Genomic DNA, 130,730 nt, shown 5'->3' with positions numbered 1-130,730 from the left:
ACTGTATGATTCCAACCAAATGACTTTCAGGAAAAGGCACAGCTACAGAAATAATTAAAAGATCGTGGTTTCCAGGGGTTTGGGAAGAGGGAGGGAGGGAGGGAGGAATGAATAAAGGGAACACAAGCGATTTTTAGGGCAATGATATTATTCTGTATGATACTATAGTGGTGGCTACATGTCATTATGCATTTTTCAAAATCCATAGAAAGCACAACATCAAGAGTGACCCCTAATGTAAACTATGGACTTTGGTTGATAATAATGTGTCCACGTTGGTTCATCGATTGTACCAAATATGCCACACTGATGAGGGATGCTGAGGGTAGGGGAGTATATATGTGTGGATGGGGAAGGCTACATGCAAACTCTCTGTATTTTCTGCTCAATTCTTCTGTGAACCTGAAACTCTCTAAAAATATAAAATCTGTAAAAAAAAGAAAATTATACAAAATAACCATTTAAATTATCTAAACATTGGTCTAAGCAGCACACAAGAAATGATGAAATATTTATCCAGGAAAAGCTACTAAATCTAGTAAATCAGAGTCAGATTCTGTGACCTTTGAGCTATGAACTCCCATTCTCTGCCCTCCCCAGCTCTCTGTTAAGGAATCTTTACTCTAGGCACTGTACAGTTTCATCTGACAGGGACAAGATATATATTTATCTCATGTGATCTCCCTAGATATATGTTGCTCAAGCACTATTCTCATCAGACATGGCTGAGACAACTGGAGGCTTTTCTGACCACTCAACTTCTACTCATAGTATTAGAACTTTGCCCCAGCAGTGACAGAGAATACTAGAGCCTAATTGACCAAACTCTAGTTTGCTCATAGGGAAGAGGTTCCACTATGGGAGAGACAAGCTGAGGAAAATCAAGGGCTACCATACTTCTCTCTCCGAACCCACTGGTAGAGCAGAGATGTCCTCCAAGAGAAACAATATGTTGTCTCTACTCTCAGCTCCTGTGCAATGGCATAGAAGATCTGGACAAGAAGCAAGCCACAAAGATAGCCCTACCTGAGGGGACTGACTTTTGGGAAAAGATAGTGGGAAATTCCATTACTAAGGGCCTTTTCAAAACAATGGAGATTTTGGTGGAGAGCAGTAAGAGACAGCCAGTAGCTCTGATATAAACAAAATAGCAGAGAAGCCAGAAGTGTAGAAGAGATACCTAGAGAAAGAGAAAGCCAAGAAGAACTCTCTTGGGATCACAGTCAACTCTGAGGGTGGGTAAAGCTGTGTGCATATACTACTCATGACCAGTTATAGCAGGGCATGATTCAAATTTGAAAGCATTCGCCACACCACATACAGATCAATCAGCAAAAGGTGGAAGCCTTCTTGGCTCATGGGGCTTAAGCACAACCTCTAACCAAACACTGGTGAAATAATAATCTGTTCTGACCAAATAACTCCTAAGAATCTAGGCAAAAATAATAAGATCATATTCAACTGTGCTAGTCTGGAAGACTGTACATGTCCAAGGCTGTGTTACCAAAGAGGGGATTTCTCTCAGGGGTAGCTATAGAGGGAACTTCTGAGCCATTCTGCTTCTAAAATGAAGCAAAATCCAAGTTCCCTGAACTACAGAAATAGTCTCCAAGTAACCCACACATCCAGTGAGAAAGGGGGAAAATCTTACTAGCTAGTGAAATTTAGCACAGTCTTTGACCAGTAAGTGACTTATGATGAACTAGGGGTGTAACAGAGAAGACAGATTTGAAGATTAAAAAAAATGTAACCAAAGGAAAAGAATCTGAAAAGAGACATCAGAGACTGAATTATGCAAGAGGAAGACTTCACAGAAGTAGCCTAGCCAAGTAACTAAACAAACAAATGACCAAATAAACAACAAAAGAACAAGCCCCAGCAAGGGAAGGGGCTCAGCATCCATAGTTGCTACAATCATGCTATGTAGAGAAACAGGAAAATGTGAGATAGACACAGGAAAAAAGCAATAGAAAGGACCTTTGAGAGAGCCCAGAAGTTGGAATTAGCAGACCAAGATATGAAAGCAGCTATTATAAATATATACAAAATTAAAGGAAACCATATTTAATGAATTAAAAGAAGGAATGAAAATGATATATCACCAAATAAATAATAACAAAAAGAAATAGAGATGATAAAAATGGAAATTCTAGAGATGAAAAATATATTAAAGTGAAAAATTCAGTGAATGAGCATAAGAGTATATTTAGTTTTCAGATTAAAGAAGCAGCAATCTTTGTGATAACCTATAATGGAAAATAATTTGAAAATATATATACATATATATATAACTGAATCATTTTTCTATACACCTGAAACTAACACAATATTGTAAATAAACTATACTTCACTAAAAAAGAGTCAGAAAACTTGAAAATAGATTAAAGAGAGATTATGCAGTCTGAAGAACAGAAAGAAAAAGGAGTAAAGAAAAATGAACAGTCTCAGAGAAAAGTGGGGCACGATGAAACAGACTAACATATGCATAATGGAAATAGCAGCAGAAGAAGAAAGGAATAAACAGACAGAAAAAATATTCTAAAAAGAGATGGTTGTGAATTTCACCAATTTGATGAAAAACATTAACCTTCACATTCAAGAAATTTAAAAAAAACCTTAAAATCAGATTAACACAAAGTCCATAACCAGACACACAGTCAAAACGTTGAAAGCCAAAGATAAAGAGAAAATCATGAAAGCAGCAAGGGAAAACAATAATGTACAAGGAGCCATAATAAAACTGACAACTGCCTTTATATCAGGAACAATGGAAGCCACAAAGCAGTGAGATGGTATATGCTAAGTGTTGAAAGAGGGAAAAAATCTCTATCAACCAATAATTCTTTTTTTTAGCATTTTTTATTGGTTTTTAATCATTTTACAATGTTGTGTCAAATTCCAGTGTAGAGCACAATTTTTCAGATATACATGAACATATATATATTCATTGTCACATTCCTTTCTCTGTGAGCTACCATAAGATCTTGTATATATTTCCCTGTGCTATACAGTATAATCTTGTTTATCTATTCTACAATTTTGAAATCTCAGTCTATCTCTTCCCACCCCCCACCCCCTTGGCAACCACAAGTTTGTATTCTATGTCTGTGAGTCTATTTCTGTTTTGTATTTATGCTTTGTTTGTTTGTTTGTTTAGATTCCACATATGAGCAATCTCATATGGTATTTTTCTTTCTCTTTCTGGCTTACTTTATTTAGAATAACATTCTCCAGGAGCATCCATGTTACCGCAAATGGCGTTATGTTGTCGGTTTTTATGGCTAAGTAGTATTCCATTGTATAAATAATTCTATATGCAGAAGCAATATCCTTAAAAAATGAGCAATAAATTAAGACATTCTCAGATAAACTAAAACAGAAATTTTCTTGCTGGCAGATATGCATTGCAAGAAACACTAAATGAAGTTGCTTCAGGCTGAAGGGAAGTGATGCTACAGTATAATGCAAATTCGCATGAAAAACCAAAGAACTAAAGATAATTATTTAAGTAACAATAAAAGACAGCATAATTACATATGTCTTTCCCTTTCTTTTCTGAAATAATATAAAAAGCAAGTGCATAAAACAATGTGCATAATTGCATTATAGGAATCATGATATTCATTAATTTAACACATTTGATAATAATAGTGGTAGAGTAAAATAATTATACTAGATGGTAATTTGAATCCACAGGAAGAAATGAAGAGAATTAGAGATGATTAAAAAAAAAGTAAATACATATTTTAAAAAATCCTATAAATACACTGTGCTTTCCTTTCTTCTCCTAGACATAAGATTATATGAAGTAATAATTTTAACAAGGTATCGTTGATTTGTTCATATGTTTGTGTGTATATATGTATGTATATAATCTTATTTCTTCCAAAGATGCTAGAAGATAAATATCTCCTATGTATTGTGTGCTTATACATATTAGCATAAAAATGGGAGCATAAATGGAGCTATATAGGAAAAAAATTTTCTTTATCTTACTATAATTAGAGTGGTATAAATCTGAAGGAGATTCTGATAAGTTAAAAAATATATATTAACCCTAAGAACTACCACTAAGAAAACAACTAAAGATACAGTTAAAAACCCTTGAAGGAATAAAAATGGTACATGGGAAAATATCCACTTGGAGAAAAATAAAGGAGGGAGAAAGCATTGCAAAGTATCAAAGACATATAGAAAACAAAAGATAATGAAGACAAATGTCAAATATGTCAATAATAACGTTAAATTTAAATAGAGTAAATGATCTAATCAAAAGGAAAGAATTGGCTGGTTGAATTAAATTGAAGAAAATCCAACTCTATGCTGTCTATAGGAGACATACTTTGGATTCAAAGCTACGAATAAGTTATAAGTAAAATGGTAGGAAAAAGTATACCATACAAATAGTAAACAAAAGAGAGCTAGGGTGGCTATTCTAAGATCAAACAATATTATTTAATTCTTAAAACATTATTTAAAACATTATTAAAATATTATTAAACATTATTTAAAACACTGTTACTAGAGATAGAGAGGGACATTTATAGTGGAAAAGTGCCATCTCATTAGTAAAATGGAACAATTATAAACATGTTTGTACCTAACAATAGAGCTCCAAAATACATGTAGCACAAACTGATAGAATTGAAGAGTGAATTCAACCATTCAATAATAATGGTTAAAGACTTCAATACCTCACTTTTAAGAATGGATAGAAAGATGAGGAAGAAGATCAACCAGGAAATAGATGTTAATACTATAACAGATTTATAGAAAACTCCAACAACAACAGCAGGACACATATTGTTTTCAGGTAGACATGGGATATTTTCCAGGATAAACTTATGCTTGGCCATGAAAAAAGTATTAACAAATTTGAAAGGATTGAAACTATACAAAATATGTACTTTGACTACAAAGAAATTAAATTAGGAATGAACAATACAGAAAATTTTGTAAATAACAAATATATAAATTAAATATCAGACCCATTTATAATTACTGGGTCAAAGATACAGTGTGAAAGAAACTAGAAAATACCTTGAGTTGAATTAATAAAAAACAAAACAAATATAAAATATCAATACTTTAAAGTTTATGGGATGGAGCTAAAGCAGTGCTTAGAGGGAAATTTTTATCCATAAGCAACTATATTAAAAAAGAACACTTCACAAATCAATAACCTAACCTTTCACCTTAAGACACTAGGAAATAAGAGAAAATTAAACCCCAAAGGAAATATAAGGAGGAAAATAATAAGAAATGAAATGGAAATTAATGAAAGAGAAAACAGAAAAATGACAGAGAAAATTTACTCAAAAGAAGTTGCTTCTTTGAAAAAAATCTTTAAAAAGTTGACAAACATTTAGCTAGACTAATCAAGAAAAAACATTACTAATATTAGGAATAAAATAGGTGTAATTTTACACAAATAAAAATATTATAATGGGATATTATGTTATTCATGTATGAAAACAAATTATAGGATGCCAAAATTATAATAACTTAGATGAAATGTACAAATTCTTAGAAAGACACATACTACTGTGATGACTTTTGAAGAAGTAGAAAATCTGAACAGACCTATATAACAAGCTTATAAATTGAACTACTACTACTACTAATATTAATAATAATAACTTCCTCAAAAGAAAGTTCAGGACTAAATGGGTTCCCTGGTGAATTTTACAAAACATTTAAAGAATAATTAATACTAATCCTGCTCAAAGTCTTCCAAAAAACAGAGACGAACATTTCTTACTCAACTCATTCTATGCAGTTAGTAGTACCTGACAAGCAGCCAGAAAAAGACATCACAAGAAATGAAAATAACTGTCTAATATCCCTTATGAATATAGATGTGAAATTCTTCAACAAAATACTAAATAAATCCAGTAAAATATAAAGTGTTTTATATACCATTAATAATTAGGACATATACCAGGGATGCAAAGTTTTGTTTGAGCATTCAAAAATCAATGTAATATATTCTAGTAATTAAAGAGGATAATATATGCTTATTTCAATAGACACAGAAGAATCATTTGTTGAGATCCAACACAGTAAAAATGCTCAATAAATTAAGAAGAGAAGGGAATTTCCCCAATCTGTTCAAGGGCATCTGTCAAAAACCGAAAACTAATATCATATTAATGGTGAAAGTGCGAAAATGTGTTTCCCACCTAATATTGGGAACAAGACACCAAGGTTCACTCTCACCACTTCTATTCAACATAGTACTAACTCAGGCAAATAGATAAGAAAAAATAAATACAACTATCTAAATTAGAAAGAAGGAAGTAAACTATCTAGATTCAGAAATGACAATCTTATGTGAGGAAAACCTTAAGAAATCTACTAAAAAGCTGTAAGAGCTAATATTAGAGCTAATTGTTCTAAAAGTTAGAACTAAGAACCAAGTTTATCAAGGTTACAGCATACAAGATCAAAATTCAAAAGTCAATTCTGTTTCTATGCCCTAAGAATGAACAACATGGAAGTGAAATTAAGAATATAATTTCATTTGTAGTAAGTTATAATAATATAAAAATGAATACGTTAGTGAAGAATTGAAAAACCTGTACATTAAAAATTATAAAATATCATTGAAAGAAATTAAATATTATCTAAATAATGGAAATATATCCATGATCTTGAAAACAAAAAACAAGCTTAGAGGAGTCACAATTTTCAATTTTGTGGGGGAGGGGCAATATAGGGATGGGGGAGTGGAAGGCACAAACTATTGGGTGTAAGATAGACGCAAGGATGTCTTGTACAACATGGGAAATATAACCAATATTCTGTAATAACTATAAATGGAAAGTAACTTTAAAAATATATAAAATTTTAATTGAAAAAATTTAATACAAGGAAACAGTAATTAAGATAGTGTGGTACTAGTATAAGGATAGACATATTGAGAAACAGAATAGATTTGAGAGTTCAAACATAAACTCTTATAATTATGGTCAAGAATTGGAAAAAAGATGGTCTTTTTTAACAAATATTTCTGGGAGAACTGATGTCCACATGCAAAAGAATGAAATTAGACTCCTACCTCACACCATACGTATAAATTAATTCAAACTAGATCATATATGTAAATGGAAGAGCTAACACTATAAAGTTTTAGCATAAAACATAGCAATAAATCTTCATGACTTTAGGCAATGTTTTCTTGATTACATCAAAATGTATAAGCAATAAAACAGAATATTGACAAGTTGTATTTTATCAAAATTAAGAATTTTTGTGTTTCAAGGGACAGAATCAGGAAAATGAAAAGACAAAGACTGAGGGGATACATTTGTAAATTATATATCTGCTAAACATCTTGTATTCAGAATATACAAAAAGCTCTTATAATTCAATAAAAAGACAGACTAAAATGGGCAAAAATCTTAACAGATATTTCTTAAAAGCAAAAAAACCAAAAAGGCAATAAGCACATGAAAAGACTTTCATCACTATGCACAAGGTAAATGCAACTCAAGACCACTTCATACTCATTAGAATGGCTATAATAGGAAAGACAGACAACAGTGTGTTGACAAGGATATGGAGTAATAATTGAAACCCTTATATATTGTTGGAGGGATTGTAAAATTGTGTAGCTAGATTGGAAAACAGTCTGTTGGTTATGCAAAAGGTTAAACATGGAGTTACCACAGGATCTAGCAACTGTACCCCTACATGTTTACTCAAGAGAAATGAAAATCTACACTGATATAAAAACTTGCACACAAATATTCATAGAAGCCTTACTCATGATAGTTCAAAATTCAAAACTGTCCAAATTTCCATCAAGCAATGATTGAATAAACAAAATGTGATATATCCACACAATGAAATGTTACTTGGCAATAAAAAAGATTGAAGTGCTGATGCATACTATAACATGGATGAATCTTGAAAACATTATGCAAACTGAAAGAATCTAGCCACAAAAGGCCACAAATTTTATGATTCAATTTATATAGAAGATTCAGGATAGACAATCTATACAGACAGAGAGTGTATTAGTGATGGCTTAGGGCTGGAGGGGTGAGAAGAATGGGGAGAGCTGCTAATGGTTTCTTTTGGGGGTTCTGGTGATGTTCTAAAGTGTTCCAAAATTTGTTTATAGATAGTGTAACGCTCTGGAAATACTCTAAACAGATGAAGTTAATGGTATATAAATGTTAGATTTGATCTGGATGTTATACTTTGCCAATTTCCAATTTAAGTGGTAGAATTCCAACTTGTGGGACAGGGGAGAATGACAGGTAGAGATGGGGAAGTGGTTTGGAAAAGCCATTTTTTTAGTCATTTTCTATATTTAGTATATACCTATATGTCACATAGGTAAATCCATAGAAATCTGGAAAGGGAGTGAAGTCAGGTAAATTTTCTTATTTTCCTCCAATAAATATACATCAAGCATTAAACTTACTAGCTATTTTTTACTTCCTTCACAGTCCTGAGCTACTGAAATACAAGCCCTGTTTTGTCAGAAGGAAGATGATGAGATCTCCATATATGGTAGCAAAATATTATGCTAGTGTCGGATACCTGAAGACTGAGAAATATTGTAGCCGTATTCTGAGAGTGGATTTGGAACTCATTACAAACACTAATGGTGGCCTTTTATATAATAATGTTAATAATAATAATAGCTAAGATAAATCAAATGCTTACTAAGTGCTTTGTTATATTAACTTATCTATACCTCACAACATCCCCGTATAATAGGTTCTATTATTATCCACATTTTACAAATGAGGACATTGAGGCACTGAAAAGTTAAATTGTGTGTGTCCAAGGTTAAGGAGCTAGTGAGCAACAGAACCAAGGTTGTTCTGTTTATAGGTGGAACTCTAGAAACTTTGCTTTATTTATTGTGCTACATGTGCTTTATTTATTGGTCATACAATCTCAAGTTTAGGAAGGATCAAAATAATTCATGGGCTCAACCATTTTTCCAAATTTTTAAAGCAATCAAATTATTTATCTAAATAATTTTTTACATAAGAATTCTCTATATAAAACATTTTAAGATGGAGCCCTTTGAGTTGTGTGCCTGGATTCTTTCCTTTGCAGATTCCTTAGAACTTTTCAAATAATTTTAGAATCTTTGGTGTAGCCTAAGTTTTTTTTTTTTTTTTTTTTTTTTTTTTGCTTAAATCTTCTGCAACACCTCTGTCTTAGTCTGCTCAAGCTGACATAACAGAATAGACTGGTCTCTTAAACAACAGATACTGATTTTCTCACAGTTCTGGAGGCTGGAAAGTCCCAGATCCATGTTCTGGCAAGTTTCAGGATTCAGTTATGGTGAGAGTTTCTTCCTGGCTTGCAGATATCTCTTATCACTGTTTCCTCACATCAGGGAGAGGGAGAGAGAGAGAGAGAGAGAGAGAGAGAGAGAGAGAGAGAGAGAGAGAGAGAGAGAGAGAGAGAGAGAGAGAGAGAGAAATCTGATATCTCATCCTCTTCTTATAAAAGCACCAGTTCCATCAAATTAAGGCTCCATCCTTATAACCTTATTCAACTTTAATCATCCCCTCCCAGGCTTCATCTCCAAACATGGTCACATTGGGGATTGGGGTTTCAACATATGAATTCTGTAGAGGCTACAATTCAGTGCATAGCAATTCCCATCATGAATAGACTATTTTCTGCTTTAATAACTTTATGAAGACACAGAACTCATTTGCTTGCCTAGGCTATCATTTTGGACATATATAATTTCTTGAATAGTTTGTTTTCCCTTACATTCAGGAAGCATATGTCTCTTGGGAGTTGGTATCTGCTGCTTCCAGTTCTTCCTTTGGGATTGCGTTGATCAATCTGCTCCGGTAAAGGGCTTGGCTCTGTAGCTGGTGAATAGTAGTTACTGAGTAAGATATTGTTATTCTTTTGTAAACAGCCACTGAGTTATTTAAAGGTAGAGGGCATGTGCTCCATTCTAAACTCCCAGATTCTTCACTCTAAACATCCTCATTTCTTTCAACTGTTTTATCCTGTAAATACCTTTTTACCATCTTAGATGTTCTCCTCTTGTATTCACCCCTCAAGTGTGACCAGCTAAACTTTATAAACTATCTTAGAAGCTGGGAATGACTAGTTCAGAGTAGAATATAAATATCACCTCCATCATCCCAGATAGTTTATTTCTATTAATTCAATCTAAGATAGCATTTATTTTTTGCTGTTGATAGATTATTAGTCACTGTTCACTGAGCCTGAGTTAAGTATCAGCTTAAATTCCTCAATCTTTTCTACATGTGATGCTGCTTAGTCACATCCTGTTCTCTAAGTGGCTGATTACATTTTTGGATATAGAGTAAGGCAAGGCATTTTTTTCTATTTAAAACCATCTTATTAGAGCCAGTCACGTTTAAGATCCTGTTGGATCTGCATTGACAAACATTTTCTAAAGCTCTGTCTCAGTTCCAAGTTTGCCAGTAGGCATCTCATATAGTACAGAGATATCATGAGCCAAAATGAGAGATGATACATGGTATGCTTGAGACATGATGCTGTCAGATTATGCCTGTCCCCAGCTAGTTGCTTCAGCAACCACTGGAGTAAAATGTAGGTCTGAAAGGATGTGAAGTTTCTGACACAGTCACCTACCTAATTAGCTATGTGATCTTGAACAGTTCTCTCAGGTCTTTAATCTGTGTTCCATTTTCCTCATGTATAAGATGAGTATAATACCTGGTCTACTTATCTTTCAGGACTATTGTGACTACAGCTTATCACTTGTGGAAAGCCTAACTAGAATGAACACAAGCCAGAAAAATGAGACAAGATATGACAAAAACATATTTCTTCTTTGATTGTCTGAGAACCTAGGTACAGCAACCCTTGAAGATCTGGAAATTTCAGGTACATGGGCTAACACATTTTTTAAAAAATCCAGTTTAAATTGGGTTTCAGTCACTTGCATATGAAAGTATCTTGACTAAAACATCTTGGGTAGGGCAGAGGATGATTTGGTTAATGTGACGATAATCCCTGAGAGTTGAAATGTCTATACTTTCCTTTAACCAAGGCATGTAGAGGACAGAGGAAAAGAGACAGTAATGAGACACAGGGGAGGCTCCAAATGGGGAAGGTGCCTTGGAACTTATATTATTGGGTATTTGATTAATTATTTGGGAGGGAGCATGGCCTTTTAGGATGGGGGACCAGGGTCTCAGGCACTGCCTACATAGTGGTGACTGGAGCAGTTTATCACTGCTATATCATTTGCATCTTGCTGAGCTAACAGAGAATGGAGTTGATGCTATTCTTGTTAACAGTTCAGTTGGTGCTTATGATGAGCTGGGGATGTGATCTTCATTTAATAAGTGATGACAAGCAAAATTTAAAAGGCAATTGCTGATAAATTCTTTCAAGTCCATTTGATCTAACACAAATTAGAAAGCAGGTCAACATTAAAGACTTTATTTGTTGCTGAGTATAATCTCTAAAGCAAAACAGCTGGGAAAATGGGCTCAAAACATGTAGGCACATTCTAGATTGGAGTTAGAAGTGTCACACATGAAATCTGCACAGCCTGATTAAGAAGAAATATGCATAGCCCATTTGGATATGGATATTCTGCTCTGATAGATTCCTTCAAATTAACTTTCTATTTCCCAGTCAAAAGGAGCATCAGAAAACCCTTGAGGTTAGAAAGGAGTAATGGTCCAGCTACCTAAGCCAAGGGAAAATTGCTCCCTGCTGATCATTCTTGATTTCCTACTATATACCAGTAATAGTATATGGAGCCCATGGAGAATACACCTATAAAAGACTTCTCCGTATATTCTAGAAAAGAAAAGCATATTCATAATCTAGCAGCCTCTGTTGCTGTAAGACAGACTGGGAATGAAAGTCAGCATACTGTGACCTCCAGCTGCCCTCTCCCAAGTAGATCCCCCAAGACTACTATCACCTTCCAGAGTTTAGCACAGACACAGAGAATGTTGCCTATGAACTTCTCATACTGAAACATGTCTCTTCACCACCACCACCTTCAATCTACTGTTCTTCCCTCAGCTATCAGCTTCTTTGTATTCTCTCTATACCTAGCATCCAATTATCAATCCCCTTCCATTTACTCTGTTGTTAATTTGCTTTTTCCTCACTGTGCTCTTGAACAAGAACCAGGCATTCCTGAGCTGGCAGGGTCCGCTCCTTAGTTCCTTCAATATCCTGATATTATCAATTCTCTGTGGAATATACAGAGACATGGACAACTCCTAAAACAGGCACTCCAATTTAAGGATTGAAGACATAGCTTTAGGATATTTTACCTTTTTGAATATTTTTCTTCTCAATCCTATTTGGCTTAAACTAAAATTCCCAAGAGTTTTGTATCACAGCAATTCACTATGAAGTTAGATGGTTTAGGAGTGTCCTAAGGGGTCACAACATATTAGTTTTGATTTTAAGTTACTTCTTCAGTGACCTTCTTATTTTACCACCAATCCTAGCCCCCTTTGCATACTGCAGTATAAAATAGTTGACCAGTCTTACCTCCCATGGAAGATGATAGTCTATGTTGGGTCACCCAATAGTCATTCCAACTCCTTCTAACTTGACTTCTTTTGCTGGCTATGTGGTATCTAAGCCTAATTCTTTGTCACTCCTGGAGATCTAATAATTTATCTAATAATCTTTCATAAATTCCTTTCTGTCTAAATTAAGTAGAGTCAATTTTAGAGTGTCTGTAACTAAAAATCTAACCTATGTAGCTTAAACTTACCCCAACCACAGTAGCTAGATCTACTTGAAAGTACATTAAGTGAGTGATTTAGGGCAGAGAAGGCTTCTTTGCACTCATTTAAAGGGCTCTTTCTGTATTGAGTCTACAGCAGGTCTTTCCCACAAGTATGAAATAGGAGAAAGACAAAAATGCATCTTATTTAGAAAAAGAAGGTGGTAGAAAAAGAGATTGCTTGGGATAGTGTTAAAAATATTGAACCAAAGTTGAGAGATTGGGTTTGAGTCTTGGCTTTTCTAGTTCTTAGCTATCAGAGCATGCATAAATCCCTTTCCCTTTCTGGGGCTTAGTTTCCTTCACTGAAAAAAGAGTGAGTTCAGTAATTTTTAGAATTTTGGGGGATCATGGATTCTTAAGAAGCTTATGAATGCTGTGGAACATTTTCCAAATAAAATATACACACAGAATCACACACACACATGCACACGCACACATACTCAGTCAAAAAGTTTTATACAATTTCAGAGATTCTCTGGGCTGAAGAACCTGTACTTTATTCAACATTTCCTTTCCCTTTTTGCACCACTCCATTACTCAGATATGAAAATACTATCATAAACCTGTATCTAACATACTGAGCACCCTCTTTTCCACCCATGGTGACCCTCACAAAACAAACATCAAGGAAAATAGAAAGTGGTTAAGGGAGATCATTTCTCATTAGACTCAAAATAATTTTCACTGAGCTCACTCTGATTATACTATATTGGACACAATCTGTAACTCTCTGGGCTTCAGTTTCTTCACCTGGAAAATGAGAAAGTTGGACAGATCAGTAGTTTGTAACCATTTGGGGAATTACTATCTGAAAACCTTCACTCACTACGCTCTTCTTGCCAGGCTGCACTTCCTCAGAGCAGATAGTCTGAAGTGGTCACAGTCACTTTTAAGAATCAGATTAAAATATGGACTTTCTCAAAAAAAAAGTGCACATATGATTGCACATAGAAGTTTTTATAAATGCTTTTAGAGATTCCAGTAATTTCTGAAGTCCATGCATGGTTCACCAGTAAAATCTCATGCACAGAAAGATGTCTAAGAATTATTTTATTTTCAGTACTTTGTGAGTCTTTTATGTGGTCAGCATGTTTGGCCCAAGGCAAAATTATATGGATACTTCCCCACACCCTTCTCATTCCTCTTCAGCATTCCTTTCCTGTTAATTGTCCCGAAACTGCCAGGGTCTCTACTGAGAGTAGATTTACCTGATAAAGTTACACTAAGTAAGGAATTTGAAGCTATACATGTTACCCTTCTCAACAGAGTTTGCTTTTGCAAAAAGGACACTGAAGGGGAAGAACAAAAAAAAAAGCCACTTCTGAAATACTGACTTTTCAGACTTGGTGGCAGGTATGTGAGTGGGCTTTTGGGGGTTATAACACTTGGACTGCATATTATATCGTGTGAGATAAGTGACCTTCTAGTCTGTATTTGAGTAAGGGTGTTTCTTTCTCTGTAGGGCATTGTCCACACATGTATATATGAATACAGGCTGAATAAGTGACCTTTATGGGCTCTGGTTGAATCCCCTATTACCAAAGTTCTAGTATAGTTAATACCCTCATTAACTACTTATTGCTAATTATAAGGACTTAAAATAAGTAAAAATAAAACCATTCCTGCCTTAGATTCTGGTCTGAGCATGCAGATCCTTTGCTCTATTCCCTTTTGAGTGCTATTTTTGATTGGGAAGACCAGTGTTCTTTTGCACTTACACTGTGACTTTTAGTATAATGTTCTTCGACACTTTCAAAATAATAAAATAGGCTCCCTTCAGGCCGTAAACATGTCCTAAAACACGATAACACTTCTATTCCTTATTTTTAACACTGTCTTCTGGACCATTTATCTTTTCCTTTACTTTCTAAAGAATGAAAATTGAATGAACAAATTAAACTTTGCTACATTGAGTTTGTAAATGAGTGTGACCTGGAATAAACTGTTTTTTGTGTTTGACCACTGGGAGATTTGTCTGGGATAGAAAAAAACTTTCCACCAATTCCCCTCCACTTTCTTGCTGGATTCAGTAAATTTCTACAAAATGAATTGTTTTCCCATCTGCTTCAATGATCAAGTCAGAGACTATCCTAAGGAAAAATAAAACATATAGGCATCAGATATAAATGAAAACTTTGGCAAAGAAAGAAAGAGTTGAGTAGATGATCTACCCTGGGACTGCTTGAAAGTTTGGGACTGAGAGATATATTGCAGTCCACTTAAGACTATGAAGGAGTTCCCTAAGTATGGAATCCCCCTTATGACATAACCCCATAATCCTAGGACTATGAGAACTTCTCTTTTGACCCTGAGCATCTCCTGAATCTATATTTATAATTTTTGTATGTATATTTATAATGATGAATAGAATTTGGTTAAAATATTATTCTTTACTAATAGGTACCACTATAGCCTGAGAATCAACAATGATTTGTGTTTTGTGAAATCTTAATTTCAAAACTCCAAATCAATCCTCAGCATTTCTTAACTATCAAAGCTGTGTAACTTGGGGAAAGTTACTTAACATCTCAGAGCCTGTTTTTTTCAATTATAAAATGGGAAAAAATAGTACCTAAAACATAGGGCTGTTTTGATTAGTAAATAATATAATGAATATAAAACAGGTAGCACAGTACCTGAAGCATTGTCAACTCTCAGACCATGAAATACTCTCCCCTTCCACATCAAAAAATGCTTTACTTAAAGTAGGAATAAGTATAATTAGAACTTCAACTGGTAACTCCTCAAAGAAAATAATTCCGGTAACCTATTTTTATTAATGTATTTTAATCTGTTAATTGTAGCACTCTGATGTTTTATGAATGATGATGTGTTAATTCTGTACAGTTACTTAAAAAGGCACAATGTACTTTGCAGATTATAGAATGCTAAAGAAATTCTAGCCATGATTAAATCACAGTCAATGAAAGTTTAAGCTATAGAAAATTCTTAAAAAGGGATAACCCCTTTTTAAGAATGTTTAAAAGTGTAGGTCAGATAGTATAAATATCTTTAGAAAATTATATTAATAATAACCTATATTAAACCATGTAATATTTTATGTACAACACAACAAAGAAGTTAAGTTGAAACATAGTAATTTTAGAATCGTGAGGTAAACAGATGATAATGAAACATTTATTAAAAAGAAAATTTTCCCCTTAAATTGATAAGAGCGCAAATATTTCCTTTCTTTCTACTTTAATACATTTTATATTTCAGAACTACACTTTGGAGAAAGCATAAAGAATTATCTTGATCTGTATCCTTAATTTGAGTGGGCTTGACATTTTTCTTTTTAAGCAGATCTAAATGAGTCAAAATGTCCACCCCTTTTATATATAAAGGCAGAGCCATAGAACTTAGTTTTCTTACTCTATTTGATATTTGATCTTTCTTCTGTAAGTAAATAAGACTAAGCCTTGCCACAGATGACTTAACTGCAAATAAATCAACCATTTCATAGATGCTATCAGACACTGGCCAGATAGAAATGACATTAGTGAGGACATTGTCTTAAAAGTCAAGAAACCCTGGTTTTGCTTCCACCTTTATTATTAATTCACTATGAGACATGAACTGTGTTCCTTCTCTCTTATCTTCTTCATCTTTAAAATGAGAGATTAAACTAAATCATCACTCATATCCCCTTCAGCTCTGATATACTATTATTATTTGACCAGTTTGAAGTGAAACTTAGCAATGTTCCTATAGGGGTATTCCTTTGATTCTAATCAGCCTAAAGTTCCTTGACCTAAATAGGAAAAAGTGTGGTCTAGCTCAGGAAATTTCACCACTGGATGTTTTATTTCAAAATACATGAAGCTCAAGGAGACTGATATACCTACACCCAAAGCTTCTTTGGTGGAAGCAGACAGGAGGGAAATGAGGATACTAAAAGCTCAGCTTTCACAAAGCAGCAAAATTTATAGGTTTTCAGAAATCCAAATATCTTTCTGTTTGTTACTTACTGAAATCCTGCCATTCTTAATAGGCCCAACCCAAATTCTCCTTCTGGAATACTTGCCTGACTTCCATCCTGAAATTCCATTCCTTACCCAGTCTTCCAGGATCCCTGACTTCTGCTATGAAGTCTTACAATACTAAATATGACATTCTTAGGCCCTTATCACACTTATATTGCCTCATATTTCAGGCAATTGCATAATGCCTTATCTGATTAACTAGATTCTATAAAGCTACTGGGAGGTGGCACCCTTCTCTTTACTATCAGTCCTTCTCCCACACTTTTCCCTCATTCTCCCCTCTTCAGCTGTACTTGATCCACTGGTCTTCATTTAGCAGTTAATTCATAAGTGTTTACTGAATGGAGTGTGAGGGCATAGAGCATCATGATAACTTCTAGACAAGCCAAAAGCAAGTAGGAAAATTTTCTTTAAATAAACAAAACATTACCCTCCTTATTATGCCAGACCTTGGATTACAGAATAAAAAGAGAAAGCAAAGGTAATATATTTTGGCATGACAATGCAAATTTAGATGAATTTACTCTTTTTCCCCTTATATTTTCCTCAGCTTGTTCTTATCATAGCCATCCTAGTACAAAATCATTAAAGATTGCTTTTGGCAGTTCAGTTGTCCCATCCTGGGATCTCATCAGTTTTCCTTTATGACCTGCTCCCACCATCTACTCCCATCTTTCCAGTTCTAATGAACTCATTCACCCCAAGATTTTCAAGCAAATATGTTTCTAGGAGAGCATTAGGATTTGAAAACTAAGACTTCAGAAAGAAAGGAATGCTTACCTCCAAAGAACTGGTGTTTCAGGCATTAGTGAAGGAAGCATTTTGAAGCAGAGAGCTCCCTATAATACAGGTGCTCCCTATAATATATCACACAGGTATGTCCTGGTGTGAAGCTGGACCTGTACTAATATACTTACTTGTCCCATGGCCTATGTGAAAATTTCCCTCACTCTGATCTAAATATACTACTCAAGTCTTGGGGATTGCCTTTAGTTTCCTCATATCTATCTTCCAGTGGTGCTGATGGTAGCAGTGGTGGTGGGCTCTTAGGTGCCTAATACAGTGTGTGTGCTGTGCTCTGGGACTCCAAGACTTCTTGGAACATCATTTTCAAGAGTTTGTGGCTATAAGTCTGGACTACAAGAAACCAGTCTCTTTTCACCCAGTCCTCCCTAAACACTGAAAGAAAATAGGTGCTTACCTGCACGTCCTAGTGACAAGGACTCTGAGAGGAATGGAGAATAGGTGGACAGGAAGTGGTGAGTTAAGTATCTCTAAATTCCTCTTAAGGAGTATGGTATTTATTTCAATGTCAGGAGTTTGGAGGTTTAAACATACACAAATATGCTGGACAAAGGTCATCACCACCTTGACCTCTCCTATTGAAATCTAACTAAGGGGCATCCTTAGATAGGGTGTGTCCACTTTGGTACTTGAACACAACAACTGAGGGTCTGTGAGAAAGAATAATAGTGAAGACTGCAATGGTCCACTATCTATGGATGGAGCCAGAGGGTACCTAGCTTCAGCAAAGGACTCCATGAAAAAATAGACTGTGTATTATCACAAACTTAAAGCTGAGTACAACCACAGGACTGGAAGGCAATGCACCGTGGTCCTATAAATAGAAACGAGAATTTCTTTAAGTGTGGAGCTTTGCAGGCTGTGTATACAGCCCATAGCGGTAGCCTTGCATCATTAATCAGAGGAAGAGAGACAGAGAGAGAGAGAGCGAGAGCGAGAGAGAGAGAGAGAGCGAGAGAGCGCTAGCTCAAGCTTCCCCTGGAAAACGGAAATGTTCAGTGTTCACAAAGTGGGTTACATATTTCACTCTGACATTTCACTACCATATTTTCCAACATGGTAGTGGTTATGTAATGCTGAGAATTTTATCTTTCTTTTTCCTTTTGTATTCTTCATTTTTCTTTTAACTTTCTTTAATTTTATTTTCTTTTTACTCTTTCCTCCCTCCTTCTTTCCCTCTGTTCTTTCTTTACTTTTTTTTTTTTTTTTGGAGGGGGAGATAGTGAAGGGAGATTCGATTGGTTGTTCTCAGAACAGGGAGCCAGAATTAATGCACAGATCAGTAGCGTCCTTGTTGGAGTGGCTGTCACATAAATTCTTGGAAGATCTCTGGAGAAAACAGAAAGAAATTGAAACGGTAAGGTCCAGTTTCTTTTTTTAATGCATATTGGCTATTATCTATGCCTTTCACCCTTGAAATCTTAAATTGACCTATTCATACCAGGTTCTGAGTAACCTGTCAGATCTAAGGATGGTATGGATATAATAAACCTGGACCATCCTTGTATGTCATTTCCTTGGTATTTGCACAAACATAATTATACGGTTGGCTGCCTAAAGTGGGTGGGGGGAGGCAACTTTGAACTTGGAGAAATGTAAGTTTGACACGGAGATGTTTTTCATAATGTGTTTCAACTTATATTGAATAAAATAGCCTTATAACCATTTGTAATTTAACCAACTCTGTATTAAATAGAGTTACTTAACATGAAAGTGCAGGATGGTTTTTATCTACCCTTTGCTACAACTCTTTGGAGATAATATTTTTAACTGCCAAAAGATTAAAATGATTACATTTGTGTTATTTTCAAAATGAGCTATGTTTTAAAAAGTAAGAGAGCTATAATGTCTCAGGACCCTTACCAACATGAATGTGTGTTCCTATTAGTATAAGTCACATATTTTCACTTTAAAAGGGTATTATAATTAATGTTAGCTGTGGAGAATCTGCTTTCAAAGAAAGCACTCCAGAAAGGAAAAAAAAAAAGCATGTTTTTAACATGAGAGAGGGGAAATAAGAAAGACAACAGGCACAGTTGATCATAGATAAGCTGCATCTATTACAATAATCAGTACATTTAAAAAATCAACAATGGATAAAATAATTTTAAATTAAATTTACATTTTTAGATACTCATAATTAACAACTTATTTTGATAAACTGTAAGTGAAATTGTTTTCTGACTTACATGTTGTTTTTCTTTTGTGCTCAAAGAGAAAATACTACGGAAATTACCTTCTAACATTAGAAGGCTAATGTTAGACGAGGCTATCAATAGCATGTAACTGTTAGAAACTCCACTCAGAGATTAAAAGAAAGGAAATGATGGATTTCCATGGTGCAACATGACCCAAGATTAAATCTCAAATGACTTTCCTGCTCCCTTGTCTGCTGTCAATATTGGTGTACATGGACTTCATATTCTGCTGCTGTAATCTTTCCAGGGAAGAAAAAAGTTATAATTTTATTCAACTAGAAGAGCTACATTTGTCAGAGAGATTTGGGTCATTTAGTAAAGAGTATATTTTTCTGAATGCTTTAGCTGCTGTAAATCTCATGTATGGTGGCAAAAGCACCAATCTTATAGATGGGATTCAAGTTTTTCAGCCGAGGCAAAGATTCCACCAGCCACACTAGCAAATGTTTGGAATACATAAGTGCTATCCTCCAAGAAGTTTGTGCTAGAGGGTGATTTTTTTAATTAAAAACATGTTCTTTGCACTTGTGAAAACATGTACTATTCTATTTCGGCATATGTTGCAGTAGTATTTCCGTGAAACAGGAACCATCCATTGTATCTATTATATGGGGGCTGGCATAATACTGTACAGAATATTGTAAGGGTGAATAAACACAAGTGGGACATTAACTCTTCCAAAAAGCTCATTGAATTTACACCTAGGGACCCTTAGGAATGAATGAAATCAATTACCCACTTTTGCACTAATTAACTGAAATGAAAAGAAGAAAGGAGCATGCTTTCTGTCTTCCTCTCATAGATACTTTTGGCATCAGTCAGATGCTCAGAACCAAAAGGGGAATTTAACTCCTTCTACTGACTCTTACTTAATCCTGAGAGGTGGGACCACAGATAGTACTGTTTTCCTTGTCCATTAAAGTTAACTCCTCAAAGCCTTCCTCTTGCGCCATAGGTCCCAAAAATCAGTCACCAGAACTCTAGTCAGAAAATAAGAAATTATCAGAAACAAATTCAAATCCTGTCATTCACAGGAGCAATGGCAAACGTCTGAGACTCTTTTATGCTTTGGGAAGTGATATAGATTGGCAGTTTGCATTTTACAATTGGAAAAACTGAGGCTCATAGAGTTGAAGTGAAAAGGTTAAATACCTCTGTGAGTTTGTGACAGAGAAAAGACTAGAATCCAGGCTTCTTGACACTTTGTCCAGTGCTTAACTTCACTTTTCTTCATTTCCTAAGAAGGCTTGAGGATTAAGAGGCACATGCATTATTCATTAAGAAATGTTAAAAGATGCCATTTTGAAATCACTTGAGAACCTCTCAGTACCGAGGGCACAATTCAGGCTTCTCCCAAGGGTCCTGATAATGTAGCAAACCTTGATTTGCTGTGCTTTACAATGGTTTCCTTTCAAGAATAGGAGAGAATTATTCCTACTGTGCCTACAGAAAAAAATCCCCAAATATAAATTGGTGTACGCTAAGTGCCATAATACAATACAATAACAGAGACCTGGCTGTGGACTGGATGCTTATTTGCTATATATCTAAAAGTGGCAAAAGTCTGGCCACACTATAAGATAAGAGAGAGTATTCAGAAAGTCCTGAGGTGTCGGGGATTCCAGATTTAAGAAGTGGGTCAAAATTACAGGGTATCTGCCTGACAAAAAACAGTATGTATATGGGGCTTAGGATAAAGCGTGAGGATGCTAAATACTATGATTATTGGCGGTGTATGAATCCTAAAGAGGTTACAGTAGTAAATGGCGTGACTATCACTAATGTTTATCATATAAGAGAGTGATATCTTAGATTTGAAAATTAAAGTGGGCTCTCTTGGTATAGTCATTGGAAGACAATTCAGAAAGGAGAGTGTACTTAACAGGCATCACTTTCATGTGCAGGAATGGCTGCATTAGCATCAACCAGGAATCAAGATGCAAATAGAGTTCTTGAGAAATAATCAGAAGTGCAGGATATTAACTAAATTCAAGTCTGTATAAACTCTGGAGATTTGGGTATGGGCCAAGAAGTTCACTAACACTGATTACCTAGTAAGGAAACCAAAGTTTAAACTGTTGGCCATGATCAGTATGTGGGTCACATAGAAACTTGACTTATATCCAGAGCATGAGCCAAGGCTACGCATTCAGTCTCAGTTGTATCTCAGACAGCATAATTACTAAAATTCTATCAGAGGTACTCAAAGATATGAAGTTATGTTTATACATGCCTCTCACATTGGAAAGTTAAAAGATTATTCAAATAATTCAGTTAATGTAGATAAAGAAAGAGTATAACCAAGATCTAATAAACAAACTTTTCTTTAGTACACACAATGTTGTTCTCTTACTGTTTGTCCAATTTAATCTGGTTAGTTTAAATTTGTAAGTGTAGAAATAATTTAGAAATTTACTTTTTTTTCTTGTTTTTTAATTTTGTGTGGATGGTTGGGACCTGCAGAGGGGATTTTTAAATCTATATTTTCCTGCCCCTCATTGATTTTTACAACAAAATATTTTACTAATTTAATATTCTAAAGATATATTTATTTGGTATTTTCTTCCCACACACTCTCATAATAATAATAGCATCCTGCTTATACATTCTGGAGCCCAGTTTTGTACAGGATCTGTTGTTGTTGTTGTTGTTGTTGTTGTTGTTGTTGTTGTTGTTGTTGTTATAGTTTAATCTTTTTTCTCCCTCATTCTATTATTTTTAACTCTGAAGGTACAAACAAATTTCTCTTTTTTCTAAGGATGCTAGACTTAAAACTAGGTGATACTGATTTTTAATATTTATTAAACTAAGACAGTGAAATAAAGGAAAATTCAGTCACTTGACTTAGCATTAATCTAAGAAAGAGCCATTGATGATAGAAATACTTGGTTTTGTTATCAAAAATCAGGCACAGTCCATAACAAGGTATCTGATACAATGATGCTTTTCCCGCTGAAAGTCTATGACCTCCAAAAGCTTATCAGGACTAAAAAAATGATTTGTGTTAATTTCACATCAGTGGATATAATAAATTCACCCCAGTGATGACCTTCCTAGCTGAAACACTGTAGAATATGACAGACTATGAAATGGCCAGGCTAGATAACCAATCCAAATTAATTAGAGAAAATAGGTTTAGGTCCTGAGTTATCCAGAATAGGTATCATCCATTGGATTTTGGGCTATCCAGCTTTGCTCAGCCACTATCTGAAAGGTCCTTTTGGTCACAGAAGATACAGTAAACTTTCCTCAATTTTGGACCACGAAATTTGATTAAGCAAAGCACTGTGAAGACATTTTGCAATCTGCACAGACAACAGTGCTGTTTCTCAAAATTCACACAGTATGACCTGTATCATATTTAACACAGAATTACTTGTTAATAACCATATTGATTCTAAGTTACAGTTGTAATAATTGAACATTGAGAAATGTCATCTGTGTGTCTGTTTGAGTCTTTCCTAGGGGAACAATCACTCAGGAAATTTAAAGCTGCCTGGCCTCTAGGAATCAGTAAATTTGAAAATCCCTGTGACATCATTCTATAGGGAAGAAATATTAAGGTTGATTACCCTGGGTTATAAGTTGCTCCCTCACTGGGACTTGGCCCAAACATATATAGCCAGAATAAAAACCTACGCTAAACCAGTATCTGGAGAATATGGGCATGATGGTTAATCATGTTGGCTCATACTCAAAAACCATGGGATCTCCAATATGCAGGATGCTTTAATACACTGGGTAGAGATACAGTCTTTTCTCCAGCCTTTTCATTTAGTGACACATTTGAGAACTTGTTGGAAACATTGTGGACACTATAAAATGAAAACTGATGGTGAACCACCCTAATAAATTCCCTTCTAAAGACTTGATGATGTTGCTTTGGAAATTTTAAGTCTAATCCAGTATGTGTTCATGCATTAGCTTCCTTGTCATATTGGGCCAAAGAATGGGAAATACTTCTAAGTAGTGATGATCAGTTCTTCTATTTTCCCATAAACATTTAGCACATTTATTAAAAAAGGATGGATTTGATTTTCATGTCTAAAAGTATGTTTTCAAAGTAAAGTTTTAATTTCACATAGCCCTTTGGTGGACATGAATTATTTGTAGGTTTGAAAAAATCATTTTGGCATGTAAATTAGCTTTTATTTTTTCACTCTCACTCTTAAGCATGTTGACTTCATTTTCTTTACAGAGAATTCTGAGCCGTTGGCCTTGCTGTATTCTCACAATTCTGAGAGAGCAGACTAGTTTTTAGAGGAAGGGGAAAATAATCAGAATTCTCCAATGTGATTTATGGGTGTAGGTGTATATTTAGTGATCCCAAATCCTCCTCAAAGGCCCTTCAAAGCAGGACTGAATTCCTCACCATGAACTAAGGGTAAACATCAGATTCAGGCCATTCTGGAGCTGTTTTCTCCCCAAAGAACTGATATCCTATTCAAAATCAAGTATCTTTCTAGTAATGACTTCTGAAAAAGCTATTAAATATGTAAGAAGCTACCTAGAGTCTAGGGTTTACCAGGTTTTTGAAGCCTATCTGCTATTAGCTCTAACTTTGGTTTTGGGTTCTCTACTATCAAAAATAATAATGATTAATTATTGTGCATTTATGATGTAGTCAGCATTTGGCAAAATCTCATATCTTGACATTAACTCTATTATTTCCCTCATTTTATAGATAAAAAAAACAATGTTAAAGAAATTAAATAAGTTACCCAAAGTTGTTCAACTGTCTTGGTTGAGTTTCAAACCCAATTCTGTTAGTTGCCAAGGCTATTTTCATTATGCTATGTTGTCTCTATAATAAAGTCACATTTCACTATTTTGTCTCTTTCTATTTGAGAATCAAGAGATTTTATAATAGGAGTCAAGATGTACCAATTTCAAAATAGATGGTTCCTTTATTAGATTTGGGTCGGTGAAATAGTAAATGAGGGGTAAAACACATAAAATAGTGAAGAGAAATGGATAAAAATGGGGATCATAGAAAGTATAGATGAATTACTTTAATTCTCTTTAACCAGTCTTTATGGTATAATTACTACTTCTCTTTAACCAATCTTTTTTTTTTTTTCTGGAAAAGTTGTACCATTTTATTTAGACATAAAATTATAATATGAAAATCCCCATTTCCCCACAACCTCACAATTTTTAACCTTTGATAATCTGATATGCAAATGTAATGATTTTTGTGTTTTTATAGTACATATATGTAATTGTATTTGAGCATCTTTTCATTAATTTTGAAGCAATTGTATAATTTTGTGAATTTGTATTTTCCAAAATTAGTGTGTGAACACTTTATAAATTCAGGAACATATAGCAAATATTTTCTAGTTTGGAGTTTATTTTTTTTTTAATTTGGACATAGTTTTAAGTTTTTATGTGCTCAATTCTGTCAGTCTTTCCCTCTGTGGCTGGTGGCCTTGATTTATTTGTTAAGAAGATATCTTCCCTACCCAAAAACTATAGAAATATATGCTTACATCTTTTCTAGTACTTCTACATTTTATTTCATCTTTAATCCATCTAAAATAAATTTTAATCTGGCATGAAACAGAAATCTATTTAACCAATCTTTATGGTATGATTACTACTTTTCCAATATAATATGGGTACTAATAGAAATCATATAAGATAAAGCCCCTTTCCTTATGGAGCTTATTTACTTGGGGAGGACAAAGTAGCACATATTAAATCTGTCTATACAAAAGAGATTTAGAAGAAGGTATGTGACTTCATGACATATTTTGCCTTAAATGGAAATTTACCATCCCTACTCATATTTAAACTGATATGATGCAAAAGGGAAATCATATTAGAGCTTTTACAATATTCACTTTTTAAAATCCCTAACCTAATCTATGCTAAGTTTAGAGCAAAAATTCTGAATTCCAGATATAAGACCATATCAGAGAATAGAACAGAATATATGGTTTTAAATGCAAGTTAAAATAAAAACAAAGAAAGGGCACAAACAAAATTGTATATAGATACTCTCCCAAACAGGCCTGGGGAAATAAACTTATTTTTATGTATACTTGTTTGCTGACCTAGTTCACTCTCTGTTGGCTATATGGCATCAGAATTGAAGGGGAAAACATGAGATCATTCATATATAAAATTGATGCTACACACCATCAGCAAAGAAAGTAGAGCTGTATTTATATTTGTGGGTCATATTTTTCCCTTACAACCAAGGCCTTGGTGCTACAGGATGCCTGTTCCAATCTATGGCTATATTACAGAAATAATTAACTGGAATCTAACTCACATGCTTAAATTTAGGACCTTAATGTCGTAGACATCTGACCCATCTAATTACAGAACTCTGGGTGAAAAACTAACCAAACAAACAAACCAAACAAAGAAACACAGGAACAAGATTTTAAGATAGTCTCTCTCCTGATATTGTTGGTTATTCCCCCGTGTCTTCCTGCTCTCTGCAACCCACATACCCCCTCGCCCATGTCTATGTTTCCTTATCCAAGAAGAAATAAAGGAAATGACTTGGGACATCTGTCTCTGATTTAGAACAGTTTCAGCAGGCACCAATTACAGCCTTGAGCTTCAAGTTGTGATCCTTTCAGATTGGCTTGGGGTATAAACCTGAACAAGGCAGTGAGCTTTCTCATTTTTCAGTTTCTCTACCTGTGAAAAAGGTTTGATTGAGGGCACCTCTTTCTTAGAGTTATGGATCATCATGCTAATGCCTAATAGGTACTTTGCATTCCTTTGGTCAGAGTTCTTCTGTACAATTTTCAAAGTGTCATGTGCAACTGGATTGAAACCACACTGGGAAAATTAAGTTGCACCTGTCTTTCGCCTGACAAAATTCCTTCAGCACATGAGAGTATTATGTTTGGTCAAGCTTGCAGCTTGAAATGCTTATGAGGAGAATAATAGTTAAAAGGCTTGACCCAGAGTAAATGAGAAAAAGTATGAGTTTTAAAAATTAGTGAAAACACTGCTTTTAGAAGTGTCTTATGGAATGGCCTACCCACATTAAAAACTGTTGTGGGTTTGTACCTAAATATATGGCAGCTTTCTACAGAGCTTAGCATTTGAATTGCTCGATATAGCAATTGGTTTTACTCATTTCTCTCTTGTTTTGTCTATTGTGTCACTGCTAGCAGTATACAAGGTTTCAATGAGATAGGCCATGTCTCTGACATCTAGCATGGTGACTTCATTTACAATATGGTATTTATTGCTCATCTCATCAAGTCACTCCTTTGTCCTAGATTGATGATTTAGCAAATTGTAGCAGCAGGAAAGGGCCAAAGAGGAAAAATATCATTTATCTCATTTTGGTCAATTTTTTCCAGTCTTGTATGCCAGCAGAAATCAATGCCTGAGTGTATGTGTTTTCTGTGTGTGTGTGCGTGTGTGTGTGTGTGTGTGTGTATGTGTTTGGGGTGTAGGTAGGGAGAGAGATGTGGAAGAGGCAGGAATAGACGTTGATTTTTTGGCACATAGTTAAGGACACTGGTTTCCAAGCTGTTACAGAAAGGAAAATGAGGGACAATTGTTTCTGGTGATTTTTACACTCATGTTGATTTAAAAAATTGACAGCCTCAATAACAAAACTTTCATGCAAATGGTCAGACTATATGAGGGGAAGAGAAATATTCACACAAGTATTAGAGAATGTGTAGTTGGGAGGAAATATGATGTGGATAAAGGAACACAAGTCTTTTGAATTAAAACTTACGTTCTAGTCTTGGCTCTGCTATTAACTTGCTGTGCAACTCAGGATGAATCTTTTATATTCTCTAGCCCTCAGTTACCTGTTTGTAAAGACTAAAGAATCAATAGAGATTAATGGATTATTAATAGAGATTTTTTTGAGTAACTGTTTCCCAAATTTATCTTTCTATTGAATGCCTTTTTCATGTAAGGGCTATTAATATCCCATAGATCTATACATTTTTAAAATTTTTAATACATTTTTATTGAACTACAGTCAGTTTACAATGTTGTGTCAATTTCTTATGTGCAGTACAATACTTCAGTCACATAGGAAAATACACACATTCATTCTCATATTCTTCTTCACCATAGGTTACAAGATATTGAATATAGTTCCCTGTGCTATATGGTATAAACTTGTTGTTTATCTATTTTATATATATTAGTATCTGCAAATCTCAAACTCCCAATTTATCCCTTCCTACCCACTTCCCCCCTGGTAACCATAAGTTTGTTTTCTATGTCTGTGAGTCTGTTTCTGTTTGGTAAATAAGTTTGTCTGTCTTTGAGATTTAATAAAGATTAATAGTCTAAATTTTATTTTAAATTCTTAATCAGTTCTGCCATCAATTGAAAAATTATAATAAGCCTCGTTGAATCATTATGATGTCATATGTGGGCTTATCAATGAAAAAAGCATGCTACCCCAAGTGCTTAATAAATATTGCTATCTGAACTTGTTGAGTTACTTCATGTGTAGGCTGCTGAGCATGCTTCATTGTATGATATGAGGGGTCAAACCTAATTAAAACCTCTCCCTTTTTCTTCTCCTATGGCACCATGATCTTTGTTGCTTGGATCTGCAATAGTTCCCATGAATTATTTAAAGGTAGTTCTGCTGGGAAAATGTCTGCATGCTTTCTGTGAAGTTCCTGGATAATATCTTCTTGTTCTCTGTCATTAATGCATTAACTTAAATCTACTTGTTTTTTTAAGCTTAAATGTTTTGATGAGGAGCAGTCCATGACAGGAACAAGTCTGTGCCAATCAGGAAAGGCTGCCTAAGACTATGGATCCTGTATTAGAAATGGAGTCCAAGCAGTTAGGGTTGTGCTGTGAGGACTCTCGGCTGGACCTGAGGTGATAAAGTACTGGAAAGGAAGAGTACAGAATTTCTTCATATTTTTTCCCAATTTTTATCTAGAATCAGGCTTATCTGCCAAATCAAAATTTCTACTAGACTTAGAGCATCAGAATCTTAAGGATAATTTAGTCTAACTCCTTCATTTTACAGATGAAAGACTGAGGACCAGAGATGGAAGGAACTTTCCTAAGGTTTTATCACTAACTAGTGATAAGGCCAAAACTAGAAGCCAGGTATCCTATATCTGACCACTGCTCTTTCCCCTACACTCTGCTTTCTCTCAGCTTAAGTGCTCTGTTTTGAGAAATCAAAAAGCCAGCAAGTGAAAAAACCAGCAAGTAAAACAGAATAGTTTTAGGATAGATGACTGTTTAAGAAGAAATTGAAGAAGAGACCCCCCCCAAACCAAAATCTACTTGTTGATATCTTGTCTGACTCCTGTCCATGAAAATAATAAATTAAATGACAAAATTAAAAAAAAGTTGCTGAAAATATTTACCATCTTGATGGAATCTGCTTCTAGCCAGCTAGATTTGTCTGGTGGAGTTTATGATTAATCTGTGACCATGCTCAGTCACCGAATTCTGTCCTTATGGATTATTGCTCTAATTTGTCTTCACATATCTGCCCCACTTAGGTAGTACTTGGATAGTTATAATTCTACCTTCACACATAACAAACTACCAGTAGAAATCATAACTTTGTAACTTCCTCTCTGTGTTTTCTTTCCTAGCCCCCATGACAGATTTCTATGGACTCTAGGACATCTGGGAATGACTTTGGGTTACTCATTCTTTTCTCAGGTCTATTTCTTCCACATTGTTACTCTCTTTTAAAGACAAAGTAATTTAGAAAGAACTTTAGTCTATTTTATCCTCACCACTGATTTTTCTTCATCATATCCTTTTAAAGCATATATTGAGAAGTTCCTGTGTGCCTAGCACCCTATTTACTATGAGTTAGAGGCAAGAAGAAAAGGACAAATAACATGAATTTACCATCTATTGTGTGTCAAGCACAATCTTACTGGCTTTTACTTAGAATACCTTATATAATCTTAACTATACACCCCAGGAGTATTCTCTGCCAACACTTATGATACAATCTGGCTTCTCAAGTAATCCTACTATATTATACCACCTAAGACTATCTGCCTCACTGTTTCTTTACCTCCCTTCTTCTATCAAGTAAAATGTCTCTCTGTATTTATTTCATCTTATTCACTTTTTAGGGTGAAAACTAGCTTATCCGAATGATTACAGTTAATGGGTTAATGTCAAAATCCTCCTTGTAGTATTTTCATTTTAGTAGGATATTCTTAGAGACAAAGTGCTTTAAAGGATTGAAGGTATAGTGGGATATTTCAACCAAAGTGGCAAGCTTGGGCAAGAGATCATTGGGTAAAGTGGAAGAGAAGAGCAAGTGTAGGGTGTGGGTTTTGATGACTCTAAATCACTCCACACAGAAAGCCATCTATAAGTATTGGAAGAGTACCTGTAAGGTAGTTTTGCATAAAGTTAATCTATCTTTTTAACACCAGCTAGGTCTCCCTCCGTGTGTATTCGCTGTGGTCATGAGAACTCAAAAAAATATCCCCAACTGAGAAAAGTCAGTTTCTACACTCCAACTGTGTTGTGAGTTTGACTAAAAACTGGGATTTTTATAGGCTAGCTCATCATAAGGAAGAGCTCCTTATGACAAAGGAGTGAATGGTGAACACTGCCACCAACATCCCTACCTTCTCTCACCCTTTACAAAAGCTGCTAAGTCAAAAAGAGATGTTGGATGGTAGTAAAGGGATTCCCACTCACTCTACAATGCTACCGCTAAGGGCTAAGTGTAACTCTTTCCATGCTCTCCTTTGTCCATGGTAATACATTTTTGGGGTCTCAGCATCCACTTGCTGAAATTTCGCAGCCCTCTGTGAGAATATTCATGCTGCACTTGATCACTGTTCTTTTATGTTCTTTCAGGCATGAATGAATTAAACCAGCCAGATTCCCCGTGGCTCCTTCAGGAGACCTTATCATTCTGATTAAAGAATTTCACCCACACTGGAGAAAACAGCAGGTAATCAAATATTATCTTGATTTCTCTTTTGGCATCATCTCTAAAAGAGTGCTCTTTCACTCTGTGGGCCCTAGACAGGTACTGAGAGCCCTCACTAGTCACCCATCCCACATTTTCTAGTCTATGTGATATATTACCAAGTAATGACCAAGTTCTCAGAGTCGATAAATGTAATCTTACATAATATGAAATGCTGTGGTTTATGGAGTAGTTGGTAGAATGTGATTTTATTAATAGTGCTCCATTGAGTCATATTGGACCCTGAGACAAAAGGAAGAATCACACACACACACACACACACACACACACACACACACACACACACACACACACATATACATACACACAAACACTCAGCACATATTGGCCACCCTAGTCATAAAATAGAGGGTAATATGTGTGTGTTGAGGAAAGAGATGCCATTTGCTAAGAAGAAAGATTAGAGTAGTTGTAGGTGACTCACATGAATATTAGGCAAGCATCTTTTCACTGATTGATAAGCTTAAAACTCAATGAGTCTTAGGTTAAGAACAGATTTGGAAGAGGTAGATTTTAGAGATGGGGGATGTATGCTTGCTTTTTAGCTCTTTTGTCTTGATGCCTATTCTTAGAAAAAATTATTACTGAAATGCTAGCCCAGATATCTAACAATCGGAAATGGACATGTCTAAAACTTAAGCACAATTTAAAAAATCGTGAGTAAAAGCCAAATTGACAAACCTTCAGATAGACTAATCAAGAAAAAAAGAGAGAGGACCCAAATAAAACATGAATGAAAGAGTTCAACTGATAGCACAGAAAAACAAAGTATGATAAGGGACTACTAAGAACAATTATATGCCAACAAATTGGACAAGTGAAAGGAAATAGTAAATTCCTAGAAATTTATAATTGCCCCAGACTGAATCGTGAAGAAATAGAAAGTCTGAGTACACTTATTACTAGTAAGGAGCTTGAAACAGTACTCAAAAATCTCCCAAAAACAAATTTGCCTTAACTAGCCTTCACTCACAAATTCTACAAAGCATGGAATTAATATTTAATATGTATCCTTAAGCTTTTCCAACAAATTAAAGAGGAGGAAATTCTTACAAACATGTTTTATGAAGCTAACATTACCCTAATACCAAAACCAGACAAGGATACTACAAAAAAAATTAAGTTACAGGACAATATCCTTGATAAACCTAGATGCCAAAAATCCTTGACAAAATATTAGCAAGCCAAATCCAACAATATACTAAGTAAGATTTATTCCAGAGATACCGGGATGGTACAACATATACACATCAATCAATGCAATATATTACATTAACAAAATGAAGGATAAAAATCATATGATCAGCTCAATAGATGTATGAAAATCATTTGACAAAATTTCACATCCATTTATGATAAACACTCCTGACAAAGTAGATATAGAAGGCAGATACCTCAACACAATAAAGGCCATATATGATAAACCTACAGGAAACATCATACTCAATCATGAAAGCTTTTCCTCTAAGATCAGGAATAAGATGAAGATTTCACTCTTGTCGCAGGACACAAAATCAATATACAGAAATCTGTGATGTTTCTATATACTATTAGCAAATTATCAGAAAGAGAAATTAAGAAAACAATCCCATTTACTATTGCATCAAAAATAATAAAATACCTAGGAATAAAATTAACGAAGGAGGTGAAAGACCTGTAGACTGAAAATCACAAGACACTGATTAAAAAATGGAAGAAGACACATATAAATGAAAATATATTCCATACTCATAGACTGGAAGAATTATGGATATGTGGAAGCTAAATTGAAGCCACTCCATCCTTTCTTTCTTGCACTTTCTCATAAAAGGGAAAAGAGCCTATTCTGAATACCATTTAAGAATTTTTTTCTAATATACTCAGTATGAGTATAGTTGGAGAGCTCAGTGAGATAAGGAGAAAAAATTAGGCATCTTCCAAAACATATTATGTTTGTAACACGTATAAATTAATGATTAGTGATAGGTGGGGTGGGCTAAATAACTAACTATATATTTCTGTTGTCTTCTGTAAAATAAATATCTGTTGGCTCAATTAAAGTACAATATTTCTGTTGGAAGTATTAATAAATGTTAAATGCTAGTTGAGCCTGAATCTCAGTTATGGTATGAAATTCAAATCAACTAAGGGAAACTTGAATGCATTTTCATTTATTAATAAACATGAAAGTCCATAGTCAAGATACAACCTCAGGCTTGAGAGAGAAAGAGAAATAGTCAAATTCTACTACTAGCAAACAAACAAAAAGCTAAACAACAGAAACAACAATAAAACCTTTATATTAACAGGTATGTGAAGACACCTATGTAATTTGTTTAAGGGATTTCATCCTGGAGACACTAGCCAGCATTCAGTCTTTGGCCACAGCATTAATGCATATATATAATTATTTTACATTGTTTAAAGTGCTGAGAATTTGTTCATTTTTTAATGTACTTGTGTAGCACTTGCTATAGAATCTTGGAAATATTAACTCATTAAATACTCATTGATGTAGGCACTATTATCATCTCATTTTACAGATGAGGCAATTAAGACATCAAAATGTTTATGTAACTTGACCAAAGTCACACAACTCCTCATTACTTATAAAATACTTGCATATTTTGCAATTATTATATATACATGCAATGAAAACATATATATGACATGGAATGCCAGTGCTAATTAAAACCCAGAAGTAAAATTAAAAAAATTAGAGCTAGAAGTGTTATTAAAAGTTATTTGGTTTAACCTGCACATTTCAAAGAAGAAATGGAGGCCCAGACAAATTGGCTTGCTCAAGGTCACACAAGATAGTCAATGACAGAGGTGGAACAAGAACTCAAGATTTCTCATTCTCAATCTGATATTATTTTTATTACACTAAGCTGCCTTTGCTATGATTAATTTTAATAAATACATCACTATATTTTTGAATAAATGTTACATCAAATGGTCACTTTGCAAATCTGTATGCTTACTCTAGTGATGTTGTGTTTTATTCTTATAACTTGTTCTTTGAAATTATCCTTCAGACTGGTTTGAGCTAATCAAGAAAAATGAGTCTTAACACACTATGCTCAAATCTTTTCATACCTTGCTTTTGGCCAAAAATGGCATTTTTAACTTGATCCTTAACTTCATTGCTCAGACTTCATTCTGAATGGCTTTTGACTATTTGCCAAAATTCAACTATCCTTAAAAGGCAAATATTTTTCATCACAGAGATTTATTCTAAAATATATGAGGCAGGCTCTAAGTACAATTCTAAAGCAAAGTTTCAAAAATTTCCTGAACAATAGAATATAGTTGGATCACAGAAAAGTGATAGAAGCATGATATCATTTGATGATCATCTTAAAAAAAAACATACTTCACATATTTGCAATTAGTCTGTCACTGATATCAATCTCTGAAACAACTGGACCTCCAAATTGTCAAAGACTTATTTCTCCAATCTCTTTGTACCTAACATATATTTAAGTTGGTGAGTACGGTGCAGAGGGCATCTGAATTCAAGTCTTCTGCCGTGTCTTAGAGTTAAATGTCATTGCTTTCCTACTTGTTAAAATGTTACAAAGAAAACAGAAAGAAAATACAATGCATTCAATCTAAATGAATCTCAAGAAGTGGCTAGTCATTTAGTTTTCAATCCAATGAAAAAAGAGTCATCAAAAACCAACCAAATATTGCAAAATAATGCCATTTGCTGAAAAAAAAATACTTTTATTTACTGTCACCAGTTTTGGTTTAGAAGTACCTTCTCTCTTTAGCCTTTCACAAAAATGCATTTAAGGGAAAGGGATTAGAAATAAATAAATAGTAACCATATGTCTAAATTACTTCTAAATTCACCCTGGGCCAATTAATTCCCTCGGCCTACAGGTATCCAGAAGTCCAGTATTGCTCTCTGAGTAGGTAGTGACATAAAAAGGTAAGCAATTGGCTTATGTCAGAAATAAAAGTGAGTGAGCCAGCAGGTAAATTTCATAAGAAAAAATATAATCTTTTTCTCAACTGCAGATTTTGGAAACCAGTGCCTGTTCAACACACTTTCAGTACTTGGTGGGTCTCATGACTATGATGGGGGAGGGACTTGTCATTTCCTGCCATGAGAAGGCAGCAGGTGGTGATAAAGGGAAAAAAAAAGTAAAAATAGCATCACATTACTGCAAAGAAGTGTGCTCTACTCCATTTTGATGTGTGTGTGTTTATGTGTATGTGTGGTGGGAAGGTAATACTTTTAAAACCTGACTTACTTTTAGTTGTACTTCCTTTGACTGTAATACAATATGGCTGTTTAAATGTATATTCTTAACAGTTAAGATATTTTTTGAAAAGGAAATGAGTGTATTTTGAGTCATGTACTCTGCCTTAGCTCAGAGGTTGCAGATAAAAACGATAAAATTGTAGCTGAATGATTTTTTAAATGTTTAAAGGGGCATGGAGCTTGGGTGCCACAGCTGCTGTGAAGGAGGTGTTTTCTTCTTGATTGTTTCTGAAATTTCTTCAATTTGATTCTCAAACACTTAAGTGAACACATTTTGATTGTTTTGGGGAAACCATGGAGCAAATTGTAATCAGTTCAATGTGATGGCATCCAGAGCACTTATTATATCCATTGGCAGATGACCAATGAGGAAGAGCAAACTTTTTCTATTGTAAATATAATTTTATAAAGAAAAAATTAAGATGCAACTTTCAGTAAATAAAAAGTAAATTCTTTTTAAAAAGTGGCTTGTATAACCTCCAAATGCTTTGCAGTGGCCAATATCAATGATTAAAACAACAACTAGAAATTACTAAATATATTTTTGGTTTTATAACATGAAGAGCCTTTAAAAGACATGCTTCAAAAATTGTACAGAACTGGATAATTGAAAAAAATTCTGCAAACATTCAGGGACATTTGTATTAAAATTTAACAGGCACTTACTAAAGGTCTGCCAAAGAACATTTAATACAGGTCTATTCTAAGTGTTGTGAGAGATACACAGATGATTAGGACAGAGTTCCTACTCTCAAAGAGGTTACAATCTAGAGGTTATATAGACAACAAACTATACTATTAGACAGTATGAAACACATTAGACTATAATAGAGGTACAAGCATTATGCTGTGAGAAGGCAAAGGAAGGGGAGCTAATTCCAATTTGAATGGCTCCAGAAAGTCTTAGAGGAAGAAATGATATTATCAAAATTCTCCTTTCTATGAAGAATTTTTCTATCAAAGGGGAAAAGTGGGGATGGGGGTATGGAACTTAAAGACATTAAGACTAAATTAAAAGAGAGACATCAAAAGGTACATTCAAGTTCATCCTGGCATGGTAGAAGTCTAGGGCATTTGGAAGAGTGTAATAAGAGATCAGGTTCAAGAGAGAAAATAGAGCTTTGAGTATCAGATGTTTAGGCCATCACAGTGTGAACACTTGTAGGATTTTGCACAAGTGCATTATATACTTCAACCTACACCTGATAAAGACATTTGTAGAAATATGTTAGTCTGAAATAAGAAGGTTATGCTATTTTACATAATAAAAAGGAAGTAGGGTTATTGCTCATGTCAAAATGTTGTAAACAGAGATAAAATATGAATACTTGTTCCTCCTTCTGAAACAGCGCTGAGTGTTACTGATACTGTGTTGTAAAGGTACAAAAAAAAATTGCAGTTGCTGGTGGATATTCATTATTTGCTTGCCTTTTCATCTTAGATAGATGATACCTCTCTAATCCTTTGAGTCAACATATAATAGAAACTCAGAGTCCTTCTGCAAGAACATCTGCAAAAGACTTTGGAAGAAGGGATTTTCTGGGTCTCTTAGATACTTTTCAACTCATACTACAGACTCCAAGAAAACAATGGATGATAAATATCTGCTCTTAAAGCCAAATGGCAAGATCACACAACATTAGTTTGTCTCATTAAATCCCAATCTTGAACTGTATTATTTTTCACTCCAGTGAAATAAGGTCATCAGACATGAACCAAATATTATAAATAATGCCACTCACTGAAAAATCACTTTATTTACAAACAGAGCATTATGCAGTGAACATAAATATGCAAAATTCCAGTCAAATATTGCCCATGCATCAAGCTTCTGGGGCTGATATAGCCCCAGGCTTGACTTCAGATGGGGTCTGTGATCCTTTAGGGCACTTCAACCCTGACCTAGAGAAGAGTAAAATTTCTGGGTCTTTGTGAATCTAGTCCCTAAAAGATTGTTGTGGGATGAAGAGAGTGTCATATGAAAGAGTTACATCTGACTCAGTTTTCACCACTTCCTTTCTATATATACATAGAGAGAGAGAGAAAGAGAGAGAGGGAGAGAGAGAGAGAGATACCATCTCAGACAAATGTGACAACAGTTTTGATGAGGACCTAAAATATAATTTGTTTGATGTTTCATACCTGGATCATCGTTATTCCAGACTTGGGCTAGAGTGACCTCCAAGTGAGAATGTCATTGCCTAGGTTCTTGGATTGTGGATACAGTATATTGGGCACATGTATCTTTGAGGCTAGTCTAGGACTCTCCCCACTTCACCCCTTTAACCCTCCTTTTCAAGACAGGTCCAGGAAAACAGACACCTATCCCTCTAATACTTTACAGTTATAATTCTTTTCTCAAATATGATGGCTTAAAAAAGAAGAAGAGTCTGGGAAGGAGGTGCATTAGCAGTGATGTGCCCCCTTCTCTGCTTCCACCTAAACCAGGAGGCATGTACCTGTCAAAGTGGTACCATAGCTGGTGGAAGATTAGTCAAGGAATCCAGTCATCTTCTTTTTCCATGACACTTCAGTGTCAGTAACCAGAAAGATGCCTTTAAGAGCCAAGAGTTTCCAGAAGACTGTTTGCATCTACTAATCAGGACGGTTGAGATGCTAGAAGGAGACATGTAGGACTACACTAATGGTTCCTGGCATGTGGTTACTCTTTCAGCAGTGACTCAAAGTACTTTTGAGACATTTTTTGAAGTGAGGGACAAAGTAAACTCCTTTAAATCTTGCTTAATGTATAGGATCCACTTTCTTAGCATAGAAAACATGGTAGAAGATTGAGAAGTAACCAACCAGAACCCTGTTCAGAAAAGACGTGTTATCAAGAGCCAGAAAATGACAGGCCTAGCAAAGACAAAGCTGCCACCAGAGGAAGCTTATATTTAATCATCTGGGATAGCAGTGTTCAGTGTCTTGTACTCCTTTCCCATGCCACCCTTAAAGCCTCATCTAAGGACAGGATCTATTACCTGCCATTTAAAATCCAAGAATGAGATCCTTTTTTAATTAGATTAATCACCTTGATCTTGGGTCATCAAATGTTTCCTGGGCATTTTTCAGAGTAATGACTGAAGGCTCTATGGGTACTTCTTAGGGTAATTACTGGGGGCTAAACAGTTCCTTTTTGCCACTTGCATTTTAGTATTTAGAATTAAATTTTAATTAATTTTCCATCAGGATTCTTTATGAGGTTTCTGCAGACCCCCATGTCTGCTGAGAGGCTTCCATGATACGTATTCCTTTTTAAAAACATAATGCTATACACTTTGGATTATATAGTGAGGAGAAAATGGCTCCAAATTATAAGTAAAACACAAGTAACTAGGGGGGGAAACCACTAAACACCAAGACCAGAAAGATCTGATACACTGAACTAAAAGGCAAATGATGGAAAAGCTCTGAGATCTATTACACATGACCTAAAAATTCTGAGTTTGTGTGAGGTACTGACATTCTCCAAGAAAAGTTACCAGGTTTAAATTACTGGGCTCCATTTTAAAGCTGGGAGTCTGCAATTCCAAGCTTAAACTCTCTCTGTAGAGCAAAGGGCTTATCCTTAAGAAAAAGGAGTTTGGGCCTCAGCCAACAAGTGGGAAAGGATTTTTTTTCTTTCCTTTTTCTTAAAGAAGGTCTTTTTGGTAATTTATGAAACTACAACACATTAGGTAGCCACCTACAGCCAAAATCAAGGCCAACCCTGGAGTGAGGCCCTGGAGACTGGTTTAACTTTCCATTTCACCCTTGCTTTTTTTTACCAGAACCCATAAGGTTGGTTTACTCCTCCACTTTCACAGACTATTAATCCTGTGAAGCTGTGGATAGGGCACACTCTCAAAGAGAAAATTGCAAGAAAAAGAACTGCAAAAAAGCGAAAGGGGCCAGAAGGACCTGATTATCTTGGACCTTAGTTTATTTTATGTAAGCTTGGAAGCTTATAACTTTCCTTAAAAAAATTTCCCTTCTTATCCAAATGCTCATGCCTGGTCTGAGACACAAGGTGAACATTCAGAAGAGCTGAGGAAAATCCCCACAGCCGTGTCGGCACTGAGAACAGGAAATACGTACAGTTTTCCCACTGTAACATAACTTGTGATCTTCTCCTCACTTCTACAAAGTGAAAATATTTTAAATGTAATGTATAAAAGGGGACTTTGTAAAATGGTAACTTATATTTTAAATAGAAAGTTAATATATATACCATGTTAGCTCTGAGACCACATTTTGAGAAACCTGCTTAAGAAAAACAGAAAGAATAAAAATAGACTCCTATAAATCATGTGGATAAGAGCAATACCCTGAGAGGTGGAAGCTGCATAAGAACAAACTGACTAACATTTATTTTTTGATGGATGGGAGGAGCGAGAAAGTGGATAGTGGCTAAAGTAATTGTTAATTATCAGTACAATTTCAGTAGCCTCTGCTGTCATCCATTCCCAATAACATTTGGCATTCCCTGGTCTCCAGGATATGAAATGATCACAATTAGGATATCTGAGGAAAGGTAACATGACTGGGCATTATTCACTGGTGATGTGAGCTTGAGTGATTACCTTCTTGCTTTTTTCAAGTAATTGTAAGTGTACTACTCAGAGCAGAGGAACAATATGCACTATCTGCTGAAGGGGAAATGGGCTTCAGATCTCAGCAGAGACATTTGGACTCAGCTAAGTGAAACTTCCTGGCAAAATAGTAACTCACAGTAACTGCTTTCTGTACACAGATTGTTATTTCCTCCCTTCAGGAAGCTTGCCTATCATACAATTACAGATATCAAAGATAAGAGAAGTTGGGAGCCTGACTGGATGTGGTATCTAGACAGAGCAACCTTCTTTAAAATAAAATTTCTGATGGAACATTCTCCCTAGGAGAATTAACCAGGCAGAGATTTTCTGAAGTATTTGTTTACTGTGCTATAGCCAGCACTTTATTTAGATACAGTGGCTGGACAGGTTTCCTGGAAAGACTGTAAGCTATTTGACTTAGAAAATTTTCGAAAGTAGAAAAAGAAGCCCTGAGATTTGCTGTGTGCTGATCAGAATTAGGAAAAATGTTGTCTCTTCTATACAATATTTGTTATTGCTCATGTATCAGAGGTACCATTGCCTCCACACTCCTTGTTCTGCCCCACATTATTTGCAGTCACTTGCATGACTAACTCTGCTTTTTCTTGGCTTACTAAAGTTTGTACCTAACCAGAATTCTAAAATAAAGTTGGTTTTTAAGCAAGTAATTGCCTATGACCTATAATTAGATTGTTGATGGGCAGAGCTCCACATCCCAAAATATAGTCTCTACATGCCACTAATATGTCTCAAAGACCATCATTATAAATTAGTTCATTTAATGATTTAGTATTTTTAATAATATACTTTCCTTTATTAATATACAGAAACACATTTTGATGGGGGAAAGTCTAACATATCCATAGATAATAACAATCTGTTCAAGAGAAGTCTCAGTAAAAAACAGAGAAAGCTATCCCAGATATTCATTTAAACCAGATTTCCCTGAAATAAGCAAACAAAGATATAATAACATAATATTGCTGGAAAACACTCTTGAACCATATAATGAGTAAAATTTAGTGAGTTTCAGGTTCAGATAAACAGATGAATATTCATAAATAAAATAATAACTTCCCACAGTAACACCATATGAAATAGTTTCTGATCTGTAGATTGCTGGAAATCAGGCTAAATTCAGGCCATCAACTTCATTTTTTCTCTTATTTTTTCCTCTTCCCAAGGAAGTGAGTAGAATTAAGAAAGAATAGGTTCCCCAAGTAAGAAAAAAAATTTGCTCAAGGAATCTGGCATGTTCTTTCAAATAAATATCTCATTTAAAATTGGAGTATGTTCCAGTGTCTGTTATAACATGAATTCTTTCCTGACAAAGGGAAATCTCAACAAAATAGTAGCAATGTCTGAAAAAAAAGTCCCCTTCCTGTTTTGTCTCCATTACTCTTAAATACAGGAGTATTTATATTCATTATAACACAGATAACTAGGGTTTTTTTCCATGTTTGAAAGCCTTTTCAAGCATCCCAAGCAACTTTTCCTACTGGAAAATAATGTAATCTAAACAAAAGGAAAGCATTATCAGCTTTTCCAGAAGGAAGCCAGAAGAATTTTAAGAGAGATGTTCTATTCAGGAGCACTTCAAGGCTACATTCTAGATTATACAGATAAAAATGCGTTAAAATGTGGCCAATGAGGAGTGACCAACAGGAAAAATACAGACTTCAGCGGGGTAGTCTTGGCTTTAAGTTCACTTCACATAATCAAATATGTTCTTAATATCTTAGTTAGTTCCCCTCTTTCGTGCTTACAGAGTACACTGTACATTGCCTATGATCACATTTTCATATTGTGCATCAATTATAATTCTCCCTCTCTAGACCATAAGGTCTAAGAAGAGAAAGATTATGTGTCTTTTTCCACTGTCTATACCTCCAGTATCAAGCATGGTGCCTGGCAAATGGTAAATGCTGAATAATTATTTGCTGAATAAATCTTGGATGAACTCAACAAATTCCAAACATAGTTCTAGGTGCTCCAGGGGGCAGACAGGTATATAAGACTCAGCCCTTGTCTTCAAGGAGTTTCTAGCCTAATTGTGGTGGAGTGGGGAGAAGAGGAAAACAGACGCATAAATAAGACACTGATACAAATTACTAGCCAAAAAGCAGAAGTAAGTGCTTTAAGAGAGGTATAAATGAGGATTTTAAAAAGGGATGAACATAACAGTGTTGAGTTAACCACAAAAGTTTTCATGAAGAACAGGAAATTTGAGAAATGTCTTTACAAATAGGTAAGACTGATAGGCAAAGAAGGTATTTCAGGCTGAGGTAGCAGAATGAGCAATTGCTGTTCATGGGGGTAGGGGGTTGGTTTGAATAGTATGGAGCTCAGTTTGGCTAGAATTCTGGGCATGTTAGGAGAGCAGTGGGATATAAAGCTCTAAAGGCATGGTATTTAAGGAAGCAATTGATTGCCAGACTATGTATTTTGTGATTTGTTGGGCAATAGGAATGCTTTTTAAAGAGCTCATTTTAGAAAAAAAAAAAATTCTGACAGCATTATATAGAATGGAGTAGGAAAAGATAAGGGATAGGGAGTTAAATTAATAAGGTCCTGATCTAGAGTAGAAACAATGCAAATTTCTTAAAAAATATGTTTCTGAGAAATAATGCAGTTGCAGAAAATACTAATAATAATGTGAGTTATACTAACTAGTGTTTATTGAGCACTTATTGTGTACCATACATTATGCTAAATGAATTACACACAGCAGCTCAACTAATTCTCATACTGACTCAATAAGTTAGGTGCTATGATTATTCTCATTTTATCAATGAGAAATTTAAGGATCAGAGAGATTTAGTGATATACATATAGGCACACAGCTATTAACTACAAGAGCAAGAATTTAAACCCAGGTAGTTCTAACTCCTAAACTTACATTATTTCCCCCATAGTATGCTATCTTCTCCTTAGGAACTTTTTTGGTAGTGGAAAATAAAGGACAAAGAGTCGATGTTTCCAAGACTTTGGGACAACCAGGGCAAACACTGGTGAATTTAATAGCAATGAAGAAGTCAGGAGCAGAATCTGGTTTTAAGTTTTGAGACGTGATGATTTTTATATGAGGTATGTTGATATTTATAGTCAAATGATTTTTAACTGAAATTCTTCCATTCAACAAATACTGAGTACTTACTTTGTGTCTTCCACAGTCCTTGGTTTTGTTATACAGCAAGTAAACAAAATACACAAGAATCCTTGTCCTCATGGACTTTACATTCTAGTAGGAAAAATATATTAAAATAAACTAAATAAGTGAAAATCAAAGAGTATGTTAGTTATGACTGACCATTGATAAAATAAATACTAAAGGGAGATGACATTGTTGGAGGACAGCTGCAGTTTTAAATAGGAAGATCAGGGAAAGCCTCATGAAAAGGTGACACTTGGGCAAAGATCTGAAAAATGTGAAATAGTAAAACAAATAAATAACAGGCTAAAGTATTTCAGGCACAGGGAACTGCCAATTCAAATGCTTTGAGGCAGGAATGTTCTTGATGTGTTCACCTAACAGCAAGAATGGCAAAGTTGCTGGAGCAGACTGCAAGGGGGAGAATATTAGGAGGTGAGTTCAGAAGAGAAACCAGGAGCTAAATCATATAGGATGCTATAGGTCATTGTAAGGACTTTGATTTTTCCCTCTCAGTAAGATGAAAAGACGTTAGGAGGTTTTTATCAAAGAGATGACATGATCTGACAAGGTATGACATATTTTAAATAAATAGAAGAGATGACTTCACTTTCATATGTTGAATGTTGAGGTGAGGATGAAACATCTAAGAGATTTTATACACAGTTGGAAAGAGAGCTATAGATCAGGATGACATAGATTTAAGAGTCATTGGCTATGATAGGACAGGTGAATGTTCAGTAGAAGTTAACTGGATGTATATTTGTAAACTTCTGATTTCTAATCAGTGATATTAGCATGTGATGACTTTATATAAATAGTTGAAAGGAGGTTGAAAATCCAGGGCTTTGACTTTATGGTTTGCCACCCAAATTTGCCTGTCACCTAATCAAAATAATCAAAAATCACTACGTGTGAAATATTTCAAAGATGTATTTCAGTTTGGGAGTTGAACAACCTCGAAGTTTAACCACTCTTTCAATATTAATGTTATTACAGTTGTGCTTCGCTGCATTTTATAATACCATCTCTACTTCCTTATCTGAGAAATCTCAAGTATTTAACCTCTTCAACCTGAATGCACAGTTCATATCATTCATCAGGATGTTTAAAGTGAACACCATATTTTTAAACAAAATGTGTTATTTTACTTACCAGACAATTGAGGCAACATAAAAATAATTCCTTCAGGGGCTGAATCAAGCACACTTTAAAACACATGGATTTGATAATCCAAAGCAGGATGTTTTACAATCCCTATTTCATTTTTGTTCTTCCCACATATCTTTAAAATCTGTTAAGTCCTCCTGGATTTTAGCAGCTTGAGGCAACTATTCAGGTCCCTAAGCTAAAATTTGTTTTAGAACAAAGGTCAGGGACCTCACTGAGTCAACTTTCTGGGGATTTTGATTCTCTGCACTGGTGCCATAGTCTGTTGTCTTAGAAAACTGAGAGGTGACTAAATGACCCACGTGAACGGAAGTATTTAAAGAGAGGCTGGTTGCCCACTTATTTTCAGACATCTGGGAAAGATTTGGACAAAATCAGTGGCCCCTAAATGATGGTTCAAGGACAAATGTTAGGTTGGCTATATCTTAATCATGTGGGGAGATTGTAAAAATACAAATTTCAGGCCCTAGATACTAAATCAGAATCTCTGGAGGAAACACCAGGAAATCAGAGGAAAGCTGTGTGTTGTAAACTTTCCCAGGTGAATCTGGCAATCAGTGATGTTTGGTCCATATCAGAGTCTCTCAAATATTAATATGCAAAAGAATCACCTGTGGTTCTTCAGCTTGTGGTACAGCAGGTCCCAGGTGGGACCTGAGATTCTTCTGCATTTCTAACAAGCTCTCAAATAACGCTGATTCATGGGTCACATTTTGAGTAGTAAGCGGCTAAATTACCTCTCAGTTTCTTTCTAGCTATACTTTCCTGTGATTCTAAAGTGCCTTGTGGAAATTGTGACTTATCACCCTCGCTCACATCAGAACTTTCCATTAAAGGTAATAGATTTTTTTACATATATGCCTTTTTTTTTTTTTTGCACAAAGTTCCAGATAATAATTGGCTTTTTTTTCACTTGCAGCTCTGCCTTTGTTTCCCACCCTTTGGTTTTCAACTCATAACTGAAAAAGGCCCAGAAAGCTGATCCATCCAAGTTAATCATCTCTGAAGAATTGTGGACCCACTGAGTACTAAAGCAAACCTTTCTCCTATGTGAGCCAGCAAAAGAAAAACAGCTTGTCAAACACCTATAAAGAGATGGCTATCACCATATGGGAATTTGAAGAGCTGCTATATGGCACATTCATGATCCAAATGGGAGAGGATCAACTGTCCCAGAAGGCCTTTTAACTGAGTAAACAAGAAGGGAAAATTATAACAGCTTGTCATTGTGCCTGCATACTAGACTTCCATGTAGTTACTATAGACAAATCCAAAGTAAGCATGCAGACTGTTCTTTGAAAAGCCCCCAGATCATGTATAGAGGCTGAGACCAATGCAGTAAAAAGAAAGTTATTCTATACTCAGTCTCTCCAACCCATCGATGATTACTCTTTTAGAAAGAGCAGCAGTTGACTGTAAATTTAGGTTTTGAACCGCCATTTAGCAAAGACAGTTTCTCTAGAAACATGCCTGTTAATGATACATGTGCTGGGTCAGTTGGAGAAAATAGGGACTTTCGATACTTCATCTATGCAGTGACATATACTGTCATTCTTGTGCCAGGTCTCATAGGGAACATTTTAGCCTTGTGGGTATTTTATGGCTATATGAAAGAAACAAAACGGGCTGTGATATTTATGATAAACCTAGCCATTGCTGACTTACTACAAGTTCTCTCCTTGCCACTGAGGATCTTTTACTACTTGAATCATGATTGGCCATTTGGACCTGGCCTCTGCATGTTTTGTTTCTACCTAAAGTATGTCAACATGTATGCAAGCATCTACTTCTTGGTCTGCATCAGTGTGCGACGATTTTGGTTTCTCATGTACCCCTTTCGCTTCCATGACTGTAAACAAAGATATGACCTATATATCAGCATTGCTGGCTGGCTGATCATTTGCCTTGCCTGTCTGCTATTTCCTCTCCTCAGAACCAGTGATGACACCCCTGGCAATAGAACCAAATGCTTTGTGGATCTTCCTACCAGGAATGTTAATCTGTCCCAGTCTGTTGTCATGATGACTGTTGGTGAGTTGATTGGGTTTGTCACACCTCTTCTAATTGTCCTGTATTGTACCTGGAAGACAGTTTTATCACTGCAAGATAAATATCCTGTGGCCCAAGACCTTGGAGAGAAAAAGAAAGCCTTGAAAATGATTCTAACCTGTGCGGGAGTTTTCTTAATTTGCTTTGCACCTTATCACTTCAGTTTTCCTTTAGATTTCTTAGTCAAGTCCAATGAAATTAAAAGTTGCCTAGCCAGAAGGGTGATTGTAATATTTCATTCTGTTGCCTTGTGTCTTGCTAGTCTGAATTCTTGCCTTGACCCAGTCATATACTACTTCACCACTAATGAATTCAGAAGACGGCTTTCAAGACAAGATTTGCATGATAGCATAAAACTCCATGCAAAATCATTTGTAAGCAACCATACAACTTCTGCCCTGAAAACTGAATTATGTTAAATTAAAAAAAAAAACTGGGTGTGGAAAGAAATGCAAGTATACCAGAACACATTTGCAATACCCCAAGTCACTGGGAAGTAATCATGGGAAGCACTCACAGCTTTTCAGTTATTCTCTATCTTACCTATATTAGGAATTCACATCTTCATAAAAGAACCTATTTAGAGAATTATACTACACCATTATAGATGTTGAATTGTCTGTGTAGTAATTTGTCACCAAGTCTTTAAGACTTAAACTATAAAATTTCAGTGACATCCTATACACATATGCTCTCAACTAGAGTCAGTAGTTTTTTCTGTCAACTTAAGACACTTAGTTTTGTTACAATGGACTCTGAGTTTCTTTGTATTTAGAGGCAATGTAGTTATCTATTTATACTAGTAATCACAATTGATATCCCAATATCATATTTTTAGTTGTCTTCAGGTAGGATGGACAATGTATTATTTTGTGAAAACAAAATGTTATAAACAAGGAACCATTTTTATCTCCTGAGTGTGATTACACTCTTGGGTTGAAATAGCTATTTCTTTAATTCAGTGTCAGTATGAAAAATCATCTGTCATATCTATCAATAGAATGAAAATCTGAACTCAAGCCTCTGGTATGTTTAAAGTAAGAAAAGAAACAAGTTCACATACTCTCTATGACTGTATAAAATGCCAAAATGAATCTACCCAGGACTTGTCAAAGTCCATACAATGTGACAAAAATTTTCTCTATAGGTTCAGGAGAAAGTAAATAGGTGATAATCATAGTTCTGGTTCTTTTAAAATATTTCCAAAGAACATCTCTGGAGATGTATGGATCTGCCTAGTAATGTGAATGTGTACCATGCTTCTAGAGTGATATTGAGGTACCTCTGACAGGTTACTGCACTTTCTGAGCCTATAAAAGAAGTAGGGCACTAAGCTTAGGCCAGAGCAAAAAGATGATGTTATTTCTTACTTTAAGTTAGGCGGCAACTGTCAAGCTACATTAACAAGCCAGAGTAGAGTTTGGAGGCAGCCAGGCATGTGGACCCGAGTCTTCGGTAATTTTTCTGGACCAGCTTTGCCCTAGTGATATCATTCTAAGGCCGGCACAGCCTCCCTCCCAGCAGCTAGGGAAATCAATTCTTTCCCCTTTTGAGAAAAGTACAGAAGGTTAATTTTGGCCACATTGGACACCCCTTACAATGGTTTGCCTACTACCTGTTTAGTAGTAGTATGCAAGAAACAGATCTAGGATATGAGTAGGAATTTAACCTGAGGTCTTAAATATTAGAATACTTTGAACTAGAGCAAAAAGCTTTAACTTTTTAAAATGCTCTAATTAAACTCTGTGTTCTATATAATGAAAACACATTTTACCTGGAAGGAATGTGAAAATAAACAAAGAGCTCTATCATATTTGCAAGAAGAGAGTTATTTTAGGCACACAGTTATGATACCAATATGTCTGGGGAAAAGAACTGGTGAAATCAAAATGAATTTTAATATCTAAGATGAACAGAACATTTTCTAATGTTTTCTCTAGACAAGTGTTGCTTTTGATTATACTGTTGTTAAAATGATTCTCTATTAGAAGACTGACTTGCTGCTAGCAATAGTGTGTGTATTTATCTCTTAATTATTCATTGTAAGGTACATATTTTGATGTTAAGTGAGTTCTAAATGACTTAAATTGTGTTTTAAAAAGGGTAGCTGTAACTGTGTCTGGTCTGTTTGCTCTAAAGTTATCTGTGTTCAAATATAATTTAGTGTTGTATTGCGATCAGAAGTAATACTTTTGAGGGTACTTGTAGTGAAAGAGACTTGTCTATCCTATTTATATTTACTGTTTTCTAGATTAGCATGAATTACACTTCTTAGGGTCATTTCGGCAGACCAGTGATTTAATTTCATTAACATACTAATTTTACTTTAAACATATCTATTTTTTTAAAGAGGAGGGGAAATACTTCCAGGAGATTACTGAACTTCTTAGAGGAACTGCTGAGATGAGAACCCATTTATTAGGTAGTCCAGAAGCCCTTGAAATTCATTTATATCATTTGAGGAAGAACAGAGGGAACAAGTATCCAATGTTCTTATGCTGCTTAGCTAGGACTACCCCCTCCTCTTCAGGCCTGCTCATCTAAATTTATATTCAGTGCTGTGATTTACTTTAACAACCCTTCCTCCCCATCAGCATGGTTTGTCTTCTGTCCTATTCCCTGGTTCTTGTAGTCAGTAATCTGATGAATTTATTCAAACTAAGGTACTAATGACTAACGTTAGTTTAAGATTAATTTGCCCAGGGATATCTGAATTCTAGGCCTTAGGAATAAACTTTAACTCAAACTGTTCTGATTGCAAAATATACACATAATTATTCCAACAAGAGATATTTTGAATATGGAGTGATTTCCACATGATTAATATTGTCATTATTGTTACTGTTATTGTTGCTGTATTCAAATGGTTTATAACTTTTCATTGTCACTTAGTTAAGCAGCTAATTCTATTAAACTGTAATTCCACAGAAAGGAGCCATCTGCCTTAGGAACAACAGATCAAATTAACTTGGTTTGAAAGCGTGTGTAAGTGCAACTGTTGTGCAACTTCATTTTTATGTCATCTTTTTTGCTTTTCCTCCCCAGACACTGTGAAAATGTTGCACTTGGAATGTATTTATGTCTGTAATTTATAATATGCATTTTAGTAATAAAGATAGTCTCTGTAATTGCATAGACAATTTCTGCCTCCAGAAGTCAATGTATACATGGTCATTTTTTTCAGAAAACTGATATAATTGAGGTGCTTTATCAGTGTCCTCACATACATGGGTAAAAGTCCCATGAGGCCCTACTCTCCCTTTCTCTCTGGTAAGGTGCATTCTATTCTTAAATGGAAAGGCAAACCGTTTCCCCATCCTACCCCACCTCCACCATCCACTCTTCCCAGAGACAAACTCATTACTATCCACAGCCTACTAAGATTATTCCACATCCTCACTTGTTAACCAAATTTATCTGAATGAATTAAAGCCCTGTACTTGCTATAGTCTGAGGGCAGAAAAGGAGATGAGGAGACAGAGGGAATGTTTTCTCTTTAGTCTGAAGGATTGTTAGGAACCAAAAGTCTGATTTTTCTTGTAGGTTGGCAGGGGGAAAAATCCTCCACTGTCCCCGCCTGCTCCTCCCAAGACAGATCTACAAAACCAAAAGTGAAGTCAGGACAATTGTCTCTGGCCCTCCTCTCATCCTGATTATCTTTCTTCCATTTTATCAACTCCCTCCTCATCTCATCTATATCCCTAGTGCTTTGTGGAGGTCCAGGTATCTTCTGCGATAATCAAGTTGTTATGAATTCCACATTTTGGCTGAAAAAGAATAATGTTCCTAGGAAGTGATAAATACTTACTAAGGAGAAATTTCTGATGTTTTGGTAGACCTGAAGAAAATAATGAGATATAAATATAGGATCTACTCCATATTTCAAATGTCCTCAAATAATGTGCATCCCTCCTCTGTGCCTTCCTAAAGCCACTTCAGAAGTAATTTCACTGCCTTTACTGTACCATATTTTGAGGGGAAAGGAGTGAGACATTAATTCTTAACTCTTTCAACTTATTTATTCCTCAGTAATTAAAGGATATAACATGTATTTGGGGGGCAGGCAGTGAGTTGTAACTTTTTTTTGAACTTCATAGACCATTTCTTCAGCAGAACTTCCTCAGCTTTAACCACTTATTTGATTTTTCCAAGACCATATTTCTTCTTTTATTGCTTGTTGACAGAATTCCCTTCATTTAACTCCTTACTGCACATCTGCTGATTCATCTGTAGGCATAGCCTTTATTTAAGGCTTTATATTTGTCTTCACAAATCTCTTCAAGGAATGATAGAGCTACTGCTCCTTGGCAGGTGGGTCAGGGGGTGGGCTGTCATTAGGCCTATTGCCTTAACCCCACTATCTTCTTTGCACAAGCTTCAGAAGCAGAGCTGAGAGGCCAACTTAGGATCTTTGTTCTTCAAGTTTGATTCTGGCCTGTAATGGAGAGATATTTTTCAGCCTTTTCTAAATAATGTTGAATATACACAGCTTATACAAAGACCAATATTATTTACACTTTTTAAAATGCCAATCTATGAAGAAGAAAAAATAAAATAAACAAAAACAGTTTGAAGCAATAATGATCCAAAGTTGGGGCTCAGGGAATGAAAGTATGAAGGAAGTGATCTTACTATAAACTCCCCACACCATGCCTGCATAAAGTAAAGCATTGTGATACTGGATTTAAAATGATGTGAAGTCACATTACTGCCCTATGTCACTAAGTATGTTTAACTTTTTCACTCAGATGTATATAAGGAGATATACACACACACATACACACACATATGTGTGTGTGTGTGTATGTTTTACTATGGAAAAATTCAAATATATTCAAAAGAAGACATGAAGAGCAATTAGTATAATAAACTCTCATGTACCCATTATTCAGCTTCAACAAGCATCAACACCTGGCCAGTCTTCTTTCCTGTATACCCACACCCACTCGCCTTACCCCAGATTATATAAAAGTACATTTCATACATTATGTAATTCTGTATTTAAATATTTTAATAAGTTATACTGTTAGTTAAATGAATTATTCAATATATGATCAAAAGGAGTAAGGAATAAAAACTGATTTTTTGATGTTTTTCAGTAATGATATCAAACACTAAATTCCAAGCATAAAATTTTCTTTTTGATCAATCTGAGGAAGTTCTAGCTCAGATAAAATCATCTATTAACCTGACCTTGTTTTCCTTAGCTGAGCTTTCCTTCCACTGCAGAAGTGTGATGAAGAATAATATTGAATTCAGTTCAGGGACACTTTGGTTCACATTTATTATGGTTCCCATGAGAAGGAGTCCAGCACATTTACGTATAAAAATATCACTGCTAAAAGCTTGAATTTCTACATTTTGTTTAAAATGGCCCACTAAAGAATACTTCTAGAGCAGTATTCAAATGCATCTATATAAATGTATACTCTGAAATTTTCTGAGACCTTATGTCATATTTAGGTAAAGTCTATGACTACTGCTCATAGTTAAGTAGTTAGATTTCTCTAAAATTTCCCTCAGACTTTTTACATTTTCATCCTTTGAATCTATTTTTACAAGCTGTACTGGTTAGGCTATGGTTTTAACTGTGACTAATACAACTGTGGCTAAAACTAGATAGAAAAGTATTTCTCTTTCATTTTAAAGTCATATCCAGTTGGTGCCTTTTTTAAAACAACATAACATTTTTTATTGATTTATAATCATTTTACAATGTTGTGTCAAATTCCAGTGTAGAGCACAATTTTTCAGTTATACATGAACATATATAATATTCATTGTCACTTTTTTTCTCTGTGCACTACCATAAGATCTTGTGTATATTTCCCTGTGCTATACAGTATAAACTTGTTTATCTATTCTACAATTTTGAAATCCTGCCTCTTTTGCAAGATATTGGATATACAGGCTCTTGTCTTATAACACCAACATTTTGGGGATGTTTTCTTACTTTGAATGGTGCAAGGTTTCCTATCACATTCACATGGCAGCTAGTAAGATTGGGGAAATTAAGAAAGGGAGACGTGCTTTTCCTTTTAAGGGGATGACCCGAAATTGTGAAGATCCTCTCTGCTTGCAACCCACTGGCTAGAAATCAGCTACATGGCCCTGACAGGGTGCATAAAAAACTAGACTATATAGTCATTATTCTAGGTTGCTGCACGTTAAGCTAAAAATTCTTTTATTATGAAAAAAGGAAAACAAATATAGTGTAACAACTTGTATTCATTACCATTCCACGGATAGCAGAAGTACTAGGGATGTCACTTTGCCCTAAGGATTCCATACAAATCAAAAACCCTAGCAGTCTCTTGTATACTCATTCCATTTTGTAAAACCATTTCCCTCTAATGGAGCAGCAAAATATCTTCCCTCGTGGGGTTACCTAATTAGTCAATGGCACCTATACTTACAGCAAAAGGAGTGGCAGCCTCTAGAAAAAGTTATGGTGGTGGTGCTCTGGGAGTGTATGAGCACCTAAAACCTGCAGCATTGGGGATCAAGCAGGAGGATAAGGGAAGTGATTGCATTTGTCAGTGTCTCACCTATACTTTCTTTACCTTGTTCTCAGAGAGGAAACAACAATTCCCTCTTCTGACCTCCCATCAGTGAGTCAACTCAGGTGCAGAGCATAAGCTTGCTCTCAAACTTGATTGGTCCAAGGAATTAAAATTGCTTCAAAAAGTGTCCTGCAGTACTTGTTTCCTTCTGCCTAGACTGTTCTTCCAACAATTATCTTGTTCTGTCAAAGTTCTTCAGTTCTCAAAGTTGACCACCCTAGCTGAAGAGTTCCTCATCCCTCTAGACAGTTATCTTGATTTTTCCCTCATGGCTTCTTATAGTTTGTAATTATTTTATTTATTTGTTTATTGTATGCTGCCCTACTTGATCATAAGATTTTTTTCACTTTTGTTTCTGTAATGACTACCTCACTATTTGCAACATAGTAGACACTGAAAAACATATATGTTGGGAGAATGACATCAGCAACATGACACCATAAGACATTCTTCCTTTGTATACCCTTTTAAAATTAACAAATTAGACATCCATACACCAATAAGAGCACCTCTGTGGGAGCTTCTGGATTTTGTACTTTTCTCTAAGTGATCCAAGAGGGATCTTTCCACCAGTGCAGACAGTAGGATACAGACAATTATATGGGCTGCAGAACTAGCAGAGCCAGTATGACTGTCTGGACTCTACTTGCTACTGTTAGGCAAGAATTGGGTGAGTGCTGAAGTTGGCATTCACCCAGAAGAAAGAACTTGCAGAACTACAGCCTTCTAGAGGGAGAATCCAAAACAACTTTTGATAACAAAAGGAAAACAAGAAAAAATATGAGTTTGGCCACAGTGGAGATGGCAAAGAAATTTCCCAGGGCTGCCCCATCTCCCAAAAGGCATTGATTTGGATTGATTTATCCAGTGGAGGTGATCACTCATGGGGGAAAAGAGAGAGTCCTCCTACCTCAGCTAAGTGTAATGCTGTTGGAGAAACCAATTTCTCTCCACTAGCACCAAGTACTAAGGTGGGAGCTCTGAAACTAGGCGAGGGGAGGCAGCATATTGAGAAAGAGCAGATTAGAATTTCAAATGGCTTTCAACAGATTGGATTCAGCAAAAAATCCATCCATGTGTTTCTGGGAGTGCCATCCTTGGAGGTTTGCCTACTGGGTCCTCAGGTATCAAAATTGGAAGGAAATAAGTAAAATAGTCTCTATTTGCAGATTATATCAATGTATAGAAAGTCCTGTACACTCCACCAAAGAAAAAAAATAAAGATTACATTCAATCAACTAATTCAGTAAAGTTGCAGGATGCAAAATTAATATACAAAAGTCAGTAGTATTTCTATATACTAAAAATGAATTTTCTGAAAAAAAAAAAGAAATAAAGAATCAATCCCATTTACAATAGCACCAAAAATATTTAGGAATAAATTTATCTAAGAAGGTAAAAAAATCTTTACTCTATAAACTACAAGACATTGAAGAAGACACAAATAAAGGGAAAGGTACCCATGTTCAGGTAATGGAGGAAGTACCAGAAGGCATCTATGATTCAATACAATCCCTATCAAGAATCCAACGGAATATTTACAAAAGTAGAAAAACCCTCCTAAAATTTATGTGGAACTACAAAAGACCCTGACCAACCAAAGAAATTCTGAGAAAAAACAACAAAGCAGGAGGCATCACACTCTCAGATTAGGAGCTGTACTATAAAGCTATAGTCATCAAAACAGTATGATACTGTCATAAAACAGACAAATAGACTGACCAATGAAACAGAATCAGGACCCAAGATATAAATCTAAGTATATACAATATACTTAGTCAACTAATATTTTACAAAGGAGCTGAGAATACTCAGTGGAGAAAAGACAGTCTTTTCAATAATTGGATATTCACATGTATAAGAATAAAAATGTTGGTGCAGCCACTATGGAGGACATTATGGAGGTTCCTTAAAAACTAAAAGTAGACTTACCATATGATTCAGAAATCCCACTCCTGGGCATATAGCTGAACAAAACTATAATTGGAAAGGACACATGCACCCCAATGTTCATATCAGCACTATTTACTATAGTCAAGACATGGAAACAACCTAAATGTCCATCAACAGATGAATGGATAAAGAAGATGTGATATAGATATAGATATATAAATATATAATGGAATATTACTCAGCCATAAAAAAGAATGAAATAATGCTATTTGCAGCAACATGGATGGACCTAGAGATTACCATATTAAGTGAAGTAAGTCTGACAGAGAAAGACAAATATCATATGATGTCACTTATATGTGGAATCTGAAAAAAGAGATAAAAATTTTATTTACAAACCAGAAATACACTAATGGACATAGAAAACAAACTATGGTTAACAAAGGGGAAAAGGGGAAAGGGATAAATTAGGAGTTTGGGATTTAAAGGTACATATTACTATATATAAAATAGATGAACAACAAGGACCTACTGCATAGCACAGGGAACTATATTCAATAAGCTATAATGGAAAAGAATCTGGAAAAAGTATATATGTATGTATATGTATAACTGAATTGCTTTGCTGCACACCTGAAACTATCATTGTAAATTAACTACACTTCAATAAAAAATAAAATTAAAAAAAGTGAAACTGAACCCATATCTTACACCACTCACAAAAAAATTAAATAAAAAAATATAAAAGAATTAAATGTAAGAATTGAAACTGTAAAACTGCTGGAAGAAAACATAAGAACAAAGCTTCTTAACATGGGTCTTGGTAATTTTTCTTATGATACCTAAAACAGAAGCAACAAAATAAAAAATGAAGTATACTACATAAAACTAAAAAGATTCTGCACAACAAAAGAAACCATCAACAAAGTGAAAAGGCAAACTACAGAATGGGAAAAATATTTGCAAACCATGTATCTGGTAAGGGTTTAATATTCAAAATATATAAAGAATATATACAACTCAAAAGCAAAAAAAAAAAAAAAAAGCAAACCAGTTAAAAACAGAGAGCAAAGAACCTGGATAAACATTCCAAAGAATACAAAAGGCTAACAGGTACATAAAAAGATGATCAAAATCACTAGTCATTAGAAAACTGCAAATTAAAACCATAATAAGATATTACTGCATGCCTGTTAGAATGGCCATCATTAAAAAGACAAGAGATAACAAATTCTGGCATAAATGTAAAGAAAAAGAACACTTTTGTACTGTTGGTGGAATTGTAGATTGATACATCTACTATAGAAAACAGTATGGAGGATTTCAAGAAAATGAAAATGAAACTATGATATGATCCAGCAACTTTACTTCCTGTAATATATACAAAGAAAATAATAAAAGTAACTCTAAAAGATGTCTGCATTCTCATGTTCTTAGCAGCATTATTTACAATAACCAAGACATAGAAATAACTTAAGCCCCCATTGATGGATGAATTGATAAATAAGTTGTTATATATACACACACATACACAATGGAATATTATTCAGACATTAAAAATTGAGGGAATTCTACCATTTATGACAACATGGATGGGCCTTGAAGTCATTATGCTATGTGAAATAAGTAAGAGAATGACAAATACAGTATTATCTCACTGATATGTGGGATCTTAAAAAAAAAAAAAACTGAGGAAAACGGATAAGATTTGTGATTACCAGAGGCAGCTGGTGGGGGGACAGGGAATTAGAGAAAGATGGTCAAAAGGTACAAGCTTCCAGTTATAAAATAAATAAATACTAGGGATATAATATGCAACATGATGACCAAAATACAGCTGTATAATATGTAGGAAATTTGTTGAGAGTAAAGCCAAAGAGTTCTCACCACAAGGAGAAAACATTTTCCCTTTTTTCTTTTTTTCTTTCTTTTTCATTGCATCTCTATGAAAATATGGATATTAGCTAAACTTATTGTGGTAATCATTTCACAATATATTTAAGCCAAATCATAATGCTGTATGGCTTAAACTTATATAGTGATGTATGTCAATTATTTCTTAATAAAACTGAAAAAAAACCCTACCACTATTAAACACACACACACAGTAATGCCCAGGATCAGATGGCTTCATGGGTAAATTCTACCAAACATGTAGGAAAAAAATAATGCCACTATATTCCAAACTCTTACAAAAACTTGAAGAGGAGGGACACTTTCAAAGTCATTTTATGAAACAAGCATTACCATGATTAAAAAAAAAAGCAGATAATGACACTACAAGAAACAAAAACTATATGCCAATATCAGTAATTAACATAGGTGAAAAATTCTCCATAAAATATCAGCAGACTGAATTCAAAAACTCATTAAAAGATTTATACACCATTACTAAGTGGGATTTATCCCAGGGATGCAAGGGTGGTTCAACATACTTAAATCAATAAATGTGACCCACTACATTAATAGAATGAAAGATAAAATTAATATGATAATCGCAATAGATGCAGGAAAAGAATTTGACAAGATACATCATTCTTTTATGATAAACACTCTCTACTGATTGGGTACAGAAAGAACATACCTCAACATAAAAAGACCATATACAACAAGTCCACAGTTGACATAATATTTTACGAAGAAAAACTGAAAACATTTTATGATCAGGAACAAGACATAAGTGCCCTCTCTCTCCATTCCTATTCAGTATAGTGCTGAAAATCTTAGCTATAGCAATCAGGTAAGATAAATAAATCAAAGGCATTTGAGTTGGAAAGGAAGAAGTAAAATCATCACTATTTGCTAATGACATGATCATGTATATTGAAAATCCCAAAATCTCAACTAAAAATGTTGGATCTAATGAATAGATTTTGTAAATTACCAGGATGTAAAATCAATACACAGAAATTAGGTGATTTTCTATACACTAACAATAAAACATCTAAATAATAAATTATTAAAAATATATCATTCACAATAAAATACTTTGGAATAAATATATCTAAGGAAGTGAAAGTTCTGTATAATAAAAAGTATGAGACTTTGCTGAAAGAAATTGAAGAAGACATAAACAAAGGAAGGAGATTCTGTTTTCATGGATTGGAAGAACTAACATCATTCAAAATGTTCATGCTACTGAAGCCATCTATATGCAATAGCTATCAAAATTCCAAAGAAATTTTTTACATAAGTAGAAAATATGTTTGTAACCACAAAAGGCACTGAATAGGCAAAGCAATCATAAGAAAGAATAAGAAAACCAGAGCCATAACACATCCTGATTTCAAATTATCAAAGTCATATGGTACTGGCAAAAAAAAAAAAAAAGACACATAGATCAGTGGAACAGAAGAGCCTAGAATTAGACCTCCACATACATGGTCAACTAATATTTTATAAAGAATCCAGGAACATCCAGTGGGGAAAGGACGGTATCTTCAAGAAATGAATGGTGTTGGGAAAATTGGAATACCACACAAAGAAAAGTGAAACTGGGTTCCTATATAACACCATTCATAAATATTAACTCAAAAGGGATCAAAGACTTAAACATAAGATCTGAAACTAAAAATCCTAGAAGAAAATATAGGGAAGAAGCTCTTTGAAAACTGTCTTGGCAATGTTTATTTGGATACACCAAAAAACAAAAACAAAGTCAACAAGTGGTTCTACATCAAACAAAAATTTCTGCAAAACAAAAAGTAAAACAAAACAAACCAAAACAAAAAATCCCCAATCAACAAAAGGAAAAGACAACCTACAGAAAGGGAGGAAATTTTTGCAACTATGTACTGAATCTGCAGTTAATATCCAAAATTTTTAAAGAACTGGTACAACTCAAAAGCAAATAACCAATCACCTCCCCCAGCAAAAAATAAATAAATAAGTAAGCAGATAACCAAACAACCTGATGAAAAAATGGGTGGAGGAATTAAATAGACTTTTTTTCAAAGAAGACATCCCAATGGCCAGCAAGTACAGGAAAAGCTGCTTAACATTGTTAATCTGGAAGGGAAATGCAAATCAAAATCAGGATGAGATATCACCTAAGACCTATAAGAACGGTGATCAAGAAGACAAGAGATAAGTTTTAAATGTGGAGAAAATGGAACCCCTGTGCACTGTTTGTGGGATTGTAAACTGATTCAACAACTGTGGAGAACAGTATTATGGTGTCTCAGAAATTAAAAACAGAACTACTCTACAATCCAGCAAGCCCACTTCTGGGTATATACCCAAATTAAATGAAAACTGGTTATCAAAGAGACATGCAGTTCTATGTTTATTGCAGCGTCATTCACTAGTATAACTTAGATATGGAAACAGCTTAAGTGTCTGTCAATGAATAAATGAATGAAGAAGATATAACATATGTAGCATATGTATGTATATATATGCAATGCTATAGTATTCAGCCACTAAAAATGGAAATTCTGCCATTTGCAAAAACATGGATGGACTTTGAAGATATTATGCTAAGTGAGGTAAGACAGAGGAAGACAAATACTGTATGGCATCTCTAATGTGTAGAATCTGAAAAAAAAACTAAACTAAAGTATAAAATCAGAGAGTAAAACAGTGGAACCAGGAGTTGGGAGGTATTGAAATGGGAGAGAGAGATATTGTTTAGGGGTACATACTTGCAACTAGTAGATAAATAAGTCTTGAAGATCTACACACAGTATAATTATTATAGACAACAAAAATGTATTATTAAACTTGCTAGGAGACTACATCTTATTTGCTCCTACTACAAGAAAAAATGTTTATTATGTGATGCAGTAGAGGTTTTAGCTAATGCTATGATAGCAAGTATATTGCAATTAAATGTGTCAAATCATTCTGTTGTACACTTTAAAGTTACACAATGTTGTAACAAAGTTACACAACATTGTGTAACTTTAAAGATATATCTCAATATAAATATATATTTTGAAAAGATGAAGAGACAATGAGAGTAAGTTGAACTCTGTTATCCAGCATTCTACTGTTTGGAATTCTATATCAACTGATTATTTTTGGTTTATAGCATACAATAACAGTTCACATTTATTGTTTGACATAAAAGCCTTACGAAATCTTCAGGTGCCTTCAAAATTATCTTAGAGGAAATATGTTCATCTTATTTTCTTGTGCTATGTGCACCTCCTTATGTTGTTTTGGTATAAAAAGAATATATTTGGTTTTTGCCCCTCGTTCCTTGCATATAACTTCAAATACTCTTGGAATTTCCTGAGTGATACAAGTATATTTTTTATGATGATAAGGTAACTCAGGGAGGAGTTCCTAGACAGCTTCAGAGTGGGGGCAGGCTGGTCACCAGAAAGTCAAATGATATGATTAAAGGGTTGGAATTGTGAGCCAGTCTGACCTCCAGGGATGGGAGAGGGACTGGAGATTGAGGTCAATCACCTGACCAATGATTTAATCAGTCATGCCTTCATAATGAAACTTGGAAAAAAATCTCTGGTCATTGAGGTTTGGAAGAGCTTCCATTTTGGTGAACATATCAAGATACTGAGAGGATGGCATTCTTTGACTCTACTTGAACAGAAGCTCTTGCACTCAGGACCCCTCCAGACCTTGCCCTATGTTACCTCTTCATCTGAATACACATATGTATCTTTTAGAATAAAATGATAATTGTAAGCATAGCACTTTCTTGAATTCTGTAATTCTAGTGAATTATTTAGCCTAAGGGCTTTCTGGAAAGCCCCAAATTTGTATCCAGTTGGACAGAAGTGGGGTTGGCTTCAGCATATCTGAAACTTGGTGGCAGCCTTATGAAGAACTTGCTCTTGTGAGGTCTCTGTTAACTCTGTGTAGTGTCAGAATTAAATTGACTTTTAGGATATCTTGTTGGTGTCAGAAAATTGGTGTCAGAGCAATAATGGAAATTTTGATATCACTATGTTTTTACTCTCGATGACATAGGGCTTTGAATAGCAAGACCATCCCTATTAACCTATGTGAAAGCTAGAAGAGAGCTTATTAGAATACTGCTGTATTTTTCTTAAGTAAATAGTCTTAACACAGACATATAGGCAAATAAAACAGAATACAGAGGCCAGAAATAAAGCTATGCATATACGGTTAACTAATTTTTGGCAAGGGTGCCAAGAATACACAATGGAGAAAAAAAAATCTCTTCATTAAATGATGTTGGAAAAATTGGATATCCACATGCAAATAAATGAAATTGGATCTTTATCTTATACCATACAGAAAAAGCAAATCAAAATGGAGTATAGACTTAATTGTAAGACCTTAGACAATAAAACTCTTAGGAGAAAACTTAGAGAAGTTTTAGACACTGAAATTGGCAAAGATTTCTTAGATATAGCACCAAAAACACAAGCAATAAAAGCAAAAAAACTAACAAATGGGACTACTTCAGAGTAAAAATCTGCACAGGAATGGAAACCATCAAAAATGTAATGGCAACCTATGGAATGGGAGAAAATATGATAAATCATATATATTGTAAGGGGTTAATATTCAAAATATGTAGCAACTACTATAACACAGCAGTTGGGAAAAAAGAACCCAATTTAAAAATGGACATAGGACTTTAATAGTCATTTCTCCAAAGAAGATACACAGATGGCCAGTAGATATATGAAAAGGTTCTCAACTTCACTAATGATGAGGGAAATGCAAATCAAAACCACAATGAAATATCAGTTTACATCTCTTAAAATAGCTACTAAAAAAAACCCACAAAAGATTAATGTTGGTGAGGATGCAGAGAAAATACTCATACACTGTTGATGGGAATATAAACTTATACAGCTGCTATGGCAAACAGTATGAGAAGTTCCTCAAAAACTTAAAAATAGAACTGTATGATCTAGCAATCACACTTCTGTGTATATACAAAAGAATCTAAATCATTACCTTGAAGCATACTCCCATGTTTACTGCAGCATTATTCATTCACCATAGCCAAGGTATGGAAACAACCTGTCAGTGAATGAATGGATAAAGAAAATGTGGTATATATACACAATGGAATATTATTCATTCTTAAAAGAAGAGGGAAATCCTGCCATTTGTGACAACATGGATGAAAATGAATTTCATTACACTAAGTCAAATAATTTAGAGAAAGACAAATACTGCGTGGTATTTTTTTATGTGGAATCTAAAAAAAAGTCAAACTCATAAAAAATGTAGAAAAGTGGTTTCTGGGGATGGTGGTGTGGGGAAATTAGGAGAGTTTATTAAATTTACAAATTTTTAGTTATAAGATTAATGTAGTCTGGAAATGTAATATATAACATGATGGCTATAGTTGATAATACTTATAAGTTGAAATTTGCTAAGAAAGTAGAACTTAAATTTTGTCACTAAAAAAGAACACATGGGTGAGGTGAATATCTTGTTCTCAATGGGGGTAATCATTTCACAATGTATACTTATATCAAACCATCACATTGTACACTTAAATATTTTATAATTTCATTTGTCAATTATACTTTAATAAAGGTGGAAAAGCCATCAACAATAAACATTGTACAAGAGGTTCTAAGCAGTGTAATAAAGACAGCCCCCCCAAAAAAAGTCATCCAAATTAGAAAAGAAAAAGTGAAACTCTCTTTTTATGGATGACATAATCTTGTATGTAGAAAATTGCAAGGAATAAAAGTGAAAACCTATTAGTTAACAAAATATTCAGTTGTGGAATACAAGATCTATGTGCAAAATTTAATTTTCTTTTCATACACTAGCAATGAAAAACCTGGATATAAAATTTAGAAAACAATTCGTAGATCATCAAGAAGAAATATTCAGAGATACATTTAGTGAAAGAATTGTAAGATTTGTGAACCAAAATCTAAAAAATATTGACAGAAATTAAAGAATACCTAAATAAGTGGAAACATACTCCATGATCTTGAATTGGAAAATTTAATAGTGTCAAGATGGCAGTACTCCCAAAATTAATCTACAAATTCAGCACAATTCTTATCAATATCCCAGTTCCCTTTTGTTTTTTAGAAAATAAGCTTATCCTAAAATGAATTTTTAAAAGCTAGGTTCCCACAGTATCTAAAAGTCTTGAAAAAGCATAACAAGGTGAAAGTCTTATACTTTCTGATTTCAAAATTTAATGTACACCTGTAGTAATAAAGACTGAATGATGCAGGTATGAAGATAGATAGATAGATATATAAAACAATGGATTGATATTGAGAATAGAACTCTACACATCTGTGGTCAGTTAATTTTTTTAAAATGTGAGAAGACAATTCAATAGAGGAAAAAATAATTTTCTTCAAAAAATGGTGCTGAGACAACTGAATATCGCATTCAGAAGAATATAGTTGAACATATAACTTACAATAGAAAAATCAAAACCCTAATTTAAAATGAATGGAACACTTATTTGTGAGAGCCTGAAATTATAAAGCTCTTTTAATAAAACTTAGAAGTAAATATTTTTCATACTGCATTAGGAAACAGCTTGTGAGTGTGTGTGTTTAGTTTGTGTGTTTTATTGAGGTAAGTTGATGTAAAATATATGAGTTTCAGGTATAACATAAGAATTCACAATTTTTAAAGGTCATGTTCCATTTGTAGTTATTATAACATACTGGCTATATTCCCTGTGTTGTACAATATATTCTTGTAGCTTACTAATTTTATACATAGTACTTTGTAACTATTAATTCCTTATCCCTAGCTTCCCTTTGCCTCTTTCTACGCCATGCTAGTAATCATTAGATTGCTATCTATATCTGTGAGTATGTTTCTTTTTGGATATATTGACTAGTTTGTCTTATTATATTTCACACATAAGTGATATATTTAGTATTTGTCTTTGTCTGACTTATTTCACTTAGCATAATACCCTTCAAGTCCATCCATATTGTTGCTGGAACAATATTTCATTCCTTTTATGGCTGAGTAGTATTCCATTTTGTGTATATGCCATATTTTCTTTATCCATTAATCTATTGATGGACACTTGGGTTGCTTCCATAACTTGGCAACTGTAAATAATGGTTCTATAAACATTGGGGTGCATGTATCTTTTTGAATTAATGTTTTTGATTATTCCTGATGTATACTCAGAAGTGGAATTTCTGGGTCATAAGATATCTCTATCTTTAGTTTATTGAGAAATCTCCATACTGTTTCCCACAGTGGTTAGACCAGTGTACATTCCCACCAACAGTGTATGATGGCTCCACTTTCTCCACATCTTTGCCAACATTTGCTATTTTTGTTCTTTTTTATGATATCCATTCTGACAGCTGTGAGGTAATAGCTCATTGTGGTTTTAATTTGCATTTTTCTGATGATTAATGAAGTAGAGCACCTTTTCATGTACCTAATGGCCATCTGTGTCTTGGGAAAAGTGTCTGTTTACTTCTTCTGCCATTTTTTTTTTATGTTGAGTTATATGAGCTGTTTACATATTGTGGATATTAATCCTTTATCAGCCATATCATTTATAAATACCTTCTCCCATTCAGTTGGTTGTCTTTATATTTTGTAAATGGTTTTCTTTGTTGTGCAAAACCTTTTAAGATTAATTAGGTCCCACTTAAATTTTTTTCTTTTATTTCCTTTGTTTTAGGAGACAGATCCAAAAATATATTGCTGCATTTTACATCAGGATTCTGCCTATGCTTTACTCTAGGAGTTTTATAGTTTCTGGTTTCACATTTAGGTCTTGAATCCATTTTTAGTTTATTGTAGAATATGATGCTAGAGGATGTTCTAATTTCATTCTTCTACATGTAGCTGTCCAGTTTTCCCAGCACAATTTATTGAAAAGACTGTCTTTTCTCTATTTTATGTTCTTCTCTCATCTGTCACTGATTAATTAACCATAAGTCATTGGGTTTATTTCTGGGCTTTCTATCCTATTCCATTGAGCTATGTGTCTGTTTTTGTGTCAGTACCATACTGCTTTGATTACTGTAGCTTCATAGTATAGTCTGAAATCAGGAAGCATGATTCCTTCAGTTCCATTCTGCTTTCTCAAGATTTTCTTGGCTATTTGGGGTCTTCTATGTTTCCATGCAAATCTTAAAGTTATTTGTTCTAGTTGTGTGAAAAATAACCTGGTATTTTGATAGAGAGTGCATAGAGTCTTGAGTAATATGATCATTTTAACAATAATAATTCATCCAACCCATTAAAATGGTGTAATTTTCTTTTTGCTTGTGTCATCTTCAATTTCTCTCATCAGTGTCTTACAGTTTTCTGAATACAGGTCTTTTACAACCTTAGATTTATTCCTGGGCATTTTATTCTTCTTTATGAAAATATAAATGGGATTGTTTCCTTAACTTTTCTTTCTATTAGTTTGTTGTTAGTGTATAGAAATGCAAAAGATTTCTGCATATTAATATTGTATCTTGCAATTTTACCAAAATTATTAATGAAATCTAGTAGTTATTTGGTGGCATCTATATAATTTTGTATGTATCCTATCATCTGCAAACAGTGGCAGTTATAACTCTTTGCTTCCAATTTGGATTATTTTTCTTTTTTTCTTGTCTGATTGCTGTGGCTTGGACTTCTAATACTATGTTGAAAAGTGGCAAGAGTGGGCATACTTGTCACGGAACTTAGAAGAAAAGTGACTTTTCACCACTGAATATAATTTTTGCTGTGGGCTTGTCATATATGTCCTTCATTATGTTGAGTTATATTCTCTCTATATCCATTTCTAGAAAGTTTTTTTTATAAAAAATGGATGTTGAAGTTTGTCAAAAAAGTTTTCCGTATGTATTTAAATAATCATGTTGTTTTTATTCTTCAATTTGTTAATATGATTTTTACATTAATAGATTTGCCAATATTGAACCACACTTGCATCACTGGGATGAATCTCAGGTGATCATGGTATATGATCCTTTTTATGTACTGTTGGATATGGTTTGATAATATTTTGCTGAGAACTTTTACAACTATATCCATTGGTAATATTGGACTTCTTTGTGATATCTTCTGGTTTTGTTACCAGGGCGATTCTGGCCTTATAGAATGAGTTTGGAAGCATTTATTTCTCTGCAATTTTTTGGAATATTTTGATAAGAATAGGTATTAACTCTTCTCTAAATATTTGGCAGAATTCATCTGTGAAGCCATTTAATCCTGGATTTCTGTTTGTTGGGATGTTTTTGTTTGTTTCATTTTGGATTTTACTGATTCAATTTCAATACTGTTAATTGGTTTGTTCATACTTTCTATTTCTTCCTGGTTTACTCTTTGGAGATTGAATATTTCTAGAAACTTCTTCATTTCTTCCAGTTTATCCATTTTATTAGCATTTAGTTATTAAGAGTAATCTCTTATGATCTTTTGTACTTCTGTGTTTTCACTTGTACCTTGTTGGTGTCTTGATATCATGTACACATACACACCGTATGCAGAGAGCTGATGGCTACTCTGAAGCTTTATTAAGTTACACAGTCTTATATAGCAAAGAAGGACAAGGGAAATGGCTAACAGGCAGTGTCTGGCTCAAGGTCAGAAGACCCTTTATGTTTTGGTAAATCATGTTCGTGTTGGCACCAGCGAGTCTTACAGCTTATCAGGGCAGAATGCATGAGAAACAGCTGCTTAACAATATTCTTCTTGGACTCAGGCAGCTGTTTCTGTCTTAGGTTGCCCACCTCTGGGGATCTTACCCATCATTGGCTAACCATCCTTCTCACCTCTGAGTCTGCAGCTTTTTATAACTTTTTTACCATTCCAGCCCAAGGCTCGTTCCTTTGTTCCTACAGTCAGGGGGCTACATATCCCTGTTTTTTTATTTTGTTTTAAAGCAATGAAACAGTCATGTTGTGTAGAGGCTAGAAGCCCCATCATAGCCAATGTTTGTTTTTGAGCCTGCTGTTGTTTATGCAACCAACATATACACTGCAACATGCATGGCATAGCAATGCTGAGGAGGCAAAAAAAGCCTTACATTGAGAAAGGTTTAGTCCTGAGAACCAATTTTTTAGCTTGAGCCAATATAAGCCATTTTGTATTTGCTCACTCTAAAAGTACATATAAACTCTGTTCATTAGACCAGGTTTTGTTAAGTGCTACAGGCAACCAGACATGAGCTTTTTTTTTTTTTTCAATACCATAACAAAGGACACATTTTTAGAGGTTACATTACCGTTGGATAAACAGTCAGAGTATTAAAAAGGCGAGGGTAAATTAACCATATATAATTGATTAACAGTAATATAGGCCTGTTAGGCCCCCACACCAAGATACATGGATGTGTAATACATATCATAACAGAATTGGAAACATTTTGTTTTAGTTTTATAGAGTATTTACCAGAATGGTTGTTATAGTGGCCATGATAAAGAACCCTGTTAATAAAAGGCAACCTTATCTTCCAAATCATTTTATGTATAGGACTAAAAATTGTATTTCCATCCATGAGTTGTAGAATAGGCCTGGATAGACTGTGTTTACTCCATGTGATGGGCGCTGTGGAATTCGTATTGAATTGTATGGTGATGTTATTACTGCTTAAATGTCCATGAGGTTCCCAATTTAGTAGAGTCATGTTAAAAATGGAGCTTTTCTTAGGTTGAGGAAGTTGACAAGGAGTCCATTGTAACGAGTAGAACTTGTACTTCCAGTCCAGTTTTGGTCGGCAAATGGGTATAGGAAGAACTTGAGAGGCGTTCACAAATGTTTTAGAGGATGTGGATATGGCAGTAATAAATGTAAGGTTTGTTGTAGTGTTTCCCTTTTTAGGTTGGTAATATAAATACAATTGAGCTTGTAATTGTATGCAAGGAGAATTACTTGTGTTATTAAATTGGATGCATATAGGAGGGTTATAAGAGTGCAGGATCAAAAAATCATTGCTGTGCAGATAATTTCCAGTACTGGTCACCGGTGGGATCCATGTTTCACCTGTTCACTCAGAATCATTAGAGGCAAGAGGGGGATCTGCATGCCACCAAGTTAAAGGTGTGAATAAAGGAGGGTTCAGAATATAAGCCCAATAAGATAGATTAAGCTCAACATGCAAACATGCAAAGAAGAAAGAAGTAAGTATAAGGGTACAGAACCATACTTAACCCATCTTTAGCTGTTCTTTTCAATGAACTTCTTAACATTCTTCTGGGGTACCCACTTTAATCCAGCACCTGTATCAATACATAAAGACCCCCTCTCCCAACATTTTATATCAAAAGGCCCTTCCCAAATATCAGTAAATGTTTTCTTTATTTACACCTTAAATCCTTTTACATCTAAAGGTGGGTTTATAAACGTTCTAGCTGGTGTTAATCTATCTAGTTCTCAATTTAAAAAATTAAGTGTAAAAAGTGCATGATATAATATATTATGGCTTTTTTGTATTCTATAATTGTTCCCACCTTTTAATTTACGCAAATAAGATTTTAGTGTTTGATGGCATTGTTTAACAATAGCTTGACCTGTGGAATTATAAGGAATACCAGTAGTATGAACAATTTTTAAATTTTTACAAAACTGTGAAATAATTTTTTCAGAAAACTTAGGGCCATTGTTAGTTTTAATCTTGTGGGGTTTGTCTAAAACACTAAAAGCAGATAATCAATGTCAAATGACATTGTGGGCATTACATTTAGTACATAATGTGACATATATAAAATTAGAAAAAATGTCCACAGAAACTATGATATGTTTTAAATGTCTGAAGGAGGGAAACAAGATGGTGTCTGTTTGCCAAATTTGATTATTTTGAATACCTTTTGGATTAATGCCCTCTAAATTATAATTTGGTTTAGCAATTGTAAATTGATTACCTTGTGAGTATGCCTGTATGATTTGTTTTGCTTGTCTTTTAGTTATATCATAAATAGCTCTTAAGGCCTGGACAATGCAGTGGTGTAAGGCATGAAATTGTTTAGCCTTTTTAAATTTACTAATAGCAGGTTGGGTTTGAACATAATTAGATACTATTTTATCAACATAATTGTTGCCTTTTGACAATGGTCCTGGTAAATTAGTATGAGATCGCATATGAGCAATAAAACAGGGATATTGTCTATTGTGTAGCAAATTTTTAATATTTAAAAAATATTGTAAATGTATTTTTGAGGTTCTTGTTTTATTAATTGTAAATAGTGATGTCCAGCTTTATTTATGATACCAGCATAGACATGATAAGTAGTGGTTAAGGACCGAGTTAATGAATGAGACAAATAAACCCACTCTAATAAGAATAAAGTGTCTCTTTTTTGTGTAAGTACCCCTGTAGGTGTTTGAGGTGTATTTAAAACAATAAGAATAATAGGTAACTTAGGTTGCAACCGGTGTAAAAATTGACAATTTAAAGCTTTATTAACCTTTTTAAATTTTTTGATAGCTCCATGGGTTAATGTACGTAATGAGGCAGGTTTTTTATCTGCTTTTAACAATTGAAATAAATGATGTAATTGGACTGTAGGTATTCCTAAAAAAGGTCTGATCCAGTTAATATGTCCTAGCAATTGTTGCAATTGAACTAATGTTATACAAGGCTTGATATTTAATTTTATATGGTGTGGTCTAATAGTTTCTGTGTTAATAGTTATCCTAAGAAATTTCAAGGTTGCATTTTTTGTACTTTATCTTGAGCAATAAAAGGCCCTTAGTTTGTAAAAATGTAACAGTTTTTTGAAATAATAGAAGGAGATTAGGTTTGTATTTTATAGCCAGCAAAATGTCATCCATATAATGAAAACAGCTTTGTGTAAAGGTAATGAGAAAAAACAATCCTTTATGTCTATAACAATAAAGGACTAAGAGTCAGGAATAAGTGAAAGATTGGGTAGCCCCTTTTGTAAGGGTCCCATAAGTTGCATTATAGCATTTATGGCATGCAAATCTTGCAATGACCTCCATTTTTCTGATTTTTTTAATTACAAAAACAGGTGTGCTTTAAGGACTAGTAGAAAGCTTCAAATGACCCAGCTTTAGTTGTTCTGTAGCCAATTTTTGTAATGCTCATAGTTTCTCTTTAGGAAGGGGCCATTGCTCCACCCAAACAGGTTGCTGTTGGGTCCATGTTAGAGCAATGGGAATAATATTTGGGATAGTAGCAGTAGCTCCTATTAAAAAGGATCAATCTTTAAGGTTAGGTTTTACTGAGCAAGAAGGTCCTTGCCCCACAGAGTGCAGGGTATTGGTAATATAAAAGGAGTTACAAAGGCCATTTTATTTTTAGGCCCTTGGACCTTTAGTGGGTGAGAACTTATTTTAGGTGCAATTAGTCTATAAACTCCTTGATAATAACATCAGATTTGTGTTTTTGCCAATCAGAAGACCAATGAAAACTAGAAATAATAGTTTTATCCATTTCTGTGTCTAATAACCCTGTAAATTGTTTTTCTTGTATTGAAACTGTTAATATAGATCTGTTATCCAAAAAGCTTGCTGTCCTGTCCGAAGCCCTTATCTCCTCTATTATTTTTAGCAAATTTTTGAGCTGGTAAATAAGATGTTAAAATAATTTGAGCAATTTGAGATTGCTTAGGAATAATACAATAAGAAGAGACATGAACAATAATTTTAATTTCTCCAGTATAATCATTATCAATAACACCAGGCAAAACTGTTAAGCCTTTTAAGCCCATAGATGATCTCCCTATTAGCAATCCAAAATACCCATAAGGTAAAGGTTCCCAAACTTCAGTAGAGATTAAATAGGTTTTATTACTGTCACTTATCAACTCATTATCAATAGTATCTAAACTTGTGCTCCCGGGGGAAGCTGCGATGAGGTCAGAAATGGTGGGATGGGACTTTGGCTGACAGTGATTTCCTATCTTTGTTTTTGAGGGTCACCTGGGAGTGTGCTCCACTTTGAAATAGCCTTTAAGTAAATCCTCTGTTGTACTGTCAGCTGCTGTCCCATGGTTAGTTCAAGGCACACCTGATAGTCTGAAAATCCCTGATATAAATTTTCCCCTTTACTTACATGTAGTTGCCATGCTGATATCACGTTGGGGTCACCAAATGTTGGTGTCGTGATATCATGTACACATACACACCGTATGCAGAGAGCTGATGGCTACTCTGAAGCTTTATTAAGTTACACAGTCTTATATAGCAAAGAAGAATGGCAAGGGAAATGGTTAACAGGCAGTGTCTGGCTCAAGGTCAGAAGACCCTTTATGTTTTGGCAAATCATGTTCGTGTTGGCACCAGTGAGCCTTACAGCTTATCAGGGCAGAATGTATGAGAAACAGCTGCTTAACAATATTCTTCTTGGACTCAGGCAGCTGTTTCTGTCTTAGGTTGCCCACCTCTGGGGATCTTACCCATCATTGGCTAACCATCCTTCTCACCTCTGAGTCTGCAGCTTTTAATAACGTGTTTACTATTCCAGCCCAAGGCTCGTTCCTTTGTTCCCACAGTTGGGGGGCTACCGTACCTCTTCTTTCTCATTTCTGATTTTAATAATTTGGACTGTCTCTTTTTTTTTTCTTGATGAATCTGGCTAAATATTTATCATTAAAAAATCTTTTCAAAGAACAAGCTGTTAGTGTCTTTGATCTTTTCTACTATATTTTTTAGTCTGTTTCATTTATTTCTGCTTTGATTTTTGTGATTTTTTTTATTAACTTTGACTTATGTTTCTTCTTTTTCTAGCTCCTTTAGGTGTAAGGTTGGGTTCTTATTTGATATTTTTCTTGTGTCCTGAGGTAAGCTTGTACAACTATAAATGTCCATCTTAGAACTGCTTTTGTTGCATCAAATAGATTCTGGATCATTGTGCTTTCATTTTGATTTGTCTCCAAGTACTTTTTGATTTCTTCAGTGATCCATTGGTAGTTTAGTAGCATATTGTTTAGCTTCCACATGTATTTTTTTAAATAAGTATAGTCAATTTGCAATGTTTTGTCAATTTCTGGTGTACAGCATAATATTTCAGTCATACATATACATACATATATTCCTTTTCATATTATTTTTCATTATAGATCACTACAAGATATTGAATATAGTTCTCTGTGCTATATAGTATAAACTTCTTGTTTATCTATTTTATATATATATATATATATATGTTAGTATCTGCAAATCTTGAAATCCCAATTTATCCCTTCCCACCTTCCTCCCCTCCAGTAACCATAAGTTTGTTTTCTATGTCTGTGAGTCTTTCTGTTTTGTAAATAAGTTCATTTGCCTTTTTTTCTAGGTTCCACATATAAGTGATATCATATGGTATTTTTCTTTCTCTTTCTGACTTACTTCACTTAGAATGACATTCTCCAGGTCCATCTGCGTTGCTGCAATTGGCATTGTTTTATTATTTTTTATGACTGAGTAGTATTCCATTGTATAAATATACCACAGATTCTTTATCCAGTCATCTGCTGATGGACATTTAGGTGGTTTCCCATATGTTTTGTGTGTGTGTGTGTGTGTGTGTAGTTTTTTCTTGTAATTGATTTCTAGTCTCATAATGTTGTGATTAGAAAAGATGTTTCATATGATTTCAATTTTCTTAACTTTTCCAAGGTTTGTTTTGTAACCTAGAATGTTATCCATCCTGGAGAATGTTCCATGTGCTCTTGAAAAAATATGTATTCCACTGCTTTTGGATGGAATGTTTTATATATATATAGATAGATAGAGAGTGGGGGAGAGAGAGAGAGGAAAAGAGGGGGGGCACCACTTGAATTAATGTGTCATTTAAGGTTAGTGTTTCCTTATTGGTTTTCTGTCTGGAAGATCAGTCCATTGATGTAAATGCATTGTTAAAGTGTTATTTTCAATTTTTCCCATTATGTCTTTTAAGGTTTGTTTTATGTGTTTTGTGCTCCTATGTTAGGTGCATATACATTTACAATTTTATATCTTCCTCTTGGATTCATTCCTTGATCACTAAGTGATGTCCTTATTTGTCTCTGTAACAGTCTTTATTTTAATAGATAACAGTCTATTTTATCTAAGTATTGCTACTCTGAATTTCTTTTAATTTCCATTTGATAAATCATTCAGCCACTCTATGTCTTTTGATTAGAGCATTTAATCTATTTACATTTAAATTATTTATATATATATAAATTGCATTTTGTTAATTGTTTTCATGTTGTTTTTGTAGATTTTTTCCCCTCTCTTCTTTTGTTGTTTTGTTTTGTGATTTTATGACTGTGTTTAGTGCTTTGCTTGGATTCCTCTTTCTTTTGTGTCTTTATCTTTTATAAAGTTTTGGTTTGTTGTCACCATGATATATTTATCATGATAGTTTAGTTTGTTGATCTCTTAACTTCAAATATATTTTAACAACCCTGCATTTGTACTCTCCTCCCCCTCACAATTACTGTTTTTAATGTCAGACTTTACATATAATTATTTTGTGCCCCTCTTTATTTCTTATTGTGGTTGTAGATGATTTTCTACTTTTGTCATTTAGCCTTCCTACTAGCTCTGTGTATGGATAATTTTTTACCTTTACTGTATAATTTTTACCAATTAAATTTGCATGTCATAATTTTCATGTTTCTAGTTTTGGCCTTTTTTTCACTTAGAAAAGTTTAACATTTCCTCTAAAGTTGGTGTGGTAGTGTTGAACTCTTATCTTATGCTTGTCTGTAAATCTTTCGATCTTTCCATTAAATCTGAGCAAGAGCCTTGCCAGGTATAGTATTCTTGATTGTAGATTTTTCCCTTTCATCACTTTAAATACATCATTACACTCCCTTCTGCCACACAGAGTTTCTCTTGAAAAGTCAGCTGATAGCCTTATGGGAGTTCCCTTCTATGTAATATGTTGCTTTTTCTTTATTGCTTTTAACATTCTCTCTTTATCTTTAAATTTTGCCATTTTTATTGCTATGTGTCTTGGCACATTTCTCTTTTGGTTGATCCTATATGGGACTCTCTGCAAATCTTGGACTTGGATGTCTGTTTCTTTTTCCAGATTAGGGAAGTTTTCAGCTATAATGTCTTCATTTATGTTCTCAACTCCTTTATTTATCTCTTCTCCTTCAGGGATGCCTATAATATGAATATTAATGTGCTTGCTGTTGTCCCAGAAGTCTCTTAAACCATCCTCATTTCTTTTCATTCTTTTTTTTTTTCTTTTATCTGTTCAGCATCCATGATTTCCATTACTTTGTCTTCCAGCTCACAGATCTTTATCTCTACTTGGTTGTTCTTTATATATTCTAATTCTTTGTTAAATTTTTCTAACTTCTTGTTCTATGCATCCATTCTTCCCCCAAGTTCTTTGACCATCTTTATGATCGCTAGTCCCAACTCATTCTCAGGTAAATTGCCTATCTCTGCTTCACTTAGTTCGTCTGTGGTTTTACCTTATTCCTCCATTTGGAACATGTTCCTCTGTGCCTCATTTTGCCTAAGTTGCTGTTTTCATATTTATGTACCTTGTAGGTTGATTATGTTTCCCAACCTTGAAGAAACGGCCTTTTATAGGAGATATCCTATGCATCCCAACAGTGCACTTCCCTTTCATCACCAGAAGTATGTACTATAGGTGTGCCCACTATGAGGGCTGTGTTGGTCTTTCTGCTGTGCTGGGCTAGGTGGGTGGTCTGGTAGGCTTGGTAGGACCCCAGTTCAGTTGGTTGCCAGGTTCTGCCCTGTATAAATGCTGCTGACAGCTGGATGGGAAGTGGCTAACCTCAGGAATGTGGAGGTCCCAGGCTAATGCTGACTTACTTTTGGGTGGAGTCAGGGTCCATGAGACCCTAGGACTGTTCCCACTCACTGGCTGGTGAAGCCATATCCTGGGGCTAATGCCTGCTTACTAGCAGACCAAGCTGGGTCCCAGGATCTGTCTTCGGGGACTCTGGGTCCCAGAGCTAGTGTTGGATCATTCGTGGGTGGGGTCAGTTCCTGTCACAGTTGGCTGTGGTCTCCAGAGTGTCCGGAAGCTTGTGTTGGCCAGCTAGTTGGCAGAGTCAGGGTCTGTCTGGGCCCAGGGCATGATCTAGTCTGCTAATGTATGAGCCAGGTCTGCAAGATATGGAGCCATGGTTTCCTTAAGAGTGGTGGGTGAGGCTGAGTTGGAGATTAGGGTTGGCTCACTGGTGTGCAGCGCTGGGGTCCAGGGAATTCTGGGTCTGATGCCTTCTTTCCAGTGGGCAGAGTTGTGTCCAAGGACCTCAGTGGGCTCAGGGGATCTTAAGGCAGCTTTTCTGCTGATGGGTGGGGCTGTGTCCAAGACCACTTAGTTGTTTGGCCTGAGGCATCCCAGTATTGGTTCCTATCAGCTATTGGAACAGGGTGGGTCTTGGCCCCTGGATTAATAAACTAGAAGGAGGATTCTAATATGGTTCTTGCCAGCACCAGTGTCTATGTGGTAGAAGGAGCTTCCAAAAATGGTTGCTGCCAGTGACTATGTCCCTAAGGTGAGGTACAGTTGCCTTCTGCCTCTCTGGGAGACTCTCCAAAATCATCAGATATCTCTGAGCCAGGGTTCTATCAAATTACTACTTCTACCCTGGGTCCTGGAGTATGTGAGATATTTTGTATGCCCTTTAAGAGTGAAGTTCCTACTTCTCCAGGCATCTGTGACTCCTGAAATAAACTCCACTGCCCTTCAAAGCCAAATGCTCTAGAAGCCCATCTTCCCAGTGCAGGAACAGTGGGCTGGGGAGCCGGATGTGGGTCTCAGACTTCTCACTCCTATTTATTCTCCCATTTCTGGGTCACACACCCAGGGGTATGGGACTTGACTATATCATGACTTCTCCTTCCTCCTCCACCAATCTCAATGTGGTTCCTTCTTTATATCTTTAGTTGTATAAGATCTATTCTGGTAAGTTCCTTTCTTTTTCATCAATGGTGGTTTTGCAAATAGTTGTGATTTTGGTGTGCCTGTGAAAGCAGGTGAGCTCAGAGTATTTCTACTCCATCACCTTGACCAATCCCCTGAAAATTGTGGGCTCTTAAGCCAACTTGTGTATCTCTTATATTTTTACATCTGAATTTTACTGTTGGTTTTATATTTTTAATTTATTTTTTTCAAGAAAAGAATCTTCTTTGTAAATAGCCCTGCTCCCTAGGCATCCATTCTCTGAGCTTCAAGGAATAGTTTCTTTAATATGATAGCCAAAACACAAGAAGCAAAAAAAAATAGATAAATTATACTTCATCAAAATTAAAACTATTTTTACTTTGAAGGACAGTGTCAAGAAAGTAAAAATACAGTCCAAATAATGGGGAAAATATTTGCAAATCATATATCTGAGAAAGGATTTGTATCCCAAATGTTTAAATAACTCTTACTCTTACAACTCAACAATAAAACATTTAATAACACACTTAAAATGGGAAAATTGTTTGAGCAGACATTTCTCCAAAGATGATATACAAAGGGTCAGTAAGCATATGAAAAAATACTCAGGATCACCAGTCACTTGGAAGTGTAAATCAACATCACAGTAAGATACTACTTTACCCCCATTAAAATGGCTACAGAAAAAAAAGAGATAATAGCAAGTGTTGAAAGGCAGTGAAGACATCAGAACCTTCATGCATTGCTGGTGGGAATGTAAAATGCTACAGCTACTTTGGAAAATAATTTGACAGTTCCTCAAATAAGTTGCATATAGAGTTAACAAGGGATATATATATATACAAACAAGGGATTCTACACTTAGATATCTACCAAAGAGAAATGAAAAATATGCCCACACAAATATTTGTACATGAATTTCCATTTCACATTATTCATAATAGTCAAAAAGTAGAAACAGGAGGACGGAGAAGATGGCGGAGTAGAAGGACGCTTGCAGGTCACCCTCTCCCACAAATACACCAAAACCCACATCTACAGACCCACTCAGCCAACCAGAGCACCTGTGGAACTCCGACAGTACATCGCCCTCTTCAAAAGATAAAGATGCCAAAAATCTGGTAGGAGAAAAGGAAAAAAGAAAGAACAAAAGGCAAAGCAGCGAGGGACGGGTCCCGTGGGGAAGGAGTGGCAAAGGAGGACTGGCGCTCGCTCGCTGGGTCTCCCCTCTCCAACTGAGAGGCCAGCGGGACGGAGGGGGAGCCTCCGAGGCTCGGATCTGTACAGAGCAGCCCTTGACTAACAGAACTAAATTAAACGGGCACAGAGCATCCCCCCGACACCCAGCCTGAGATGCGGGCCGGCAGCGGCGGGCAAGGCCAGGCTGCACAAACCGGGCGGAGGATGGAAGTGGCTGCACGGAGGCAGACACGGGGGAACGCAAGGGGCTGCGCGCTGTGGCTGTGGGTGCACAGGGCAGAACAACCTGGGCCCTCCACAAAACAGCAAGGTTGATGTGCTCTCGGGGGAAGGGTGCACACCCCCATCTCTGAAAACCCGCGGAAAGTTTTCGGGGGAAGAGAGGCGGGGCTCAGGCACAGCCGCCATATCCTCCGCGCTGAGCACCCAGGCGGGGGCGGGGCAAAACCTGCATCCGCACAGAAGGGCTTAGCAGCCTCAAAGGCCAGACTGAGACTGGCCTGCAGCCCGGGGCAGATAGGATCCTTCCATCCTGGTCCCTCAGAGAACTTGTTCTACAAAGACAAACAAGGAGCTGGGTTTTGGCTCGGAGCAGGGACAGGGCTGTCCCTCGGTCTTCCCCGAGCCCACCCGCAGAGCGCCGACCAGGGCGGAGCGCCGACCAGGGCGGAGCACGCAGCCGCACAGAGCAGCGGAGCTAACGGCGGCGGCGCAGGTAGAGCGAGAGCAGCCCCCCGCCTTTCGGGCAGGAACACAGCCCCTGACCGAGGTGCTGGGAGGGGGCACGACCCGCCCTCCTACCCGGCCAGTCTGCAACATCTGACTGCGGCATCCGGAGGGGCAGCGACCCGCCCGCCCACAGCAGAGAGCTGCACCTGACCCAGTGTTAGGAGGAGGCGCGATCCGCTTGCCGACAGGTGCTGGGAGCAGCACAGAAGAGGGCGCCAAAGGAGGGCCTCTGAAAACAGCAAGCTGAGTTTCCAAAACAGGACTAAGACAGAAAGACTTCACATTAAAAGCACACAGACTCCAGGAGAACACTGAAAACCCTCCCCCCCCCCTCTTTTTTTTTTCATCTGTTTTTACCTGTTCTATTTTCTATTACTCTCTTAATCTTTACTTCTTAATTCATTTCTATTTCTCTTGTGTTTTGATGTCCTGCTATTGATTAGACACAGGTTTCAAATACATCTATTCATCTCCCCCCCTTTTTTTGTAAAGGTTTTAAAAGGACGTCTCAACCCGATTAATACTCTGCTTCAACTCACTCTTCTATTATTCATTATACAGTTTTCAAACCCTCTTTCTCCCTTCTCTTAAAATTCTTTCTCTCTCTCTCTTATTTTTTTTTCTTTTTTTCCTAAGTTCTATTCCTAAATAGGCATAAGATCGATAAAATCCTTAAGGACCAAAATAAACAACTGATACTCCATAAACCACAGTGCCAAAGAGGTATGAGCAAGATGAAGAAGCAGAAAAACCTTTCCCAATTAAAAGAACAAGAGAAATCCCCTGAAAGAAAGATCAACAAAACAGACATCGATAGCCTACTAGATCAAGATTTCAAAAAAGGAGTGATCAAATTGCTGAAGGAATTAAAAGAGATAGTGTTTAGAGATATAAAATATGTCAAAAATGAAATTGAAGCTATAAAGAAGAGCCATGTAGAATGGGTAAACTCATTGACAGAGATGAGAAATGATCTAATAGCTGTGCAAAGCCGACTAGATAATGCAGAGGAACGAATTAGTGATCTAGAAGACAGGGCAATAAAAAGCACCCATTCAGAAGAACTACAAGAGAAGCAAATAAAAAATCATGAAAATAGCATAAGGGACCTATGGGATAATATAAAGCATCCCAATCTTCGCATAATAGGGGTCCCAGAAGGAGAAGAAAGATCAAAGGGGATTGAAAAGGTTTTTGAAGAAATCATGACTGAAAACTTCCCAAGCTTAAAGAATGAATCAGATATCCAAGTACAGGAAGCTCAGAGGGTCCCAAACAGGAAGAACCCAAAGAGACCCACACCAAGACATATCATAATCAAGATGGCCAGAGTCAAGGATAAAGAAATGATTCTAAAGGCAGCAAGAGAAAAGCAAAGAGTAAGTTACAAGGAAACCCCCATAAGGCTCTCAGCTGATTTCTCTACACAAACACTACAGGCCAGAAGGGAGTGGCAAGATATATTCAAAGCCCTGAATGAAAAAAAGATGCAGCCTAGGATCCTTTATCCAGCAAGGCTGTCCTTGAGGATAGAAGGAGAAATAAAGAGTTTCACAGACAAAAAAAGGTGCAGGAGTTTAGCAACACTAAACCCATGCTAAAAGAAATATTGAAAGGGCTATTCTAAATAGAAAAGCAGCAGGATGCTACAGAAATGAGAAACACACAACTGGAAAGGTGATAACTCATGAATTACAAATAAAGTAAACATGAAATTATAAAAGAAGACATACAAATCACTGAGACTGGGAGAGGGAGGCAGGGAAATATAGAATATTTTTTTTCTTTCTTTTTTAAATTTTTTTAATAGTAGGATGGGTTTGAGATCATGTTACTATCAGTTTAATAAAAACAGTTATAGTAATGGGTTGATAGATTTACAAAAAAGGGTAACCACAAGCCAAAAATTTACAAAGGAGTCACAAAAATTAAATAAAATCCATGATAATACAAAGGAAAATTACCAAACCACAAAAGGAAGAAGAAAGGAACAAAGAGGATATACCAATTCAACTGCAAAGATAAGTTCAAAATGGCAATAAACACACATCTATCATTAATTACTGTAAATGTTAATGGACTAAATGCTCCAGTCAAAAGACACAGAGTGGCAGACTGGATAATAAAGCAAGAACCTTCAATATACTGCATACAAGAGACCCACTTTAGGGAGAAGAACACATATAGATTGAGAGTGAAAGGATGGAAAAGGATATTCCATGCAAATGGAAAAGCCAAAGAAGCAGGTGTTGCAGTACTGATTTCAGACAAAATAGACTTTAAAACAAAGGCCATAAAGAAAGATAAAGAAGGACATTTTATAATGATTAAAGGAGTGATACAAGATGAGGATATTACACTCGTTAATATATGTGCACCCAATATAGGAGCACTTTAGTACATACAAGAATTACTAACAGAGATAAAGGGGGATATTGATGGGAATACAATCATAGTTGGAGATTTTAACACTGCATTAACATCACTAGACAGATCTTCCAGACAGAAAATAAACAAGGCAACAGAGAAATTAAATACTACAATAGAAAAACTAGATTTGGTGGATATTTTCAGAGCATTACACCCCCCAAAAATAGGATATACATTCTTTTCAAGTGCACATGGAACATTTTCCAGGATCGATCATGTACTTGGGCAAAAAAGAAACCTCAACAATTTTAAGAAGATAGAAATTATCTCAAGCATCTTTACTGACCACAATGCCATGAAACTGGAAATCAACAACAGAGAAACAAAGGAGAAAAAAAGGAAAGCATGGAGATTAAACAATATGTTATTGAAAAAACAATGGATCAATGAGGAAATCAAAGCTGAAATTAAAAAATACCTTGAGACAAATGATAATGAAAGCACAACCACTCAAAACCTATGGGACACAGCAAAGGCAGTGCTAAGAGGGAATTTTATAGCGATACAGGCCTTCCTCAAAAAAGAAGAACAATCTCAAATAAACAATTTAACCCACCACCTGAATGAATTAGAAAAAGAAGAACAAAAAGCCCCAAAAAGCAGCAGAAGGAAGGAAATAACAAAGATCAGAGAGGAATTAAATACAATAGAGATTAACAAGACCATAGAAAAAATCAACCAAACCAAAAGCTGGTTTTTTGAAAAAGTAAATAAAATCGACAAGCCTCTGGCCAAACTCACAAAGAAGAAAAAAGAGAGAGCACAAATTAGCAAAATAAGAAAGGAAAATGGAGAAATTACAACAAACAAAATAGAAATACAGAATATCATACGAGAATATTATGAAAAACTATATGGAACCAAACTGGATAACCTAGAGGAGATGGACAAGTTTCTGGAAACATACTGTCCACCAAGACTGAATCAAGAAGAATCTGAACACTTGAACAATCCGATCACTAGAAAGGAAATAGAAATAGCAATTAAAAACCTCCCTAGAAATAAAAGTCCAGGACCGGACGGCTTCACAGGGGAATTCTACCAAACATACAAAGAAGAACCCATACCAGTCCTTCTCAAACTCTTCCAGATGATTGAAAAGGAGGGAATACTCCCAAACTCATTCTATGAAGCCACCACCACCCTGATGCCAAAACCAGGCAAAGACACTACAAAAAAAGAGAATTATTGGCCAATATCACTGATGAACATAGATGCAAAATCCTCACCAAAATTTTAGCAAATAGAATCCAACAACACATAAAAAAGATTACACATCATGACCAAGTGGGGTTCATCCCAGGGACACAAGGCTGGTTTGACATAAGCAAATCAATCAATGTAATACATCACATCAACAAGAGAAAGGACAAAAACCACATGATCATCTCAATCGATGCAGAAAAAGCATTTGATAAAATTCAACACCCATTTATGATAAAAACTCTCGCCAAAGTGGGTATAGAGGGAACATATCTCAACATAATAAAAGCTATATATGACAAACCTACAGCCAGCATAGTACTCAATGGTGAAAAACTCAAAAGCTTCGCACTAAAATCTGGGACAAGACAAGGATGCCCACTATCACCACTCCTATTCAACATAGTCCTGGAAGTCCTAGCCACAGCAGTCAGGCAAGAGAAAGAAATAAAAGGGATCCAAATTGGAAAAGAAGAGGTAAAAGTGTCATTATATGCTGATGACATGTTACTATATATAGAAAACCCGAAAAGGTCCACACAAAAGCTCGTAGAGCTGATTGAAGAATTCAGCAAGGTAGCAGGTTACAAAATTAACGTTCAAAAATCAGTTGCATTTCTTTACACTAACGATAAATCAACAGAAGAAGAAAGTAAAGAAACAATCCCCTTTAAAATAGCACACAAAGTAATAAAATATCTGGGAATAAATCTAACCAAGGAGGTGAAAGAATTATACACAGAAAACTATAAACCATTAATGAAGGAAATTAAATAACACTTCAAAAAATGGAAAGATATTCCATGCTCTTGGATTGGAAGAATCAATATTGCTAAAATGGTGACACTGCCCAAGGCAATCTACAGATTGAATGCAATCCCTATCCAATTACCCAGGACATATTTCACAGAACTAGAACAAATCATAATAAAATTCATATGGAACCATCAAAGACCTAGAATTGCCAAAGCATTACTGAAGAGAAAGAAAGAGGCTGGAGGAATAACTCTCCCAGGCTTCAGACAATACTATAGAGCTACAGTCATCAAGACAGCATGGTGTTGGTACAAAAACAGGCATATAGACCCATGTAACAGAATAGAGAACCCAGAAATGAACCCACAAACTTTTGGTCAACTCATCTTTGACAAAGGAGGCAAGAATATACATTGGAATAAAGACAGTCTCTTCAGCAAATGGTGTTGGGAAAACTGTTCAGCAGCATGTAAAACAATGAAGCTAGAACACTCCCTTACACCATATGCAAAAATCAACTCAAAATGGATCAAAGACTTAAACATAAGACAAGATACAATAAACCTCCTAGAGGAAAATATTATCTGACATACATCTCAAAAATTTTCTCCTAGAAGAAATAAAAGCAAGAATAAACAAATGGGACCTAATGAAACTTACAAGTTTCTGCACAGCAAAGGAAACCAGAAATAAAACAAGAAGTAAACCTATGGAATGGGAGAAAATTTTTGCAAGTGAAACCGACAAAGGCTTGATCTCCAGAATATATAACAGCTCATACGACTCAATAAGAAAAAAATGAACAACCCAATCCAAAAATGGGCAGAAGACCTAAAGAAGCAATTCTCCAAGGAAGACATACAAATGATCAAAAAGCACATGAAAAAATGCTCAATATCACTAATTATCAGAGAAATGCAAATCAAAACTACAATGAGGTATCACCTCACACCAGTCAGAATGGCCATCATTCAAAAATCCACAAATGACAAATGCTGGAGAGGCTGTGGAGAAAGGGGAACCCTCCTACACTGCTGGTGGGAATGCAGTTTGGTGCAGCCACTATGGAAAACAGTGTGGAGACTCCTCAAAAGACTAGGAATAGACTTACCATATGACCCAGGAATCCCACTCCTGGGCTTGTATCCAGAAGGAAATCTACTTCAAGATGACACCTGCACCCCAATGTTCATAGCAGCACTATTTACAATAGCCAAAACATGGAAACAGCCTAAATGTCCATCAACAGGTGACTGGATAAAGAAGAAGTGGTATATTTATACAATGGAATACTACTCAGCCATAAAAACCGACAACATAATGTCATTTGCAGCAACATGGATGCTCCTGGAGAATGTCATTCTAAGTGAAGTAAGCCAGAAAGAGAAAGAAAAATACTATATGAGATTGCTCATATGTGGAATCTAAAAAACAAAAACAAAAACAAACAAACAAAAACAAAGCGTAAATAAAGGACAGAAATAGACTCACAGACAGAGAATACAGACTTGTGGTTACCAGGGGAGTGGAGGGTGGGAAGGGATAGACTGGGATTTCAAAATTGTAGAATAGACTACACTGTATAGCATAGGGAAATATACACAAAATTTTATGATAACCCACAGAGAAAAAAATGTGACAATGTGTGTGTATATGTCCATGAATAACTGAAGAATTGTGCTGAACAGTGGAATTTGACACAACATTGTAAAATGATTATAAATCAATAAAATATGTTAAAAAGAAAAGTCCCCCCCCAAAAAAAAGTAGAAACAACTCAATGTTATATATATACAATGGAATAACTATTTGACCATAAAATGGAATGAAATACAGATACATACTATGGCACAGATGAGTTTCAAGAACAGTATGCTTAGTAAAATGTCAGACTAAAATGCCTCATATTATATGAGTCCAATTATACAAAATATTCAGAATAGGCACTCAAATGAGACAAAAATCACATTAGTGGTTTCTAGGGCCTGGGAATATGAGGAAATGGGGAATGAATGCTAACTGATATGGAGTTTCTTTTTGTGGTAATGAAAAATTTCTGGGATTAGATAGTGGTGATTTTTGAAAACTTTGGCACTATACTAAAAACCACTAAAATGTAAATGTAAAATTGTAAACTTGTAGTGTTACTTATAAAATATTTGATTTTTTATCAGAGTCACTGAACTCTGGCTCTCCCTCACATTCACTTCCTGCATAAATATTTTGTGAACATCTACTAAATATCTGACAATGTACTAGACCTTGAGAATGTTGGCTCTAGTTGGATTTGAAGATCCACACAAATTCCTATGATGCTCTGCAGTAGGTACTGCTTATTGACACAAGGTCTTATCTACTAGGTTGATTTTTGGTTGGTATAATAAGCCACAGATTTCCTGGCCAAGACATCTACAGGAAGAATTAACAGTTGGGTGGCCTTTTCAGAGTACAGGCTCATCTAGCATTCAGAAAACAGGAACATCTTCCTGTAACTTTATCAAAGCCCTTGACTACATCAAAGAGTTTCCTTCATTAATTTTGTTACATGAAATGAATCCCCTTTTGTTTAGCACTTTACAATTCACAAAATGTATTCTTAGATATTCTCTCCCATAAGCCTCAAAAAAGAAAAAAGTTCTATGTAGTCAGCATAATAGTGATTATTCCATTCACATGATGAAATTAAGGCTCTGAGAAGCTAAGCAACTGAGCTAACATTGTGACTTTACTAGCATGTAGCAGAGCTGGCACTCATCCAGGTTTTTAATTCCAAAATCATCATTTATTTTTTTTCTCTATACCAGTAACTCCTTTTTTATTTCATAAACTAGTATATTCAAAAAAGTGGATATTGACATAGGCTTGCTCATATTTTATTTTTTCAAGTTGAGGTTAATAAATAAGAATAAGTTATTTTCAACTAACACCAAAAATTAGGATAAACATAAACAGAGAAGATAGAATAAGTCTTTAAGTTAAATGCTTTTAATTTTATAAAGCACTTGCCACATTGTCCTGATTTTCTCATTTTGCATTAGATTGATAAAATCTTCCTCATGGGCAGTTACCTGCCAACTACTTCTAGAAGAGAGCTAGTTTTGTGTTTGAGGAAGATTTGCCATGTATTTCATTGATAGAATAATGAATCAAGCTCCTTCATTTCCAATGTCATCCTGAACTCAGGTAGCAATAATGTTCACATCTTCTCCAATTCATTCATCTTGTTTTGGTCAAATATCACACTTGTTTGCAGATTTTAAAAAAGCATATTTTTAGTGAAGCAAACTTCATATATAAAACATCATAAACTAAAAGAAGAAATTGCTACCAATTAGGCATAAAGTATGCTTCTTCCCACTCCCAGGGGACTTCATAATAGTTGAGAATTTCAATACACATGCTTATCTTGTATGCTATACCTAAAACATGATTACATCTGCTTCCTTCTCAATTGCATTTTGGGCCATTTTACATTATGGTTACATTTACAAGATATCAAGACATCTGTATAAAATGAAAACATTTTAGTTCATAATTCAGATGACTAAACTTCATGATCCTCAATATCTGGATTACTACAAATACCTGGGTGTTTGAGATTATCACAATCTATTAAATGTGCCTGTGGTTAACAACACTGATGATTGAACTCACGCTGTGGTGTTAGCTTAAGGTTGAACTCAGTAACTGTTAGATAAATGTTGGTTTACTGGTAGGCAAAATGGATACGATGGATGGATAAATGGATGGGAGGATGGATAGATAAGTGAATGGGTGAATAAATATTTTAGTACATATTGTGTAAATACAATTTAAGGCTTAAAACATTAATAATTATACTATATTGTTCAGGTTCTATAGTTCATATTATTTTATACTGTTTTATTTTTACCCACAAATACCTCATTTATCCAGTTTTTACAATTTCCATATAAATAAACTTGGAAGTAGGAAGTATCATTACCTAGCACATTAAGCACTGTATTAGTTTTCTACGCTTGAAGTACAAATTACCACAAGCTGAGTGGCTTAAAACAACAGAAATTTATTTTCTCACAGTCTGGGGCTCACAAGCTCAAAATCATTATTGGCAGGGCTGCCTCATTTTCTTCCAGGGATCTGGGGAGAATCTATTCCTTGTCTCTCTCCTAGCTTCTGGTGGCTGCCAGCAATTCTTGGCATTTCTGTACATTACTCCAATCTCTGCCTCTATCTTCATCTTGCCTTCTCCTCTGTTTCTATATCTTACCCTCTTCTATCTTTTAAGGATACTTATCATTGGATTTAGGGCCCATCTAGATAATCTAGGATGACCTCTTCATCTCAAAATCCTTAACTTAATTACATGTACAATACCTCATTTTCCAAAAGAAGTAATACTCACAGGTTCTGGGAATTAGGGTATAGACATTTGTTTTTAAGGGCCACCATTAAACCCATTACAAATATCAATATATTTTCAGCAGGGTTATTTGTAAAGATTGTTATGTGTCTGCCTTATTAGATAGAAAATGGTTAACATAAGAGTGTTCTAATAGTTCAGGTCCTTTACTGGTAGTATACATATACAGTGAAATTCTCTTAAGGTATGTAGAGCTGTTTGCCTCTATACTGAGTGTTTCTGAACTAACACTGCTTCTTTAATTCTCGTGGTTTTTTTTTAGAGTATTTCTGTCCCTTCTTTTTTTGTTAGCTATAATTTTTTGATCCTGTGTTAGTATTGACACTCCTTTCCCTATTCTAATTTAATGTTTCTAATATTCTGTAATGACAATGCTTGTTAGAAGTATTTGTAAAATAGGAATCAATGGTTTAGAATTATTTAAATGTTGTAAAACACTAGATAAAACAAAAAATGTATAAATTGTATCTAATATAAATACAGCATTTAGGTTCAACAATATGAAGATCTGACATAATAACAATTCCTATTTAAGACATAACTTTAAGTGTGAAAACCTCACAGTATAATGTTGTTATCTATAATATAGCAAAATCCTTTAATACATTAAGATATATACATTTCTCAGAATTAGGATGGTGCCATTCTTGTTCAAATCTACACTAGTAAGATGAGATTTGGATGTCAAATTTTATGATAGACTTAAATAAATTCAAGTACCCGGAGGAAGGAGACCAACATATTAATGACACAGGAAAAATGTATGTGGGGCAGGAGGAGGGCCATGTCCTAGGCCTTGGCTGAGTCCCTGGGACGTGCCTCATTAAGTTAAATGTGGGTCCTTGGCTTCATGCAGGAAAGAATTCAAGAGTGAACCACAGTTGAGTAAAGATAGTTTTATTTAGAGGGAGACATACTCCATAGAGTGTAGGCTGTTTCAGAAGGCGAGAGAAAGGCCATGAGGTGTGGGGGTTGGTTGCTCAGGCTAGAGTAAAAGCAGATACACACTCCATAGACAGAGTGCTGGCCATGTCTGAAGACAAAAGAGCAAAAAGGGCGGCCATGAGGCGCCATGTTGCCAGTTTTTATGGGCTCAGTAGCTTTATTAAGCTAACAAGTGGGAGGACCATTTTAACTACCTTGAGGAAGGGGCTGGGATTCCCAGGAGGTTGGCCATTGCCCACTCTTTGACTTTTTATGATTAGCCTTGGAACTGTCATGTCGCCTGGGGGCATGTTATTCACCATGCCAATATATTATAATGGGCGTGTAATGAAGCTCAAGGTCTACTAGAAGTCAAATCTCCCGCCATCTTGAGCCTCAAGGCCTACTGGAAGTTGAATCTTCCACCATTTTGATGTTAATTACTCTATCATTCCTTGAATGGCTGGGCTCTACCCTCTTCCTCCCTATCTCATTGAGAGGCTGAAAACTTGGATAATGAAGAATATATGATTAAACTAATGATGAATATCCTGGGGAAGTGAAAACTTTGATGTTAGAGATGTGGAGGGAAAAGCATGTTTGGTGTCTTTATGTAGAAAAATGACTGTTAAGTGTAAGAGTGAGGACGCTAATCCTTTAATATAATAGAAGAAATATATAGGCCCTATAAATAGAAGTTAGGTGGAGGTGGATTTCCATTTATAATATAGAACTTACTAGCAGTTCTTATACAGTAGGACAGATTGTTTATTAAAGTAGAAGTTCCCCATCACTGAAGAGATTGAACTGAGGTTAATTTTTGTTTACTTTATGGGATAGAAAATATGCTGAAGAAGTTTCTTGCTATGGAAAAAAATACATCTATAAGGAATTTTAGGTCTGCGAAAAATCTTTGTTAGTAGGTTAGCCTATGACCAAGGTGAAATATGCATCTGAATGCCAGGGAGAGAGCTGTGATGCCATGGCCATTGTTTTATAACCCTTTAATGCATATGCCTCTTTTTCTTTCTGTGTTTGTTTTTCTTTTCCTATTCACTTGATTTTCCCATCCAGTTTTTGCCTTGAGTCACTAAGGGCTTCCATTTATAAACTTTAAGGGTAAATAAGACATTGAGTTGAGGCTTGACATAGAAATTATTCTCACCCTAATTGATCTATTTCTATTTCTTCAACTACGATCTGTATGATCTTAAACAATTTTCCAAACTTGTTTTGATTTTAGTTTCCCCTGGTGTAAGATCATTTAAATAATACTTGTCCTTTTTTGTTATTGAAACAGTGTGCCTGTCTGTGAACAAGCATGTGTGTGTGTTAGAAAGACATAAAAATCAGCATCCAAGGGCAAGACATTATTAGTGACCACACTTTCTCAGAAATGAGTAAAGTTTTGGCAGTTTAAATAAGTTTTTTTCATAGAAAGTTCCCCATAGGTGTGTGTATGTGTGTAGTGGGGGAGAGAGAGTGGACTTAACTCACTCATTACTACCCCCAACATTCCAGATGCTATCTCCATTGAAAATGAAAGGTGTTTATTTTCCCTGGGCCAGAAATATTTTCCAGAAGGAAATAAAATATCTTCTTGGAGACTGGAAAACAATCCCATTCTCAGAAGAATTGCCAACATGTCTTTGTAGCTGCTCAAGAATATGCGGATAGGTTTTATGTTAGGTAACTCCCTATGAATGACAATAATTGCAGTGACCTCTAAGGAAGCACTCCATAAGCATGACACAATGGCATATATTTTAAGCAAAAACAGACAAACAAAAAAACCCTCTATAGATCCTGGGCTTTCTGAAGAACCATAGAATACAGCTACTGGCCCCCTCTGCTGGTGAGCTGCAAAAGATTGGTGAAGAAATGATGGCACCATTCACCATAGGAAATAGTGGCAACATAGAGTGTTGACAGCAAAACACTATGTAAGGATCTGTGAGTAATCATGAGGATGATAGGTGAAACTTTTCAGGAGTTTTGAGTAACTGAAGACCCATTTAAGTTAAACACTGAAACATAATCTCACACACACACACACACACACACATCCAGCTAATTCTGGCTTGTACAAAATTATATTATAAACAAACAAAGAAAAAATAAAAGGTGAAGTCTTCAAGCCTCACTTCACAGACTGTAGAATGTTATGATATTGTAGATTAATTTCAGGGTCTTTGAAACTGTTACCTAACAATGCTTGTGAGGAAATGCTATAGAGAAAAGCTAAAATGATATTAAAATCGACCAAGAAAAGCACCACAAATTTTCTAATTCCTTTGAGATTCTCAGGGCTTAGCTAATCAAAGGACAAAGAACATTCAATCTCAGACTTCTCCCTGATAATATATCATGCCAAGAACAAAATAATGTGTTATCCAAGTTCTGTATGGTCTAGGGTAACCAGAATGTAGTATCAGAGGTGATACTATGAAGGCATCACTATTTCTGGAATCTGGTAAGTAAATATTCATTAATCATTGAAGAAATGCTAGTGAAGGGGAGAACTAGGATTAATTTACTCAGAAAGAGCTGGGAAATAAGCAACTCTCTTCTTACTTTTAGAATTAAATTCACCTGAGAAAAAGCACCTTGAATGGGGTGTGTAGTCAATTGCTATCTTTTTTATTTGATAATTATCAATAAACAGTATTTAATTCATATGCCCTTCAGAGACTATTATGTATGCTTAGAATTAGTAAATTTTTAAAATTTTCTGAACATCTCTAGCCATGATTGACAATTTATAAGTAAGTTGACTAAGGAGAAGCAAGGTTATTTGGTTTTCCCTGGATAGTAATATAGATATTATGATGCTAACGCTGATGGTATATAATATTTATGAATGTCCTTCCTTATATTATGTACATATATACATATTATTTCATTAAATCATCACATGGCCTTGTGAGATATAGGACCTATTATTATAAACATTTCATAGATGAGAACATTGAGTTAAAAAAAAAAGGCTAAGTTGTTTTCCTCAGGTTACACAACTATTAAATTGTAGACCTGGAATTAAGATACCAGGCAGTCTGACTTTTATAAGCCATAGAGTCTCCTTAGTTATTGTCAATAATTAAGTGAACATAACTTGAGAACAAGTTCCTAACTGCAATGCTAATATTTTTTCATTCTCTTATGACCCACTGAAGAAGGCTCTCTGTACCACCAAAGAAGCTGAGAGACTACATTTTAAAGGGTGACGGTCAAAGGAATTGAGTCTTTGTGGAAATAGGTAGGTAGCTGAAGCTGCAGCCAGCAAAATTTGCTTGTAGCCCTGAATACTCAAAACCACCCTTTTAAGCCAAAGGAAAGGTGTTAGCCCAGCAGCTAAGTCTATTTGAAAGACAATTTGACGGTGGCCCTCCTAGCCCCAGTTGCAGTCTGAGAAACACAGAGCTGTCATTTGCTATTGCTGGAGTAAGCTGGAGTTAGCACACCCCCTTTACAAGTTGGTTTCTCTATGTCTCATCTCATAATCACTTGAGCGGCTGTTTCCATAGACACCCACACTTCAGTTTCCCAGCTTAACCACATTCAAACAAGAATGCAGGCCTTGGTTGCAGCAGCTGTGAACTGTTTTACCATGTGTCTAACAGGCACGTCTTATCTACTTTCCTCTATGTGTGCAACAGGATGGGTGGGGGTGGGGTTCAAAAAACAGTAGTAAAACATTACCTGAAAGACCCCTAGAAGTTTCAAAACACAAGAAACATATTTTGATCTATATGAAAGAAGGAAAAATCAGAAAAAAAAAGGAGGAACAACTTTTTTCTGCCTTTGGCTTTTGGGGACAGGGGTGGGGCAAAAGTGGCTGGTGCTATGCTGTTTCACAAGCACAAAATGAGAGCACACGCCTTTCTTCTCTGTCTGAAACAGAGATGCGGGTCCCTGGGGACCCATAGGGGAAGGTGGTGGGGTGTGGAAATCTGTAGACACTGAAAAATACTTGAAAATAAGCTAATAATATTCACAGGCCACTTGGCTGTGTTTAATTTTGAACTTGTACTAACAACAATCAAATAAAATTTTGAATTAAATCATATTTAAAAGCAGTTGCCTGCTGAGAATCTGGGAAAAGAACATTGTAGTAGAAGTTTCCTTAGAGACAAAAAAAAATATATAAGAATCATCTTTAAAACGTACTCCTGTGAAGAAGATAAGAAGTAAACTTGTCAGTGGGCCTAGAACCTTCAGGTATAGACATGCCAAAAGAGTGTCTATGCAGATACACACAAACACACATCCATTCTTATATGAAGCCTTTGTGTACATCCAGCACACAAATCTTGGTGGCTTGTGCACATCCCATTTGAACACAATATATATACAAACATGCCTCAAGTTGAGGAATGCTTTGAAGTTCAATGTAGCCAATCAAAGAAATATTCTGGGCTTAAGTGAAACCTGGTCACAAAGAGGGCATGATACGGAATTCTATGTCTTAAAATACTGATGAAGAACAATTTCAACTCATATAATCATCACAACTATCCTATGATATAGATTCTACTATTACATTATTCAGATGAGAAAACTGAAGCACACAAGTATTAAGTAATTTGCCAAAAATCATATTGCTAATAAGAGATCAAACCACAATTTGACCTCAGGCAGGCTGGTGCCAAAATCTGTGCTCTTAACCTTTGTAGTTAGCACTTGGAAGGAAGTGCTTGGAGTCCAGTAGGAAAAAGTGGGTGCTTACCCACCCCCACTCTCTTCCTCTTCCAAGCATCTAGATATTTTTGAGTTACTATTCTATATCAGTGGGTAGGTGGGTAGGAATTTAAGTGGTAGAGATGTTTTAGACAGGGAGGGATGTGTGGCGTGAAAAGTATTTGCTTTTTGTTGCAAAATGAACTCTTTGTAAGGAACTCAGCAGAGACTCTTCCTCTCCCTTAGCCTCTTACTCTTAAAATAGTGCATCATCTAGATCTTGCCTTAGATTGCATTTTCTTAAAAAGAAAAAAAAAAAACACATGTTCAGAATGATTTTTGGACAATATTTCAACTGAATCTTCCCCCTTGTCTATTACTTCCTGATTCATGAAGATCACTTGGTCATCCAGCATCTTCTTTTGCAATTTGCTGGAGCTGAGTTTTTACTATAATATTCATATCCATGGGTGAGCTAGTTGGTGTATTCCCATTTGGTGTAAATAGATTAAAGCACTCTTTATGTATCCAGTGTGTGTTTTATTCTTCTGTGCTCTAGCTTTTCCCAGCTAGTTCAATCTCTACAAATGAACACATCTCTCCACTCACAAGTAAAACTTTTGACTAGCAAAAGCTTGTCACCTTTCTTCAGATTCATCTTCCAGAGAAATTTAATCCCACTGGGTAGACTCTGGGCCATTTGAAATGTGTGAAGTAGGCACACAAATGTTTTCCTTTGACTATCCACCTATACAAATACCGTAGAATCACAGATTAGACAAAGGAACTACAGCACTCCAAAGGTAGGCAATTCTGGTAATTCTCTCACTCATCTTAATTATGGATGCTATGCACAAATAGATTAATTTGGCTTTGTCTAAGGATCAAATATATTACTATTATTATTATTATTATTTTTATTATTATTATTATTTATTCCTTGTTTATGTTGTTTTATTTTATTGCAAAAAGTGGAGATAACAAATCATTGAGGCATTGCTTGTTTTTACATAATTGTGGGATTTGATTTAGGGACTAAGAAAGGAGGAAGGAGGGAAACTTTTAGAGGTAGTGTAATCTAACTGTTGATTAAACAAAAGAGCTCAATAATAGGCACACCCAAGTTAAAAGAATTGAACCATGGCTTCAGGATAGGGAGTAAAGTAGTATCTCTGGTGGTACTAAAGCAAAGCCTTTCCATCATTTCTTCTGGGTGCAGTCCTTGGCCTGCCTATAGGTACTGAGGAAGTAGGTGAGTTATGATCCTGTTTAAGCAAATTTAAAAGCTTGGCAGTTACCAAGGAGATTTGTCTTCAGTATATGTAATATGTGAAAGTGGATACAAGGGTATTTATTAAACAATTTAAATTTCCCAATTAAAATATTTAGAATATTTCCTACAAAAGATAATGGCCGCATGAGATCCTTTAATGGCAAATTAATATAATAAAGTTGGGGTTATCTAAGAAACAATGCTAAAGTTCTTTTAAATCCAATATCACTATATAAAAGATATCACCAACTATCTAGATATGAGGCAGAATTATTGCAAATATTAAAATTTAGGACAAGTGACATACCGATGATTGGAAGTTTGAAAATTAAGTGAAATTATTGAGGTGCATGAGTAAGAAATTAATTTCAACAGATAGGTGCCAATAAATTGCATTTGAGGATTACTAGTTATGTGAAACACAAAAACTTTTTTAATGAGGAAAATCGGTGAAATCCCTGGAGGCTCCACTTATAAAACTCAAGTTAAACTGGTTAGCCTCTAGATGAATTACTCACATTCTTGGACACTATTCACTGTTGCTGATGAAATATGACCTGATCAACTGCTCAGGCCATGGAGATGTTTCACCCTAGATTAGGGGATCCCATATATTTATATTTCAGTCACACTTAGGAAAGGAATGGGAACTGGCAGACATTGAAAGACTATGATTCAGCTCGGGATTACTCCTGAAAAAGAAGTCAGGGAAATATAAGGAGGAGAAATGGCAAGGTATGAGATGGCAGGGGAACTTGAGATTTTGCCAACAGTGTTAGTCAGGTATTCTCTGGGTTTGCATATGAACAGGTTGCTATTTTGAGATCCCCACCACTGAGCTCTGCAGAAAGAAGCTGCTATGAAAATTCTATAAAAAGTGAATAAAAGAAATACACTGTGTATGTATAGACATGCAAAGTCATGAATTTGTAAATATTTAAATTTACAATTTTAAAATATTGTAGCCCAGTTGGAAATGACTATTTGTGTCTCTGTACTGTTAGGAGTCACATCATAACATCATCACTATTTCTTTCCCTGGGCCACCTGTTTTCACTGAAATTTGTAAACAGAGGCAAATAGAATATCTTTAAGAGGTGACAGAAATAGCTAGAACATTCACAAAAGTTTTTTTTTTTTAAATGTTACCATCTGAACTATGAAAAGATTTTTTCCCAGAGTCAGGAAATGTGTGGGTAGTGCTGCTTAGTGGAAAATGAGGGGATAAACACTGGGGTATATACCCATACAACCCTAAGGTGTCAATGAGCTCAGTTCTGTTTTCCCTGATGTTATAACCAAATGCAAAAAGCACACACTTCGGTGTTTTTTAACTAACTTACTTAAAAATAGATAGATATAAACTACATTAACCCCATTGTCTCATCTATCATTCTATTTTTATTTTTAAGGTAAGAACTCTTGTTATATCATTAAACATAGAATTATTTTTCACCAAAGTTATTTTTATACCTATTCACACTCATTTTTTTTCCCTACAAGTGACCTTTACCCATGCATCCATTGCCTCTGAATCTCTCATAAAACCTGGATTCCCCCATTTTGTACCAAAAATACTCTCCTAAAAGTCACTAATGACTTCCCAATCAATATATGAACTTTTCTCAAATCCCCATTTTCCTTGACCTTTTTAAAGTGTTTGACATTGTTCACCACCACTTTTTGAGACATTGTTCCCTTAGTTTTCTTAACCCAATAGCTATCCTGATTTTCTTCCTACCCCTGTTTCTATTTTTTTTTCCATTTGTTTTCCTTTTGGTAAACAGGAAATGATGCCAAACCTTTAAATATTGTTCTTCCCTGGGTTACATCCAAGATCCATTGCTCTTCTTGTGTTTGCCTGCTCACACTGGACAATCATATCTATTTTTTCATCTTTTTTTCCTTCTAGTTTCATTAAGATATAATTGACAAACAGCATTGTATAGGTTTAAAGTGTATAGCATAATGATTTGACTACCATATATGATGAAATGATTAACACAATAAGTTTTGTGAACATTCATCATTTTATATACATACAAAATAGAAGAGGAAGGAAAACATTTTTTTTCTTGTAATGAGAACTCAGGATTTACTCTCTTAACTTTCATAAAAATGTAAAACAGTGTTAATTATATTAATCAGGTTGTATATTATATCTCTAGTACTAATTTATTCTATAACTAGAAGTCTGTACCTTTTGATAACTTTCATCCAATTCTCCCTCCTCCCACTCACACCTCTGGTAATCACAAATCTGACTTCTTTTTCTATGAATTTGGTCGTTTGCTTTGTTTCATTTGTTTGTTGAAGTATAATTGACTTACAACATTATAGTAGTTCCTGGTGCATAACATAGTGATTCAGTATTTCTATGCATTACAAAACCATCACCACAAGTCTAGTCACCACCTGTCACCATACAAAGATATTACATCATTATTGACAATGTTCCCCATGCTGTACCTTTCATCCCTGTGACTCATTTATTTTGTAACTGGGAGTTTGTACCTCTTGATTTCTCTCACCTGTTTCACTCTTCCCTCACCATTTTCCCCTCAGGCAATCACCTGCTTTTTCTCTGTATCTATGAATCTATTTACATTTTATGTTGTTCATTTGTATTGCTTTTATATTCCACATAAAAGTGAAATCATATGGTATTTGTCTTTTTCTCTCTGACTCATTTGGATTAGTGTAACACTCTCTATATACACCCACGTTGTTGCAAATAGCGAGATTTCATTCTTTTTTATAGCTAAGTAATATTCTATTGTGTATATATAATGAATCTTTATCCATTCATCAATCAATGGGTGCTTAGGTTGCTTCCATATCTTCTTATTTTAAATAGTGCTGCAATGAACATTGGGGTGCATGCATCTTTTTGAATTAGTATTTTCATTTTCTTTGTATAAATATCTGGAAGTGGAATTACTAGATTGTATAGTAGTTCTATTTTTAATTTTTTGAGGAACCTCCATACTGTTTTCCACTGTGCCTGCACCAACTTACATTCCCACCAACAATGCAAGAGGGTTTCCTTCTCTTCACATCCTCACCAACACTTGTCATTCATTGTATTATGACAATAGCCATTCTGACAATTGTGAGATGTGATGTTTTGTGGTTTTGATTTGCAATACTCTGATGATTAGTGATGTTAAGTATCTTTCATGTGTTTGTTGGCCATCTGTATGTTTTCTTTGCAAAAATGTCTTTTCAGATTCTCTGTCCATTTTTAATCAGGTTTTTTTTTTTTTTTAATGTCGAGGTGTGTGAGTCCTTTGTATATTTTGGATATCAACACCTTATCTGATAAGTGGTTTGCAAATATCTTCTCCCATTCAGTAAGTGGCCTTTTTGCTTTGTTGATAGTTTTCTTTCTGCACAAAAGATTTTTAGTTTGATATAGTAGCATTTTGTTTATTGTCTACTTGTATGCTATCAACTACTACTTCTACACTGATGATTCCTAAATCTCTATTTCTGGCCTTGTGTGTGCTCCCCTTTGGTTCTTAATGGTATTCTGAAATCTGTCTTTGTTCAGAGCTAGAAGGATAGCTAAAAATATACTTTTCTTAGTTCTGCTGCTATTATCAATTCTTAGAATTTATTGCCATGTTAAATGTTGCTTGAAAGTGAAAATCAGAGGTTTAGTCACCTGAAGACAAAAGAAAAACTATGTGTAATGATCTATTCAGTTGTAGTATCAGACGAGGTAGGTCAAAGATTATGCTTATAATATAAACAAATCTCAGATATCTTCCTTCTACCACTTTACCCTGGTAGCAGCAGAGCAACTTCTTCCAGAGATGTTCAGCTTTCAGGATAGCTTAGGAGTATGGGACGTGCATGTCTTTCAGGAGCTATCTGAACATTGAACAGAGGCTTAGGACCCTCACCCCTCCCTTTACCTTATCATGTAAAACCCTTCATCAATATTACTTCTACTGACAGCCCAGTCTAGATAGCATTTCATAAAAGGCCAGAATGCATTGGTTCTATAATTATGCTGCCTACTCTGCTACCAATATACAAGAAGAATCAGAAATGCCTCCCTTGCTAGTTCTCTCTTCAAAGTAGGGAAAGTAATATCTGCTCTGCCTACTTTCCTAGAATGTCTGAGCCAAGAAATTAATGGAAGTGTAGGTGCTATTCACAAAAGCGATAATTTCGTTAATTACTATTGTTCAAAGAGCAAGCAAAAATACAAACCTTGATAAATGTTGATATGGGTCCAAGAAAATCATAGTTTACTGGACAAAGTGTTAAACGGTTCCATTCATCTTAATGAAGCAAAAAGTTGCTGGGCTTGATTGATCCCAAAGGAGTTCATGCATGAGCCCTTGCATGGTAACCATAACAGATCTTTTGTTTGGGAGTTTAGCTTGTTCTCTTGGTTTTATTCTGAGTTGCAAATGCTCAAAAAGCACCATGTCATTCATAATGTTTATGTACCATAGTAGTAGAGAACCTATACCTGTGCTTATAAAACAACCATACAGCCTGAAAATTTAGGCTGCTATTTGAGACTTATTCTGACCATCCACTGTAGATGGCATTTTCATGAATATTTATGGTGAAATGAGAATTCATGGCTTATCTCTCTTGCTGTTCTGACGTCTTTTGAAAAAGTGTATGTGTTTGTAGACTTGTCATAGCAATTTCCGAGAAGAGCAATGTCAACATGTGGTAAGAGAGCCTTTCATCTAGTAGGCAAGTTGCTTTTGCTGAAGATGATCTAGGCAGTGCTAACGCTTTTGGAACAAATGAGCACACAGCAGACACTCCGTACTAAAACACATAGTACTAAATGGAGGGAGAAGAATAAAGAGGTGAATAGAAAATAATTTCATAACTTAATTTTCTTTTTAGTTGCCATCATTTAAATCATAGAATCTAAGGACTAACAGCAACCTTGAGATTATCTGATCCTGTGTTTCTGAAATTTCAATCATTCTTAAACCTCCTGAATGATTTTTCCACATCTGTTTATCACTATTTAATATGTATAATAGTATGCATAACTTTCCTTAATCTATTCAAATTTAATTTTATTTAAATTTATTTAACTTCTTTTAAAATGAAATATTCTACTATTATATGTTCAAAAAACAAGTAACCTCTGGCATAAAGAGGTGGTAATTACAAAAAATAAATACTAATTTTCTAATAAATATAATTAATTAATTGTTAAAATAAAGTATTTGTTCATAAATCTCCCTAAATTATGTTGAATGCCACTTGTGGCAAATGGGTTCAGGTCTACACCTGCTTTGCATCAATACAGTATGTAGAAAAGAACTTCTTTCTCTCAGAAAGACTGACTCCTGTCTGAGATCACACAGCAAGGCCATGGCAAAGATAAGACTGATCTGGTTATAGAAATGTTTCACTATCTAAGAATAATAACTTCTTTTCTGTATGCTCCATGAAGAAAATTTTCATTGAATTTTCAATTTACTTGAGGCTTACTAGGTTGTCACATAACTTTTTCCTTCCTAAATTTACTGGCATATTTAGAACTGTATGCCCATTTACAAAAGGTGCTAATGTAACAATCAAAGAGTTAAAAAGATGAAGTGAAATATGAGACAGGACATCACCAGAGTTGGACCAGGGAAAAATCTTGATATAGATGGATTCAGATGTGCAAAACCTCAATCTCAACAGACAGAAAGGGAAATTAGACACTGATCATATCTCCTAAAAGCTGCATAAATCTTGAGGGCCCAGAAAAACACCCAACTAGGAAAGGAACACCAGGTTTAACTGAAAATGTTAGTGACCAGGAAGGAGTTTGGAGTCTAGAAAAAAAAAAAAAGAAGCTAAACATCAGAGATTTCTCCAAATTAGTCACTTCCAGGGTGTATTTTCCTGAATTTATTTAGTAAACAGTCATCCCAATTTCCTATATTTTCTTCACTTTAATCTCCAGATATAGGCAGTGATAATTGGTGCTCAGCATAATGCTTCAAAAACTAGTATAGCCCTCATTTAGCAAGAGTCTCCAAATAAAATTAATATTAATTTTTTAGCTTAATTAGCTTTATCAGTTGTTATCAGCTGTAAATGAACATTAGCCAAAACCTAGCTAAATTGCACTAAATGATTTCAAATGGCTTTAACTAGAAATGCAAAATTATAAAGAGCTGTGAAGACCATTTGATGTAAATGTCTTAAAAAATCAGGTGGGGAAACTAAAGTCCAGAGAGGGATGGAACTTGTCTACAATAACATAGAAAGGTAACATCAGAACTGCAGTTAAAATCTGCATGTAATGACTGCCAGTATAATCCTACTTTTTAATACCGTGTTGTATGTGGTCATCAGCTTTCCCCTCTCTTTCCTTCACTTCTCACTCCAACCCTTGCTTTAGAATGTTTCTGCTCTTGCGAATACAGGATATTTTTTGAGAGAATATCTTTTCTTTTAAAACTAAAATTGCAGGTGAGTTTTTATTCAAAACCAAACTCTATTCCAAGTTCATCAAACTCATTTAGCTTTTGCGCAACCAAGACTTCATATTTTGGCCCTATTTCTTCATACTAACTAGAATCTAAATCAGTTCTCGAATGGCTAACTCAGCTCTACCCTAGATCTGACATCTGTCTCTCTTTCCTGCACCTGGCTTCATTTATCTTTATACTTTTCAGCGTGTTTACATTGCCTGCACAAGCTAGATTTTTCTAAAGCTTCCTGCTCCCCATAACCTTTATTTCCCCATATTTGGATAATTTTTCCCTAAAATGTTTTCAAAATGTCAATTGTTTGTCCAGAAATTTCCTTCAAGGAGAGAGAACAAGTGTTTACAGGAAGAACTATTGTTTGCAAATGCACATTATACTACTGAGCTACTGCCTTTTTGGGTGAATTGCCCCTTATGCCAAGAAATACAAATAAAAATTAACAAAATATGGAAGTTGAAACAAAAATGCAAGGTGAAGTAACAGAACCCAGCTCCTTTTGGAGGAAAACGGTGCCAGGATGTTTGAATGCTAGTAGATTTAGGACAATTGCCTATTTACGTTAGTAGATTGAAGGTGAAAAGTACACTGCATTTCAGAAAGTGGAAGCCATGCTTGGTCACTCTCCTATCTAGTTGTCTTCTGGAGGAGAAAAATTACAGAAGAATAGTTCCAAAAATGATTTGGACAGTATGATCCTCTTTCAACTCTAAATTTCAGCTTTAACGTTTTTGCGCTTGCTAGCTTATTTAACTTACTAAATAACTAAGGGATTTTGATTATTTATTAGTTTATTTATTTATTTATTTTTCATAGAGGGTTTCTGTATATTCAGTTAGCTTTTTGCTACATAAGCTCTTGTCATCTGTGTTATGCAACCAGAAGGTACATATGGTCCTTGCTTACAAGTGTTTAAAAGATACCTTCTCTTCTGGGAAAATCCAGTATATTTATATGTCGCTAGACTCTCAACTTCCCTCCCCTTGATCTGTTTCACTGATTCTTCCCTGGTCCTGCTCCCCTGTTGATTATTCACCAGCATTCTGTGTCTGTGTATCTATATATTGATTGGATGATGACAGAGGGATTTCTTTTTCAATTGATTTGTTCTCCTTGAAAATTCGAGTTTTAATATGTAGATTATCAAATTGTTTAGGAAATATACTTTCAAATCAATTGTTGTAGAATCAAATTGTATTAAGAATCATCCTGCTTCCCACACCCCACATTCACAAACATACACACCCTGTAGACTATTGGTTTTGCTGGTTAAAATTAAAGGAACCAACAGGTATAGTGAAAATAATAAACTTATAGTCTCTATAATTGTGAGCTTAATCATATTTGTCTTAAAAACAAAAGCCTCAATTTTATCACATTATAGTGTATATAGTATCATAAACAGGCACACTTTTTTTAGCAGAGACTTATTTATAAATTGTTTATTGTCATTAAGACATCCTTTATAAGATAATTTTGATATGGTCATGATCATGGATCATTAAAATCTATCAATTTTGCATAATGGTGTAATTTCCAGTTACATAGGAGTCTCTCAACACGTTACTTTACCACTCTTTATTATAGAAATATTCAAATATAAACAAGAATGAGAATGGTGTGATAAACCCTAAACACCTATAACACAGCTTTAATAATTATGAACATGTTGTAAAACTTGTATTTATCTGCCTTCACTCATAATTTTTACTGAAAGATTTTAAACAAATACCAGATATAATGTCGTTTCATCCATGAGCACTTTAGTAAGCATCTCTAACTTATGATGACAATTATTTTTTACATTACTACCATACAAATTTTTTTTTTTTACTGGTCTTGCTAGCTTGCTATATTAGAGAAGATTTCCACAGAAGACTGGGAATGTTGGAATATTATCCCAACTCTGTCAACATCTAACTGTGTGACCCCTTGGGGACGTCAGTTTCCCTTTCTGTCAAATAAAATAGATAGAATACCTAAGACCCCATTAATCTCTGATATTCTGGTTTTAAATAGCAAAAAAGATTAAGTTTGATAATCTATCTTTTGTTATTACGCCATTAGGTAGGCACAGAGAAAAGAGGATTAAAACCTGGTATCTTTAAACTGCATTGAGAACTTGAGATTTAGAAACTTTTAAAAATTAGTGAAATAGTTTCAAGGATGATTATTTCTGTCTTCTGAGGAAACGTTTCCTGTAACTGCCTACACAGGAACACTCAATAATTATTTGAAAACAATAATAACGTGGTTTCATCATTCTAACCATCTTCTTCCTTAAAGGGCTAGCACTGTCTTGACAGAAGTGCTCCTAAAGCCTGTGGCGCCCTCTTCTGACCCCTCATCCAACAGGGTGAGTCAACGCTTTTGTTTCTGAACTGCCCTTGGGCTTTAGGCTTTCTCCTTAACTTATCTGTTATACTTTAGTCTTGAAATATAGTGTAAACATTCAGATCTGACTGGTGGAAGACATAGGTCCTATGAAATAAATGTGACTACAGCTCCACAGTGAATACTTTACATATTCTTCCAGGTTTTGAAATTTGAGAATTGTTCCAGAGGAGAAGTAACATTGAAATTTGAAAGATGATAGAAGTCTTACTCATGCAATGAGCCTATATAAGAAAATCTTATGAAAAGAAGAAATGAGAATTTTATACTAAAATATCTAAATTAATTACAAAGAAATAATTACTATATTAAAATTCAAGCTTCATGTCATTAACTCTGTTCCTTAGAGCAGAGAAGCAAGATGGACTGTTCTGCACAACTTGTAGTCTGCACTTTATAACTACTTTATGATTCTCTACTCAAAGATAGATGTTCTCTTGGAAAACATCTAATGCTTTATCTCGCCCCTCGTTGTCCATTCATGCTAATTTCCTTTCCTATTCTTCACAAATGTTGCTCAAGGGAGTTTTCTAACAAAATGACCTCTTCTCTCCTTGACATTCTTCATCCATGCAACTGACATCCTCATTACTTTCAGCCCCATCACAAATTTTATTTGCTTAAAGAAATCTTTCTTGAATGTTCCACATTATATGACCTGTTCTCTCCTCTGAATCCTTATATCTGGAATCACACTATTAAGAATTCCATTATACTATAATATAATGAGAATGATTCCACAAACTATCATTCTAACAAAATTTTTTAAATCTCACTATAATAGTTACGTTATATTCTCTGTTTTCTGATTGTTATTGTGTTTGAATTTTGATTTGTCTTCCCATTTGGAGTTTAAGCTTTAGAAATACAAAAACATACTAACCTGTTTGAAAGTTTCTCACAAGACTGGGTTCACTCAGTATCATTCCTAAAGTCCTAAGTTCTCTTGCTGTTGGGTCTTCTAGTGGTGAAATCTAGATAAGGCTGGGAATTGAAACTTGTCAGTTAAACAGACCACTCAATTAACCAAAGTAACTAGCTTCCTGACCACCTCTATTTGATGGGTACCATATTTATGCCTTAGTAGTCTTTTGCTGGCTGTTTTTAAAATTCACAATAAATCAACTAGTACTTTCAGCTACACATTTACTTTCCAGATAAATTTTCCATAAAAGCAAGTATTAAAATCACTATTGAAGAATATTGTTCCATTTCTTGAAAGCTATTTATATTTGCTGAAGAAGCCAGCTCCTGGTTGGATTCTGTACTGGAGCCAACTCTTTTACCAATTTGTTTGGCAAGATTAACTGGTATTGTCAAGATAGATTCAAACAAAAAATGGAAAGCAGAAAAATTTTTCAAAGACTAAAATGTTAATTTACAATGATATTTAATGCAAAATGAAACTAGGCAGGTCCGTGCTATGCATTTGCCCTATTTATGGCAAATTTACCTTTGGAATCCTGGGTATGACCTTGTCCCTTGCTGCTAAAATGGTACAAAAAGTGCTTAGAGACACTGCACTTTTATGCAAATTAGAAGATAAGCCATCAAGTGGAATATTTTGTCATTGAAGAAGGGATAAATATGAGCAAAATTTATTTTGAATTGATCACTGAAGCCTATGAAAAAGCAAGTGTTTGTATGATTGGCTTTCATGAAGCTTGGGTGATCTATTTTGAAGGTATCTTTTCCCCTCCTTAAAATTATTATTTTGTTTAGCCTACCCTTGGGACAGTACTGCCTCAGTGACATGCACCTACCTCCTTCCTCCTCTGTGACATGCTTTTTGAGAAACCTTGCCTTCCGTTCATCTCTGTTAACTCCTTGTTCCCTTTTCTCAGATGATCCACATCATTCCCCTTATGTTCTGTTTAGAACCTCTCTTCATTACTTTAAGTAAATGGTCTTTATAAAGGTTAGTGCTCAAGCCTTACTCACAGCTTATCACCCACTTTCCTTTTCAGGGTTTCTCAGATGAAACAGAAAAAAAAAAAAAAAAAGCTGATAGGGAATCCAAGAAAATAGAAAGTACCAACTTACTAACTTATGGGAATCACATTTCCTTAGACATAAAAAAGTCTAGGGCATTTTTAACATGTTTAGTAGATTAAGTTAGCATCTATAAACCATGATCATGAGACTAGAACTGCTTTCATTCATTTCTTCAGTCATGCTTACTTTTATTATTGAATAAATATTTTTGAGTACTTTGAGCCACGTTGTGTTCTGAGTTATGAGAATACAGTAATGAACAAAAGATGAGCTATATTCTTATGGATTTACAATTTATTGGGGGAAGAGAAGGATTTAAAAAGTCTAAAACATGATTATTTAAATTTAAAATAAGTTAAGTTTAAAATAATAAGTTATTAAAAAAAACAAGTTCTTGTGAGAAAGACTTTTGTGGTAGAGTGGGGGCTACTTTGAACTGGGTGATCAGGGAAGTCCTCAATGAAGAAATGATAGTTAAAATCATATCTGAAGAATGATAAGGATTTAGGCACATGATGGAAGTGCAGGTGGAGATTAAGTATATCAAAGAGGGGAACAGTATTCCAAGGCCTTGAGGTAGGAAGAAGTATTGCCATAGTGAAATAGGAAGAAAGTGGCACAATAAGAGTGGGGAAAGCTTTACTGAGGAAAGAGGAATTTGCTCTATTTTTTCTGCCTCACTGCTTGAGCTGGGACATCTCATCTCATCATATCCTACACTTGGACTGGGATTTATACCATTGGCTCCACTGGTTCTCAGACCTTTGTACTCAGACTGAATTACACAGAGAATAAGATTAAGAATCTGAGGGTGGGTGGGAGTGAAAAAATGTTACATCAATTTTTAACATGTGGGACAGACAGGCCTGATATCCTATAGTTTAATGTAAATACGTCTAAGTGAAGTCAGGGCTAGGACACAGATTGGGAAGTCTCAGTTGGTGTTGAAATATGGGAGTATATAAGGCTACTTTTCCATTACCAAAATAGAAATAAAATTTAAATAAAGACAACCTTTGACACTTGGAATTAATGAAACTATTTGGGCTTATTGTTAATTATCCTTCCTCTAATTATTGATCAGTATTCAAAATCATTTACACTTCCAGCAGATGGCAAGCATGGGAAAAAAGAAAAGGGTAGCTGTTCACATGACACTAAAGTTTCAATTCACTAATAAAAAATAAGCCAACCATATGAATATTTCCAAATACCTAGATGTCATCTAAGTAAAACATAAAAGTGATATAATGTAAAGAAAAATAATTTTGTATGCTTTCCATCAACTTGCTTTTTTGTTCTATGCACACAATAGACACAATAGTATTGAAAGCTTCTGTGACATTGATACTCTAGGAAAATCACAGTGTCAAATCCTAAAATTCTGGTGTAAGTCTATTTTCTTTTTCTTTTCTTTTTTTAAATCAGCACCTATCTATTATCTCACAATTCTATTCATCAGAAATACAAGTACAATGTAATTTAACTGTGTCTTTTGATTAAAGTCTCACAAAGCCCAAATCAAGGTGTCTGCAAGTTTGTCTTCCTTGCTGGAGGCTCTGGGGATATATACACCTCCAAGTTCATTCAAATTGTTCCCTCAATTTAGTTCTTTGTGTTTACTGACAACTATTTTCAACTTGAAATATCACTCCTGTCTTTTTAACAGGCCTGGTAGAGACTGAATGCCTTACTGTGGTTCACCAAGTAACCATGAACTTCAAACTGAACATCATAAAATTAGTTATTATCTGATGCATTGAATCATTAAAATTGGATATGAAGAATGGCATACCGAAGATTCGGTGACTGTGCCAGTTGAGAGGCAGCAACCTTAAAGCAGCAGTCGATAAATGATGCCTTCTCCCCATAGCCAGGAACCAATGGGTAGAGATGGAAGGTGCCCTTCTCACTATTATATTTAACAATTCATAGAAGGAACTTTTGCTTCCTGTTATGAAAATATTGGGGTTTGATGGGATTGAAAGCCTTACTACTCAAAGGCAGAATGCTTCCACTAGGGAACAGTCATGGTTTCATTAAATTGGAAGCTAAGACTGATTCTTAGCCATTTGAGTCTCCTCATGAGCTTATAGGCACAGAAAGAATAACTTACTGGCTGGGGTGATTGATTCTGATTACCAAAGGGAAATTTGGTTGCTGCTACACAATAAATCCAAGGAGGACTATTACTGGAACTTAATGGATTCACAAAGGTACCTCTTTTACTCTCGCCAAATAGCCATGATCAATGAAAAACTGCAATAAATATAGGATTGTCAAAGACTCAGATCCTGCAGTGATAAAAGTTTGTGTTATTTCACTAGACAAAACAAAGCACACACAGCTGAGATGCTGCAGAGAGCATAGGAGGACAAGGAATTTGTTGTGGAAGAAGAAAAAAATGATTATCAGCTTACGACTCATGGGCAGCTAAAAAATCAGAGGCTGAAGAAGCTATGCTTTACTTTGCTTCTTTTCCCCTCCTACCCATTCCCATTGCCTTAAATAAAAGAAGAGTAATGGTGGTAACTAACATTTTATTTTCCAGTGGAAATGTCATTGAATTGACACTATCCTGCAATTAGACGGTAGATGATGGGAATTTGTGTCTTCTCTATGTTGGGGACATTAATATTTTACCCGGACACAAAATAAGAGTTCATCTTGAGGAGAAAAAGGAATGGGTTTTGCTGGATATTCCCTGCCTTGTTCTCCAGAGCCACTCCTCACTCTTATCCAGTCTGCTTGTAACAGGGAAGTTAACCTTTGTGAACTGCATCAATGCATTCCTTTCCCTCTGGCTTGTAGTTGAGTTCAGCTGTGTCTTTTTTTAAACTTTGGTAAAAGGACAAAACTCCTGTTAGAGAAAGTCCTCATCTATAGCTAGTCTTCCCAGGTTCTGGGAATCATTCCTTCCCCTTGTATCGTCAAAGCTAGGGACTATAAGTGTTCTTTAGTGTTGCTAGTCCTAGTGAGCTTCATTGAGATTTGTTGGTTTCTATTAACTTTTATTACATCTTAGTAAATTGTCCCTTTATTACTCTTTTCATTATCCTGTTTGAGAGTGCCTTCTATTTTCTGTCAAGACCCTGAATGACACATCAAGTATCAATTTCCCCCTATCTACCCTGAGTACGTTCTAAGATCTGCAAGGCCAAGTCATATTACCTTTTATCCAAGCCAAAAACCTAGGAGTCATCAATGACAAAACCCATTACACTACATATCAAAACCATAACTATTTTCTATCAGTTTTATACCAAAATATTTCAAATTCCTTTATTTCTTTCTTTCATTATTATCAATTTCCTAGTCCAATCTACTGTCATTTTTTTGCTCGGAATACTGAAATAGCCTCCTAACGGGTCTTACCTCCTTCCCTTTGGTCCTGCAATAATATATTTTCCTCACTGCAGCCAAAGTGATCTTTTAAAAATACTGATCTGTTCCCTTCCATGATCCTGATTAAAATCCTTCAATGATTTCCTTGGCATCATATTCTCTATCTTGTGTCATAGAGAGCTGGTCAATCATCTGCTTCCAGTTATAAGTCCAGAAATTTGGTTTAAATCTTTAATGAGCCAGGCCATTCTCTCGGCACTTTTACCAACACAATTTGATAAACAATGCATCTTATGGCAGGGAGCTTCCTTTAGGATCCTGTTCTTTCACATATTCTCTATCTTGTGTCAGTGTCACCTTTAAACTTATTTCAAATTTAGCTATAGTTTAATAGTTATTCATGCAAAAAAAACCCTGAGTTACTCTTTTTTTTTTTTTCATTTTCCTTTCTAGCTATTCTCACCTATTTATGCTTCCAGTTGAACTTTCAAATAATTTTGTCAAATTCCAAAAATAAATCTTTGGGGATTTTGATTAGAATGTAGTTAAACCAATAAATTTAATAGGGAGACAACTTTTTTATTTGTAATCCTTTTTCTTCCCTTTCCATGTACTCAGCTCTTCTTTTGTATCTGTTCATTAATTTTTGTGATTTTCTTCATAATGAATCCAGAAATTTCTTGTTCCATGCTATTTTATGTCCTTGTTACTATTATGAATAGACTATTTTTCACCTGTCTGTATTACCTTTTTAATTACTTGTTGGTGATATAAAGAAAAGCCACTGGATTTTGTTTATATTATGCTGAATCTTCTTGTTGATTTTTAAAGTTTTCAATCAATCCACTAGTGTTTTATACATAAAATCTCATGTCATAATAAACATAATTTCATCCTCCTTTAGAAAGTGATATTTGCTATTTGCTTCACATATTATCAGATAGTGACCAGAATGTCTAAAACAACACTGAATAGCTACAATAGCCAGCATCTTTTCTTGTGTTTCACCATTATCCATGGTGCTGACTATTTAAGATAAATATGTAAAGAATATGTCTCTTTTCCTAATTTTTATATTTTTAAACAAGGAATAGATGTATAATTTTATTGAATTCCTTCTGAATATTCTCATTCTTTATTAAGAACCAGTTCTTTAATTTTTTAGCCACTGTTATTTTCTAATTATTGCACCTGTTTTTTCCACTTTAAAGGTTTGTGTTATTGTCTTATTTCTAAACTCTTGATAAATATTTAGTTAATGTGTTTTCTTTTTTTAAGAGAGTATTTAGGGCTATGGATTTGACTGGGTACAGTTTTGGCTACCAAAATTAATCAACAATCACTACCAGTAGGTAATCAGTGATATCAGGAACAGTTTTTAACCTAACCCAAGAGAAAGAGTCTAAAGTACTTCCCCCTTTGTAGGGAGTTTATACTCTTAGATAAGTGACTAGAGATCATATGGTGTGAAGTTATTAAAAGTCATCAACCTCTTATCCAAGGTTAGTTCTTAGTGAACTATTGTAGTTGTATATGGTTGCTTAAATTTTTGTGAAAAAAGAAGCACATTAAAGGTTTGAAATTGCTATGGGCCTGAAGGCTCTTAACACATAGTTGAATTTACATGTAAGCTAATTATGGGGTGTCTATAAAATATTAATTGATATAATATCAAAAGAGGAGTAAAATATGAGATTATAAAATATAAATGTGTAGACATGGGAGTAAGGGCAAAGCTAAGTTCATAATTTTAGATCTATTGCAGGTATGCCAAAGTGAAATAAGTAGTGGTAATTGTTCATATTAAGTATCCCTCAAATGAGAAACAGTGGTTGAATATGGTAAAATTTATTATAGAGTTGTAGAATTCACACAACCTAAATTCCTCATAGCATTCAATACTTACACAGTTTTGTGGATTTCACAATACAGTTATCAGTGAGAAAGAATCACTGCATTAGTGAAAATGACTTCTTTTGAAAGATTTTTTTCACATATAAGTTTGATTTATCACAGAGCACCTAACAGAAATGCAAAGATGTAATTTCTAAATTCAGGAAATTTGCAAAAATGAAAAAGAAAATGAAACTTAACAATGTTAAGAGATTTGACATGCTTCACACAAAAAGGACAAAAAGAATTTTAAATATTTTAAATTTAAAACATGTTCTATTGTATGACTGAAAAGCTTGCTTTAAACACACACACACACACACACACACACACACAAAACAGAAAGGATGGAATACATTGTCAGGATGTTAGCTGATGCTGCTTTCAGAAATCTAAACTCTATAAATTCAAAAAAACATAAGAATCATTTCATTTCAGTTTCAAACAGCAAGCACTGCCAATTAAATTAAAAATCGACATAAGCTTGCAGTGGTTAGTAGTTTTTTCCCTTTTTTTTAGTATAAGCCATAAAGTAAATGTATGAGTAAATATATCTTGAATATCCCACACACTTTAATTTGAAGTCATATTGTAAATCTCTGACTTCCTATTACTAAGTGCACTCTTTTTCTGTTGTCTTTCACTCTTGACAGATCTTGGTCTCAACAATGAATTCGTTGGGGAAGTGTCTAATCTTCCAACACTTATCAATGGCACGTTTGTTGAAACCTGTAAGGAAATGTACAAAAAAGCAGCTTTTTCATTTTTGTGTAAATGAAAATATATCTAGATTTGCTCTCTAGTTTTTCCCATACTCCACCCATACTCTCCTTCACTGTCTCAGTAACACAGGGTGAAGGAAGGTATATATTACCTACCCAGCAAGAGGTCTCTTCTACGAAGGCGGAAGGACTTGCGGTTGTTGCAAAGTTGGTAAATAAAGATGCCAAGGTTACTAACATCACGAATCTCTTCCACAGCAACCAGGTCTTCACGAACCACGTAAGTGTGAGGCAGGTATTTGCCACTCTAATTTTTTTTAAAAGATTGAAATAAGAAATTCTTAAAAAGACTATTTAAATACTCACCTATAGTAGATATACCTTTTTTTTAAAAAAAAAATAGACTTTATTTTTGGAACAGTTTTAGATTCACAGCATACTTTTTATTTGAAAATTATTTCAGTAAAATGGAATATTTTGGCTCAAATAATTAATTTTTAAAATGAGGAAGCAATATTATTTGGAAATGCTTATGTAAAAGTTTGACATCCAAAATACATACTGCCAATTTGCCAAAGAGCTCCACCAGATTCTTTGGAGTCATAACAATGGAGGTATTGAGGGGCATCAGATAGCAGTTCCCCAGCAGCAAGTCTAGGTAAGCAGTCATGCCCTGTTGGGGAGGGGAAAAAGTTAGGTGTGATACAGAGAGTATCAATGCTGCAGATTTTCCAACTACTGTTGGAACAAGCAGCTACAACCTTTCAAAATCAACTAATGTATATTTAAAGGAAAAGAATGAAAGAAGCTTTGCTGTAAAAAGTTGTACATTTATAAACAGATTTAATACATACCAATAAACTAAGGAAAAAAGAAATTTCAAGAATACCTATGAGAATGAGAGACTTACCTTTTCGAAGTCATGTATAATTGCTGCAGGGTCACTATCAGAGAAACTGGGGACAGGAACATCAATGATTGCGATGTTGTCATCCTCACGAATGTCAGCCTCTTCTGTCACAGGTAGGAAGTAGGGCTCTTCTCCTTGAAGGGAATTTGCAGGGTCCTCAGAATCAAAGAAGCACATCTCTCCACGGTAGATGGTACTCTAAAAGACAAAAAAAGGAGAATCAAAACTTTCTAATACTTACTACCATAACATTTGAATCATTTCTTATACTCATGTCAATTCATTGTACTATTTGTCAAGCTGAGGATTGGTGATTACAGTTATCACCATGAAGACAAATCCGTTTTATAAGCTGAAAGGTGATTTGAAACTTTTCCTAAATCTTCATTTCTTTGGTGACCACCACAGAATTATTTTTAACTTGCCACTAAATGTATAGCAGCTAGTAACCCAAATGATAAGAATTTTAATTATTATTACCTTGGGCATGAAGTACTTGTAAATGCAGGCTCCACCAACAATAAGTCCTGCCAAGATGAATGAAAGGCCTAAGAGAGTAAGCATGCATCTCCCAGAAGAGCCCTCTTTTTCCTTGGTGGCAACTCGAAGTTCCTATTTATTAAAAAGTAAAACCAAAAGCAAAAAAAAAAAAATTGCAATTTTAGACACATTGTTGCTTCTGTGCACCATTTACCTCCCTTGAAACCCAAGATATTTTAAAATGATGTTGTCATCCTAGCCTAAAATCATTTCAAGAACTTTCTGATATTTAATAGATGTGAAAATCTCCAATTTATAATCTTTTTCTAGCATTTTCAAATCCAAATATAGATATAAAGTTATTTCAAAGTCCATGCTTATAAAATCAGCTGAAAATAACCATTCACTTATGCAATAAGTTATCCTCCTTAAATAAATGGAAGCCGTTAATTACTTTTTGGATTGTGCAATGATATAATCACTAACTTTCTAGAATACAATTATGTTTCTTTAGTATTTTTTGTAAATCAACTTGTTTGCCAACTTAAAGGTGAATTAATACCCTTTGGTTTATTAACTATTTTTGAAAAGGTGTTTTTTGAAAATTAAGTTTTATAAGAAGGAGCTCTATAAAGTAGGTATATACCATTTCCTCCTATTTTAGAAATTAAAATATTAAAGATGAGATATAGTTCACAATGCTCTTAATTTCAATGAGTAATTAGGCTTCCTAATGTCACCCCATGTTCTATGGCTGTGTATTTCTTTAGTGAAATAATGTTTTCTAAGTTCTAGACAAAACACTAGATTTTAAAGAACAGCATTTGCGATAGCTAGGCACAAAAGCTGTGTGTGTGATAGTGACTATAAAATTCTCTTAAATCCTTAATTTGTTTAGTAACTGGAACAAGAAAGATCCAAAACAAACAAGTAACTGATTAGCTCTGTACTCTTCCCAGAGCAGTGGACCAAGGGGCCCCCCAATCCCATTCTTGTATGTCACAACATGGTATAAGCAGCATTAGTACAGAAGGGTAAAATAAACGAAGTCCACAAATCTAGTCTTTCTTTGTTAATCAGAGGGTAAACCATTCAGACTGCTATGTAAATTGAATTGTTTTAGTCTTTCAGGCCACTAGCTCTTTTCTATGACAACTACTATAATGCTTATGGGATCAAATTAAACATCAATTAATTTGGTGAAAACAAATACATGGATTCTAAGGAGAGGCAATCATTTCATAAATGGCTTCTCAAAAATGATTTTTCTTTAAAATTCAAAGAAATTTAGTATTCAAATGTTCTTAGCTACATTTTTTAACTTTAACACTACAAAGGCTATAAAGTATGATAATGAATCACTGTAATCTAGAGCTAGAGGCTTAGAAATTATATTTTAGATGATAAAATGGTCCGGAAAAATGAAGTGACTTCCCTATAAGTTACAAAATGACTTATTCAAAAGTCTCAAAAAAATGATTTTTTTTCTTGTCACTGAGATGTGAGAAAAGCAATCTGCACTGCAATTTCATTTCTCCTTCCAATATTTCAGGGATTTTATTGTTAAGCAAGGTAAAGAATTAGAGTGTCAATTTCATAAAATTTCCCACCATAGTAAGCAAGGTATGAAAACTAAGTACTCATGGATGGATGAATGGATTTAGAAATAAGGATTTTTTTTTCACTTAAATTTACTGGACTTCAGTGTGGTAGGGGCTGTCACTTATCATAGCTCACTTCCCTCTGAACTGTATTTAAAGTCACTGTACACAGCCTCTGACATACTATTTTGTTGTGTTCAATTTCTGATAAGCTGATCAATATATCACAATATAATATGCCAAATATTATTGAGTCAATGTCTTACAGTGGCCAGGTCAGGGTCCTGTGGAAACTTCTCAAACACTTAACAGAGAAATATAATCATACTGCATATGCTCATTCTTGTTTATTCTTCATCACACCACAGGCCTAGCATAAGTATTGCTTTCATATTAACTGAATTCAACTACAAATCATGAAGTCTGTGGTAGTAAGGGAAAAAAAAAGGATTACTGTCTGGCTATATTTAACTACTGGCACCTAATTAGACCTCCCCAAAAAATCTGGCCATATTTCCCTTACAAAGTAAGTGGGACAATTACATATTTGACCTTCTGTCATTTAATCAAAACCTCAACAGTGCAAGGGGTTATTTTCAAATTACGAAATGTGTAATACACAAAAGCTAGTTTGATTGCTTGGTTAACTATTTAAAGTTTCTGTGATAAAAATTCTGCAAAACACATTAGCATTTCAAATTGTGCGCATAATCAGTTTTACTACATGGATTCTCATTTCACTCAATGATCTTTCCAAATTTCCACTCTGAAAACAGAAGTTTAAACTTTATAGAGAGAACAAGACAAGTTAGGACAGGTCTGCAAACTTCAACACTGCATAGATTTTGCAGAACAAGAAGAAAAATATGATTGTGTCTTTTAACATTGAGATTTAAATGAGGAAAACGTGGAGTAGTTTACAAACGCTGAAAACATGTTAGATAGACATTTAAAGGAAATTGAACTGAATAAACAACTGGTAACATTTTTAGGGGGGAAACTCCCCTAGTTGCTGGCAATGCTAGATTAAATCACAAGGTCGGACCTCCTTAAGATCTTTCCATGGGGGAGGGTGGGTAGAGAGTATATCGCTCAAAGGATATTGAGCAAAAACCCTCAACATTTCTTTCTGTGAAAGATGAGTGTTTTCTTTAGGAAATGCCACTCCGAAAACATGCAAGGCTCTTGCATAAGAGAGCACAGTGAACATATCAAATTCTAATTAAGACCAACTTCAGTTTTGACAACTCCTTTACCGAATGCTTAACCCCTCTTATCTCCTCCAGGGAGAAACTGAAAATATGCACAGGCAGGCACAGATATACTTGCCCCAAACCATACCGGTCAGGGTCAGAGCTGCCCCTTGTCCCTGTCCCACCTCCGCAAACACTCAGCAATCCTAGAAAGACTTAGATTCATCGAACTTTATATACGTCAAAAGTAAAAAGAATTAAAACTCGTGTTCTTGCTCACCCTGCGATTCCTCTCCGCCCCTGTGGAGGCTGTGGACGCCCCCGGAGCTGACTGGGTGGTGTGCCTCTCGTTGATCCCCAGCCACCCACATGTTCCCTAGGAGAAGGTGACTTCGTGTCCCAGGGGTTCTCCTCAAACTCCCTCCAACATCCCTCTGAGATGTAGAGAGTGGGCTGGGACAGACGGAACGTGGCGCTACGCGCGGAGATGCCAAGGGGCGTGGGGCACAGCAAGCGGAAGGTGGCGCGACTAGACAGAATGGGGGCTACTGGGCAAACCCAATGGACAGTGCAGAGAGGACTGCTTGGGAACACAGGAGCTCCGGAGCAGTTTACTTTTTGTCCTCAACCACCTACCCTTCTCCCTCCCCGCCAACCATCCTCTCCCCACCTTCCCGACCCTGGCAGGCAGTCGGGGGTGAAGTGGGGACCGCTACCTTGCCGGTCAAGATCTTAGCTCGGACTGTACGGCTTACGAGGGCCTCCACGTCTTGCTGAGCCTCCTCTTTTTGCACCGCCGTGGGTGTATTGAAGGCGATTTTCACCATGGTGAATCTTCGGGCTGCGCGGTAAGGCGCGGCTCGAATCAGTGTCCTGGGCTGCAGGTTGGAAGAGGAGAGGATCGCGCTAGCCCTAGCAGCACCTTCTTTCTCCCCCTCTTGCCTTACACTACTGCAAACCCAGGTCTGGGGATACTTATGACGCAGTCCCAAGCTGGGTGGGATACCGTGGGCGGGCCCAGGGAGGGGCCGAAGGAGGAGCGAGAGGGGGTCTAAGTGCTGGAATGGGGGTGGGGGTTGCCAGTGAGAGAAGAGGAGGCGGGGTAGAGCTGAGGGCCGGACTCAGAAGCCTCACCTGCACTCCAGGCGTGCTCCCACCAGTTCTCTGCTCTCTCAGATAAGAGCAAGATAGGAAGGAAGCCTGCCGTGTCGTGTCTTTCTGCCTCTGTCCAGGCCACAATAGCTCCTGACCCTGATTCTGTTTTCTCAAACTTGGACCTGGACTCCCGCGGGGCCGGGAACTGTAACTTGGCACCAGTTCAAGCTTCCTCCTCTCTGCACCCACCCAGGGCCCTAAAGCACAGTTCCAGGGCTGTTCTGTACATTTACAATAATACCTTCCCTTTAAAGAACACTCAGAAGCACGTTTATAGTTGCTTGGTTTGCTCTCTCAACACATTTTTCTTTTCATTCCTTGACATTTGTTTGTTTTGTCTTTTTAATTTCCCAACCTAGAGCAGTGCTAAATCAGAAATATAGGGTGCCTGCCTCCTCCACTCCCCATTTTGCAGGTAGGACATGAGGAGACGCAGAGGCGTGTCAAAAGCTTGTAGAAAATCCCCGAAATAATCCAGATCTTTCACTCTCTCAGGTCAGGGAAACCAGACTAAGGTCTCAGCCCTGAGCTTATTTCTCTTTAGTCACCAACTGTGAAATCTGCAGGGAGAAAAGCAGGGATGTGTGTGTACCTATGTGTTTAGGGAGGTGGAATTGTGGGTGAAAGATAGAAAATTTAGTGAGATGCTAACCCAGCTCTACTGGGAAAAAAAAAATTTCAAAGGGGCTGAATTAGAAATCATTATTGGAACTTTTACATGTGCAGCCAGTGTAATCATGCTGTTTCTTAACAGTCAGTTCTCCCTCATTGGTGACACTAATAAAGAACCTCACCATATGAATTCATGCTAAGGTTGGTGACTGGGGGTGGTAGTCGTAAAGGGTATATAAATAGTCCTGCTATTAAAGACAGTAGAGGGGTCTGTTTTGTGAAAGTAATAACACCAAAGAAAAATTCAGCTTGTGCTAGAGAATCCTCCATCTGCTCATATACTTATTAAAATGACTTGAATATGTTGAGAGTCACCACCCCTCTGTCCAAGAAATTCCAGGTTGGAGTTTTTCCCACTGAGGTTTCCTTGATTCTGAAGCCCATAGCCTGTCTCCACTGAGGGAGCTTTGTGAAAACAGCCTTCATTTTCTTGGATAGGCTGCAGATGGGAAGGTAGATGGAGGGGAACAGTGCAAAGCCTGTGCCTTACACAGGGCCAGATGTTTGAATTAGCTTAGAAATACTGGCATCTTATGTTCTTTTATTTATTCTTTACTCAAGTGTGACCATTATAATTTAACACTCAAAAGGCAACCTTTAGTGTAGGCTGAGGATATCTCAACTTCCTAGGATATTTCTCTATTCAGTCATTTTCTGTTTGACATCACCTTTGTGACAACTCAGCCTAGGGTCTGTGCTCGTCTGGCCCTGTGATCTTTATCACACAGATGGGTGAACCAATGGTTGCTCCTCCATGTTTACCTACCAAGTGCAAGGTGCTAGGTGGGATAGTGATGCAGTATTTTAGTGTATGTTCCCTGAAATGTGGTCATGTAGAAGGGGCAAGGGTGTTTCTATTTTTCAAATGAATAAACCCAAACTCTAATAATAATCAATGGAGTATATGATTAATTGTTGGGTTTGTGACATTGAGCAAGTCTCCTCATCTCCATGGGCCTCATTTTCTCCTCAGTAGAATGGTGCAATATTTTCATTCTACTGCTGTATCATTTAGGATAATGCAGGAGGAAAGATATTTTAAATTATGGAAAGGATAGGAGAATTAAATGGGTGGTTATTTTAGTATGTAACATAACCATGTTTCAAAGTTATAATGATCATCTATTTTTTATCCTTCAACATTTTTTTAACTTCTACAGCTGCTTAAGACCCCACAGTCTCTGAGTATAGATCATTTTGGAAAAGGTCAGACTTTAAAGAATAAAGTCATGTAAATCAGCATCTAACTTCTCTGTTGAACTTTGAAAACATTGGCCATCTTTTGTTTGTTAATGCCATGCCCTCTTTTAGGAATGCCACTCATACATCTCTAAGGACCTTTGCCCTTAGACATATGTGATGTAGGCCTGGTTTCAAGTTAGCAGATACTGTTATTATCTTCTCAATATAAATAAGTAATGCTTGTGTTAGAGTCATAGAATAGCAACACCACCGCCCATTGTTAATGTCCATTTCTGAAGGGCAAATAATTCTTGCATGTTTTTTGAATTTCAAAATATAACCTGCTACTTGCAAACAGTAGTAAATGTATTTCATCTACTAAAAAAAATGATTGTCATTGGTTAAGCTTTTTCTTGTACTTACTCCTTTCCAGAAACTGTTTCTTATTTTTTAGAGTCAATTTCTCTCACTTTCTTGTCCTTAAAAACTGTGGGGATCTGGCTGCCATGACGATTCCAGCTCACATTGTTAATTATGTCAGAATCCACACCATATGACTTCCCTGTTCTCACATGCCAGATGCTGACTAAATTATCACAACTTGAGCTGAATGGAACATGGTAAACAATTGAATGTCAAGCAATGATGTCAATTCCCTTTGAATGATCTGAAAGTTCTCAAAACTCATGGCATATGTGATACGATTTAATTAACTCATTTATTAAATATCAAATATTTACTGAAGGTCTACTGCCTTGTGATACGATCAACTATGGGAATACAGTGGTAACCAAATAGATACAATTTTGCCCTTGTAAAGCATATCACTGCTGCACCCATGGCAATGATATTTATTATGAGCTCTCCAGTTTTTGTAGTAGGAACGCTGGTCCTGTGCGTGGAGTAGGATATAGCATTCTGCAGTCCAGCAGAGCAGTTCCACCCATAGCTAGTGCTACTAGAAATGTGTAAATTCCTGGCTAACCTGCAATTTCCTCACACCCAGCATTCTATTTTGGAAAATTAATCTGAGAGCAAGATGTATTGGGAAATGAGTTAGGAGACAGTCCCATATTCCAGGTGAGAAGTGGCAGAATACATTAATAACTAAAATACTGAAAATAAAGGGACAATTTTCATAGATGTTTACGAGCCATACATTACAAAGTCTGGTGCTGGAATAAATCATAAGAGGGAGATAAAATAGAAAAAATAATTCTGTTTTAGATGATTGGGAATCAAAGATTTGGAAGATAATGGTGCCTTTGATAACAATATTAGACATTTGTTGAACATACCAAATGCTAGATTTCTGTGATAAGCCTATTAAATTGATTATGTCATTTAATCTTTACCACAATCCTGTTAGGTAATAGCATGTTCCCCACTTCACTGATGAAGAAACTGAATTTCCAAGAGGTTAGATGACTTGCCCAAGGTCAGTTTCTAACCCAGGTAGTCTGATTCCTGTGTTTATATTCTTAACCTCTATCTTGTCTAACTGCCACTAAAATAAATGGGAAAATCAAGAAGGGAGCTGGCTTGAAAGCACTGGAAAAAAATGAGCATATTCTCTAGGGAAATGAAGCACTAATCCCCTCCCCATATTGTAAACAGAGATTCCCTCCTAGGATTTAATTCAGGACTGAAGACTTTTGAAACCCTTGTACATCTTTGCTGGCCATGGGTGCATGGCTATATGTTACTCATTTTAAAGCATATTTCTCCTAAGTTGTGCAGTTGCTTTTGTCAGCAAAGAAACAGCTACAAAGAGAGCTGGTCAACCATCTGCTTCAGGGTATAACTCCAGAAATTTGGTTTAAATCTTTAATGAGCCAGGCCATTCTCTAGGTGCACTATATTCCTGCAAGCTCAGCTTGGGAAGTATAGCTAGGACTCCTCACACAAAGTAATATAGGACTCTCACTTTCTGGAGTAGACTTTTGTTTGTTTACTCCATTTAATGTTTTCTTTGTAGGCTAATAAGTTATAACAACAGGAGGAAGCAATGTTTTCTTAAATATAAGAATAAATTTCATCATCTCTTCTCAATGATATAGTCATATTTTTGAGGTTAATGGGAAGTTGTACCCCACCCTCATTTACAAAAGTCACTTTTCTTTCTTTGTCTTTTAAGACAACTGAAAAATCTAGTGAAAATATTTGCATTTTCAATGCACCTTCTCTAAATTGTGTAAAAATTCTTACCTCTTTGTAGACTACCTGGGAAATTTCTTAAAACAGAGTTATGAATTAATATATGAACATGTTTTATCTGGTCAACCTTTAAAGAAGTTCCAGTCCTGAATGACACAAGGGAGAAACTCGAGTTTAGCCCTAGGACTGCTTTTTAGAATATCTGGTTGATCCAGTTGCTCCATAATGTATTATTAAGTGATACTAAAATGTCTTTGTGACTTTATAGTTAGGTTCCTTTTCAATGAAAACACAAGCATTTGTATTTTCATTAAAAAGTATTAAACCAGGTATGTTCTTATCCCTGTGTTGTTTTGTTGATGGGTCAAAATATTCTGTCCCTAGTTTATTCTCAAGGAGCACAAAATCCCAAGTTGTTTTATGACACGAGATTCACCTTGATTGTTCTTGAAATGCAACTTTGTTTTTTATTTTCATTTCACTGATTTTTAGATAACTCCAATGTATTCATACTCCAAAGCCTTTAATTATTCTAAATCTTGATGGCATATTATTAATAATGATGTCAGAAGAGTGTACACAAAAAAGGAATGCTCTAAACTAGATTGTCGTCAGGTCAATGGCACAGTCAGTCCCAACAAATTAAGGCAGATCATGATTGGAAAATCCTGGTTGACAATCTCCTAACTCAAACTCAAGGTCCTCAGAAAGTGCTACTTACACTTTAGTGTGGTTGCCATGTTTCTGTATTAGTGCAAAAGGGAAGTCTTGCATAAAAGGAGAATATAGTGTATGACACATCAATTACACTTCCTGACTTTCAAGTTAGGGGAATTATCTTCTCAGAATTTTATTTTATATTTTTTGTTTCAGCAACTGAAATTTATAATTGCAATTACCATATTGAGAAAAATTCTACATAAAGAATGTTGTCCACACAGCTTTGGAAGTAAGGCATCTCTTCTCCTATATTCTGTCTGTGTTACAGTTAACTCAGAACAAATGGTTTCTTTCCTCACATTTCGCATTGGAATTTTAAATTTAAAAGATTCTATTAAATGAGAAAGCTTAGAATACTGGCATTGATAAATAGAAATAGCTAATTACACAAATGCTAACACTCATTATGTATAAAGAAGATATTTTCTTTCATAGACTGTAGTCTTACTCCTTGACTTGTAAGCTTTAAGAAGACATTCTACTTACTGGATTGTGACATGGTTAATTCTCCACTTCTGTAAAACTTGCAAAGTAACTAAAGGCTGTCTTATATTGGAGTACTCTTACCTGGTCTTCCTTTCAGCAACTTTTTGGGTTGGAACTTTTAGTCAAGTGGCATTGGTATCTTATTTGGTAGTTTATTTATGAAGATCTTGCAAATAAATAAATTCTTAATCAATGCCAAGAATTGTTATCGAACAATTGAGGCATGCACAGAAAAGAAAAATGCACATATATTTAGAAGTGACCCAGGAAATGAATTCACCCAGGAGGAAAGTATATCCTATAGTATTGTGCTCTTGGATGGAGAAGTGATGACTGATTAACAAGAGCATCCAACAAATACTATGACGAACGTGCTGAGACTGTGGCCAGAATATGATTCTGCCACCTACAAAACAATTTCTTCAAAGACAACTCTGCAAGAAAAACATTTGAATTCCAAATATGCATCCTAAATGCAGCTGAAAATTTCTCCCCAATGATTCAAAGTAAAGGTAATTGTAATTGCTTATTTGGGAAATTCACAGAAGCCAAAAAAAGTCTCCCAACAAATCAGCTAAGGACATAATCTGTTTTGTGTGTATGTGTGTGTGTTTTAATGAGCACATTCTCTTGAGATTACTTTCTCCAAATCACACTACTGTCTTATGCATCCAAAGAAGTTTTAACTGGAACCCTCCAAAGTACATCTATATACTCATCTATATACTTGGTGTATTGGTGGTGTACAGCGTATGATAGTAAATTTCTTCCCATCACATACTGCACCTTAAACTAGAACAATATTGACATTGTTCTTATTTCTTAGTCCTTACTAGTATCTTCAATTTTGTGTTTTCTATGTACAGGGGTATCTGGGGGGTTTATACTTCTGGCTTTCCAGGCTGGTGGAAGAAGGACAGAACAATTTATAAGGGACAAATCAATTCCCTGTGCTTCTGCAGTAGCTGGCAGTGATTCAGAAACTGACTTTTGCTAAGAAAGAATGAAATAGGTTTTATGATATACTATTATAAATATTGTCTTGTTCTATATTTAATTCCATATATATCTATCTTTTACCTCAATCAACCTCTGTCTAACTCACCTTTGAACCCTTGACAGTATTTGGTCCTTTGATTGTTACAAAGAAGAGACTCAATGAAATTGTTGAATTGACCTGAATCTGAGGTTCATAGGCAAGCACTCAAATTGTAAACATAATCCAGCAAAGCAGATGGGACCAGCTCCGCCTCTGCACATATATCTCTTAGGATTCTCACATGGACTTTTCTCCTTCAGAGATAGCTCCAACCAATCAACTGATGCTCATGTGATTCCATCTATATATATGTATTTTTAAAACTTGATGAGAAAGTGCATGATGTATAGCCCACCTTGCCTTCGAACTATGTAGCATCCTTGAGAAGTCTTAGGTGTAACCATCTCCTTGGGGATAAGTACACAGTAAAATCTGTTCACTCAAAGTCTCACTTCCCTCATGGTGCTTTCCTGGAGCACAGTTCTTCTCACATTCTTTGACCTCCACCAACATTGACTTTATATAAATTCTTTCTACTGTTTTCTTATGACACAGTATGTGACTGTATTTCATCTCCCTAACTATATTATATGTTTGTAAAGGGAAGAGACTGGGTCTCACTTTTTGTATCTCCACAATGTAAGTCTGAGCTAATGCCTAGTCAGTTTTCAAACCAAACTTATGGATTATGTTAGTTGTTGACAATTGCTTCTCCTTGGAAAGGAAATAGGTGGAAAATTAAGGGGGCTTTATACTTCCTATACTGTCTCATAACTTCAATCTAATAATTAACAAATCTACAGTGATCTTTTTTTATGTGTCCAACTATATGCTATGTAGAAAATACAGAAACACAAAGAATGCTAACTTCTATAAAGACATTTAAAATCTTCTTCAATAGAATAGTAATAAATTAGTTTTTCATCCTTTTTTTCATTTGATCCTACAAAAAACTATATTCATCATGGCAGAGCTTATCATCCCCCCCCCCCTTTTTTTTTTTTTTTACAACTAATAAAGCTGCTTGGGGAATGTGTATCATATTGGTAGAAAAAAATGGATTGCTAATATACCCTTCCTCCAGAACTGAGTTGAGACTCTGGCAGGTCTACTCAGCAGGGCACACCTGCCCCAAAGAAGACAGAATGTGTAATACCTATAGCTCTGAGATCTCAAGGAGGAAGAAATATACTCCTCTTTGATTCAACAGTAGAAGAGTCACTGCTCCCATGGGAAGGAGGAAATAGGGTTGAGTGAGGGTGAAAAACAGGGATTCCTTTCTAGGGAATTCTACCTCTCCACATAGAAGGAAGAGCACTGGAAAATAAATGTTCATCCCTAATACCTACCTCACTGGGTTCTTTTAAATTTTTCATGTGATAATTTTTTATTAAATATAACTGAAATACAACATCATATTAATTTCAGATATACAGCAAAATGACTCAATATTTGCATATATTATGAAATGATCACAAGAAATCTAGTTAACATCTATTATGATACAATATTACTGAATTTTTTTCTTGTGATGAAAAATTTTAAGTTCTGCTCCCCAAGCAACTTTCAAATATGCAAAACAGTATTATTAACTATAGTTGCCATACTGTGACTTATTTATTTATAATTGGAACTTTGTACCTTTTGACTCCCTTCACCCATTTTTTCTAATCCCCACCCCTGCATCTGCCAACTGCAATTCTGTACTCTATCAATGAGTTTGTTGTTTTGTTTTGTTTTTAGATTACACATATAAATGAGATCCTATGGTATTTGTATTCCTCTGATTTATTTCACTTAGCAAAATGCCCTCAAAATCCATGTTGCCACAAATGGGAAAATATTCTTTTTTATGGCTGTATGGCTGAGTAATATTCCATTGATTATATATTCTTTATGCAAGTTTCCATTGATGGAAACTTAGGTTGTTTCCATATATGGTTATTGTAAATAATGCTGCAATGAACATGGGGTGCATATATATTTTCTAATTGGTGCTTTTTTCCCTCAGATAGATATCATTTTTAAAATACAGCTATAAGAAATAGTTTCAAGTGGAGTATTGAAGAAATACATTTATGCTGATCTTCAGAAAAATGTCCAAACTTTCAGAATTGAGTTTGCAACAATTTTAGTCATATGAAATCTCCACATTGGATTCTGTACCAGTCCATGTTTTTGAAGTATTGTTGTCTTAAATTATTTTATAAAAGCCTTTAATGGTGTGAGCTTTTGATCAAATTTTTCTTTGTTTTGCTTTTATTTCCTTGAAAGAACTAATGCTTTACTAATAACAACTAGAATTAAAACCATAAAATGCTCAATTTGGTTTTAAATTCAGAAGATATGAAGTTTGTTTTTAAAAGTGGCAACATTTCAAGTATCTATAGACAGCACTGGGAATATCTTTTGTTGGTGTTTAATTTTCTAACCCAGAAAATATAATTTTGATATTACTCATGGCTCAAATTAATTAATCTAATGTTGAATCTCTTTCCTTGACTCTGAGAGGAGTAAAGTAGGGAAACAGGTTGAGTGGCAAGAAACAGGGTGGAGACCAAAGCCCCTAAGGACTCAGAATGCTTTCTCTAAGAAGGATCATGCAGCTTTGCATAAGAGCATTTCTACCTAAAATGGGTGATGTCAAAGTTGAGACAGTCTTTTTGAGTAGCGATTTAACTACATTAATATTATAATAAGATCTTTGTATAAGTTGATAAGCTTAATTTGGAAGCAAATAACTGAGGCCTGCTAGTAGGAGTCCAGACAATACAGAAAGCCCAGATTTAAGGATTTCTTCTGTAAGCAGATACTATCCTTTTTATATGAATTCTATGACTTTGCACAGGCTAATATTCAACTGGTAACAAGATTATGGGTTGAGTGATAGATTATCCTTGTGATATCCTACCTATTAATTGGAGGGAAAGTAACTTGTAGTATTTTCAGCATCTTCTCTTAGATGGACACACTTACTTGAGTAGTAGGGTAGATTTAGAAAGTTTCCAAAAAGACAGTGGAATTCAGAACATGTATCAGAGGACTAAAGCAGTAGAAATTAGAAGTCAACACCAGAGAGATCTTGGAGCAGTTCATGAAGACTAGCTATTTGTGTAACTTATGTATTGACAGGGATAAGAGAATAAAAAAGAAGTCTAATTCTGGGATATAAAGGATCTAAGAACTGGGTAACAAGATCAGAGCATGGCTAACAACAAGCTTGCCTTGATGCTACTTCACTAGATTCCAGCTACTAAATTGATCTCAAAAAAAAAAAAAAAAACCAACTTCAGAGAATTAACTGGAACCTCCTGGTGGACTATTGTTTCACAGAAGAACCAAAGAACTAAGAAACTTTTCACTTTATTAAGTTTTATCTCATTAAATCATAACATCCTTGCTTACCTTTTGACCTTGAAGCCTCTATGCCAAATGCAAAAATAAACCTATCTCCTTTGCTTTGTGACTCATTTAGGAAAAAATACTTTTATCAGAAAGTTAGTGGCTTTTCCCCTTTATATATAATTACCATTAGACAGACCCTCCCACCCTTCCCATAGACCCCACCTAGCAAATCTTGATTATTCAGTGACATTCATTAGAATATTGGAGTCATGCTTCTTAGGGAAAAACCGTTGGCCTCAAGGCATAATGAAATTCCAGTTTCCCCCATTTTCCTCCTCCTCTCTCCAGGTGTATCCTAAGGAAAAATCACCATGTGCTCCCCTTTTCTTTTCAAGCTTGCTTCTTCTTGGCTTTTTTCCCCCTCCACACACTGCCTGCCTGCGGGAGTGCACAGAGTAGGCTTTCTTCATGTGTACACAAGCCTTATTTAAATCATGAGGGCCCTAGCAGGACTTCAGGCTTCCATCCCATCCCCCGTTTGCATTTTAAGCAGCTTTGGCAGTTGTGATCAGAAGTTCTCCATCAGAACTACAGGCCTCTACATTTGCTTGTATGACTTTTGCTTGATGTTTGTTCTCTTTGAATATAGACATGCCTGGTCCCCCTAGTCTTTATATGCTGCTCTTTCCATTATGGCAAGAGTCAGCAGAGCTAAACCTGCTTACAATTTTATGGCCCTAAACCTGTAAAGAGTGTGGTTGCTTAGCTATGAGGAATTTTCAGTTTTCCAGTATGTACTTTCCTTTAGAAAATCTGGGAGCAGATGCTTATGTTTTTCTAAAATCCTTCTGCTCCTTACTAGCTGCCTGATATTAATCAATATAATCTTCTTTAAAGGGGTATATTTTGAGGATAGAAGAAAAAGATTTGAATTGAAAAGTATAATCAGGAGTTCTATAGGTTCCCAATTGCACAAAAGAAGGACTCAAACTCCAAATTAAAGGTACTGACATGACTAAATGTCTACATAAAGTACTATTATTGTTACAATATATTTGTGCCTTCTCACTAGGCTCCTCAGGAAAAGCACTACCGAAATAACTATGTTTGAAGGGCTTGTTCTTTCAAAAGCAAGCAGAAAAATAATGAGACCTCATAGAATCATAAAATGTAAGATCTAGAAAGGATCTTAATAGCTTTGTTCAATTTCCTCTTTGGCTGACCACTGAAGAGATGCTTTGCCCAAATTCATAGTCAGCAAGAGAGGGGAACTGGTAGCCCATGCTTTTTCAGCCCTTTCTCCTATAGTCTGCCACCTACAGGATATAGTATCTGACCCAGCTTTTACTCATGATTACACTTACATCCCTCCTCCACAAAAACCCTTTTCACAGAAAATCAAACAAAAATAATACTAAATGCCTTTTCCAGTTCTATGTCAGTTCCTCTTTTCATAACCATTTTTCCTTTCCAGGAACTCTCTCTTGGTACACATTTTGTTGTTACTTTTATATTTTGTTTATTCCAGCAGTATTTGGGACCACTGAGTTCTATATCTGTATGAAAGGGATTTTTGTTTTATTTTTAATAGTGTTTGGCTGAGCATGATTGATATGCATAACTGGACACACACACACACACAGAGTTGCTCAGAGGCTGGCTGGTGACAAGAAATGAACAGGTGTGAGGGATAGTCAGGAATCTGCAGTCTGGTCTTCAGACAGATTCAGTGTCCCATTGTGATGATTTACTTTGGGTCAAAATGAGCACAGATGCTTCAAGTATCATCCAGTGTCTATTTAATATTAATCTGTCTGCAGTGCTCACTAGAAAATATTTGAGTTTAATTTCCCTCACCTCCTGCTGGGTGCCCTCCTTTCACCCTTCCATACTCCTTTGCTCCCCTTATCCCCTTGTAGCCTGCTGCCTCCCTTTCTAGGTTAGGACACCCTGGCTACATGATGACTACATGGAAGCAGCCTGAATCATGTTAGCCTTGGCCTGAGGGTAAGTTCCAAAGCTTCATTGCCATGATAATTGATTGATCTCATAAATTAGACATATGAATTCAAAGCTCTTCTTTAAATGTTCACTCATTGTGCACCTGTTTATTACTGAGTTGTAACAGCAATTTTCACAGAAGAAAATGTTTTTTGTTTATATTTTTTTTTGTTTTGTTTACATGCCTGATTCATGAAGGAGGCTTTACAAATCAGTATATAACTCCTTTAAATGCCCTATGATCATATTTTTAAAAGACTCTATGACAAGGGCTCTAGCACATTGAATTGAAAGACTATAAAAACTTCAAAACTTTTGGCATAAAACTGATACATTATGTGATAATGTTTCTAGTGGAAACCAGTACCTCATTCATCACAAAAGATACTCCTTGGCCAAGTTCCATGCTGTATGTTAAGGGAACCGTAACCTTTTACTCAAACCAAAGATTGTCACTCCTAATCAGAGCTGGGTAGCTTAGAAATTTTGAAGGAAAATACTGCTGTGAAAAATTAGTTTTGCCAGAATACTGACGACAAACTCAGGCACCAAACCTCCAGTCAGGACCCTTCTCAAGACGGGCCTCGGTTTTATCCTCTACAAAATGTGATGGACCTATAATCCTATACTTCTGTGGTATAATTTACTGTTTTTCTTGATGCAAAAGTCTCTGTAGCTGCTCCATATGCTGGAGATTAACTTAACAATGGTAGACGTTAACTAGGAAGCTAGGAGCAATAATCTTTTGATTAGACTGGGGACTGATTTTGCCACACCCTAGTGGGTCTTTGATTATCTCAGAAGGCATTGTGAAATGCCTAGAAGGGAAAAAAAAAGTACAAAATCAATTGAAACTCATTTGAACATAAAGTAGGAGCCAAGAGCATCCAGCACTTGTGAGTTTGTGGGAAGGAGTGTTAAGAAGTTGAACAATGCTTTCCCTCTTCCTCACCCCCATAACCAATCAGTCAGCATATTCTGCCAAGCCTTCTCAGACAATATCTGTTGCATCTGTTCCTTTCCATTTACAGCACTGCCATCCTCACTGCAGCCTCTTCCCAGCTCACCCCTGGTTTACTTTGAAAGTCTCTTGGGTATTCTCTCTGCCTGCTTCTGTCCATCTTTGGCTCTGCCATAATATCAATCTTTCAGAAATAGAGCTTGTTTTAAAGAGAAGGAAGGAAAGAAAGAAAGAAAAAGAAAGAAAGAAAGAAAGAAAGAAAGAAAGAAAGAAAGAAAGAAAGAAAGAAAGAAAGGAAGAAAGGAAGAAAGGAAGAAAGAAAGAAAGAAAGAAAGAAAGAAAGAAAGAAAGAAAGAAAGAAAGAAAGAAAGAAAGAAAGAAAGAAAGAAAGAAAGAAAGAAAAAGAAAGAAAGAAAGAGAGAGGGAGGAAAAAAAGAAAACATCTTCATTGGCTCTCCATTGATTCTGGCAATAAGAGAGAACCACTTTGTCTTAAAATGTAAAATCCCCTCACACTTTGGCCCAAACTTAGGTTCTCCTGCCTTAGCTACCTCACACACATCCTTTCCTTCAATAAAACAGGTTATTCCCTAAACACAGCTTGGTCTTCACTGCTACCACCAAACTTTTTTCTTCCAGTCTTTGTACCACCTTGAGAATACCCAACCTTATTCCTTTCACCTATGCAACCTCCAGCCTCTAATTCCCAGTCAAATCTCATCTTTTTCTTAAAGCTACAAAGCCTGAAATGATCTCTCTCTTTGAATTCCTTTAGTAATTATTCATGTGCTCATGAACACTTTACTGCCTTATTTCTTATTAAATCATTTGTTTGTAATTTTTCATTGCAGAAAAGGTATGCCATTAAAGAAATACTTGAGAAATGGGGAGGATGATAGGTGGAGAAGCTGACCCATAATCCCAGGTCCCTAAGTGGAAAACTTCTGTTTGGGGTAACATAGGTGTTCTGTCCCATGTATCATTATTTATGAGCTTTGTGACCTTGAAATAGTTAATATCTCTAAGTCTCAATTTCCCCATCTGGAAAATAGGAAAATAACAGTACTTACTTCCCAGGGTTTTTATGATTATTTAATGAGATAACATGTGTGAAACAGAGTAAGAACTCAGCCTGGCACAAGGGAATCAGCAAATTTTCTGATATTGTTATTCTTATATTACATTTTAGTCATGTCGTATGTATATTATCATAGCTGACACCATGCTTTTCTTCAATTAACAATGTTTTATAAGCATTTTTTCTATTTTGGTACCATCCTCAGACAGATTATTTTTAATAATTTTATAACAATCTCTAGTATGCATGTATCATAATTTACTCACGCATTCTTCTATTGTTAGGTACTGGGTTGTTTCCCCTATTCTTTTGTTATTATAATGTTTTGATTAATATTTTTAAGCAAAAAATTTCCCCTCCATTTGGATGATTTCCTCAAAATAAATGTCCAGAAATGAGGTTTTTGAGGAAAAGAGTATGCACATTGTTATGGCTCTTATGCCACCAGCAATTTTAGATAACACTAGTTTTATATAGACACCAATTTTGTGTAGTATCAATTTTACAGCTATGCAATATCAAAATAGTATCTTTTTAAAAATTTTGGAGGGTGGGGAAGAGCTTAGTTGCAGAGTGCAGTCTTAGCATGCACAAGGTACTTGGTTCAATCCCCAGTACCTTCATTAAAAAGAATAGTATCTTTTTGTGTTTTTTCCTTTTCTTCAAACACTGTAGTAGCAAGGTTGGATATTTTTCATATGTAGATTTGCTACTATATCCTCTTTTATAAATTGTTTATGTTCTTTACTCATTTATTTATTTGAACCTTAATATCTTTGTTTTAGTTTCTCTAGGCTCTTTATATCAAGAGTAATCTTTTGTCTGTCATATTTGCTGCCATATTTTCTTAGTCCATTATTTACTTTAAACATTTTTAAGCTTTTTTTAATTTACAGGAGTTTTACATTTGTGTGGAGTTCAGTATGACAGTATTTCCTTTGGGATTGTTTATATTAATTCTCAGCCTTCAAAGTTATTTTCCAATCTACTTCCTTTGATGGCTTTTCTATTGTTATGTTGTAATATTATTTTAGTCCATTATTATTTAACTATTCTCATCTTAGATTATAAACTCCTTAAATTCAAGGATCCTATTTTATGCCATAGGCAGAAGGGAAAGAGGACTCACTTGTGAGTTCAAAAGCCTGTGCTTGAGTCCACAGAATTGCTATGCAACTTTAGATGTGTCAATTCATTTCTTTGGCTTTATGAAATAGAGACCTACCCCGTGCTTTTTCCCACAAGTTATAAGGAGAAGCCAATGCAGTTATATACATATGAAAGTTTTTTAACTGTAATGCACCATTAAAAGAATCAGCTGTAAATTTTTGTGTTCCAACAATGCCTAGCACAGTGCTGCTTTGATAAAAGGTTCTTAGTAAGACTGATTAACTTAGATTTTATGAGGTAACCCTATTTCAAGAAAAAGAAGAGAGAGTAAGTCACTATACGAGATTATCTTGTTAGCCAAGATTACTGTCTATACATTTTAAATTTCCTAGTATACAATGAATTGTTAATGTTCCACCTAATTGTAAGGTGTGTCTTGGTTTAATTTGGGAAATATGGTATCCTTGGCTGTGACCTTCTTATTAGTGGACTTTGGCTAGGTAAAAAAAAAATTAAAGTTAGCTGTTGTTTATCTTTAACCATGAAATAACTGTGGAAATTCACTTTAAGGATCTTTTGAAAACTATCTCTATTGCAAAGTGAAAATTACCCATGCTAGAAGTATGTGATCTTCTAAATGAAAGATAATCTGGAAAATCAAGGTTTGATACAGTGTTTAAGAACCCAAGAGACCATCACGTTCCTTTCCTTTAAACCTATTCTGTCAAACATAGAAATACTGCAGTAAACTGGCAGGGGCAACATTGGATATGCTTTCAGTTATGTGAGATTTGTGGCAACAAATGAAGAAACAAAAACTGTGGACTGACATGCATCTCTTAGAGATAGAGAATACATAACTTATGATAAGGTGCCTACCTTCATGCATGACGAATGTTGACACCATGAAGTATGAAGCCATAACAGACAGAACTTACTCACAAATCAAAATGAAAGGGTAACAATTCTTTATGACTTTCTGGAAAAAATGCACACACAAGAGTAAACACACACATCTGATGCTTTGTGTTCCTTGTTTAAAAAAATTTTGACTATATATCTATATGTATAGACAGATAGATAGATAGATCTATATATGTACATACTATATCCAAACTTGAAGGGACAAGACTGGGGAGAGACAAAATAAATATGCTTAT

The 130,730-nt window shown here is 35.3% G+C and overlaps 2 protein-coding genes across 7 annotated transcripts; one reads left to right on the top strand and one right to left on the bottom strand.

The window, feature by feature from the left end:
- Positions 1 to 18,538: 18,538 nt before the first annotated feature.
- On the top strand, positions 18,539 to 49,017 carry GPR174 (G protein-coupled receptor 174). 4 transcript variants are annotated; one of them, XR_010379464.1, is made up of 5 exons: positions 18,539 to 18,901; positions 30,558 to 30,654; positions 44,585 to 44,676; positions 44,760 to 45,115; positions 45,774 to 45,911. XR_010379464.1 is itself a non-coding variant. In XM_031446112.2 (4 exons), the coding sequence occupies exon 4, from the start codon at positions 45,307 to 45,309 to the stop codon at positions 46,306 to 46,308; it is 1,002 nt and encodes a 333-aa protein (XP_031301972.1). In that variant the 5' UTR covers positions 18,539 to 18,901; positions 30,558 to 30,654; positions 44,596 to 44,676; positions 44,760 to 45,306; the 3' UTR covers positions 46,309 to 49,017. The 4 variants fall into 4 exon arrangements, 3 of the variants coding, with proteins under 3 accessions (XP_031301972.1, XP_064339082.1, XP_031301973.1); XM_031446112.2 differs by having other exon boundaries at positions 44,596 to 44,676; positions 44,760 to 49,017; XM_064483012.1 differs by having other exon boundaries at positions 44,760 to 49,017.
- Positions 49,018 to 108,684: 59,667 nt separating this feature from the next.
- Positions 108,685 to 114,941, bottom strand: ITM2A (integral membrane protein 2A). Of its 3 annotated transcripts, XM_010981287.3 has the most exons (8): positions 114,799 to 114,941; positions 114,381 to 114,542; positions 113,945 to 114,040; positions 110,871 to 111,002; positions 110,391 to 110,588; positions 110,043 to 110,153; positions 109,637 to 109,787; positions 108,685 to 109,487 (listed from the first exon to the last, which is right to left on the bottom strand). In XM_010981287.3, the coding sequence occupies exons 2-8, from the start codon at positions 114,489 to 114,491 to the stop codon at positions 109,399 to 109,401; spliced, it is 888 nt and encodes a 295-aa protein (XP_010979589.1). In that variant the 5' UTR covers positions 114,492 to 114,542; positions 114,799 to 114,941; the 3' UTR covers positions 108,685 to 109,398. The 3 variants fall into 3 exon arrangements, with proteins under 3 accessions (XP_010979589.1, XP_010979591.1, XP_010979590.1); XM_010981289.3 differs by lacking the exons at positions 113,945 to 114,040; positions 114,799 to 114,941 and having other exon boundaries at positions 114,381 to 114,632; XM_010981288.3 differs by lacking the exons at positions 113,945 to 114,040; positions 114,799 to 114,941 and having other exon boundaries at positions 114,378 to 114,630.
- Between the last annotated feature and the right edge of the window lie 15,789 nt (positions 114,942 to 130,730).

This window comes from Camelus dromedarius, chromosome X (assembly GCF_036321535.1).
Source record: "Camelus dromedarius isolate mCamDro1 chromosome X, mCamDro1.pat, whole genome shotgun sequence".
Taxonomy (NCBI): Eukaryota; Metazoa; Chordata; class Mammalia; order Artiodactyla; family Camelidae; genus Camelus; species Camelus dromedarius.
The sequence above is the reverse complement of the archived record's forward strand: the minus strand, read 5'-3'. Positions and strand labels throughout refer to the sequence as shown.

What these genes read in the sequence shown, in the direction of transcription:
- ITM2A (XM_010981287.3), bottom strand. Translation starts at nt 114,491, where the DNA reads ATGGTGAAAATCGCCTTCAATACACCCACGGCGGTGCAAAAAGAGGAG. An exon ending in GGGCGGAGAGGAATCGCAGG is followed by an intron (nt 111,003 to 113,944) that starts GTGAGCAAGAAC and finishes TTTAATAAATAG; the next exon opens with GAACTTCGAGTTGCCACCAA. An exon ending in ACAAGTACTTCATGCCCAAG is followed by an intron (nt 110,589 to 110,870) that starts GTAATAATAATT and finishes TTTGTCTTTTAG; the next exon opens with AGTACCATCTACCGTGGAGA.
- GPR174 (XM_031446112.2), top strand. Translation starts at nt 45,307, where the DNA reads ATGCCTGTTAATGATACATGTGCTGGGTCAGTTGGAGAAAATAGGGAC.